The sequence below is a fragment of the Coregonus clupeaformis genome, unplaced genomic scaffold (assembly GCF_020615455.1).
Source record: "Coregonus clupeaformis isolate EN_2021a unplaced genomic scaffold, ASM2061545v1 scaf0002, whole genome shotgun sequence".
NCBI classification, from domain to species: Eukaryota; Metazoa; Chordata; class Actinopteri; order Salmoniformes; family Salmonidae; genus Coregonus; species Coregonus clupeaformis.
In genome coordinates this window covers 1-144,179 of record NW_025533457.1, presented here as the reverse complement: position 1 = coordinate 144,179, position 144,179 = coordinate 1, and the positions used below count along the sequence as shown (strand labels likewise).

General features: G+C 45.6%; 2 protein-coding genes and 1 long non-coding RNA gene across 3 annotated transcripts in view; all 3 read left to right on the top strand.

Moving 5' to 3' along the window:
- Nucleotides 1-35,463, top strand: part of LOC121587209 (PDZ domain-containing protein 2) — a 246,977-nt gene extending 211,514 nt beyond the window's left edge. The window contains exons 17-26 of the mRNA XM_045212254.1: nt 1,561-1,729; nt 4,538-4,729; nt 16,874-17,571; nt 17,890-18,034; nt 20,319-23,673; nt 23,920-24,037; nt 25,656-25,757; nt 26,038-26,275; nt 33,585-33,722; nt 34,360-35,463. Coding sequence (XP_045068189.1) covers nt 1,561-1,729; nt 4,538-4,729; nt 16,874-17,571; nt 17,890-18,034; nt 20,319-23,673; nt 23,920-24,037; nt 25,656-25,757; nt 26,038-26,275; nt 33,585-33,722; nt 34,360-34,526 — 5,322 coding nt within the window. The 3' untranslated portion in view covers nt 34,527-35,463. The remainder of the gene's footprint in view (nt 1-1,560; nt 1,730-4,537; nt 4,730-16,873; nt 17,572-17,889; nt 18,035-20,318; nt 23,674-23,919; nt 24,038-25,655; nt 25,758-26,037; nt 26,276-33,584; nt 33,723-34,359) is intronic.
- Nucleotides 35,464-36,993: 1,530 nt separating this feature from the next.
- On the top strand, nt 36,994-38,416 carry LOC121587291. The gene is made up of 2 exons (XR_006004039.2): nt 36,994-37,916; nt 37,954-38,416. It is a non-coding gene; the product is annotated as an uncharacterized LOC121587291 (long non-coding RNA).
- Nucleotides 38,417-60,115: 21,699 nt separating this feature from the next.
- On the top strand, nt 60,116-137,305 carry LOC121530754 (protein mono-ADP-ribosyltransferase PARP8). The gene is made up of 27 exons (XM_045212261.1): nt 60,116-60,577; nt 62,774-62,828; nt 78,148-78,185; nt 94,373-94,462; nt 98,103-98,173; nt 101,361-101,429; nt 111,208-111,302; nt 112,481-112,541; nt 112,923-113,080; nt 114,048-114,176; nt 114,287-114,316; nt 114,429-114,983; nt 119,081-119,219; nt 119,361-119,414; nt 119,555-119,650; nt 120,946-121,038; nt 121,407-121,532; nt 121,806-121,871; nt 124,995-125,062; nt 128,998-129,046; nt 129,529-129,641; nt 129,994-130,066; nt 130,556-130,625; nt 131,511-131,584; nt 131,682-131,751; nt 134,530-134,637; nt 137,205-137,305. Exons 1-27 carry the CDS (start codon nt 60,487-60,489, stop codon nt 137,303-137,305), a joined length of 2,742 nt encoding a protein of 913 aa, XP_045068196.1. The 5' UTR covers nt 60,116-60,486.
- Nucleotides 137,306-144,179: the final 6,874 nt, after the last annotated feature.

Genomic DNA, 144,179 nt, shown 5'->3' with positions numbered 1-144,179 from the left:
AAAGTAACAAAGCCTACCATCAGTAACACACTACGCCGCCAGGGACTCAAATCCTGCAGTGCCAGAGGTGTCCCCCTGCTTAAGCCAGTACATGTCCAGGCCCGTCTGAAGTTTGCTAGAGTGCATTTGGATGATCCAGAAGAGAATTGGGAGAATGTCATATGGTCAGATGAAACCAAAATATAACTTTTTGGTAAAAACTCAACTCGTTGTGTTTGGAGGACAAAGAATGCTGAGTTGCATCCAAAGAACACCATACCTACTGTGAAGCATGGGGGTGGAAACATCATGCTTTGGGGCTGTTTTTCTGCAAAGGGACCAGGACGACTGATCCGTGTAAAGGAAAGAATGAATGGGGCCATGTATCGTGAGATTTTGAGTGAAAACCTCCTTCCATCAGCAAGGGCATTGAAGATGAAACGTGGCTGGGTCTTTCAGCATGACAATGATCCCAAACACACCGCCCGGGCAACGAAGGAGTGGCTTCGTAAGAAGCATTTCAAGGTCCTGGAGTGGCCTAGCCAGTCTCCAGATCTCAACCCCATAGAAAATCTTTGGAGGGAGTTGAAAGTCCGTGTTGCCCAGCGACAGCCCCAAAACATCACTGCTCTAGAGGAGATCTGCATGGAGGAATGGGCCAAAATACCAGCAACAGTGTGTGAAAACCTTGTGAAGACTTACAGAAAACGTTTGACCTGTGTCATTGCCAACAAAGGGTATATAACAAAGTATTGAGAAACTTTTGTTATTGACCAAATACTTATTTTCCACCATAATTTGCAAATAAATTCATTAAAAATCCTACAATGTGATTTTCTGGAGAGAAAAAAATCTCATTTTGTCTGTCATAGTTGACGTGTACCTATGATGAAAATTACAGGCCTCTGTCATCTTTTTAAGTGGGAGAACTTGCACAATTGGTGGCTGACTAAATACTTTTACATAGATGTCAGCGTGGTATATACTAAGATACAGGAGAATAGTATATATATATATATATTTATGAGATCAGTAGTGCAAGATATGTAAACATTATTAAAGTGACTAGTGTTATTAAAGTGGCCAGTGATTTCTTATAAATGTCTATAGGCAGCAGCCTCTAATGTGCTAGTGATGGCTATTTAACAGTCTGAAGGCCTTGAGATAGAAGTTGTTTTTCAGTCTCTCGGCCCCCAGCTTCGATGCACCTGTACTGACCTCGCCTTCTGGATGATAACGGGGTGAACAGGCAGTGGCTCGGGTAGTTGTTGTCCTTGATTATATTTTTTTGACCTTCCTGTGACATCGGGTGCTGTAGGTGTCCTGGAGGGCTGGTAGTTAACCAATCAATCAATCACCAATCAATGTCCATTCACTATTGTTAGGAACCACCAATGTTTTGCGGCTGAATCATATTGGGTTGAGACAAGACCTTGACCTCAACTATTCTTCCTGTAGCTCTCAGACTCTCATTAGATCCATAGGATAAATAGGGTAAATGGAACAAGGCTTTGAGTCTTCCTTCTTACACAAATCTACGTTTTCGTCTTGCTTTAATCTAATCTCTCTCTCTATGAGCAGCAAGGGTCTCTGAGCTCGGAGGCGGAGCTATCTCAGTACTTTTCCCAGGAAGTAACCAGTCATTCGTCGCTGTCGGAAACCATTGCGATGGGATCCAGTGATGACGACATGCTGCACCACAGGAGCTGCAACACCTCAATAGACGACACCCCCGCCGCTCAGCTACATGGTACAGTCCACTTCCCCTATTCCACAGCCATATGGTATAGTCCAGTCCACAGTCACTTGGAACATGAAAAAGAGTGCCACCAACTGATGGTGGTCTCCATTAGAGGTGCCGGTTTAAATCTAGTTACAACTGTCCTGGTTTAAATCTAGTTACAACTGTCCTGGTTTAAATCTAGTTACAAATGTCCCAGTTTAAATCTAGGTACAACTGTCCTGGTTTAGATCTAGTTACAACTGTCCTGGTTTAAATCTAGGTACAAATAATAATAATAATATAATTGGTCATTTAGCAGAGCGACTTACAGGAGCAATTAGGGTTAAGTGCCTTGACTGTCCTGGTTTAGATCTAGTTACAACTGTCCTGGTTTAAATCTAGGTACAACTGTCCTGGTTTAGATCTAGTTACAACTGTCCTGGTTTAAATCTAGGTACAACTGTCCTGGTTTAGATCTAGTTACAACTGTCCTGGTTTAAATCTAGGTACAACTGTCCTGGTTTAGATCTAGTTACAACTGTCCTGGTTTAAATCTAGGTACAACTGTCCTGGTTTAGATCTAGTTACAACTGTCCTGGTTTAAATCTAGGTACAACTGTCCTGGTTTAGATCTAGTTACAACTGTCCTGGTTTAAATCTAGGTACAACTGTCCTGGTTTAGATCTAGTTACAACTGTCCTGGTTTAAATCTAGGTACAACTGTCCTGGTTTAGATCTAGTTACAACTGTCCTGGTTTAAATCTAGGTACAACTGTCCTGGTTTAGATCTAGTTACAACTGTCCTGGTTTAAATCTAGGTACAACTGTCCTGGTTTAAATCTAGGTACAACTGTCCTGGTTTAAATCTAGGTACAACTGTCCTGGTTTAGATCTAGGTACAACTGTCCTGGTTTAAATCTAGGTACAACTGTCCTGGTTTAAATCTAGGTACAACTGTCCTGGTTTAAATCTAGGTACAACTGTCCTGGTTTAAATCTAGGTACAACTGTCCTGGTTTAGATCTAGTTACAACTGTCCTGGTTTAAATCTAGGTACAACTGTCCTGGTTTAAATCTAGGTACAACTGTCCTGGTTTAAATCTAGTTACAACTGTCCTGGTTTAAATCTAGGTACAACTGTCCTGGTTTAAATCTAGGTACAACTGTCCTGGTTTAAATCTAGGTACAACTGTCCTGGTTTAAATCTAGGTACAACTGTCCTGGTTTAGATCTAGTTGCAACTGTCCTGGTTTAGATCTAGTTGCAACTGTCCTGGTTTAGATCTAGTTACAACTGTCCTGGTTTAAATCTAGGTACAACTGTCCTGGTTTAGATCTAGTTACAACTGTCCTGGTTTAAATCTAGGTACAACTGTCCTGGTTTAGATCTAGTTACAACTGTCCTGGTTTAAATCTAGGTACAACTGTCCTGGTTTAGATCTAGTTACAACTGTCCTGGTTTAAATCTAGGTACAACTGTCCTGGTTTAAATCTAGGTACAACTGTCCTGGTTTAAATCTAGGTACAACTGTCCTGGTTTAGATCTAGGTACAACTGTCCTGGTTTAAATCTAGGTACAACTGTCCTGGTTTAAATCTAGGTACAACTGTCCTGGTTTAAATCTAGGTACAACTGTCCTGGTTTAAATCTAGGTACAACTGTCCTGGTTTAAATCTAGGTACAACTGTCCTGGTTTAAATCTAGGTACAACTGTCCTGGTTTAAATCTAGGTACAACTGTCCTGGTTTAGATCTAGTTACAACTGTCCTGGTTTAAATCTAGGTACAACTGTCCTGGTTTAAATCTAGGTACAACTGTCCTGGTTTAAATCTAGGTACAACTGTCCTGGTTTAAATCTAGGTACAACTGTCCTGGTTTAAATCTAGGTACAACTGTCCTGGTTTAAATCTAGGTACAACTGTCCTGGTTTAGATCTAGGTACAACTGTCCTGGTTTAAATCTAGGTACAACTGTCCCGGCGCCTCTATTAGATCAGTAGGAGACAGAAGTACAGAACACACTTTATTACACACACATTAAGACACACACACATTAAGACACACACGCACATTAAGACACACACACACACACACACACACACACACGTTAAGACACACTCCAACGTAGCAAGAGGGCGTAGTAGAAGGTGTTTTACAGGTCAGTGACCTACAGAGGGCGTAGTAGAAGGTGTTTTACAGGTCAGTGACCTACAGCTTGTCCATGTGGAGAAGGGAAAGGTCCAGCTGGTGAGCGGTCCAGCTGGTGAGCGGTCCAGCTGGTGAGCGGTCCAGCTGGTGAGCGGTCCAGCTGGTGAGCGGTCCAGCTGGTGAGCGGTCCAGCTGGTGAGCGGTCCAGCTGGTGAGCGGTCCAGCTGGTGAGCGGTCCAGGGCAGACGTTAATGAGAGAGCTACTCACTCTGACACTGCTTGCTGGAGACTGAGTTCAGGGACAGATGTGGGGGGGTTTGAAAACCACCAGGTAAGGCCTGTGATTGGTCCACCCCACGATGTGATAAGGGCCCCTAGCAACCCCCTAGCGATGGAGTGGACAGGGCCAGAGGTGTGAACGCCCGGGGGGGATGGTAGCCTCTGCTGGGGCTAGAGAGTCCTAAAGTTTGTCTCTAACTGCCAGGGCCAGAGAGAGGGATTTCTGCAGAACAGTTTACTAATGTTGTGTTACAGTATAGCTATAAGAACATCAATCAGCAGCTGAGTAAACCAGCATTATGTTCAGAAACTATAGATTACCATAGAAAGGTGTTGAAAACTGTTGTGCGTAAACCAGCATCATGTTCAGTCTCACCTGACATCTCTGTCTCTGTCTTCCTCTGGTGGCAGGGTTAAAAGATGCCTCCTGTGTGGGAGCAGATGAAAAGGCCCCCGGTGTCCCGGTTTTAAGCCGGCCAGTGGAGACCACCCAGCGCCAGCCCAGCATGGTTAGTCCTGGTAGCAGCTCCGTCCGCAGCCCGCTGCTCCGACAGAGACGAGTCGTCTGCTATGAAGATGAGGTCAGCGATGATGAAGATGCTGGTGAGGACATGAAGGAGATACCGTGTTGGTCAAAATGTTGTGTTTTCTGTCTTTATGAGACGCATTGGGATCAGCAGTTCAGTTCCTGTGCAATAGCTGGATGTACTGTACCAGTCAAAAGTTTGGACATTCAAGGGTTTTTCTTTATTTTAACTATTTTCTACATTGTAGAATAATAGTGAAGACATCAAAACTATGAAATAACACATATGGAATCATGTAGTAACCAAAAAAAGTGTTAACACTGCAGAATGCTGTGGTAGCCATGCTGGTTAAGTGTGTAATAAATCACAGACAGTGTCACCAGCAAAGCACCCCCACACCATCACACCTCCTCCTCCATGCTTTACGGTGGGAAATACACATGAGGAGATCATCCGTTCACCCACACCGCGTCTCACAAAGACACGGCGGTTTGAACCAAAAATCTACAATTTGGACTTGAGACCAAAGGACACATTTCCACTGGTCTAATGTCCATTGCTCGTGTTTCTTGGCCCAAGCAGGTCTCTTCTTCTTATTGGTGTCCTTTAGTAGTGGTTTCTTTGCAGCAATTAAACCATGAAGGCCGGATTTACACAGTCCCCTCTGAACTAATAAAATAAAATAAAATATATTTTGCCACATGTGCCAAATACAACAGGTGTAGACCTTACAGTGAAATGCTTACAAGCCCTTAACCAACGATGCAGTTTTAAGAACAAAAGTGTTAAGTAAAAAATAGATAAGTAAAAAATAAAAATAAGAAATAATTAAAGAGCAGCAGTAAAATAAAATAACAGTAGCGAGGCTATATACAGGAGGTACCGGTACAGAGTCAACATGCGGGGGCACCGGTTAGTCGGTTAATTTAGGTAATATGTGCATGTGGGTAGAGTTAAAGTGACTATGCATAGATAATAAACAGAGTAGCAGAAGCGTAAAAGAGGGGGTGGGGTGTGGGGGGGTAGCCATGATTAGCTGTTCATTAGTCTTATGGCTTGGGGGTAGAAGCTGTTGAGAAGTCTTTTGGACCTAGACTTGGCACTCCGGTACCGCTTTCCATGCGGTAGCAGAGAGAACAGTCTATGACTAGGGTGGCTGGAGTCTTTGACCATTTTTAGGGCCTTCCTCTGACACCGCCTGGTATAGAGGTCCTGGATGGCAGGAAGCTTAGCCCCAGTGATGTACTGGGCCGTACGCACTACCCTCTGTAGTGTCCTGCGATCGGAGGCCAAGCAGTTGCCATACCAGGCGGTGATGCAACCAGTCAGGATGCTCTCGATGGTGCAGCTGTATAACTTTTTGAGGATCTGAGGACCCATGCCAAATCTTTTCAGTCTTCTGAGGGGGAATAGGCTTTGTCATGCCCTCTTCACGACTGTCTTGGTGTGTTTGGACCATGATAGTTTGTTGGTGATGTGGACACCAAGGAACTTGAAGCTCTCAACCTGTTCCACTACAGCCCCGTCGATGAGAATGGGGGGTGCTCAGTCCTTTTTTTTTTTTCCTGTAGTCCACAATCATCTCCTTTGTCTTGATCACGTTGAGGGAGAGGTTGTTATCCTGGCACCACACGGCCAGGTCTCTGACCTCCTCCCTATAGGCTGTCTCATCGTTGTCGGTGATCAGGCCTACCACTGTTGTGTCGTCGGCAAACTAACCACCTGGGGGCGGCCCGTCACGAAGTCCAGGATCCAGTTGCAGAGGGAGGTGTTTATACCCAGGGTCTTTAGCTTAGTGATGTGCTTTGAGAGCACTATGGTGTTGAATGCTGAGCTGTAGTCAATGAATAGCATTCTCACGTAGGTGTTCCTCTTGTCCAGGTGTGAAAGGGCAGTGTGGAGTGCAATAGAGATTGTGTCATCTGTGGATCTGTTGGGGTGGTATGAAATTGGAGTGGGTCTAGAGTTTCTGGGATAATGGTGTTGATGTGAGCCATGACCAGCCTTTCAAAGCACTTCATGGCTATAGACATCAGTGCTACGGGTCGGTAGTCATTTAGGCAGGGTATCTTAGTGCCCTTGGGCACAGGGACTATGGTGGTCTGCTTGAAACATGTTGGTATTATAGACTCAGTCAGGGACATTTTGAAAATGTCAATGAAGACACTTGCCAGTTGGTCAGCACATGCTTGGAGTACACATCCTGGTAATCCGTCTGGCCCTGCGGCCTTGTGAATGTTGACCTTCTTAAAAGTCTTACTCACATTGGCTACGGAGAGCGTGATCACATAGTCATCCGGAACAGCTGATGCTCTCATGCATTCTTCAGTGTTGCTTGCCTCGAAGCGAGCATAGAAGTGATTTAGCTCATCTGGTATGCTCGTGTCACTGGGCAGCTCGCGGCTGGGTTTCCCTTTGTAGTCTGTAATAGTTTTCAAGCCCTGCCACATCCGACGAGCGTCAGAGCCGGTGTAGTACGATTCAATCTTAGTCCTGTATTGACTCTTTACCTGTTTGATGGTTCGCCGGAGGGCATAGCGGGATTTCTTATAAACGTCCGGGTTAGAGTCCTGCTCCTTGAAAGCGGCAGCTCTACCCTTTAGCTCAGTGCAGATGTTGCCTCTAATCCATGGCTTCTGGTTGGGGTACGTACGGTCACTGTGGGGACGACGTCATCGATGCACTTATTGATGAAGCCGGTGACTGATGTGGTGTACTCCTCAATTCCAGTCTGTGCTAGCAAAACAGTCCTGTAGCTTAGCATCTGCGTCATCTGACCACTTCCTTATTAACCGAGTCACTGGTGCTTCCTGCTTTAGTTTTTGCTTATAAGCAGGAATCAGGATGATATAATTATGGTCAGATTTGCCAAATGGAGGGCGAGGGAGAGCTTTGTACACGTCTCTGTGTGTGGAGTAAAGGTGGTCTAGAGTTTTTTTGTGACATGCTGGTAGAAATGAGGTAGAACGGATTTAAGTTTCCTTGCATTAAAGTCCCCGACCACTAGGAACGCTGCCTCTGGATGAGCATTTTCCTGTTTGCTTATGGCATTATACTGCTCATTGAGTGTAGTCTTAGTGCCAGCATAAATTTTTGGTGGTAAATAGACAGCTACGAAAAATATAGATGAAAACTCTCTTGGTAAATAGCTTATCATGAGATACTCTACCTCAGGTGAGCAAAACCTTGAGACTTCCTTAATATTAGATTTTATGCACCAGCTGTTGTTTCCAAATATACACAGACCACCACCCCTTGTCTTACCGGAGTCAGCCGTTCTATCCTGCCGATGTAGCGTATATCCCGCCAGCTGTATGTTGTCCATGTCGTCGTCCAGCCACGACTCGGTGAAACATAAAATATTACAGTTTTTAATGTCCCGTTGGTAGGATAACCTTGATCTTAGGTCATCCAATTTGTTTTCAAATGATTGAACATTGGCTAATAGGATTGATGGAAAAGGCAGTTTACTCACTCGCCGTCGGATCCTTACAAGGCACCCCGACCTACGTCCACGATATCTCCGTCTCTTTCTCCTGCGAATGACAGGGATTTGGGCCTTGTCCGGTGTCTGTAGAATATCTTTCGCGTCCGACTCGTTGAAGAAAAAAATCTTCATCCAATACGAGGTGAGTAACCTCTGTCCTGATATCCAGAAGCTCTTTTTGGACATAAGAGACAGTGGCAGAAACATTATATACAGAATAAACTACAAATAACGTGAAAAAACACACAAAATAGCACAATTGGTTAGAGGTCCGTTAAACGGCTGCCATCTCCTCCGGCGCCATTCTCTTATTTATTATAAGAGCTGGCAGCTAGCTGATTGGTCTGCTGTCTCCTCCGGCGCCATCTGTTGAGATGTGTCTGTGACTTGAACTCTGTGAAGCATTTATTTATTTTGGGCTGCAATTTCTGAGGCTGGTAACTCTAATGAACTTATCCTCTGCAGCAGAGGTAACTCTGGGTCTTCCATTCCTGTGGTGGTCCTCATGAGAGCCAGTTTCATCATAGCGCTTGATGGTTTTTGCGACTGCACTTGAAGAAACTTTCAAAGTTCTTGACATTTTCTGTATTGACTGACCTTCATGTCTTAAAGTAATGATGGATTGTCGTTTCTCTTTGCTTATTTGAGCTATTCTTGCCTTAATATGGACTTGGTCTTTTACCAAATAGGGCTATCTTCTGTATACCTTGTCACAACACAATTGATTGGCTCAAACACATTAAGAAGGGAAAGAAATTCCACAAATTAACTGTTAATTGAAATGCATTCCAGGTGACTACCTCATGAAGCTGGTTGAGAGAATGCCAAGAGTGTGCAAAGCTGTCATCAAGGCAAAGGGTGGCTATATGAAGAATCTCAAATACAAAATATATTTTGATTTGTTGAACACTTTTTTGGTTACTACATGATTCCATATGTGTTATTTCATAGTTTCGATTTCTTCACTATTATTCTACAATGTAGAAAAAAGTAAAAATAAAGAAAAACCCTTGAATGAGTAGGTGTTCTAAAACTTTTGACTGGTAGTGTATGTTAAACCCTCCTCTGTCTCTCTCTCTCTGTCTCTCTCTCTCTCAATTCAATTCAATTCAATTTAAGGGGCTTTATTGGCATGGGAAACGTGTGTTAACATTGCCAAAGCAAGGGAAGTAGATAGTAAACAAAAGTGAAATAAACAATAAATATTAACAGTAAACATTACACTCAGAAGTTTCAAAAGAATAAAGACATTTCAAATGTCATATTATGTATATACAGTGGGGAAAAAAAGTATTTAGTCAGCCACCAATTGTGTAAGTTCTCCCACTTAAAAAGATGAGACAGGCCTGTAATTTTCATCATAGGTACACGTCAACTATGACAGACAAAATGAGGAAAAAAATCCAGAAAATCACATTGTAGGATTTTTTTATGAATTTATTGGCATATGATGGTGGAAAATAAGTATTTGGTCAATAACAAAAGTTTCTCAATACTTTGTTATATACCCTTTGTTGGCAATGACACAGGTCAAACGTTTTCTGTAAGTCTTCACAAGGTTTTCACACACTGTTGCTGGTATTTTGGCCCATTCCTCCATGCAGATCTCCTCTAGAGCAGTGATGTTTTGGGGCTGTCGCTGAGCAACACAGACTTTCAACTCCCCTCCAAAGATTTTCTATGGGGTTGAGATCTGGAGACTGGCTAGGCCACTCCAGGACCTTGAAATGCTTCTTACGAAGCCACTCCTTCGTTGCCCGGGCGGTGTGTTTGGGATCATTGTCATGCTGAAAGACCCAGCCACGTTTCATCTTCAATGCCCTTGCTGATGGAAGGAGGATTTCACTCAAAATCTCACGATACATGGCCCCATTCATTCTTTCCTTTACACGGATTAGTCGTCCTGGTCCCTTTGCAGAAAAACAGCCCCAAAGCATGATGTTTCCAACCCCATGCTTCACAGTAGGTATGGTGTTCTTTGGATACAACTCAGCATTCTTTGTCCTCCAAACATGACGAAGTTGAGTTTTTACCAAAAAGTTCTATTTTGGTTTCATCTGACCATATGACATTCTCCCAATCCTCTTCTGGATCATCCAAATGCACTTCAGACGGGCCTGGACATGTACTGGCTTAAGCAGGGGGACACGTCTTGCACTGCAGGATTTGAGTCCCTGGCGGCGTAGTGTGTTACTGATGGTAGGCTTTGTTACTTTGGTCCCAGCTCTCTGCAGGTCATTCACTAGGTCCCCCCGTGTGGTTCTGGGATTTTTGCTCACCGTTCTTGTGATCATTTTGACCCCACGGGGTGAGATCTTGCGTGGAGCCCCAGATCGAGGGAGATTATCAGTGGTCTTGTATGTCTTCCATTTCCTAATAATTGCTCCCACAGTTGATTTCTTCAAACCAAGCTGCTTACCTATTGCAGATTCAGTCTTCCCAGCCTGGTGCAGGTCTACAATTTTGTTTTTGGTGTCCTTTGACAGCTCTTTGGTCTTGGCCATTGTGGAGTTTGGAGTGTGACTGTTTGAGGTTGTGGACAGGTGTCTTTTATACTGATAACAAGTTCAAACAGGTGCCATTAATACAGGTAATGAGTGGAGGACAGAGGAGCCTCTTAAAGAAGAAGTTACAGGTCTGTGAGAGCCAGAAATCTTGCTTGTTTGTAGGTGACCAAATACTTATTTTCCACCATAATTTGCAAATAAATTCATAAAAAATCCTACAATGGGATTTTCTGGAATTTTTTTCTCTCAATTTGTCTGTCATAGTTGACGTGTACCTATTGTGACGTCACGAGAGGCTACACAGCTTTCAGCGGGATTGCTCAAGTAGTGCAAGGAGACAAGGTTCAAACAAAACAAGGATTTTATTATAGGTCTTGGGAAATTAACGAAAATATAACAAAATTCTGTTCTCTTGTGGCTCTTTAAGGGTTAACAGTTCAGGGATGTCTCTTCCACATCCAAAATCATAATTCTCCCTCGCTCAGATAACTTTTCCCCAGCCTTACTGTAGTCCACGTTGCAGCTAGTGGCCAACCCAGCAAAAAGTCCTTCCAAATGTCTCTCACGTATTTCCACAGGTGCATATATCCAAAGGTGAGTATTTCCCAAAGGTAAGTATCTCCAAATCCTTATATTCCTCATGGAAGTGGACGTGCAGCACTCTTGTCCTCCAGAGAGCCCAGGTTGGAGACTGTGTCTCTTCCCTTCCAAACCTTCAGCTCATCAGCTCCTCATTTGTTTCAGCTGCGTGGGAAGATTGGCCATAGAGGGTTGGAGTTCCCGACCATACCAGCAGATGGAGCCATAGCTGTCTGGGTTTGCAGCCATCTCAGGGGGATGTAACGTCCCTCCAGGACACAGCCTCTCGTGACATCACACATCCCCCTCCTCGGGACCGACGTCCTCGTCGGGGTAAAGGCAGCGAAGAAGGCATCACGCCGGGAGAGGGCGTCCGCATTGCCGTGGTGCTTGCCAGCCCTGTGGACAACAGAAAAGTTAAACGGTTGCAAGCTCAAAAACCATCTGGTTACTCTACTGTTTGATTCCTTGTTCTTGGCCATCCACTGCAGAGGGGCGTGATCAGATACCACCATGAAACGTCGGCCCAGGAGATAGAACCGAAGGGACTCCAGGGCCCAGACTACAGCCAGACATTCTTTCTCCACCGTTGAATAGTTCTTCTCTCTTGGAAGTAACTTTCTGCTTAGGTAGAGAATGGGATGTTCTTCACCGTCATGTGCCTGGGTGAGGACAGCACCCAGACCCACCTCCGAAGCATCCGCTTGGACAATGAATTCCTTCTTGAAGTCTGGTGCTACCAGGATCGGACTGGAGCAGAGTGCTCGCTTCAGGTTGAGGAAAGCCGCCTCCGCCGCAGGGTTCCACTTCACCATTCGTGAGTGGCGTTTGGTCGTCAGCTCCGTCAACGGTGCAGCTATGGTAGCAAAATCTGCAATAAAGCGTCTATAGTAGCCAGCGAGGCCCAAAAATGACCTTACTTGCTTCTTGGTGATGGGCTGCGGCCAGTCCTGTATGGCCCGCAGTTTGGCTTCCTGTGGTTTGACCAACCCCCGCCCAATGGTGTACCCCAGGTAGTTTGTCTCACTGAAGGCCAGCTTGCACTTCTTCGGGTTTGCCGTGAGCCCTGCTTCCCTGAGCGAATCCAGCACCGCTTGTACCCGGGGTATGTGGCTGGCCCAATCCGGACTTTGTATAACAACATCATCCAAATAAGCCGCTGCGTACCTCTTGTGGGGCGCAAGGACTCGATCCATCAGGCGTTGGAACGTGGCAGGTGCCCCGTGGAGACCAAACGGAAGTCGGGTATACTGGTAGAGCCCCTCCGGGTGGCAAAGGCTGTCTTCTCCTTAGACGCTGGGGTCAGGGGCACCTGCCAGTAGCCTTTTGTGAGATCAAGAGTGGTTAGGAAACGAGCATGCCCCCAAGGAGTCTATTAAATCATCGACACGAGGCATTGGGTATGCATCAAATTCAGACACTTCATTCAACTTTCGATAGTCATTACAAAATCGTCCTGAACCGTCTGGCTTGGGAACTAGTACGATGGGACTTGCCCAGGCACTGTGGGACTCTTCGAATTACTCCCAACTCCCGCATCTTCCTTACCTCCTTCTGTATAACCACTTTACGAGCCTCTGGCACGCGGTGCACGGGCGCTGGTTTACCGTTCGGCCAGGCATGGTGCGGATCTCATGTTGGACCACCTCTGTGTGACCGGGAAGGGAGGAGAAGACATCCTGGTTCTGCTCCACGAGTTCCAGGGCCATCTGTCGTTGATGTGGGGACAGATTTGGACCCAGCTGAACCTCATCTCGCGCCGGTTCCTTGGTCTCTGTGGGGGGTAGACAGCTGAACAGCGCCTCTCTGGCGTGCCACTTCTTTAAAAGGTTAACATGATAAATCTGCTCAGTTTTCCTTTTATCTGGTTGCCTCACCTTGTAGTTTACTTCTCCCATGCGTTCAATGACCTCATATGGTCCTTGCCAGGTTGCCAGGAATTTACACTCAACGGTTGGCACCAGGACCAGCACTCTGTACCCCGGCTTAAACTCCCTGGGTTGAGCAGATCTGTTGTAGGAGGCTTGCTGTTGCCGCTGACTGGCCTCCAGGTGTTCCCGCATCATGGGATAGATGGCCTTCATTCTCTCCCTCATAGCCCCGACATGGTCGATCAGTGTCCGCTGTTGGCATGGCTGCTCCTCCCAGGCCTCCTTGGCGATGTCGAGCAGTCCTCTGGGTCTGTAGGAAAGCAAGAGCTCAAAGGGTGAAAAACCAGTAGAAGACTGAGGTACCTCTCTCACCGCAAATAATATGTAGGGTAACAGCTGATCCCAGTTGCGCCCATCTTCCCCTACCGCTTTCCGCAGCATGGATTTTAGTGTTTTGTTAAAACGTTCGACTAGGCCATCTGTCTGGGGGTGGTAGACCGAGGTTCTCAGCTGTTTGATTTTCAGTAAAGCACAGAGTTCTTTCATCACTCTGGACATGAATGGAGTCCCTTGGTCCGTCAATATCTCTTTTGGGATTCCCAGACTAGTTGAGAGACGGAACAACTCCTTGGCGATTTGTCTGGATGTAGCCTTCCTCAGCGGAATGGCCTCCGGGTACCGGGATGCATAGTCCAGAATGACCAGAATGTATTGATGTCCCCTGGAACTTTTCGGTAAGGGCCCGACTATGTCTAATCCAATCCTCTCAAAAGGAGTTTCGATAATGGGCAAGGGAATGAGCGGGTTTCTATATGTGGGCTTTGGCGCAACCTGCTGACACTCAGGGCAACTACGGCAGTAGTTCTCTATCTCTTTGTGTACTCCTGGCCAAAAGAAACGTTGCATGATTCTTTCCTTAGTCTTCTCTACCCCCAAGTGGGCCCCTAGCGGGTGTGTGTGTGCTAGGTTGAGTACTGTGGCCCGATAGGGCTGTGGCACGAGGAGCTGTTCATGCACTTCATCATTTTTCTTGACTATCTGATATACTAACCCCCGGTTTACTGCGAAATGGGGGTAAGTAGGGTTTGTCTTATCACCTAACACTACACCTTCTAATACCTGCACATTTCTTAAGGCATTTGCAAGAGTAGGATCTTGTAATTGAGCCGTACCATACTGGCCGGTGAGAGGGGGGAAGCTCTTGGGTGCCTGGGGACGTCTTCTTCACTGGAGAACGGAGCACTTTCCTGGGCTGCGTTCTCTTCTCCCGTATCCGGACCAGTCTCGGTGTCGGTCTGGGCACCTGCCATCCCTATCAGAGCCCGGGCGGGAGTGAGTAACTCGGAGGATTGCACCGGAGCCTTCCCAGGATGAGTCTTGCCTCTCCGTTTCCGAGGTACTCGGGTTATCCTCTCCTGAGACTCTCTCCAGAGTGGGTAAAAGGCTGGGCAGTCTCGTCCAATTAGGACAGGGACGGGGAGGGAATCAACCACCCCCGCCGTCGTGTGTATGGTTCCCCGTGTGCTGGTCATTGTAAGTTCAGTAATGGGGTATTCTCTGGTGTCCCCATGGACACAGGAAACTGGGAGGACTTTCCCGGGGTCAGACACGTTGGGCCCACCAAATCCTTACGCACCAGGGTGGCCCGGCTACCAGAATCCAGTAAGGCCTCCACATCATGGTGATTCACAGTTACCGGGCAGGTGGGGGTCGATCTGGGCCGCCATCTACGACTCCCAAGAGCGAGGCAAAACGGTGTGTGGGTGCTGAGCTGGAGGACTCCGCAGTGGGCATAGGTTCATCGGCTGGTTTCCCACACTGCCAGGAGATATGTCCCATCTCCCCACACCGGTAACACTGTCGAGTTTCCCCCTCCTGGTGTACTCTTCTTGGACCCGCCTGGTTTCTGGCTCCCCCTGGAGCCGGGATAAGTCCTGACGTGGCTGGGTTCGAGACCTTGGGGTCCTTTGGACGGGTTCTTCCCATTTGTGGTGGGGCCGCACTCCTGGGGTCTTTTCGGAAGCATTCAGCATCTCCGCTGTGGCCTGGTACTTTTCCACAGCTTCCACGGTCAGATCAGCCGTGGTCAAGGCCTGTTGACTGATGAACCGTTTTTGCCTCATAAGGCAGGGCGCGTAGGGTAACGATCCACCACAACGGCCTCCACCACCGCCGCTGCTGTATTCCTCTGCGGATCCAGCCATTTCCCTTGCGATTCGGACAAGTTCATGCATCTGCGCCCGAGGAGGTTGGTCTGGTTGGAAGGTCCAGCTGTGAAAGCGCTGGGCCATACCAAACTTTGTGAGTCCATATCTGCTGAGGATCTCAGACTTCAGGGCATCATAGTCAGTAACCTGGTCAGGGCCCAGGTCCCGGACAGCATTCAGCGATTCCCCGGTTAGAAAGGGGGGCTAACAGACCAACCCACTGTTGCTTGGGCCAGGCTTCCCTAGTGGCCGTGGCCTCAAATGCATGCAGGTATGCCTCAATGTCATCGGTAGCTCCCATCTTAGATATAAAGTCACTTGCCTTTATTGGGCGGGTATTTTGGACAACCCTCTGTCTCTGCAACTGCAATTCCTCTGCCTTCAGAAGGTTGGCTTTCTTTTGCTCCTCCAAGAGAGCCACGTTTGCTTGCATCTGGGCTTGCTGGCCAGCAACAAGGGCTTTCAATATGTCCTCCATTTCCGTCGGCGGGGAGCCTACGGCCAACTTGGAAAACTGGGTGATCAAACCTTCGGTATCCTCCTCTGACATGCACTATTAACGCTTGAGCGTGCCCGTATTCTCCACCATCTGTGACGTCACGAGAGGCTACACAGCTTTCAGCGGGATTGCTCAAGTAGTGCAAGGAGACAAGGTTCAAACAAAACAAGGATTTTATTATAGGTCTTGGGAAATTAACGAAAATATAACAAAATTCTGTTCTCTTGTGGCTCTTTAAGGGTTAACAGTTCAGGGATGTCTCTTCCACATCCAAAATCATAATTCTCCCTCGCTCAGATAACTTTTCCCCAGCCTTACTGTAGTCCACGTTGCAGCTAGTGGCCAACCCAGCAAAAAAGTCCTTCCAAATGTCTCTCACGTATTTCCACAGGTGCATATATCCAAAGGTGAGTATTTCCCAAAGGTAAGTATCTCCAAATCCTTATATTCCTCATGGAAGTGGACGTGCAGCACTCTTGTCCTCCAGAGAGCCCAGGTTGGAGACTGTGTCTCTTCCCTTCCAAACCTTCAGCTCATCAGCTCCTCATTTGTTTCAGCTGCGTGGGAAGATTGGCCATAGAGGGTTGGAGTTCCCGACCATACCAGCAGATGGAGCCATAGCTGTCTGGGTTTGCAGCCATCTCAGGGGGATGTAACGTCCCTCCAGGACACAGCCTCTCGTGACATCACACTATGATGAAAATTACAGGCCTCTCTCATCTTTTTAAGTGGGAGAACTTGCACAATTGGTGGCTGACTAAATACTTTTTTTCCCCACTGTATATACAGTGTTGTAACAATGTGCAATCTCTCTCCCTCTCCCTCTCTCTCTCTCTCTCTCTCTCTCTCTCTCTCTCTCTCTCTCTCTCTCTCTCTCTCTATCTGTCTCTCTATCTGTCTCTCTCTCTCTCTGCTCTCTCTCTCTCTCTCTCTTTCTCTCTCTCTCTCTCTCTCTCTCTCTCTCTCCCTCTCTCTCCCTCTCTCCTCCCTCCCTCCCTCCCTCTCTCTCTCTCTCTCTCTCTCTCTCTCTCTCTCTCTCTCTCTCTCTCTCTCTCGTTTTCTCTCTCTAGTTACCCTGCCCTTCCGCCAGGTTGCTGGTCATGGTACCACCATGGGGGTGCTCTCTGACTCTGGCATCATGATCTCTACGTCATCAGTGGAGGTGGACGAGGAGTGTGAAGGTCCATCCATCCTGCTTCATAGTATCTCTCTGGAGTCAGAGGAATGGGTCAGCTTTGTTCCTTCCTCCGGCGCCGAATCACCCTTCATGCCTATCCGCCGGTCGGACCACCACCAGACCCCCGGGGGAGGAGGAGGGTCTTGCCCCACGACAGGCCCCAGTAACCTGGGTGTGAGGGAGGACCCTCAGGGCCCCCTGGAGCCCAGGCGCTCCCCTAAGCTGGAACACAAGGCTGTGACCCGCGTCAAGAGTATGATGAGCATCGAGGCCCCGCCCATCCAGCCAACCAACCAGCAAAACCAGAACCAGAGACCCAAAGGAGAGGAGTCTCCAACGTCCCCATCCTCCCAGCCTCTGGTCCCTGAGCCTGGCGTAGCCTCCAGCCGCTCCCTGGGCCGACCTGGGTCTAACCCCAACCCCCTCTGTAAGAAGGGCGAGGCCTGCAGCGAGCTGGCGGGGGTCTGCACCATCAACAGGGTGGTCCTGAGGAGGAGTGAGGAGGAGTCCTTCGGTATGGACCTGGAGATCAGATCCTCTCCTCTGAAGGTGGTGATCACTGGACTGAGGCTTGGAGGAGCGGCCGAGAGGGTATGTTGTCTACCCAGCCTGGAATCCAAACCGTTGTTTCACCATATCAGTTTGGATTCCAGCCTAATGCCTACATTACACAGACATCACAAATCATCCCGTTTAACATCAAGACAATATGTATCTAACTGCAGTACACTGATACAATCAGCCAGACAAAATGTATCTAACTGCAGTACACTGATACAGTCAGTCAGGATACAATCGTCCTCAATAGAACCATTCATTCTCCCTAATGTCTTCGTCCTTGTTTACGTAACTTCGCTTTCTTTGACCTTCATAACTCTGTACCTTGTGACCCTTATGACCTGGTTGCAGGAATCCCAGGGCAGGATGTGTGTGGGGGACGAGATCGTGTCGATTGGGGACACACCCATGTGCTCCTCGTCCTATCACGACATCTGTGAGCTCATGCACAACCTTCCTGTGACGCTCACGCTGGAGGTCAAGAGGCCCGTGTCAGGTGAGACTATGTCATGCATATGTCACGTATGTGTCATGTAATTTCGTCCTTACGGAGCATTATATAACAGCCAATCCCTGAACTCGTCATCCTGCAGACCTGATCAGACAACCTGTGATTTGATGTTGTGTCTTCATAACACTGTCATGCAATGACATCTTTCTTTATAACTTTTTTTTTTATAACTTTATTTATTTTATATATTTATTTCTTTATAACCAACACAACACTAAAGCTTGAAACATAACAAATATTGAGTTAACCCCAAATAGCATGAAGGGGTTAATGCCAGACAGGAAGTATTCTGACAGTGTTCATAATCTGTAATGTCTTGTTATGTTATCCCCTTGGCAGGGCTCGTGGACTAACTAAAATAACATAACACATCTTTTTAAAAAAATAACTGTCCACCACTCATAATGGGAGCTCACCTGGAGCGATCAGAGACAGAGACTCTCCACATCAGCCCTATCCTGTGGTGTTGGAATAAAACATATAAAATAACCTTCTGTCCTTTCTTCCTTGAAGTAATCACTGATATAACACAAATTGATGGATGTAAACAAGGGTGTAACCATCACATAGCTCTCACCTATCCAATCAACATCAGATCGACATCAATACCAGGGATTACTCCAAGGAAGGGAGGAATGAAAGGAAGCCTATTTAAAAGGATAGATCACTTGAATGATAAAACCCTAGTTGAAAATAAGCTAAAACTTGACTAAAGTGAACTATCCCTTTAAAGCATTGGATCAGGACCCCTCCTTGACTACACCACTCATTAGTCACTAAGATCACAGTCTGTTTTCCCGTCACCCCTTCATCCTCCCTAATGCTGCCTTCCCTAAGACATAGGACCTCAGCAGTCTGCCCTCTGCTGGCAGTACCCTAACCCTGCACCCCAAAGGGAACAGCACGCTGCTGGCTTTGTATCCATGGTGACTATCCATTTATTTACCTCACTAGCTGACCAGTAGCTGACCAGTAGTTGACCAGAAACTGACCACCGACAGTGAAATTCCAGTAACTTTCCCAAAATTCCCAGTTTTTTTCCAGAAATCCTGGTTGGAGGTCCGTATTTCCTGATTATTTCCTCCAGATTCCGGGAATCTTCCAACCAGGATTTCTGGGAAATCAGGGAATGTTGGGAAAGTTACCGGAATTTTGCTAAACCTACCAGTAGTAGATCCGTAGAAGTTCGTAGAAGTCCCCCCGCTTCCACATGCCTTATTAGCTAGCATTAGCTAGCATTAGCTGACATTAGATTTTTCTAGATTTTTTGTTGTTGTTGTTTTGGGACGTTTGTGTGATTTCTGTGAGTTGCTTTATTGGTCACTTATTGGTTAATGTCTTTCTGGAACCACACTGCTTTAGAGGCGGCTGCCTCGGCACTCACAACACCAACTAACCTAATCTATAGAAGAGTAGCCTAACTGTGTGCGCCTAATATTCTGTCCATCTGCCTGCCTGCCTGTGTGTCATTGTCTGCCTGTCTCTGTGTGGGAAGTGTGGAGATCAAATCACCCTCTTCTTTGTAAAGCATGATGTCACACAATAACACTGTATTTGTCATCAATTGTATTTCATCATTTTTAACTTAATGCACAACAGACCAAGCCTGGCATCCAAACTGATGCTCTGTGTGAAACCATGGTGAGCACAGCATTCAGTCTGGTTTAACCAGGCTACAACAGACCTGCTTCTGCTGGGCTGTAGACCAAACGGGCTGCTGGTTCGATCCCCAAAAGCTTTCCTTTTCACGTCAGATTTTAGGAATTTGTCATTTGATCCGAGAGCTTTTCCAAGGTCTTTCTGGATATTGGGAATCCAGGTCAGTGGAAATGCGCTGGATTCAAAGGAAAGTTGATTTCTAAAACAGATACAGTATGTAATCTTACTTCCTAGTATGTCTGACGTTATTGGTGCATTGGGTCACATGATCAGTAGTAATGAATATCCCATTAAATACTAAATCCCAGTGCTCATTTCTCAACTCTCTCATATCTGGTTTATAGTGGCTTGATGACATGAGGTTGCTGAAATAAATATCTCATTCAGTTGAAGAATTAACATTCTGAAGAGAATGAGAAACCTACTTGTTGTTAAATTGCACTTCAGTAAATATAATTACTAAAATAATGTTAACAACAATGTTGTTTCTGTAGGAATTACAATGTTAGTCCTACTACACTGTAAGTATAAGAGCAATTTAACTTGAATTTAATTTGTCAACCAAAACCTGACTGCCTCTACAGTAATTAATGAATCTCTCCTCCTACAGCTGTAGATCGCCTGTCCAGCCTCATGATGTCATCGGGGAGTTGTGATGTCATGGGACCCTCCGGACTGGATCAGTCCAGAACTCCCCAGGAAGCCAATGGGGGCACTCCAAATCCAGGAAGTCCCTCCTCCTCCTCCTCCTCACCGACCAATCACAATCCCAAACCCACAGCCCCAATCAACCACAACCACAGCAGTGATATACCTGTCACCTACATTGACGACGTCATAACCAAACTAAGCTCCTCCGATGTTAAGAGTGCCCTCTCTTCCAAAACCCTCAAAGCCCCTTCAGAAGCACAACGTACTGAGACTATGGTCTGTGAGTCAGCTCTAGACAGCAAGACCCTGCCAGACAACGATGAAAGCACAGTTCAGACTCCTCCAACGTTGCCCAGTCAGTTGGATTTCTCTGTCTTGGACTCTGGAAAGAAAGGCTGCCTCATGGGTAAAACATTCTTGAACGACGACTACTCCAGAAACTGTAGCAGTAATCTCACAGACGAGGGAATGAATGCTCTTTCAAACGGGGTGGAGAGACCCCCCGGCGCCTCTGCTGCCGCCTCAAACTGCAACATGTACGACATGGTCGGCGACAGTGATTCGGAGAGCGAAGACACTGCCACCGACAACAGCCGTGGCGCTGCCAGCTATAACAAACCGGCGAGCCGCGGTGTCGGCGCTGAGCCCCAAGGCACGGATTCAGATGAGGAGGAAGTGGAGATTTGTTACAGTGAGGCCCAGCGGCCCAGCACTCTGATCCAGGCTGAGCTGACTCACCTAACAGATGGGCCATTGTCTCCCCAGCTCTCTATCTCTATCTCTGGCTCTGACGGCAGCCACAATACAAAGGAGACTGGGCCCTTTGATGTAGCACTAGACTCTGCTGCTTCTTCCTCCTCCGCTGCCACTGCTGCTTCTGCTGCCTCCCAGCAAAATGAAGACTGCTCTGTTGTAACGACCCAATCCAACCCCGATCCGAAACCATTCCCCTCACTGTCTCAGGGTCTGCCTGCCTCTGGCTCTCAATGCTCAGGTGCCTGTCTGGCTGTGGAGGCCAAAGGTTCCCCTTGCCAAGTAATGCCCCGCCAGTCTTCCAAGGACACAGATTCTGAGCCCACCACAAGCCCCGCAGGGCCTTCAGAATGTGTTGTCAACAGTGCCAACAGGGTTTGTGACACTATTGTAACACCTCTAATAAAACCCAGCCATGCTCCTTCATTAAGCGTCTGCAGTACCCCCATTGCAGCGGCTAGCCGCAACGTTGTGCGACGGAGTCAGGAGATGTCAGCCCGACTCCGTACAAACGTTTCACCGGCTGCGGCATTAGGGAAACTATCTAACACACAATCATCATCATCATCCCACTCAATGGTGGCGGAGGCAAATCCCTCCAACTATAACAATGGCTGGTCAGGCGCATCTAAACCATCATCAACATCACTAACAACAAGAGACAGGGAGAGAGACAAAGTTCCCCCATCAACATCGCTAACAACAAGAGACAGGGAGAGAGAGAAAGTTCCCTTAACTTCCCTGGAACTCAGGTTGGTCCAGAATAACCCTACTAGTCCCTCTCTCAGGACGTCCGGTCCCAAATCAGTCAACAACACTTCAACAGACACTCCTCTATCCAGCAGTAGCAGCAGGCTCAGAGTCAATGACAAAGTCCAGAAGACCAGCAACACTGTTCCCAAAATGAAGGGGCTCAGCGTCAAGTGTAAAACCAAACCCCAGGAGCAGCTTTCCCCAAAACCAGCCAGAGCAGAAAGTCCGTCGGTTCTGAGGAAAGCCAACAACATTTCCCCGCTCCAGTCCCCCAAACTGCAAGCCAAGAAGGTGGGCTCCCTCCTGCAAACCAGGAACGTGGATTCCACTCTGCTTACCAGGAAGGCAGCCGTAACCAGTAGCCTAAAGATTGGTAAACAGCAAGACCGGAGCAGCAGTAGCAGTAGCCCTGCCATGCCCAAAACAGGTGACGGAGGCCAGGACAAGTCCAACCGCACAACCACTACTACGTCAGAACCAATCAGCCAATCACAATCAGCTACCAAGACGAAGGCAGAGGAGCTCCGTCTACACAAAGAGGTGGAGCAAGGGATTTTGGCGGTGGCCAAGCCAAAAGAACGACCAGAGCCAGTCCCGACTACCCAGAGGACCTTCATCGAGGTGCGACTCTCATCCTCTACTCCTCCTTCCTCTTCCTCGTCTACACCAGTTCTGACACCAAAGGAAACTGGGAATTCAAAGGATTACTCAATTACTCATACCACAAATATTACTCCACACAAGGATCAGGTCAATGGAAGTCCAGTAGAGACTAGTCTATGGCCAGGAACCCCTGCAACCCCTGGCTCGGTGTGTAATCCTGAAAAGGTCAACAACACTACCAGTGATTCAGCAGTGAACTCAGTAGTTCTAGAATCCATAGATGGGGTTCCTTTGCCTATGAGAAATGGTCCCATCTCTCACAGGAACTGTAGTATAAAAGAGATGGATGAAACTGAGAGCGTCAAAGGCAACGAGTCCAAACTGAAGGCGATGGATCGCCGTAGTTTCTCCATGGACAACAGCGCCCCCGGGGATCCCAACCTCTTCTCTGTCCGCCAGAGGATCAAGTCCTTCGAGAACCTGGCCAGCTTCGACAAGCCAGTCCTCAAATGCATCGACATCCAGTCCTTTGCTCAGTCCTATGCTCTGACTGCAACGTTGAAGCCGCCTCTCAACCGGAGACTGTCCGGCTACATGTCTGGATCGGTGAGCTCCGTGGACTGCCGCTCGCTACGAAGGAGCTTCAGCTCGTGCGTCGACAACTTCAAAGCGTCAACCCCCTTGACCCCAATGTCGCCTCAGCTTCGCAAGTCACCGTCGAGCATGACCCTCACAAACGTTGACCTGTTGACGCAAAACTGCAGCGCTAGCGAAGCTCCCCTCAGACAAACCCAGGACAAATTTGCGGATGAAGAAAGTCCCAGAATCTCCCCAGGAGTCGTAACCCTAACCCCTCAGACGCCCCCGGTGATGCGGAGCCGCCAGACCCGAGGCCATTCCAACCTGTCCCGGTCCAGACTGAGGGAGCTCAGGGCCCTTAGCATGCCAGACCTGGACAAGCTCTGCACCGATGACTTCTCCAGCGACCCAGGGACTAACGCCGCCACCTTTAAGACGGAGCTGGAGATACACCCAGCCAGGCCCACAGAGGTCATCCAGAACCAGACAGGGGGCTGTTCCCCGCCTGCTGCCCCCACCGGGGTGCACCTGACCAGGGCCAGCTGGGTGGACGCTGGGGCCAGCCTGGACCCCATTCAGGGGAAAACCAATGGGCAGCAGACAGATATCCAGAACCGGTCCATCAGGTAAGTGAGAACACCAACCCTGTCTATACTATTTCTACAAAACGAATCAAATATCCAATACTTAATCTTCCCAAGGATGCAGACAGACAGACAGACACACACACACAGACAGACACACGCACACACACTCGCACACAGAGACAGACACACTCACACTCACACACACACACACATACACACACAGACACACACGCGAGTGAAGCAGTAAATCCCAACTCATATCTGAGTCTTCCATTTCCTCTGCAGTCTGACAGTGCTGGCTGGCTCTCCGGTGGAGCAGAGTAAGCTGCAGGCGGTCCTGGCCTCACTGACCGCCAAGACAGACGTGTTGGCCCTGCTACAGGAGGCCAAGGCTCTCTCTGAGGTAACGAGTAAAACACACAAACACACACACACGATAGTGGTCGGTTCGGTTTCGATTCGTTTTTTTCATAAAATAATCACTGTTTTCGATTTCGGTTATGATTATTTTTCTAATGATTTGTGGGGTTGGTTGTGTTCCCTGCCATGCACTCAGCCATACACTAAGTTTTACACACACTGCATATTGAAGTTTCCTTTTCTGTTTTCTCAAATAAATCCCATATGGTGCTGACAAGGCCCTTTCTCTTAACTCTCTCCTCCCTGACCACCTGTCTCTCCTCCCTGACCACCTGTCTCTCCTCCCTGACCACCTGTCTCTCCTCCCTGACCACCTGTCTTCCCAGACCACCTGTCTCTCCTCCCTGACCACCTGTCTTCCCAGATCACCTGTCTCTCCTCCCTGACCACCTGTCTCTCCTCCCTGAGGCATCACCTGCTTTTTTCCTGACACTAACAGTGGGTTGAATGCAGTGGCAGTCGTGCCGTTTAAGATGAGGCAGGATGATTTTTTTTTTAATGAGAATGGCCTTATTTCTATTACAGCATATTGGATGACTGTCATTCATATTCCATTCACCCAGCTCAATGTAACATCTATAAGTTTAGGCTACTAAATGATACTTTAATTTTCCCTATACCTATCTAAACACCTAAACACAGTTCACTTTCATAGCAGCCACATACAAACATCATGATTACTTTGCTCATTGAATAATTCCTTCTCGCATCTACACACTCTCCTCTCACTTTTTCCCTTCGCTTGTGGACTTCAGTGCACAACACATCAGCTGTCTGTGACCAGGCGAAAAAAACGTTCCATGTAAAACCTTCATAACATAACCGCTAACCGCTACACACAGCCTACATCGTTGTCACCATATTAGATAACGTCATAGTCAACATAGCTACTAGAACTAACGCGTTAGTAAACCCGCTACAATCATGCAGTACAGTGTACAGTCAGCAAGCAGTTTAGAAGTTACACTGGCGGGCTCCAGTGGCAATAAATTAATACAACCAAACACTTACCTTGACTTGGAAGAGTTCCAGTGTTGGATAGCCATAGCCAGCTAGCTAACATAGCATCCCTCTATGTTTAACCCGGGTGTTTGAGTAGGCTCAACTTGCTAGCTGCATTCAGTGAAAATTTAAGTGAAAAAAATGCAACTAAATATATATATAAATCGCTCTCTTGCTTCTCCTTCATTTTTGAAGAAATGAATTTGTTCAACACTGTTAAACTATTGTCTTTCTCTCTCTTTGAGTCAACTACTCACCAAATCAGGGTAAACAGGGGATCAGGTAGTTCAGGGGATAAGGTAGTTCAGGATAAACAGGATGAGTTTGGATGATAAAGGATGGCTTCTGGGAAATGAACACAAATAACTAAACACATCAGATATTAGGTTGAGGAGAGGTAGCACGGTCCTACATCTGCTTGTGCCCTCTTTCCAACAGTGTTTGACCATAGGAGTTGTTAAGACAGCACTAGCAGATGTGTAACCAGGCTAGAGGAGAGGAGTGTCAGGGATATAATGTCTGAGACATTGTTGAAGTATTTTCATCCTTGTCTTGAAAGTTCACGTTGTGTGTGTTGTTTCTGGTCTCCCCTCCCCTAGGTTAAAGATGATACCCACTTTGTAGTCTTCTCTAAAGAAGAGGGATCCGGACTTGGTTTCAGCATCGCTGGTGGAATGGACCTTGAGCAGAAGTCCATAACTGTAAGAACAGTAGTAGAACAGTAGTATAGTAAATGTTTAAAAAATATATATTTTCATTTGAAAATGTGTGATGAAAGATATGGAGTAATTAATGACAAACCTAGAGTAAACAAATGTTTTTTTCTGTATTCAATGTTGAACAATTCTTTACTCACCCACTCCACTTACCACCAATCCAATCCCTTCAGATAGATCGGAGTGCCTAGTGTGTAGGTGCTAGGAGTTGATTTGGGATTCAGCTCCACTTCTTAACTCTCACACTTTCCTCTGTTTGGGGCAGGTCCATCGGGTGTTCTCCAAAGGCGTGGCCGGCCTGGAAGGTACCATTCAGCGGGGGGATAGTGTCCTGTCCATCAACGGCAGCAGCTTGGAAGGGATGTCCCACGGAGAAGCCCTGTCCTGTCTCCACCAGGCTAGACTGTCCACTCAGGCCCTGGTGGTCATTCGCAGGGGGAAGGACAGTGAAGGACAGAAGTCCCCGAGACACCATGACAACAGGCCTGAGATGGCTAGACCAGGTACAGGGCTGGTAGGGACAGGATAGGAAACATGAACATACTGTAAAGCAGGGGTGACCTACACATTTGTTGTAGCTTTTAAATAGGCACATTCTTCTCCTCTACGCTGCAACTCTTCCCAGAGTCCTTGGTGTACAAGAGATGTGTTTTTCTGTCAATATACCCGGTAAAATAATGGTTAATAATCAACTCTATGGGGGCCCCATAACATTATATTTTCTGGAATTCTGTTTTCTCTGTTTTATTTTTCCTGGTTTTAGATCTAGTTGTAGTCGTTTACTCTCAGTACGGATGTTCTGAGTCCATGCAATGCTCACATCAGAAGACCCAATTTTGAAGTCTTAAAAAGAAACGAACATTTAGATTTTAGAGTGTAATTCCCTGTCACGATCGTCGGTGAGAGATGAGGACCAAGGCGCAGCGTTGAATGTGAATATATTTATTTATAGAATGATCACACGATCAAAACAACAAAACGATGACGTGACAGTCAATGGTCATACACAAACCAAAATACGAACAAGAAACCACACCAAATGAATGCCTAACGGCTACCTAAGTATGACTCCCAATCAGAGACAACGAGCTACAGCCGTCTCCGATTGGGAGCCACCCTGGCCAACATAGATATACAAAACCAGAAAATGAAACCTAGAACACATAGACTATACACACCCTGGCTCAACATATTGGAGTCCCCAGAGCCAGGGCGTGACAGTACCCCCCCCTAAAGGGGCGGACTCCGACCGCGCCCACCAAATACCACAGGGAGGGACCGGGTGGGCACTCGCTAGGCGGGCGGATCCGGCTCCGGGCCTGATCCCCGCTCCCTCTCCAACCCCCAAAGTACCCCTGGTCCGGTCTGGCCCCGCTGGCCGGAGCTGGACTGCACACTGGTGGAGCGGATTGCTCTAGCTCCGAGCGTGAAGCATCTGACCGGTGCCGGACCAGCCACCGGTGGAACAGGCACGGGCCGTGCCGGACTGGCGACGCACACCACTGGCTTGGTGTGGGGAGCAGGAGCGGGCCGAGCCGGGCTGTCGAAGCGCACCCCTGACTTGGTGCGGGGAGCAGGAACGGGCCGAGCCGGGCTGACGAAGCGCACCACTGACTTGGTGCGGGGAACAGGCACGGGCCGTGCCGGACTGACGAAGCGCACCACTGACTTGGTGCGGGGAGCAGGAACAGGCCGGACCGTACTGGGGACACACACCACTGGTCCTACGCAGGGATCTGGAATGGGCCGGACCGGACTGGTAACACACCCCAGTACCTCTCGCCGTGCCTCTACACCTTCCACCCCCTCTTCGACCAGTGGCCCCCGTAACCTGGCGGCCTCCTCTGCCAACCCGCTGGCCCGTCGTCCACGGCGTTAGCCCCCCCTAAAAAATTTCTGGGCGTCTCTCCCCGTGGACCAGGCCTCCATGTCTCTCGCCAGACTCTCACCCCACTGCTCCAAAGTCCAACCTCTCTCCTCTTCACTTGGCTTGGCCCAGTCGAGACTCTTACTCCACTGCTCCCAAGTCCATCCTCTCTCTTCTTCACGCTGCTTGGTCCTGTTATGATGGTTTCTTCTGTCACGATCGTCGGTGAGAGATGAGGACCAAGGCGCAGCGTTGAATGTGAACATATTTATTTATAGAATGATCACACGATCAAAACAACAAAACGATGACGTGACAGTCAATGGTCATACACAAACCAAAATACGAACAAGAAACCACACCAAATGAATGCCTAACGGCTACCTAAGTATGACTCCCAATCAGAGACAACGAGCTACAGCCGTCTCCGATTGGGAGCCACCCTGGCCAACATAGATATACAAAACCAGAAAGTGAAACCTAGAACACATAGACTATACACACCCTGGCTCAACATATTAGAGTCCCCAGAGCCAGGGCGTGACATTCCCCTTTAAGAAAGAGAGGAGTGTGTCGGTGATGTCTCTGTCAGGTCTACTGCTGCAGCACGTCATGGCACAGTTAGCAAAACAATGGCCGCCCAATTGATACAGATAAATACATTTACATGAATCATGATATCTTTCTGTCAGGTAAGCCTACTTTGCAGTTAACATTTAATTGGAAATGTTTTTTGGGGAAAGTCTACCCACAAGACCGTTAGCATTACTAGCATCGCTAACTGGTTACATACAGAGTGATAGACAAACGCGCGCACCAAACAGACAGACGGGCAATATTGTTGGAAATTAAATGGCAGATATATTACATTTGGCTTATTAAGCCGATAGTGGCTAACCATGGGTGGGATAATGTCAATGTGTCTTTGATTGGATAGTAGCTGGGATCTTTGTTTATGACAGTTTGCGATGGAACACATACATAAATGCATGTGCTTTCAGAATTGATTGGCGAGCTACTCATAGCTGTAACGTATACGCTAGGATTCAGGAAGCAGGTGCAGAAGGAGTCAGGAAGCAGGTGCAGTAGGAGTCAGGAAGCAGGTCCAGGAGGAGTCAGGAAGCAGGTCCAGTAGGAGTCAGGAAGCAGGTCCAGTAGGAGTCAGGAAGCAGGTGCAGTAGGAGTCAAGAAGCAGGTGCAGAAGGAGTCAGGAAGCAGGTGCAGTAGGAGTCAGGAAGCAGGTGCAGTAGGAGTCAGGAAGCAGGTGCAGAAGGTGAGTTTAATAATGAGAATAAGCAGAAGAACAAAACAGGAGAAGCGTACTGAACGTGAACAAAACCAATACTGCCTGAAGACTGTGGCTATTGAGGGATAAATAAAGGGGAAGTAATCAAGGTAATGATGAAGTCCAGGTGTGCATAACGATGGGAAGCAGGTGTGCCTAATGACGGTTGCCAGGTGTGCCTAATGACGGTTGCCAGGTGTGCGTACTGATGGTTGCCAGGTGTGCCTAATGACGGTTGCCAGTTAGTAGACCGGCGACGTCGAGCGCCAGAGAGAGGGAACGGGAGTAGGCGTGGCAATAGGTGGGCTGCGAGCTACTGGTATCTGTTGGTGTAGACGTGGTGAAGGTAGGTAACAACCCTTCCGCCACGCTGATCCTCAACATGGGGGCCCCACAGGGGTGGCTGCTCAGCCCCCTCCTGTTCTTCCTGTTCACCCATGACTGCGTGGCCACGCACGTCTCCAACTCAATCATCAAGTTTGCTGACGACACAGGGAGGAGGTTAGAGCCCTGGCGGAGTGGTGCCAGGAAAATAACCTCTCCCTCAATGTCATCAAAGGGAAGTAGCTGATCGTGGACTACATTCTCATCGACGGGGCCGCAGTGGATAGGGTGAAAAGCTTCAAGTTCCTCGGCGTGCATATCACTGACGACCTGAAATGGTCCCTTCACATATACAGTGTAGAACAGCGCCTGTTCAACCTCAGGAGGCTGAAGAAATTAGGCTTTGCCCCTGAGACACTCACAAACTTCTATAGATGCACCATTGAGAGCATCCTGTCGGACTGTATCACCGCCTGGTACGGCAATTGCACCACCGCAAACTGCAGGATTCTCCAGAGGGTGGTGCGGTCAGCCCAACACATCACTCGGTGCACACGGCCTGCCCTCCAGGACATCTACAGGACCCGGTGTCACAGGAAGGCCAAGATCATCAAGGACCTCAGCCACCCGAGCCACGGCCTGTTCACCCCGCTACCATCTAGAAGGAGGAGACAGTACAGGTGCATCAAAGCTGTGGCCGAGAGAGCAGCTTCTATCTCCAGGCCATCAGACTGTTAAATAGTCACCATTAGCAGGCCTCCGCCCAGTACCTTGCCCTGAACTTAGTCACTGTTACTAGCCGGCTACCACCAGGTACTCTGCCCTGCACCTTAGAGACTGCTGCCCTATGTACATAGTCATTAACACTGGTCACTTTAATAATGTTTTCAAACTGTTTTACCCACTTCATATGTACAGTATATACTGTATTCTAGTTATGGCTCATCCTATATAACTACTGCTGTACACTACACATACGGTCCATACACACCATTATATACAGTACATTCGGAAAGTATTCAGACCCCTTGACTTGTTCCACATTTTGTTACGTTACAGCCTTATTCTAAAATTGATTACATTGTTTTTCCTCATCAATCTACACATAGTACCCCATAATGACAAAGTAAAAACAGGTTTTTAGAAAACTGAAATGTCACGTTTACATAAGTATTCAGACCCTTTACTCAGTACTTTTTTGAAGCACCTTTGGCAGCGATTACAGCCTTGAGTCTTCTTGGGTATGATGCTACAAGCTTGGCACACCTGTATTTGGGGAGTTTCTCCCATTTTTCTCTGCAGATCCTCTCAAGCTCTGTCAGGTTGGATGGGGAGCGTCGCTGCATAGCTATTTTCAGGTCTCTCCAGAGTTGTTCGATCAGGTTCAAGTCCGGGTTCTGGCTGGGCCACTCAAGGACATTCAGAGGCTTGTTTTCATCAAGGATCTCTCTGTACTTTGCTCCATTCATCTTTCCCTCAATCCTGACTAGTCTCCCAGTCCCTGCCGCTGAAAAACATCCCCACAGCATGACGCTGCCATCACCATGCTTTACCGTAGGGATGGTGCCAGGTTTCCTCCAGACGTGACGCTTGGCATTCAGGCCAAAGAGTTCAATCTTGGTTTCAACAGACCAGAGAATCTTGTTTCTCATGGTCTGAGTCCTTCAGGTGCCTTTTGGAAAACTCCAAGCGGGCTGTCATGTGCCTTTTACTGAGGAGTGGCTTCCGTATGGCCACTCTACCATAAAGGCCTGATTTGGTGGAGTGCTTCAGAGATGGTTGTTCTTCTGGAAGGTTCTCACATCTCCACAGAGGAACTCTGAAGGTCTGTCAGAGTGACCATCGGGTTTTTGGTCACCTCCCTGACCAAGTGTCACAACGGCTGATGTAGATGTGGTGAAGGAGTCAAACGCAGACACAGAAGCTCAGTCCAATACTTTACTGAACACGACCAAAACTATACAAAACACTGGCCTCAAAACAAACAAGAGGCGGACGATGCGCAACAATGCGCAAAAGGCTAGTATCCCAAGGCGCACGAAAACAGTACAGTGCGACGACAGGGAAAACAACAAACAAACAACGAGCCGACCTGATGACAGGCGAACAATAACACACAACACAAAACTAACCAAACGGGAAACTTATAGAGGACATAATCAACTAAACAGGACACAGGTGTACACAATCAGACAAAACCAACAGACAGCGAAAACATCAAACGGTGATAGCTAGTACTCCGGGGACGACGACCGCCGAAGCCTGCCCGAACAAGGAGGAGGAGCAGCCTCGGCCGAAACCGTGACACCAAGGCCCTTCTCCCCCGATTGCTCAGTTTGGCCGGGCGGCCAGCTCTAGGAATAGTATTTGTGGTTCCAAACTTCTTCCATTTAAGAATGATGGAGGCCACTGTGTTCTTGGGGACCTTCAATGCTGCAGAAATGTTTTGGTACCCTTCCCCAGATCTGTGCCTCGACACAATCCTGTCTAGGAGCTCTACAGACAATTCCTTCGACCTCATGGCTTGGTTTTTGCTCTGACATGCACTGTCAACTGTGGGACCTTATATAGACAGGTGTGTGCCTTTCCAAATCATGTCCAATCAATTAAATTTACCACAGGTGGACTCCAATCAAGGATGAGCTCCTGAGTGGCGCAGTGGTCTAAGGCACTGCACCGCAGTGCTAACTGTGCCACTAGAGATCCTGGTTCGAATCCAGGCTCTGTCGCAGCCGGCCGCGACCGGGAGACTCATGGGCGGCGCACAATTGGCCCAGCGTCGTCCAGGGTAGGGGAGGGAATGGCCGGCAGGGATGTAGCTCAGTTGATAGAGCATGGCGTTTGCAACGCCAGGGTTGTGGGTTCGATTCCCACGGGGGGCCAGTATAAAAAGATATGTATTCACTAGCTGTAAGTCGCTCTGGATAAGAGCGTCTGCTAAATGACTAAAATGTAAATGTAATGATCAATAGAAACAGGATGCACCTGAGCTCAATTTCGAGTGTCATAGCAAAGGGTCTGAATACTTTTGTAAATAAGGTATTTCTGTTTTTTGATTTTTATTTATTTAATCCATTTTAGAATAAGTCGGTAATGTAACAAAATGTGGAAAAAGTCAAGGGGTCTGAATACTTTCCAAATGCACTGTATTCTGGACTCTGACATTGCTTGATCTGATATTTCTTAATTTCTTTATTTTTACTTGTGTGTATTGTTTTGTATTGTTAGGTATCACTGCACTGTTGGAGTTAGAAACACAAGCATATTGCTAGGTATCACTGCACTGTTGTAGCTAGAAACACAAGCATTTAGCTAGGTATCACTGCACTGTTGGAGCTAGAAACACAAGCATTTAGCTAGGTATCACTGCACTGTTGGAGCTAGAAACACAAGCATTTAGCTAGGTATCACTGCACTGTTGGAGCTAGAAACACAAGCGTTTAGCTAGGTATCACTGCACTGTTGGAGCTAGAAACACAAGCATTTAGCTAGGTATCACTGCACTGTTGGAGCTAGAAACACAAGCATTTAGCTAGGTATCACTGCACTGTTGGAGCTAGAAACACAAGCATTTAGCTAGGTATCACTGCACTGTTGGAGCTAGAAACACAAGCATTTAGCTAGGTATCACTGCACTGTTGGAGCTAGAAACACAAGCATTTAGCTAGGTATCACTGCACTGTTGGAGCTAGAAACACAAGCGTTTAGCTAGGTATCACTGCACTGTTGGAGTTAGAAACACAAGCATTTAGCTAGGTATCACTGCACTGTTGGAGCTAGAAACACAAGCATTTAGCTAGGTATCACTGCACTGTTGGAGCTACAAACACAAGCATTTAGCTAGGTGTCACTGCACTGTTGGAGCTACAAACACAAGCATTTAGCTAGGTATCACTGCACTGTTGGAGCTACAAACACAAGCATTTAGCTAGGTATCACTGCACTGTTGGAGCTACAAACACAAGCATTTAGCTAGGTGTCACTGCACTGTTGGAGCTACAAACACAAGCATTTAGCTAGGTATCACTGCACTGTTGGAGCTACAAACACAAGCATTTAGCTAGGTGTCCCTGTACTGTTGGAGCTAGAAACACAAGCATTTCACTGCACCTGAAATAACATCCACAAAAACTTTTATTTTATTTTATTTTATTTAGAGGAAGGTTGGCAAACAGAAAAATAATGAACTTCTCGGCCATTTTGCGTGTGTATACGTAACCATTATCAGAAAAAGTTTTTTTTTTTGTTCAGTTCCTTAAACCAAAGCACTATTTGTATAGAGCTGACATGATTCCTGCAGTACTGGGTGCTCACCGTGCCTCTCTGTGTGTTCCAGTGGAGGTGGAGGTGGGACCTGACGGGGCTCTGAGTGTGGAGCTCCTGAAGACGTCAGCTGGTCTGGGCTTCAGTCTGGAGGGGGGCAAAGCCTCGGCGCACGGAGACCTCCCACTCAACGTCAAGCGAGTCTTCAAAGGTCAGCCAACACACACACACACACACACACACACACACGTAGGAACGTAAGTACACACACACACACACACACACGCAGGCAGGAACGTAAGTACACACACACACACACACGGTACCTTAATCTCTATTCCTCTGGTGGCGTGTCAGTGTCAGCCTATGGCCACCAGAGGGGGCATTTCCCCAGCATGGAAGTCAAAACAGACACGGTCAGTGAGTTTGACTGCCGAGACAGACTTCACAATGAGGAGAGGAGGGGTGAAAAGAAGAGAGGAGAGAGGAGAGAAGAGGAGAGGAGAGAGAGCCTGCGTAGACAGCTGGATCGGGTTACATGCAGGGGAGAGATGCCATGGTGGAAGAGAGCTTTCAGAATCCCACACTTATCTATTACAACAAGGTTTGATAGAACCAACATTTAAATACGCAGGTATCATGCATTATGATACAGTTATAATGCATTGTATGACTTGTTATTACCATATATGACTTCTTATAATGTCTGATCTTCTCATAATGAACCTAACCTAATAACCAAACCTCCTCTACATTTTTACATTTTATTCATTTAGCAGACGCTCTTATCCAGAGCGACTTACAGTTAGTGAGTGCATACATTATTTTTTATTTTTTTCATACTCTAGGTGGCGCTGCGGAGCTGTCGAGGGTGGTGGAGGTGGGGGACGAGGTACTGGAGGTGAACGGGCGCTCGCTGCAGGGCCTCATGCACTACGACGCCTGGAACATCATCAAGACCGCCAGCGAAGGCCCCGTGCAGCTTGTCATCAGGAAACCACGGACCTCTGTATGACAGACGTACAACAGGCATATAGAATGAATGTGATGGACCAGACGTACCTCGTAGAACACATATGTAAGCTGAGGTGACATAATGTATAATCCAGGACTTCTGTATGACTGACATACAACAAACATATCTCAGAGAACTATACATATAGCTACGATGGCTAAATGTCACTATTATGACATATTCTTATGAAACGGACAGACGTATTGGACAGACATGTTGGACAGACATTGCAGGGTTGTTCTTTTGCTAAGCGGACTGCAATTCGGTCCGGAATGGAACTAAGTCAAATAACGCGCCGAAACCAGATTGTGGATTGGAGGAAGAAGCATTCTTTATTTTATTATAGTGTTTTATACAGGAGGACTAGAGACTATTATAGTGTTTATACAGGAGGACTAGAGACTATTATAGTGTTTATACAGGAGGACTAGAGAGACTATTATAGTGTTTATACAGGAGGACTAGAGACTATTATAGTGTTTATACAGGAGGACTAGAGAGACTATTATAGTGTTTATACAGGAGGACTAGAGAGACTATTATAGTGTTTTATACAGGAGGACTAGAGAGACTATTATAGTGTTTATACAGGAGGACTAGAGACTATTATAGTGTTTATACAGGAGGACTAGAGACTATTATAGTGTTTATACAGGAGGACTAGAGACTATTATAGTGTTTATACAGGAGGACTAGAGACTATTATAGTGTTTATACAGGAGGACCAGATACTATTATAGTGTTTTATACAGGAGGACTAGAGAGACTATTATAGTGTTTTATACAGGAGGACGAGAGAGTGTCTTTATGGTGGCATCTTGTGATGATGGTGGTGTTTTTAATATCTCATGGACTGCTCAGTGTTATCAAATCAAATCAAAACAAATGTTATTGGCCACATGCACCGAATACAACAGGTGTAGACATTACAGGGAAATGCTTACTTACAGCCCTTAACCAACAATGCATTAATTTTTTTATTAAAAAAGTAAAATAAAACAACAACAAAATAGTGTTGAGAAAAAATAAAATAACAGTAGGGAGGTTATATACAGGGGGTACCGGTGCAGAGTCAATGTGCGGGGGCACCGGCTAGTTGAGGTAGTTGAGGTAATATGTACATGTGGGTAGAGTTAAAGTGACTATGCATAAATAATTAACAGAGTAGCAGCAGTGTAAAAAGATGGGGTGGGGGGTGGGGGTGGGGGGGCAGTGCAAATAGTCCTGGTAGCCATGATTAGCTGTTCAGGAGTCTTATGGCTTGGGGGTAGAAGCTGTTGAGAAGTCTTTTGGACCTAGACTTGGCGCTCCGGTACCGCTTGCCGTGCGGTAGCAGAGAGAACAGTCTATGACTAGGGTGGCTGGAGTCTTTGACAATTTTGAGGGCCTTCCTCTGACACCGCCTGGTATAGAGGTCCTGGATGGCAGGAAGCTTAGCCCCAGTGATGTACTGGGCCGTACGCACTACCCTCTGTAGTGCCTTGCGGTCAGAGGCCGAGCAGTTGCCATACCAGGCGGTGATGCAATCAGTCAGAATGCTCTCGATGGTGCAGCTGTATAATTTTTTGAGGATCTGAGGACCCATGCCAAATCCTTTCAGTCTCCTGAGGGGGAATAGGCTTTTTCGTGCCCTCTTCACGACTGTTATGAGGCAATGGTGCTGTGGTATGCTGTGCAATGCAGGATTACATCTGTGATCAATATACATAGTATAGTAAATACTGAGTTTACAAACCATTAAGAACACCTTCCTAATATTGAGTGGCACCCCCCTTCAATTCGTCGGGGCATGGACTCTACAGGGTGTCATAAGTGTTCCACAGGGATGGTGGCTCATGTTGACTCCAATGCTTCCCACAGTTGTGTCAAGTTGGCTGGATGTCCTTTGGGTGGTGGACCATTCTTGATACACACGGGAAACTGTTGAGCATGAAAAACCCAGCAGCATTGCAGTTCTTGACACAAATCGGTGTGCCTGGCACCTATTACCATACCCCGCTAAGGCACTTAAATATATATTTTTTTAAATATTTTGTCTTTCCCATTCACCCTCTGAATGGCACACATACATAATCCATGTCTCAATCGTCTCAAGGCTTAAAAATGCCATCTTTAACCACCTGTCTCCTCCCCTTTCATGTACACCGATTGAAGTGGATTGAACAGGTGACATCAATAAGGGATCATAGCTTTCACCTGGATTCACCTGAGTCATGGAAAGAGCAGGTGTTCTTAATGTTTTGTCCACTCCGTGTAGTATTCTAATATAACTGCTGTAGTTTTACTCTGGATTTCAGAATAAGACAACCATGCTGTTGTTACAACCTCTTGCTCATATAGAATCATACCGTCGTCCTCCGTAGCTCAGCTGGTAGAGCACACGGCGCTTGTAACGCCAAGGTAGTGGGGTTCGATCCCAGGGACCACCCCATACACACAAAACATTTATGCACGCACGACTGCTTTGGATAAAAGCGTCTGCTAAATGCCATATTATTATTATTATATCAAACATGCAAAAATAATAATAATAATCAAAGGATTGTTGTTTTGGGTTTTATGTTAGCATCAATGCTAACTGGCTAGGTAATGCTAATCAACTGCCACTTGTGTACAATAAGGTCAATAAGACTTCAATACAGCAAAAAATATATATATATATATCTTAAAATTTAATTATTTTATGAATAATATGAAATTGTCACTTTGTCTTTCAAACCTTTACACCTTATTTGAACCAACCCTATTAAATGTCAAGGTATCTGTCAGTGTACCCTGTATCCTGTCACCTGACTCCTCACACTGACCAAATGTGATACCTACCTGTGTCAAGGAGACTCACCTCTTTCTGCCTCCTTGGAAGATAACTGTATTTGAAAGCTGAGTTGGATTTGTACTACGGTATTAGGCTACTGTAGTTGAGTTGTACTGTAGTTTAATGTGCGTGCATTGCCTGAATATTGCGGTCCAATCCACTGCTCTAAACCTGATATCTGAAAAAAAGACATTTTAGAAATGAATTGAAATTATTCATTTTAATGATAAAATATAGAGTGCTTTGAAGTTTCTACTTTATCCATATTTATAACATATTTGTTTTCTCCTGAAATTCCACAGCACACCATTGATTTAACGTGTCTTATTGTTAAAGATGTTGAAAGATATACAGTACATTGTAACCACAGGTGTTTTCCGGGTTGTTTTGTTTTTTTGTTCTCTCTCTGAAATACAACAGAACCTGATGTCACACCATTCATGTGACATGTCTTACGGTTATAGGTGTAACACCACATACCGACATGTCTTACGGTTATAGGTGTAACACCACATACCGACATGTCTTACGGTTATAGGTGTAACACCACATACCGACATGTCTTACGGTTATAGGTGTAACACCACATACCGACATGTCTTACGGTTATAGGTGTAACACGTGTGGTGTGATGCTGTAATATTGCAGGGTTCAAACCGCTGATTACAATACCCACAGCTCTTACATTCTGAAGCACAACCGTTTCAAAACGCTCTTTGTAAATATTGTCTCGTGTTATTGTACATTTGATTTCTTTAGTTGTACCATACATTCATTTTTTTAATCACTAATATGTGCATTTGAATTAGGGTGACTGAACGTCTTTCTATTGGTTTAGTTTTCATTTGAATTTAAACTGTCATTTTGAATTTTTATGACTGAAATGTATGTTTTGATTTGTTGTGTACGTAAGGTCATTAACACATATTGTCATGCAGCACAATATACATTTTGAGAATTTGTACATTACAGACTATTTTAACTGCAATTATGTCAAATATGAAATTGCACAGAATATCTGAAATTCCTCTATCTTTGGTTTCATGCTGTTGTTTTATTAAAGGAACTGATATTCTGTTGTTGTGAAGGAACTGATCTGCTGTTGAATATATTCTGATAATGGTGATGAACAGAAAGCTACAACGAACTTGTGGTCAATTCAGGTTTTTCTTCTGCTTGTACATTTTCTATCCATGTGTAAAAAAAAATTGCGTTTGGTTTTGATATTACACAACTGACAGATCAAAAACATACAGACAATAATTTTCCTTCGAAAATCAAGTTTGCTCACTTACAGGAGTGTGATATAGGAAGTCCCATGGGCCCTGGTCAAAAGTAGTGCATTACATAGGGAACAGGATGCTGAGAATAACACTTTGTGTGTGTGGGGTAGGTAACCCTGTTCCTGGAGTGCCGGGGTAGGTAACCCTGTTCCTGGAGTGCAGGGGTAGGTAACCCTGTTCCTGGAGTGCAGGGGTAGGTAACCCTGTTCCTGGAGTGCCGGGGTAGGTAACCCTGTTCCTGGAGTGCAGGGGTAGGTAACCCTGTTCCTGGAGTGCCGGGGTAGGTAACCCTGTTCCTGGAGTGCAGGGGTAGGTAACCCTGTTCCTGGAGTGCAGGGGTAGGTAACCCTGTTCCTGGAGTGCCGGGGTAGGTAACCCTGTTCCTGGAGTGCGGGGTAGGTAACCCTGTTCCTGGAGTGCAGGGGTAGGTAACCCTGTTCCTGGAGTGCCGGGGTAGGTAACCCTGTTCCTGGAGTGCCGGGGTAGGTAACCCTGTTCCTGGAGTGCAGGGGTAGGTAACCCTGTTCCTGGAGTGCCGGGGTAGGTAACCCTGTTCCTGGAGTGCCGGAGGTACCTCAGGATTCTGTTCCAACTACGCGCCACACCTGACCAACTGAGCTAATTGATCAGTTCAGTTTCCTAAATTCAACACACCTGGTCTTCCAGGTTGGTTAAATCCAAAACATGACGTGCCTGCGATAGGGTTGCCTTCCCCTGCTGTAGTTTTATGATCAGGGCCCTATTCAGGAAGTGTCTCATAAATGGCTAATACAGTCTTGTGACCACTGACCAGGGTTTCGAATCCTAGTCAGTGACACTTTCCACACAGCGCCAGGGCCTGTATTCATAAAGCATCTCACAGTAGGAGTGCTGATCTAGAATCCGTTTTTGGCTTTTAGATCATAATAAATAAGATTACATTGGACCTGATCCTAGATCAGCACTTATATTCTGAGGCTTTGTGAATATGGGCCCAGAGCTATGTGAATCACTGAAACTGAGCGAAATAGTTTCTGGATGTGGTATTTCTTTTTTTTTTTTTTTTTATATATATTTACTTGGAATATTTTTATAAATCTGAATCAGTAATGTACACATTTTCAGTGTCATTAAAGCGTGTTCAATTGTCTATTTTAACTGTGCACTGTCTGGCTGTATTTGTTCAATTAACGTCTTAAACGTTCAGTTCAAGTCTTCTTTTTCCTTGAAATCACCTTTCTAAGCTCTGTTTATTTTTCTACAGGTAGATTTCAAGAGAGTGCTTTGAAGAGTTGTCAGAGTAAGCACATTTCATTCAGCCTTTATTTAACCAAAACAGAGCCTGGACTTTAGAAACCTATTTTATTTAGCAGATCCTCTTATCCAGAGCGACAGACAGTTAGTCGGGGTGGGAGGGCCAAGAGACCAGAGGTGGCAGAACGGAGTGCTCGGGTTGGGGTGTAGGGTTTGAGCGTAGCCTGAAGGTAGGGAGGGGCAGTTCCTCTTGCTGCTCCGTAGGTAAGCACCATGGTCTTGTAGTGGATGCAAGCTTCGACTGGAAGCCAGTGGAATGTGGGAGGAGCAGGGTGACATGAGAGAACTTGGGAAATGTTGAACACCAGGCGGGCTGTAGCGTTCTGGATAAGTTAGAGGGGTTTGATGGTACAAGCGGGGAACCCAGCCAACAGCGAGTTGCAGTAGTCCAGATGGGAGATTACAAGTGCCTGGATTAGGACCTGCGCCGCTTCCTGTGTGAGGTAGGGTCGTACTCTACAGATGTTGTAGAGCATGAACCTGCAGGAGCGAGTCACTTCTTTGATATTTGGGTAGTTCTGTGTGAGTGGGACCAGTGGACTCAATAGGCTGAGTGATTGAGGAGCGGATGTCGTCAACCTTCTTTTCGAAGTGGTTGACAAAGTCATCCACAGAGAGTGAGGGGGGTGGTTGGGGGGGGGAGGATTAAGGAGGGAGAAGGTGGAAAAGAGTTTCCTAGGGTTAGAAATTTAGAGTGATAGAAAGTGGCTTTAGCAGCGGATACAGAGGAAGAGAAGGTGGAGAGGAGGGAGGGAAAGGATGATAGATCCTCCGGAAGTTAAGTTTTCCTCCATTTCCACTCAGCTGCCCACAGCCCTGTTCGTTAAGCTCGCAATGAGTCACTCAGCCACGGAGCAGGGGGGGAGGGCCGAGCCGGCCAGGAGGAAAGGGGAGAATGCGAGTCATAGGAAGCGGAAAGGGAGGAGAGTAGGGTCGAAGAGGCAGAATCAGGAGACAGGAGGGAGAAGGATTTAGCAGAAGGGAGAGATGATAGGATAGAAGAGGAGAGAGTAGAAGGTGAGAGCAAGTGAAGATTGTGACGGCGCATGACCATCTGGGTAGGAGCTGAGTGGTTAGGGTTGGAGGAGAGATCGAGAGAAAAATAAACGAAGTAGTGATCAGAGACCTGGAGGGGGGTTGCAGTGAAATTAGTAGGTGAACAGCCTCTAGTAAAGATGAGGTCAAGCGTATTGCCTTGTGAGTTGGAGGGGACCGGGAAAAGGTGAGGTCAAAAGAGGGTAGGAGGGGAAAGAGATAATTGGAAAGAAATGAATCGAAGGCAGATGTCGGGAGGTTGAAATCACACAGTACGAAGAGCGATGAACCATAATCAGGAAATGAGCTTATCAAGGTGTCAAGCCCATTGAGGAACTCTCCAAGGGTACCTGGTGGGCGATAGATGACAACAATGTTACGCTTGAGTGGACAAGTGACAGTGACAGCATGGAATTCAAATGAGGAGATGGACAGGTGAGAGAGGGAGAAAGGAGAAAATCTCTAGTTAGGAGAAATTATTAGTACTGTGCCTCCACCGCGACGACCAGATGCTCTCGGACTATGAGAGAAAACATAGTCAGATGAAGAAAGAGCAGCTGGAGTAGCAGTATTCTCTGAGGTGATCCATGTCTCCATCAGGGCCCAAAAGTCTAGACTAATTTGTAATTGCCTAGCAGAGGTGAAGAGCACACCTCCCTCTACTAATTGCTGATTGCCTAGGAGAGGTGAAACCACTCCCCCTCCAACAAAGCTACGGATTTCCAAAACAACAACAAATTGCCCTTCCCCTTGATCCTGGTTGATGTGTCAATCATCTGGAAGTTAATAGCAGTCAGCGGTTCACACACCAAGTAGGCTACTGAAAAGACAGGCAGCACTTAATAAAGTAGATGGCCCTAGCTAGCAAAAAGACAGCACTAGACGACAACAGATGAAGACAAAAAAATGATACATTATCACTCTTGGAGATATCAGGAGTCCTCTAGCTATAGAATGAACCCCGACCCCGTCAAAATTATTGGGCGACCGAGAGTCGTCGTCTTTTTAAAACCTGTATTTTTCCATATATAGACACACCCTATGTGCTTTAATAAAATCAAGTATATGTACTGAGCTTGTCTAATGTTTTAAGCATGCTATTTGATTAAATAATTGAGACACAAATTACTCGAGGGAGCCAGAGATCAAGATGGCCTAACCAGCAGAAAACAAACTCTTCCCCCCGTAAACTGCCTCTTCCATCAATCCTATTAGCCAATGTTCAATCATTTGAAAATAAATTAGACGACCAAAGATTACAGTTATCCTACCAACGGGACATTATAAACTGTAATATCTTATGTTTCACCGAGTCGTGGCTGAATGACGACATGGATAACATACAGCTGGCGGGATATACGCTGCATCGGCAGGATAGAACGGCTGACTCCGGTAAGACAAGGGGTGGCGGTCTGTGTATATTTGTAAACAACATCTGGTGCATAAAATCTAATACTAAGGAAGTCTCTAGGTTTTGCTCACCTGAGGTAGAGTATCTCATGATAAGCTGTAGACCACACTATCTACCAAGAGAGTTTTCATCTATATTTTTCGTAGCTGTCTATTTACCACCACAAACCGATGCAGGCACTAAGATTGCACTCAATTAGTTGTATAAGGCCTTAAGTAAACAGGAAAACGCTCATCCAGAGGCAGTGCTCCTAATGGCCGGGGTCTTTAATGCAGGAAAACTTAACTCCGTTCTACCTAATTTCTACCAGCAAATGTGCAACCAGAGGGAAAAAAACTCTAGACCACCTTTACTCCACACACAGAGACACGTACAAAGCTCTCCCTCGCCCTCCATTTTGCAAATCTGACCACAATTCTATCCTCCTGATTCCTGCTTACAAGCAAAAACTAAAGCTGGAAGTACCAGTGACTCAATACGGAAGTGGTCAGATGACGCAGATGCTAAGCTACAGGACTGTTTTTCTAGCACAGACTGGAATATGTTCCGGGATTCATCCAATGGCATTGAGGAGTATACCACATCAGTCACCGGCTTCATCAATAAGTGCATCGACGACGTCATCCCCACAGTGACCGTACGTACATATCCCAACCAGAAGCCATGGATTAGAGGCAACATCCGCACTGAGCTAAAGGCTAGAGCTGCCGCTTTCAAGGAGTGGGACACTAATCCGGACGCTTATAAGAAATCCCACTATGACCTCAGACAAACCATCAAACAGGCAAGGCGTCAATACAGGACTAAGATTGAATCCTACTATACCGGCTCTGACGCTCGTCGGATGTGGCAGGGCTTGCAAACTATTACGGACTACAAAGGGAAACCCAGCCGCGAGCTGCCCAGTGACGCGAGTCTACCAGACGAGCTAAATGCCTTTTATGCTCGCTTTCGAGTCAAGCAACACTGAAGCATGCATGAGAGCACCATCTGATCACGCTCTCCGTAGCCGATGTGAGCAAGACCTTTAAACAGGTCAACATTCACAAGGCAGCGGGGCCAGACGGATTACCAGGTTGTGTACTCAGAGCATGTGCGGACCAACTGGCAAGTGTCTTCACTGACATTTCCAACATCTCCCTGACCGAGTCTATAATACCTACAGTTGAAATCGGAAGTTAACATACACCTTAGCCAAATACATTTAAACTCAGTTTTTCACAATCCCTGATATTTAATCCTAGTAAAAATTCCCTGTTTTAGGTCAGTTAGGATCACCACTTTATTTTAAGAATGTGAAATGTCAGGATAATAGTAGAGAGAATGATTTATTTCAGCTTTTATTTATTTCATCACATTCCCAGTGGGTCAGAAGTTTACATACACTCAATTAGTATTTGGTATCATTGCCTTTAAATTGTTTAACTTGGGACAGATGTTTCAGGTAGCCTTCCACAAGCTTCCCACAATAAGTTGGGTGAATTTTGGCCCATTCCTCCTGACAGAGCTGGTGTAACTGAGTCAGGTTTGTAGGCCTCCTTGCTCGCACACGCTTTTTCAGTTCTGCCCACAAATGTTCTATAGGATTGAGGTCAGGGCTTTGTGATGGCCACTCCAATACCTTGACTTTTCTGTCCTTAAGCCAGTTTGCCACAACTTTGGAAGCATGCTTGGGGTCATTGTCCATTTGGAAGACCCATTTGCGACCAAGCTTTAACTTCCTGACTAATGTCTTGAGATGTTACTTCAATATATCCACATAATTTTCCTTCCTCATGATGCCATCTATTTTGTGAAGTGCACCTCCTGCAGCAAAACACCCCCACAGCATGATGCTGCCACCCCCGTGCTTCATAGTTGGGATGGTGTTCTTCAGCTTGCAAGCACCCCCTTTTTCCTCCAAACATAACGATGGTCATTATGGCCAAACAGTTCTATTTTTGTTTCATCAGACCAGAGGACATTTCTCCAAAAAGTACGATCTTTGTCCCCATGTGCAGTTGCAAACCGTAGTCTGGCTTTTTATGGCGGTTTTGGAGCAGTGGCTTCTTCCTTGCTGAGTGGCCTATCAGATTATGACGATATAGGACTCGTTTTACTGTGGATATAGATACTTTTGTACCTGTTTCCTCCAGCATCTCCTTCCTGAGCAGTTGATATAGGAATCAGGTTAAAATAAATGACTAAGTGTTCCACCCTTAAATATAGTTGTGAAATGTTCTTGTTTTAAGTATGATTAGTACTTTCTTAGTAGTGACTAATTATTACACTCTGAAACTGTGTGAGATGTGTTAGAATCTACTACCTGGTAATGTGTGAGTGTTGGACCAGTAAAGATTATGACATTGTGCTACTATTTAGCAATGTGAGTAAGAGTTAGGCCAGACAACAAAGGACAAGGAGAACTGTCTACAGACAACTGAGAAAGCAAGATAACTGAGGAATTTAGGGAGGAGAGAAACTGTTAGGCTTGTGTGTGTGTGTGTGTGTGTGTGTGTGTGTGTGTGTGTGTGTGTGTGTGTGTGTGTGTGTGTGTGTGTGTGTGTGTGAACTGATGGTCAGGAGAGCAATTATAAAGTGACGTGTGCATATAAAAATATTGTACGACCATTTTGTTTTAGAACATTCTCATGAATAAACCCTGATGATTGTATGCTGGGCTGCTTGGTCTGATTATTAGAGATTTCCAACCTCTGGGATACAGACTGAGTAATAAGTTAATTTTTTGAAACATTGGGATAGAAATTCTCATAACAGCTTGGTCCTTTCGAGCCGGATCTCAACACCCGTTGTCTGTCGTCCCAAGGAACCCTGAAACCGTGCACGGGCGGATCTAGGATCCGTGCGACATAAACTAGCCTTGTGTTGAGACAATCAAGGATTGTCAAAATTATACAAGAAGGGACTAAACTTTAGCGTTTTTTAGACGTTTATCTAGAGAAAACCACGCATGAGTATTCTAGATAAATAGGAAAACGTGGGTGAAACTTCAAAGGAAGAGAGTGTGATAGTGAGACGGTCTGGGATCGTCAATAAATATCAAGTAAAGGGAATTTAAAATAGTAAATGAGTGGTCTAAGGCACTGCATCGCAGTGCTAACTGTGCCACTAGAGATCCTGGTTCGAATCCAGGCTCTGTCGCAGCCGGCCGCGACCGGGAGACTCATGGGCGGCGCACAATTGGCCCAGCGTCGTCCAGGGTAGGGGAGGGAATGGCCGGCAGGGATGTAGCTCAGTTGATAGAGCATGGCGTTTGCAACGCCAGGGTTGTGGGTTCAATTCCCACGGGGGGCCAGTATAAAAAAATATGTATTCACTAACTGTAAGTCGCTCTGGATAAGAGCGTCTGCTAAATGACTAAAATGTAAATGTAAATGTAAATAGAATATTGTAAGTCACAAACAACTGTAGATTAGCAGTAACTCTATCCGTTCCATGAAACTGGAGCCGTAATTTGTCTTAGTACAAACTCCAAGTTGCCGATAGTGTTAACCGATAATCTTCTGTGAGACTTAATATTTGCTCAAAAGTCACATCTAAGAATAAATTCCAAAGACAGGGACCAAAATAGGTCGTGTGAGGAAGTAAGTAATTATAATTGACTATTTTGAGGAAGAAACATATAAGAAATTAATTAAAGATCGAATAAATCATTAAAAGCAAAATTGTAAAATGATTTAATACCTAACAACTCAGTTAAAGTGACAAAACAATTATTAGAGAGTTGGAAGTAATCTAAATTCAAAATAAAGGTGAGATTCAGGAAATTGGTAAAAGCCATAAAGTAATTGTTCAAAGTTTTGGGTATAGGACGATCAAAGAGTCCTGCCAATATGGGAAGCAAACCCTCCAAGGAGGTCCCGGGGTCAACCGGAGATGAGAGATTTATGGAATCCAGGGATAGAAGAAATCTCCATGATGTAACCAGGTGGAGGGAGAGGTATTGTTTTGAGGGATGTCTGGACGCAGATAAACTCGAATCCATGCTTAAACAGATACATAAGGTGTGTAAAGGAGAAAGAAGCAGTGAGAGAGAGAGAGAGGTCTAAGACAGAACCCACAGCTCCCCCTGTAGAAAGGTCTAGATCGAGACTATACCCCTCCCTGGCAGATCAGGCCTGGAGGAATAAATCCAGACGATGAGGTGGTAGTGGGGAGGGGAAGGGTGCCACAGCAGGCTGCCATTTTGGAGTTTCCACCCCCTTACCAGAACCAAGGGGAAGCTGAGGGAGCACAGAGGGGGGTTGAGGATAAGGCAAAGGAAGATAGTACAGTTGAGGTTCGAAGGAAATGTTTGGAATAACAGCAGCAACCCAATTGGTCATTGCAGAAAATAGAAAGAGAGAGAGAGAGGAAAGAGAAGGCTAAGAAAGTAACATTAGGGGGGTCAAGGGACCGAAGGGTGGAAGACCCAGATCCCTGAGCTGAGCTCAGGAGGGAGTCATTATGAGTCAGGAGATGAGAGAGTAGGAGGGGGCCAGTACCCAACTGATATCCTTACCTAATCTATTGGCAGGGAATGAAGGGACCTTAGATGTATACAGTAATAATAATAATATGCCATTTAGCAGACAGGCCATGAACACAGAGGACGTGGCCAGAGCGGTAGAAGGAATGACCCACCCCAAAACAGGAATAGTAAGGTTTGGGCTGCCGTTAAGAGGGCAGTGGGTTTCAGGGGATGCCCAGAGGGCACTTTTGCCATAGGCCGATCACGGAGAGTATGTTGGGAAAATAACTGAAGTGTGTAATAGCCTCAGAGAAACATTACCATCGTCATGCAGATTTCTCTAAAGTACATGAGTGTAAACAAGAGGGTAGTGAGACTGTCAGCCAGTACTTAGAGAGGGTTAAATATGTGTTTAACGCAAACAGTGGCATACCCGAACCAGACCAGAGACAGGGGAATGATACGCCCTACCATCAGCAACTACAGATAGCGTTCCTCAGTGGAATGAGACCAGAGATAAGCAGGACCATTAAAAAGACTTTGATAGGGTGGAGAAAAGCACAGCAACACATATTGGAGGTTAAAAGGTTTGCAGTTTACCAAGAGCAGATTGGGAGAGACCTTAAGGGAGTGCCAACTCTCGGGGAGATAGTGAGGCCAGAAACAAAGGGGCAGTGTCCTGGAAATCACAGTCTGTTTTGGGTTTTTTTTCAGGTCTGCTGGGAGTATATTTGATGAAGGGGATGTGTTAAATAAGAGACTAGAGATTTCATAAAATAATAATTGGAAGAATAATTATATATTGACTTGCTCACCCAAACATACAGTGGGGAGAACAAGTATTTGACACACTGCCGATTTTGCAGGTTTTCCTACTTACAAAGCATGTAGAGGTCTGTAATTTTTATCATAGGTACACTTCAACAAAAATCCAGAAAATCACATTGTATGATTTTTAAGTAATTAATTAGCATTTTATTGCATGACATAATGTCACGGACGTCGGGAACAGAGGACCAATGCGCAGCGTTAGTTGCGAACATATTTTATTTAATAGAGTAATCACCCGAACAAAACAACAAACGAAACGTGCAGTCCTACGATACAAACCAAAAGGAACAAGATCCCACAAACACTAAGGGAAACAGACTGTTTAAATATGGCTCCCAATCAGAGACAGCCAGCAACAGCTGACACTCGTTGCCTCTGATTGGGAGCCACTCTGGCCAACATAGAAATACCACAACTAGAACTCCCCCACAGAACATAAACACATAGAATCTACACACCCTGGCTCAACATATAGAGTCCCCAGAGCCAGGGTGTGACAGTACCCCCCCCCAAAGGCGCAGACTGCGACCGCGCCTCAACAAAACCCAAACAGGGGAGGGCTGGGTGGGCATTCCTCCTCGGAGGCGGTTCCGGCTCCGGGCTTGACCACCACCCTTCAATAATCCCCCATTAGTGCCCCTGGTCCGGTCTGGCCCCGCTGGCTGGAGCTGGACTGGACATCGAAGGAGCGGATTGCTTAAGCTCCGTAGTGGAGCAGCTGACCGGTACCTGATCAGGCACCGGTGACCCAGGCACGGGTTGTGCCGGACTGATGACGCACACCCCTGGCTTGGTGCGTGGAGCAGGAACGGGCCGGACCGGGCTGACGAAGCGCACCCCTGGCTTGGTGCGTGGAGCAGGAACGGGCCGGACCGGGCTGACGATGCGCACCCCTGGCTTGGTGCGTGGAGCAGCAACGGGCCGGACCGGGCTGACGATGCGCACCCCTGGCTTGGTGCGTGGAGCAGGAACGGGCCTTACCGGGCTGACGACTCGCATCCCTGGCTTGGTGCGAGTGGCCGGAACAGGCCGGGCCGGGCTGGCGACGCGCACCGTAGGCTTGGTGCGAGTGGCAGGAACAGGCCGGGCCGGGCTGGCGACGCGAACCGTAGGCTTGGTGCGAGTGGCAGGAACAGGCCAGGCCGGGCTGGCGACGCACACCGTAGGCTTGGTGCGGGGAGCAGGAACAGGCCGGGCTGGGCTGGCGACGCGCACCGTAGGCTTGGTGCGGGGAGCAGGAACAGGCCGGGCTGGGCTGGCGACGCGCACCGTAGGCTTGGTGCGAGGGGCAGGAACAGGCCGGGCCGGGCTGGCGACGCGCACCGTACACTTGCTGCGAGGGGCAGGAACAGGCCGGGCCGGGCTGGCAACGCGCACCGTACACTTGGTGCGAGGGGCAGGAACAGGCCGGGCCGGGCTGGCGACGCGCACCGTAGGCTTGGTGCGAGTGGCAGGAACAGGCCGGGACGGGCTGGCGACGCACACCGTAGGCTTGGTGCGGGGAGCAGGAACAGGCCGGGCCGGGCTGGCGACGCGCACCGTAGGCTTGGTGCGGGGAGCAGGAACAGGCCGGGCCGGGCTGGCGACGCGCACCACAGGCTCGATGCGAGGAACAGGAACAGGCCGGACCGTACTGGGGACACACACCACTGGCCCTACGCGGGGATCAGGAACGGGCCGGACCGGACTGGTAACACACCCCAGTACCTCTCGCCGTGCCTCTACACTTTCCTTCCCCTTTAATACCAGTCGCCCCCGTAACCTGGCGGCCTCCTCTGCCAACCCGCTGGACCACTCTATCGCGGCCTCCTGCTGCCCCGACGTCCACGTCGTGAGCCCCCCCCTAAAAAATGTCTGGGTGTCTCTCCTCCCTGTGGACCAGGCCTCCCTAGTTCTCGCCAGACTCTCACCCCACTGCTCCAAAGTCCAACCACTCTGCTCTTCACTGGCTTGGCCCAATCGAGACTCTTAATCCACTGCTCCATAGTCCAACCTCTCTGCTCTTCACTTGGCTGGGCCCAGTCGAGACTCCTACTCAACTGATCCCAGGTCCATCCTCTCTCCTCTTCACGCTGCTTGGTCCTGTCTTGGTGGGATCTTCTGTCACGGACGTCGGGAACAGAGGACCAATGCGCAGCGTTAGTTGCGAACATATTTTATTTAATAGAGTAATCACCCGAACAAAACAACAAACGAAACGTGCAGTCCTACGATACAAACCAAAAGGAACAAGATCACACAAACACTAAGGGAAACAGACTGTTTAAATATGGCTCCCAATCAGAGACAACCAGCAACAGCTGACACTCGTTGCCTCTGATTGGGAGCCACTCTGGCCAACATAGAAATACCACAACTAGAACTCCCACACAGAACCTAAACACATAGAATCTACACACCCTGGCTCAACATATAGAGTCCCCAGAGCCAGGGTGGGACACATAAGTATTTGATCACCTACCAACCAGTAAGAATTCCGGCTCTCACAGACCTGTTAGTTTTTCTTTAAGAAGCCCTCCTGTTCTCCACTCATTACCTGTATTAACTGCACCTGTCTGAACTCGTTACCTGTATAAAAGACACCTGTCCACACACTCAATCAAATAGACTCCAACCTCTCCACAATGGCCAAGACCAGAGAGCTGTGTAAGGACATCAGGGATAAAATTGTAGACCTGCACAAGGCTGGGATGGGCTACAGGACAATAGGCAAGCAGCTTGATGAGAAGGCAACAACTGTTGGCGCAATTATTAGAAAAAGGAAGAAGTTCAAGATGACGGTCAATCACCCTCGGTCTGGGGCTCCATGCAAGATCTCACCTCGTGGGGCATCAATTATCATGAGGAAGGTGAGGGATCAGCCCAGAACTACACGGCAGGACCTGGTCAATGACCTGAAAAGAGCTGGGACCACAGTCTCAAAGAAAACCATTAGTAACACACTACACCGTCATGGATTAAAATCCTGCAGCGCACGCAAGGTCCCCCTGCTCAAGCCAGCGCATGTCCAGGCCCGTCTGAAGTTTGCCAATGACCATCTGGATGATCCAGAGGAGGAATGGGAGAAGGTCATGTGGTCTGATGAGACAAAAATAGAGCTTTTTGGTCTAAACTCCACTCGCCGTGTTTGGAGGAAGAAGAATGATGATTACAACCCCAAGAACACCATCCCAACCGTGAAGCATGGAGGTGGAAACCTCATTCTTTGAGGATGCTTTTCTGCAAAGGGGACAGGACGACTGCACCGTATTGAGGGGAGGATGGATGGGGCCATGTATCGCGAGATCTTGGCCAACAACCTCCTTCCCTCAGTAAGAGCATTGAAGATGGGTCGTGGCTGGGTCTTCCAGCATGACAACGACCCGAAACACACAGCCAGGGCAACTAAGGAGTGGCTCCATAAGAAGCATCTCAAGGTCCTGGAGTGGCCTAGCCAGTCTCCAGACCTGAACCCAATAGAAAATCTTTGGAGGGAGCTGAAAGTCCGTATTGCCCAGCGACAGCCCCGAAACCTGAAGGATCTGGAGAAGGTCTGTATGGAGGAGTGGGCCAAAATCCCTGCTGCAGTGTGTGCAAACCTGGTCAAGACCTACAGGAAACGTATGATCTCTGTAATTGCAAACAAAGGTTTCTGTACCAAATATTAAGTTCTGCTTTTCTGATGTATCAAATACTTATGTCATGCAATAAAATGCAAATGAATTACTTAAAAATCATACAATGTGATTTTCTGGATTTTTGTTTTAGATTCCGCCTCTCACAGTTGAAGTGTACCTATGATAAAAATTACAGACCTCTACATGCTTTGTAAGTAGGAAAACCTGCAAAAATTGGCAGTGTATCAAATACTTGTTCTCCCCACTGTAGATATACGTCATGGGTGAGAAAAGAGATTGCAGTACATAGTTCAAATGATAGGAATATAATTAAATGTATGCTTATCAACGACAGCAAGTATTTGTTTTATTAATTAGGGCCTAATCAGAGAGAACAGTTAAAGAAATTGAATAGCGAACTGAAAATTGCTATAGAGTTGGGACAATGATTTGAATTGAGAACAAAGGAAAATAATTGATGGTTCTAGTTCGCAGGTAAAAGAGTTCTACTTGCTTGACTGTATCGAGCAGAAGTTTGAATAGTTGAATGAAAAAGCATTTCTTTGACAAATTCTAATGGTTATTATTTTATTGTATAGGTTGAGTAACACCAGTGGTGTATGAAAATAATTGGTGATTTCTAAAACGATAATCTGTTTATGGTACGTTGAACAATGGGATATAGTTGTGACTATTAGGATGATGGATTTAATAAACATTGGTTATAAGTATGAAGTTATTAAACAATAGGTTTATATTTTAAAAACATCAATGCAACAGGTTGCGATGATTAAATTAATAGAAAGGGGTTATAGGGTTATATTAGAAGGTGTAGTGACCTTAATGAAACGTGGTATTATATAGTGTCTTCCAGGATTGATGGAAGTCTCCTATAGCATTATGTTAAGGGTATGCCTGGGATCAAATATAATGTCTTACTTACGCGGAGTATGTGATTGTATTGGCTAATGAATGAAATATGACATTTACAGGGGCGACAGGAACAATAGAAGGGGAGACAGATTTTCCTATGGTGTTGATCAAATAATTGATAATAGATCATTTGAGATTTAGGGGTTCAATAATCATTGTGAGATTTAAAGAGGATATGATCTGAAGGGTAATCAATTAAACATAATCATTGTATACTCGAGGAATTTTAAGTGGTTGTATGGATTAGTTATGAGGAATTAGATTGATACAAACGATTATTGATGAGTTAGGACTGGGGATATCTGTATCATGTTTTGTGTGTACTTACCATCTTTAGATTACTGATGGTAATTGAAGGTTAACAAAATGAATAATTTCTCTTTCAGGAGAAAGAGATTTGCTTATCTCATTGGAATGTTGCCCAGGGATAGGGGGAGCAGTTTAGTGGAGTTAGGCATTATTTTGTCATGGATCCCGCTTCCTGAGTCGGTTTCTGCCTGAGTTGCCTGTTTTCTGTCCTGGAGTCTTTTTTCCTGAGTTTCCTGAACGCACCCTGTCTGGTTGCCGGGCGACGAAGCAAGGCGGGAGATCTCTCCATTACCCGCACCTGCATCTCATCAGCTATCTGCACACCTGGTTCTGATCATCACCTCTCCACTTCATAAGCTCTGACCTGACATCCATTCCCTGCCGGATCGTTCGCCATGAACAGTATGTTGTGTCAGCGTATCAGCCTCAGATTACTAAGAGTTAGTTTTGCTGTTTTGTTACTTTTTGCTTGCTGTGAACTCACCTTCGTTTACTCTGTCTACAGTTACTCTCCCGTAACATTCACTCCACCGCTGCCTGGTCGTCTGTGGCTTCAGAGGCATAATTGGATCTGCCCATTCACTCCACCGCTGCCTGGTCGTCTGTGGCTTCAGAAACATCATTGGATCTGCCCATTCACTCCACCGTTGCCTGGTCGTCTGTGGCTTCAGAAACATAATTGGATCTGCCCATTCACTCCCACCAACTCACCTCCACTGCCAGCTCCGTCACCTGGATTCTCCTGCTTCCACATTTAAGTCTTTAAATAAATACTCACCTTCATTCAACTCACCTTGTCCTGCTCAGCTTCTGGGTTCCGCTTTAGAGAATCGTGACATATTTAGGTTGTAAAAGTGAGCTACCAAATTAAGTGGGGCCTGGCTATTTTTATTTGTTGTTTTTCAATTGTTTTTTAAAAAATAAAAAACAACACACCTAGTAAGATGTTTATAAAGGGTTGTTATTTTGATTTTAGGGGGTTTTCAACAGGTCAAAGATGATAAGTCTTAAAGGAGCACACACAGTGAATTTTATGGAGTTTTTCGGTTTTGACTGAGTTTAGGGTATATATGATTTCTTATGAGAATAAATGTCATGAGGACTTAATGAACACTTGGGATAAGTAACATTTATGAAATATTTAGAATTATGGTAATGTTTAGTATACTATGGGATGGAACAGTTCGTTGAAAGATTTCAATTGCCTCTGAACTCTGTTTTGACTTTCTGGTGTTAATTGATCATCCACACTAGTAAATTCTAAAGGCATGAGAGGAGGACTTTAAGATAGTTTATTTTACCTAGTTGAGGGTAATTTATAGTACTGTGAAAAGTGTGAAGAAATTTATAATTTGGTAATAATATATATGATTCGAACCATAAAATAACAGAAGAGAGAGAGAGAGCTTTCCCTGAATGAGGGATACCTGTTGCTAGTAAATTGTACTAATCTTGGATTACTTTTACGGGATAGAAGTAAGTTGAGGTATTATCAAATGTTGTCAGCAGGGTTAAAACACTTCTCTGGTCCCAGTCAGCTGTCAAAAGAGGAAGTTTCGATAGATAGAGATCTACTTATAGAGAGCTACAGGAGGGCCCCAATTAAGGAAGTTCACAGATGGGTGAAGCAAGGCGCAGTAAATAAGGAAGGAATATGGGTCAAAGATTGCTTACCAATTCTCCCGAAATTACTGTTTAGATATGCTGCAATATTGACACACGGGCAGAGCCATGTGTCAACGGGAGGAATGGATGGTAGAGCAGATTAGACAACACTTTGTTGCATATGGGATTACTAATTATTTTACAAAAAAATTTAACTTTTGTTCAAAATGTGTTATCTGTGCTCAAAATAACCACCAGGGCAGACAAAGGGCAACTCAGGGTGAGTATCCTCCGGCTAAGTACCCCTTCCAGCAATTGGAAATGGATTTTATAGAGTTATCACGGAGTGAAGGGAAGAAATTTAGAGTAACCCAGATAAAGATGGGTTATCCCCCTTTGAGAAAGTGTTTGGAAGACCTTACAGAATGCCACAGTTGGCAGGACCAGAACAGGCAGACATAGAACTAGAGAATACACTAGCAGAACACATGAGAAAATTGTTCATTAACCGTATGTCTAAGAATTTGTGTCCTACAGGAGAATTAAAGGAGAAGGTGACTCATAGTATATAACCTGGAGACTGGGTGTGGATCCAATCATTGAGGAAAAAGGATTGAAAGCAGTCACGCTGGGAGGGACCATACCAAGTCCTATTGGTAACTCTGTTCGCTATAAGAATAGCTTAGAGAGCCACTTGGGTCCACGTTACCCACTGCAAAAAGGTAGGCCCACATACAGTGGGGGAAAAAATTATTTAGTCAGCCACCAATTGTGCAAGTTCTCCCACTTAGAAAGATGAGAGAGGCCTGTAATTTTCATCATAGGTACACGTCAACTATGACAGACAAATTGAGAAAAATTGAATTTAATGAATTTATTTGCAAATTATGGTGGAAAATAAGTATTTGGTCACCAACAAACAAGCAAGATTTCTGGCTCTCACAGACGTGTAACTTCTTCTTTAAGAGGCTCCTCTGTCCTCCACTCGTTACCTGTATTAATGGCACCTGTTTGAACTTGTTATCAGTATAAAAGACACCTGTCCACAACCTCAAACAGTCACACTCCAAACTCCACTATGGCCAAGACCAAAGAGCTGTCAAAGGACACCAGAAACAAAATTGTAGACCTGCACCAGGCTGGGAAGACTGAATATGCAATAGGTAAGCAGCTTGGTTTGAAGACATCAACTGTGGGAGCAATTATTAGGAAATGGAAGACATACAAGACCACTGATAATCTCCCTCGATCTGGGGCTCCACGCAAGATCTCACCCCATGGGGTCAAAATGATCACAAGAACGGTGAGCAGAAATCCCTGAACCACACGGGGGGACCTAGTGAATGACCTGCAGAGAGCTGGGACCAAAGTAACAAAGCCTACCATCAGTAACACACTACGCTGCCAGAGACTCAAATCCTGCAGTGCCAGACGTGTCCCCCTGCTTAAGCCAGTACATGTCCAGGCCCATCTGAAGTTTGCTAGAGTGCATTTGGATGATCCAGAAGAGGATTGGGAGAATGTCATATGGTCAGATGAAACCAAAATAGAACTTTTTGGTAAAAACTCAACTCGTAGTGTTTGGAGGACAAAGAATGCTGAGTTGCATCCAAAGAACACCATACCTACTGTGAAGCATGGGGGTGGAAACATCATGCTTTGGGGGTGTTTTTCTGCAAAGGGACCAGGACGACTGATCCGTGTAAAGGAAAGAATGAATGGGGCCATGTATCGTGAGATTTTGAGTGAAAACCTCCTTCCATCAGCAAGGGCATTGAAGATGAAACGTGGCTGGGTCTTTCAGCATGACAATGATCCCAAACACACCGCCCGGGCAACGAAGGAGTGGCTTCGTAAGAAGCATTTCAAGGTCCTGGAGTGGCCTAGCCAGTCTCCAGATCTCAACCCCATAGAAAATCTTTGGAGGGAGTTGAAAGTCTGTGTTGCCCAGCGACAGCCCCAAAACATCACTGCTCTAGAGGAGATCTGCATGGAGGAATGGGCCAAAATACCAGCAACAGTGTGTGAAAACCTTGTGAAGACTTACAGAAAACGTTTGACCTGTGTCATTGCCAACAAAGGGTATATAACAAAGTATTGAGAAACTTTTGTTATTGACCAAATACTTATTTTCCACCATAATTTGCAAATAAATTCATTAAAAATCCTACAAAGTGATTTTCTGGATTTTTTTTCTCATTTTGTCTGTCATAGTTGACGTGTACCTATGATGAAAATTACAGGCCTCTCTCATCTTTTTAAGTGGGAGAACTTGCACAATTGGTGGCTGACTAAATACTTTTTTTCCCCACTGTATGTAAACTTCTGTTCCACTGGAATTGTGATACAGTGAATTATAAGTGAAATAATCTGTCTGTAAACAATTGTTGGAAAAATGAATTGTGTCATGCACAAAGTAGATGTCCTAACCGACTTGCCAAAACTATAGTTTGTTAACAAGACATTTGTGGAGTGGTTGAAAAACGAGTTTAATGACTCCAACCTAAGTGTATGTAAACTTCCGACTTCAACTGTACATTTTTCAAGCAGACCACCATAGTCCCTGTGCCAAAGAAAGCGAAGGTAACCTGCCTAAATGACTACCGCCCCGTAGAACTCACGACGGTAGCCATGAAGTGCTTTGAAGGCTGGTCATGGCTCACATCAACACCATCATCCTGGAAACCCTAGACCCACTCCAATTTGCATACCGCACCAACAGATCCACAGATGACGCAATCTCAATCGCACTCCACACTGCCCTTTCCCTCCTGGACAAAAGGAACGCCTATGTGAGCATACTCATTGACTACAGCTCAGCGTTCAACACCATAGTGCCCTCAAAGCTCATCACAAAGCTAAGGACCCTCGGACTAAACTCCTCCCTCTGCAACTGGATCCTGGACTCCCTGACAGGCCGCCCCCAGGTGGTAACGGTAGGCAACAACACATCTGCCACGCTGATCCTCAACACATGGTTCCCTCAGGCGTGCGTGCTTAGTCCCATCTTGTACTCCCTGTTCACCCACGACTGCGTGGCCAAGCACGACTCCAACACCATCATTAAGTTTGCTGACGATGCAACAGTGGTAGGCCTGATCACCGACAACGATGAGACAGCCTATAGGGAGGAGGTCAGAGACCTGGCAACCTCTCCCTCAACGTGAGCAAGACAAAGGAGATGATCGTATAGTACAAGAAAAGGAGGGCCGAACATGCCCCCATTCACATTGACGGGGCTGTAGCGGAGCGGGTCGAGAGTTTCAAGTTCCTTGATATCCACAACACCAGCAAACTATCATGGTCTAAACACACCAAGATAGTCATGAAGAGGGCACGACAACACCTTTTCCCCCTCAGGAGACTGAAAAGATTTGGCATGGGGTCCCCAGATCCTCAAAAAGTTCTGCAGCTGCACCATCGAGAGCATCCTGATCGGTTGCATCACCGCCTGGTATGTCAACTGCTCGGCATCCGACCGTAAGGCGCTACAGAGGGTAGTGCGTACGGCCCAGTACATCACTGGGGCCAAGCTTCCTGTAGTAGCTATGTTGACTATGACGTTATCTAATATGGTGACAAGGATGTAGGCTGTGTGTAGCGGTTAGCGGTTATGATATGAAGGTTTGGCTCTGAAAGTTTTTTTTTTGCCTGGTCACAGACAGCTGATGTGTTGTGCACTGAAGACCACAAGCGTAGGGAAAAAGGTGAAAGGAGGAGAGTGCGTAGAAGCGAAAAATAATTATACAATGAGCAAAGTGATCATGCTGTTTTTTATGTGGCTGCTATGAAAGTGAACTGTGTTTGCGTGTGATCAGGGGTGTATTCATTCTGCTGATTCTGTTGAAAAAAAATGTTTCTTAAAACGTAAGGAAACGGAACGGAGATGAACACACCTGAATTGGTTTCAAGAAAAACGATCGTTTGCAACTGTTGGACTAATGATTACATTTACATTTTACATTTACATTTACGTCATTTAGCAGACGCTCTTATCCAGAGCTACTTACAAATAGGTGCATTCACCTTATAGCCAGTGGGATCACCACTTCACAATGTTTTTTTTTGTTTTTTGGGTTGGGGTTTGGGTTGGGGTAAGGGGGGGGGTAGAAGGATTACTTTATCCTATCCCAGGTATTCCTTAAAGAGGTGTTACGCCAAAGAGGTGTTACGCCATTCCTTAGAGAGAATTACGCCATAGATCAGCTAGATTCAGGCAAGAGTGTGCAAGGCGGTATTGAACGTGTCGCTGTCTGTCACCTTGATTACTCACATTTTTCTCTCGACCTGTGTGCACCTTCGTTGTGAACTTTAATTCGTAGGTTAGGTTGTAGCAACCTCATGATGGGTACAGGGAACAATAGAGTATCATGTAGTAGCCTAAACCTATCGATGTTACATTGAGCTGGGTGAATGGAATATGAATGACAGTCATCTAATATGCTGTAATAGAAATAAGGCCATGCTCATAAAAATAAAATAAAAAATGGTCCTCCCTCATCTTAAACGGCACCAACCGCCACTGGTGTGCTCACTGTGACTGTCATCCTGATACTAGGTAGGTACTTCCCACGCCTTTGCCAGACTGGAGCTAAGGGCACTGTGTCCCCCTGTTGTTGCCATTCATGCCCTCCCCATTGAGCAGACTGTATCTAGATTGTTATCAATATTAGTTATTTATTGTGTAGGCTGCTATCTTACTTGAAATAAAATCATGGGAGGGAGAAAAAAAAATGGCCACGTTTGCTACAGCCGGCGATACGGACTGTGAAACTCTCAGGTTGCAGGCATGTCCATACAACACCGGTGCACTGGTCGCTGGTTATATCGACTGTCGCAAAACGGTCTTGAGTGGCAACAAATCTGCCCAATTAGCTGATTCGCTTTACATACACCTAATCCTTTAGACACACCCACTCGCCCATACTCCAGATGCCATATTGGGCTGCAGCTTCCACGCTTGGAGGTTCCCAAGCCACAAAGTTAAAATTGGCTATGTCGTAAAAATTCATGAAAACGAAAAATTGCTTGTTGGTCTTAATGTACGATTAAGGTTAGGCATAAGTTTAGCAGTGTGGTTAGGTTTGAGGTTAGGTGTAGGTTTCAAATGCTGGGGTGCTCTTTTGCACCCCAGTATCTCTATTTGCACATAATCTCTTGCACATCTAGCATTCCAGTGTTAATACTAATTGTAATTATTTTGCACTATTACATTTGCACACACTGTATATATATTTTCTGTTGTATTTTTTGACTTTATGTTTTTTTTACCCCATATGTAACTCTGTGTTGTTGTTTTTATCGCACTGCTTTGCTTTATCTTGGCCAGGTCGCAGTTGTAAATGAGAACTTGTTCTCAACTGGCTTACCTGGTTAAATAAAGGTGAAATAAAAATAAATAAAAATCTGATTTTTAAAAGATATAAATTGTAGAAATGGGCGGGGTTTATGACTTTGTGGCTGTGGTAACTAGCGACGACCTTACTTGGAGGCAAGCGATGTTGGTTTCACTTTAGGACCAGCAATAGGCTCATCATTTTAGCATATACAGATCAATGAGCCAGATATTTCACCGGATGTAGAAATGTGAATCATCCGGTTATCATTTCCACTCACTACCAAATATGGTGATGAGAGGAAGCCCAGTGGCCGGCCGTGGAAGAACATGGGAGCGAGATAGATTTTGGCCGACATTCTGCACATTTCCTCATCGATGAAACATTTGATCTCTATACAGTTTTCGATTTAGAAAACTTGAATCTGTAACAAACCTAGTGGACTCCGATTTGTAGACTTGATCCTTTGCCAAAGTTGTTTTTGTTGTTGCATTGTTTAGAAGTGCATGGGCGAATTTAATTATTGCACACATCAAAGTTCCCGAACAGAAATATGCAAATAAATGCTAGAACGCACCAATAGGATCTCACTAACTCGTGCTTGTCTCTGCCCATCTCCTGCTTGTTCTGCCCACTATGATTCATTTGCTCCCATTGGAAACGACAGGCTCTGGTCTATCTTGGGTTATAACAGTCTTTGACCTTAGCTGTACAGATCTCCATTATTTGGTTCAACCGTGCACGGCGATTAAGAGTGGGGCTTCCGGAGTAAACCAGGAACAGGCTATCTTAATGAAATCCATCGAAGTGCGGAGCCACTGCTGCTGCTGACTCCTGCGGTATACCAGTATAATCATCTATAGCTGTCGGAGATGATATCCGCTACGAGCTGAAACGGAACGGTACGACGATCGGACACACCTGGAATATAACCAAAGCAGTCTCGACCAGCCAGCCACGCTCCATCGAAAATTCAGTTTTACTGGAAATACAGCAGTCCTTTTGATGGGATCTTATTTTGCCTTTATTAGAGAAGAGAAGCCATTCCTGTGGGGTTTATTTCATGGGGATGTGTTCAAGACAAGAGAGAATACAAAAAGACGTCGACATCGTAATTCAAAAGTGCAAGGCAGAGAAAGACTGCCTTTTCTCTGGTGAGTGTGTCTTGTGTGCAGAGGTGGTAGTGTAACGTTACGTGTTCCACCCAGGTTAATAAAACCGTAAGGTGTATGCTGATTCACACACACTCATCCGTTTCGTCCTTGTCCTCAATAGCAAAAAAAAGCATCTTCTAGACCCGACAATTGTCAATATCACAAATGAATCTAATCGTAGACCGACATTTTATTTGAAAGGTGTGTGCGATGATTAAATTGGTAAAAACCTAACAGTGTCTGGGGTTATCATTACATTTTAGTCTGGCAAAACATTTGGCCTTGGTACGGAACGTTTTAAATTATATTAATTATTAGAAATAATTTGAATTAGAATGGAGCAGAAAAAGAACATGAATATGCATGTCATGATGATGACACTAGGTTTTGGGTAAACATCCCTACAGATTGACAGACAGCCATAATATCGATGACACCAGCCGTAGCTAGTCTATTCGCCTATCGACGTTAGTTGGACCGGACATAGGCTAACGGTTGTGGTAAACTTATACTGAACAAAAATATGAACGCAACATGTAAAGTGTTGGTCCCATGTTTCATGAGCTGAAAAATAAAATATACCTGCATTTTTTCCATATGCACAAACATCTTATTTCTCTGAAATGTTGTGCACAAATTTGTTTACATCCCAGTTAGTGAGCATTTCTCCTTAGCCAATATAATCCATCCATCTGTCAGTTGTGGCATATTAAGAAGCTGGGGACAAATAAGGCCACTCTAAAATGTGCAGTTTTGTCACACAACACAATGCCACAGATGTCTCAAGTTGAGGGAGCGTGCATTTGTCATGCTGACTGCAGGAACGTCCACCAGAGCTGTTGCCAGAGAATTGAATGTACATTTTTCTACCATAAGCTGCCTCTAACATAATTTTAGAGAATTTGGCAGTTTGCCCAACCTTCCTCACAACAGCAGACCACGTTTAACCACGCCAGCCCAGGACCTCCACATCCGGCTTCTTCACCTGCGTGATCGTCTGAGACCAGCCACCTGGACAGCTGATGAAACTGCAAAATGTCTGCACAAACTGTCAGAAACGGTCTCAGGGAAGCTCATCTGCGTGCTCGTCAGGGAAGCTTATCTGCGTGCTCGTCAGGGAAGCTCATCTGCGTGCTCGTCAGGGAAGCTCATCTGCGTGCTCGTCGTCCTCACCAGGGTCTGGACCTGACTACAGTTCGGCGTCGGAACCGACTTCAGTGGGCAAATGCTCACCTTCGAATGGCCACTGGCACGCTGGAGAAGTGTGCTCTTCACGGATGAATCCCGGTTTCAACTGTACCGGGCAGATGGCAGACAGTGTGTATGGCATCGTGTGGGCGAGCGGTTTGCTGATGTCAACGTTGTGAACAGAGTGCCCCATGTTGGGGTTATGGTATGGGCAGGCATAAGCTACGGACAACTAACAGAATTGCATTTTATCGATAGCAATTTGAATGCACAGAGATACTGTGACGAGATCCTGAGGCCCATTGTCGTGCCATTCATCTGTCGCCATCACCTCATGTTTCAGCATGATAATGCACGGCCCCATGTCGCAAGGATCTGTACACAATTCCTGGAAGCTGAAAATGTCCCAGTTCTTCCATGGCCTGCATACTCACCAGACATGTCACCCATTGAGCATGTTTGGGATGCTCTGGATCGACGTGTACGACAGTGTGTTCCAGTTCCCGCCAATATCCAGCAACTTCGCAGAGCCATTTGAAGAGGAGTGGGACAACATTCCACAGGCCACAATCAACAGCCTGATCAACTCTATGTGAAGGAGATGTGTCGCGCTGCATGAGGCAAATGGTGGTCACACCAGATACTGACAGTTTTTTTTTTTTTTTTTTTGGTATCTTTGACCCGCAGATGCATATCTGTATTCCCAGTCATGTGAAATCCAAAGATTAGGACCTAAATATTTTATTTGTTAATTGACTGATTTCCTTATGAACTGTAACGCCAGTAAAATCTTTGAAATTGTTGCGTTTATATTTTTTTCAGTGTAACGTTGGCCGACAATTTACCTCATTTACATATTTTGTTAGTCAGTAGAACCCCCTTTTGATGTTTCCATGGAAACTGCATTTGTTGAAAGGGTATTTTTTTCCTATGGTCTTGGCGTGGCAGTGGCTTGGTTAATAACCGTCCTCTTGGTTTCTGTTCTGTTTCCCCTCTTATTTATTTCAGATTTCAGATACACTGACGCCACCTTCACCTTCACCTATTCCAAAGGCTCCAGAAGGTACAGTACAACGTTCAGAGATGACTCATTCTGTATCCTACTGGGCCACGGCTTGCCTACTGGTTGTCCAGATGTTTTGGAAAGTTTTTCATTTACATTTTAGTCATTTAGCAGACGCTCTTATCCAGAGCGACTTACAGTTAGTGAGTGAATACATTATTATTATTTTTTTTTCATACTGGTCTGAACCCAAAACCCTGGTGTTGCAAACGCCACGCTCTACCAACTGAGCTACATCCCTGCCGGCCATTCCCTCACCTACCCTGGACGACGCTGGGCCAATTGTGCGCCGCCCCATGGGTCTCCCGGTCGCGGCCGGCTACGACAGAGCCTGGATTCGAACCAGGATCTCTAGTGGCACAGCTAGCACTGCGATGCAGTGCCTTAGACCACTGCGCCACTCGGGAGGCTTTCACATGGGGTTTCATATGAATGGTGTGTGTGTGGGTGGGGGGGGGGGGCTATTGGACCTACCTTAAATCCACTTCACAGTCCTCCTGCGTGGCACAAATTAACTACCAGGACTCCTCTCTTTCAGGCCTGCCATTGGTTGGCATAATAAATATGCTAATTTTAATTACTTGATTGACGATAAGCTCTCTTTTTAAAACGCTGAAATACTGACAAAAAGCTGAGAATTAAGATTGGTTTCTTTTATAGAAATAATTCCTGCCTCACTTTGGAAAGTAGAAGGAAGATTGTTCAAGCAAAGCCTTTAGATTCAGTTTATCACTCTGCGCTGTGTTTTATCATTGGGGACAATTTTCATACAACATCACTGCATTTTGTATAGTTCTGTTGGCTGGCAATCTCTGACTACCAGAAGGGCCCAGCATTGGCTACTTTTTGTATATAAAGCAGTTCTTCAGAGACCTCCCCCACTACCTCAGCTCCCGTATTAATTGGAGATCCAGCAATTTTCAGACCTGCTCTCTGGACTGGCTGGTTCTGGATGTCCGGCGGGTCTCCACTGAGCTGGGGATACTTGTAGTTTTTATTCCCCCAGCTCATGGAATAGCCGTAAGGCCACATTGAGGGCTTCCTTGAGAATGGGACCCTGGTTTCAATGGTGACCCCCCCCCCCCGTCTAAATAAAAGTTAAATAAAAACATTCTGGATTTAACTTGGGTAGGGTTTATTCAGTAGTCATTATCATATTCTGGTCTTAACTTGGGTTGGAATGCAAGTCTTTAGATGTTGATCACATGAAATTGTCATTCCGAACATTATCTGCAATGTTATATTCCATTTTGTTGCGAGATACAGTGAGGGGAAAAAAAGTATTTGATCCCCTGCTGATTTTGTACATTTGCCCACTGACAAAGAAATGATCAGTCTATAATTTTAATGGTAGGTTTATTTGAACAGTGAGAGACAGAATAACAACAACAAAATCCAAAAAAACGCATGTCAAAAATGTTATAAATTGACCCTATTAAGACACTTTATGTTGGTGTTTCCTTTATTTTGCCAATTACACTGAGTATAGGACAGCTGGAAACGGCTTGAGTCGCACAAAATGTAACGTAACGTTGCGGATAAAGTTCGGAATGACACAATTTCATGTGTACAACATCTAAAGACCTGCATCACTATACAGAGTAGTGTTGCACGGTATACCGGTACCACGGTTATATCACGGTATCAAAACGTCATGATACTTATGATGTCAACATTTTTTAATACCTTAGTACCGTTTCATATGATACTACCGACCTTTTCAGCCCTACCGATCTAAAGAAACCGCTGGCGCCTGTTATAAAATGTTTCTAAAGTCATTTTGTTTATAAATTCAGTTGAATTTAAGCGTCAGCCACTAGTCTCTTGTATGAGCAGGTCCAAGCAGGTCCAATAATATTCACTTTCATGCCCATATCAGGTGTCAGCTGTAATCAGCCAGCAGCATCCCCTACCAGCACTCACTCACCTGCTCCTCTCTGGCCGCTCTTCACACGCGTCTATTCCTCCGTCAGTTTAACAATATATATAATTTAGCCGTGATGGCGAGCGGGGATGCAGGCCCTGATGAGTCTTCAGTAGATCTGTCGATGTGTTACAGCGAGCAAAGCCAGCGATGTTGATAGGTTGTATCATGTCATCGCCTGTTATAACCAAGAGCACAGACCAGTCTGAGTGCCACTTTGCCAGTTCACCGTCATGCAGCCTCCGAGTGCCAGAGAGGGGAAACGGAGCACCGCTTCGAGACAGGCTGCAGCTTTAGAGTAAACGTCTTGTCTGTAGCCTAAACGGTTGAAAACATATTACCCAAGAAGCCTAAACGCTTTTATCTTTCTATCGGGATTTGCCGCATTAAAAAAAAAAAAAAAAACGGTTGAAGTCGGAAGTTTACATACACCTTAGCCAAATACATTTAAACTCAGTTTTTCACAATTCCTGACATTTAATCCTAGTAGAAATTCCCTGTTTTAGGTCAGTTAGGATCACCACTTTATTTTAAGAATGTGAAATGTCAGAGTAATAGTAGAGAGAATGATTTATTTCAGGTTTCATTTCTTTCATCACATTCCCAGTGAGTCAGAAGTTTACATGCACTCAATTAGTATTTGGTAGCATTGTCTTTAAATTGTTTAACTTAGGTCAAACGTTTCGGGTAGCTTTCCACAAGCTTCCCACAATAAGTTGGGTGAATTTTGGCCCATTCCTCCTGACAGAGCTGGTGTAACTGAGTCAGGTTTGTAGGCCTCCTTGCTCGCACACACTTTTTCAGTTCTGCCCACAAATGTTCTATAGGATTGAGGTCAGGGCTTTGTGATGGCCACTCCAATACCTTGACTTTGTTGTCCTTAAGCCATTTTGCCACAACTTTGGAAGTATGCTTAGGGTCATTGTCCATTTGGAAGACCCATTTGCGACCAAGCTTTAACTTCCTGACTGATGTCTTGAGATGTTGCTTCAATATATCCACATAATTTTCCTTCCTCATGATGCCATCTATTTTGTGAAGTGCACCAGTCCCTCCTGCAGCAAAGCACCCCCACAGCATGATGCTGCCACCCCCGTGCTGCACGGTTGGGATGGTGTTCTTCAGCATGCAAGCTACCCCCTTTTTCCTCCAAACATAACGATGGTCATTATGGCCAAACAGTTCTATTTTTGTTGCATCAGACCAGAGGACTTTTCTGCAGAAAGTACGATCTTTGTCCCCATGTGCAATTGTAAACTGTAGTCTGGCTTTTTATGGCGGTTTTGGAGCAGTGGCCTTTCAGGTTATGTTGATATAGGACTCGTTTTACTGTGGATATAGATACTTTTGTACGTGTTTCCTACAGAATCTTCACAACGTCTCCTTCCTGAGCGGTATGATGGCTGCATGGTCCCATGGTGTTTATACTTGTGTACTATTGTTTGTACAGATGAACGTGGTACCTTCAGGCATTTGGAAATTGCTCCCAAGGATGAACCAGACTTGTGGAGGTCTACAATTTGTTTTCTGAGGTCTTGGCTGATTTCTTTTGATTTTCCCATGATGTCAAGCAAAGATGCACAGAGTTTGAAGGTAGGCCTTGAAATACATCCACAGGTACACCTCCAATTGACTCAAATGATGTCAATTAGCCTATCAGAAGCTTCTAAAGCCATGACATCATTTTCTGGAATTTTCCAAGCTGTTTAAAGGCACAGTCAACTTAGTGTATGTAAACTTCTGACCCACTGGAATTGTGATACAGTGAATTATAAGTGAAATAATCTGTCTGTAAACAATTGTTGGAAACATTACCTGTGCCATGCACAAAGTAGATGTCCTAACCGACCTGCCAAAACTATAGTTTGTTAACAAGAAATGTGTGGAGTGGTTGAAAAACGAGTTTTAATGATTCCAACCAAAGTGTACGTAGACTTCCGACTTCAACTGTAATTTCACAACCTGGTAACTTGACAGTAGGTTTAGGCTCATCTGATTGGCCCAGGAAGAAAGGAACAGGGTATGCTACTCATGAGATGTGATTCAGAGGTAGGATTCATACAGACCTAAAGGAGGGAGACAGAGAGAGGTGTGTTGATGAGAGTGAGGGAGACAGAGAGAGGTGTGTTTATGAGAGTGAGGGAGGCAGAGAGAGGTGTGTTTATGAGAGTGAGGGAGACAGAGAGAGGTGTGTTTATGAGAGTGAGGGAGGCAGAGAGAGGTGTGTTTATGAGAGAGAGAGAGAGAGAGAGAGGTGTGTTTATGAGAGTGAGGGAGACAGAGAGAGGTGTGTTTATGAGAGAGAGAGAGAGAGAGAGAGAGGTGTGTTTATGAGAGTGAGGGAGACAGAGAGAGGTGTGTTTATGAGAGAGAGAGAGAGATAGGTGTGTTTATGAGAGAGAGAGAGAGAGAGAGGTGTGTTGATGAGCGTGAGGGAGACAGAGAGAGGTGTGTTTATGAGAGTGAGGGAGACAGAGAGAGGTGTGTTGATGAGCGTGAGGGAGACAGAGAGAGGTGTGTTGATGAGAGTGAGGGAGGCAGAGAGAGGTGTGTTGATGAGCGTGAGGGAGGCAGAGAGAGGTGTGTTTATGAGAGTGAGGGAGGCAGAGAGAGGTGTGTTGATGAGCGTGAGGGAGGCAGAGAGAGGTGTGTTTATGAGAGTGAGGAAATAAGTGGAATGGTATCACCACATGGTTTCTGTATTTGATTCCATTCGCTCCGTTCCAGCCATTATTATGAGCCGTCCTCCCTTCAGCAGCCTCCTCTGGTGTATATTCCTTCCTCCCATTCCTCCAGCCAAATCACAGGCAGGCCTTTGCAAATGTGAGCAAATCAGCCATTCTATGCAGTATTCGATTATACACTGAACAGTGTGAAGTTAAATTCAGTGTGTTTTGAGTAGAACCCTCCGAGTAGCACAGTGGTCTAAGTAGCTGTGCCACTAGAGATCCTGGTTCGAATCCAGGCTCTGTCGTAGCAGGGATGTAGCTCAGTTGGTAGAGCATGGTGTTTGCAATGCCAGGGTTGTGGGTTCGATTCCCACGGGGGGCCTGTATGAAAAATAAAATTAAAATAATGTATGCACTCACTAATTGTAAGTTGCTCTGGATAAGAGCATCTGCTAAATATGTAAAATGTAAGTGTGAATTTCAGTGACATGTTTTTGGAGAACGTTTAGAAAATGTGAACAAGCGTCCGGGGGGGACGGGGCGAACAGGATGCTAGGCCACTAATTATTATATATATTGTTTACCGTGGTATCGCAATATTACTCAGTATCGCGATATTACTCAGTATCGTGATACTTGGCCTGGTATCTTATCATTTGTAAAATGTGACCAGCCTTTCACTTTCTTTCTTAAAGGTATTTAGGTGTTTCTGGGGCATTTGTTGATGTTTTTTCAGAGCCCCCTGTACTGCACTACGAGGATGAGGGAGTTCATCGCTGGTTGGTTTCTCAATAACAAGTGAAAAATCGCAAATAAAACTGTTTGGAGCCTTTATAACATTCCATTTACATAAAAAAGCAAACCTTTCCTTTAAGGCTGAACTGAAAACCGGCTTCAACAGGGTTAGCAGTCGCAGACATCAACAAAAATGTCAGTTTTTATACTCTCACTGGGTGTGCCCCAAATGTCACCCTATTATAGTGTAGCCGGCCGTGACCGGGAGACCCGTGGGGCGGAGCACAATTGGCCCAGCGTCGTCCAGGGTAGGGGGAGGGAATGGCCGGCAGGGGATGTAGCTCAGTTGGTAGAGCATGGCGTTTTGCAACGCCAGGGTTGTGGGTTTGATTCCCACGGGGGGCAGTATGAAAAAATAGAATAAAATAATGTATGCACTCACTAACTGTAAGTCGCTCTGGATAAGAGCGTCTGCTAAAATGACTAAAATGTAATAGTGCACTACTTTTCAAAAGTACTATACAAGTAGTGCACTATCTAGGAATAGGGCTCCATTTCACACACGGCCACGGACTCCAAAAGGGTGATTACAGTACCGGCAGGAACCGTCAGCCCTAAAACATTACAAGTAGAGATGCTTGTTGTCTCGTCGTTCATCTGGCAATACTTTGTTAAGAAAAGAAGACATTAGGGCTGATTGACAAACAGCTGTCAGTCACTCTGAAGCAGACAGTTTTCTAAAGTGCTTCGTTTCTCAACCAAGACTCTTCTTTCTGTCATTTCTGTGTGTGTGTGTGGACTATTTTTGTGTCATTGTGGTAGAACAGGGAAGTAACATGTTTCCTGTACGAAATAGGCCTACAGTGTGAGAAACATCTGAACCCTACTCTGAAATACATTAAGGTTCTTTAATAGGGCTGTCCCCGACCCCGTCAAAATTATTGGGCGACCGAGAGTCGTCGTCTTTTTAAAACCTGTATTTTTCCATATATAGACACACCCTATGTGCTTTAATAAAATCAAGTATATGTACTGAGCTTGTCTAATGTTTTAAGCATGCTATTTGATTAAATAATTGAGACAAATTACTCGAGGGAGCCAGAGATCAAGATGGCCTAACCAGCAGAAAACAAACTCTTCCCCCCGTAAACTGCCTCTTCCATCAATCCTATTAGCCAATGTTCAATCATTTGAAAATAAATTAGACGACCAAAGATTACAGTTATCCTACCAACGGGACATTAAAAACTGTAATATCTTATGTTTCACCGAGTCGTGGCTGAATGACGACATGGATAACATACAGCTGGTGGGATATACGCTACATCGGCAGGATAGAACGGCTGACTCCGGTAAGACAAGGGGTGGCGGACTGTGTATATTTGGAAACAACAGCTGGTGCATAAAATCTAATATTAAGGAAGTCTCAAGGTTTTGCTCGCCTGAGGTAAAGTATCTCATGATAAGCTGTAGACCACACTATTTACCAAGAGAGTTTTCATCTATATTTTTCGTAGCTGTCTATTTACCACAACAAACCGATGCAGGCACTAAGATTGCACTCAATTAGTTGTATAAGGCCTTAAGTAAACAGGAAAACGCTCATCCAGAGGCAGCGCTCCTAGTGGCCGGGGTCTTTAATGCAGGAAAACTTAAATCCGTTCTACCTAATTTCTACCAGCGTGTTAAATGTGCAACCAGAGGGAAAAAAACTCTAGACCACCTTTACTCCACACACAGAGACGTGTACAAAGCTCTCCCTCGCCCTCCATTTGGCAAATCTGACCATAACTCTATCCTCCTGATTCCTGCTTATAAGCAAAAACTAAAGCAGGAAGCACCAGTGACTCGGTTAATAGGGAAGTGGTCAGATGACGCAGATGCTAAGCTACAGGACTGTTTTGCTAGCACAGACTGGAATATGTTCCGGGATTCTTCCGATAGCATTGAGGAGTACACCACATCAGTCACTGGCTTCATCAATAAGTGCATCGATGACGTCGTCCCCACAGTGACCGTACGTACATACCCCAACCAGAAGCCATGGATTACAGGCAACATCCGCACTGAGCTAAAGGGTAGAGCTGCCGCTTTCAAGGAGCGGAACTCTAACCCGGACGCTTATAAGAAATCCCACTATGCCCTCTGATGAACCATCAAACAGGCAAAGAGTCAATACAGGACTAAGATTGAATCGTACTACACCGGCTCTGACGCTCGTCAGATGTGGCAGGGCTTGAAAACTATTACGGACTACAAAGGGAAACCCAGCCGCAAGCTGCCCAATGATGCGAGCCTACCAGACGAGCTAAATGCCTGAAGCATGCACTGAAGCATGCATGAGAGCACCAGCTGTTCCGGATTACTGTGTGATCACGCTCTCCGTAGCCGATGTGAGCAAGACCTTTAAACAGGACAACATTCACAAGGCCGCGGGGCCAGATGGATTACCAGGTGGTGTACTCAGAGCATGCGTGGACCAACTGGCGCGGGGCCAGACGGGTTACCAGGTGGTGTACTCAGAGCATGCGGGGACCAACTGGCGCGGGGCCAGACGGGTTACCAGGTGGTGTACTCAGAGCATGCGGGGACCAACTGGCGCGGGGCCAGACGGGTTACCAGGTGGTGTACTCAGAGCATGCGTGGACCAACTGGCGCGGGGCCAGACGGGTTACCAGGTGGTGTACTCAGAGCATGCGGGGACCAACTGGCGCGGGGCCAGACGGGTTACCAGGTGGTGTACTCAGAGCATGCGTGGACCAACTGGCGCGGGGCCAGACGGGTTACCAGGTGGTGTACTCAGAGCATGCGGGGACCAACTGGCGCGGGGCCAGACGGGTTACCAGGTGGTGTACTCAGAGCATGCGTGGACCAACTGGCGCGGGGCCAGACGGGTTACCAGGTGGTGTACTCAGAGCATGCGGGGACCAACTGGCGCGGGGCCAGACGGGTTACCAGGTGGTGTACTCAGAGCATGCGTGGACCAACTGGCGCGGGGCCAGACGGGTTACCAGGTGGTGTACTCAGAGCATGCGGGGACCAACTGGCGCGGGGCCAGACGGGTTACCAGGTGGTGTACTCAGAGCATGCGTGGACCAACTGGCGCGGGGCCAGACGGGTTACCAGGTGGTGTACTCAGAGCATGCGGGGACCAACTGGCGCGGGGCCAGACGGGTTACCAGGTGGTGTACTCAGAGCATGCGTGGACCAACTGGCGCGGGGCCAGACCCGTTACCAGGTGGTGTACTCAGAGCATGCGGGGACCAACTGGCGCGGGGCCAGACGGGTTACCAGGTGGTGTACTCAGAGCATGCGTGGACCAACTGGCGCGGGGCCAGACGGGTTACCAGGTGGTGTACTCAGAGCATGCGTGGACCAACTGGCGCGGGGCCAGACGGATTACCAGGTGGTGTACTCAGAGCATGCGTGGACCAACTGGCGCGGGGCCAGACGGGTTACCAGGTGGTGTACTCAGAGCATGCGGGGACCAACTGGCGCGGGGCCAGACGGGTTACCAGGTGGTGTACTCAGAGCATGCGGGGACCAACTGGCGCGGGGCCAGACGGGTTACCAGGTGGTGTACTCAGAGAATGCGTGGACCAACTGGCGCGGGGCCAGACGGATTACCAGGTGGTGTACTCAGAGCATGCGTGGACCAACTGGCGCGGGGCCAGACGGATTACCAGGTGGTGTAATCAGAGCATGCGTGGACCAACTGGCGCGGGGCCAGACGGGTTACCAGGTGGTGTACTCAGAGCATGCGTGGACCAACTGGCGCGGGGCCAGACGGGTTACCAGGTGGTGTACTCAGAGCATGCGTGGACCAACTGGCGCGGGGCCAGACGGGTTACCAGGTGGTGTACTCAGAGCATGCGGGGACCAACTGGCGCGGGGCCAGACGGGTTACCAGGTGGTGTACTCAGAGCATGCGTGGACCAACTGGCGCGGGGCCAGACGGGTTACCAGGTGGTGTACTCAGAGCATGCGGGGACCAACTGGCGCGGGGCCAGACGGGTTACCAGGTGGTGTACTCAGAGCATGCGTGGACCAACTGGCGCGGGGCCAGACGGATTACCAGGTGGTGTACTCAGAGCATGCGTGGACCAACTGGCGCGGGGCCAGACGGATTACCAGGTGGTGTACTCAGAGCATGCGTGGACCAACTGGCGCGGGGCCAGACGGGTTACCAGGTGGTGTACTCAGAGCATGCGTGGACCAACTGGCGCGGGGCCAGACGGGTTACCAGGTGGTGTACTCAGAGCATGCGTGGACCAACTGGCGCGGGGCCAGACGGATTACCAGGTGGTGTACTCAGAGCATGCGTGGACCAACTGGCGCGGGGCCAGATGGGTTACCAGGTGGTGTACTCAGAGCATGCGGGGACCAACTGGCGCGGGGCCAGACGGGTTACCAGGTGGTGTACTCAGAGCATGCGTGGACCAACTGGCTCGGGGCCAGACGGATTACCAGGTGGTGTACTCAGAGCATGCGTGGACCAACTGGCATTTCCAACATCTCCCTGACCGAGTCTATAATACCTACAGTTGAAATCGGAAGTTGACATACACCTTAGCCAAATACATTTAAACTCAGTTTTTCACAATTCCTGACATTTAATCCTAGTAAAAATCCCCTGTCTTAGGTCAGTTAGGATCACCACTTTATTTTAAGAATGTGAAATGTCAGAATAATAGTAGAGAGAATTATTTATTTCAGCTTTTATTTCTTCCATCACATTCCCAGTGGGTCAGAAGTTTACATACACTGAATTTTTATTTACATTTTAGTCATTTAGCAGACGCTCTTATCCAGAGCGACCTACAGTTAATGAGTGCATACATTATTTTTGTTTTTTTCATACTGACCCCCCATGGCGCCCACAACCCTGGCGTTGCAAACGCCATGCTCTACCAACTGAGCTACATCCCTGCCGGCCATTCCCACCCCTGGACGACGCTGGGCCAATTGTGCGCCGCCCCATGGGTCTCCCGGTCACGGCGAGAGCCTGAATTCGAACCAGGATCTCTAGTGGCACAGCTAGCACTGCGATGCAGTGCCTTAGACCACTGCGCCACTCGGGAGAGAGTGTTGCCTTTAAATTGTTTAACTTAGGTCAAATGTTTCAGGTAGCCTTCCACAAGCTTCCCTCAATAAGTTGGGTGAATTTTGGCCCATTCCTCCTGACAGAGCTGGTGTAACTGAGTCAGCTTTGTAGGCCTCCTTGCTCGCACACACTTTTTCAGTTCTGCCCACAAATGCTCTATAGGATTGAGGTCAGGGCTTTGTGATGGCCACTCCCATACCTTGACTTTGTTGTCCTTAAGCCATTTTGCCACAACTTTGGAAGTATGCTTGGGGTCATTGTCCATTTGGAAGACCCATTTGCAACCAAGCTTTAACTTCCTGACTGATGTCTTGATGTTGCTTCAATATATCCACATAATTTTCCTTCCTCATGATGCCATCTATTTTGTGAAGTGCACCAGACCCTCCTGCAGCAAAGCACCCCCAAAGCATGATGCTGCCACCCCCGTGCTTCATAGTTGGGATGGTGTTCTTCGGCTTGCAAATTGATTTGATTTTCATATGCACATTTAATTTAGAATAGTCTTTGTATCTCAAAATCATTATCATGTGGTTAGTCTAAATTCAATCTAAAGCTAAATGAAAATAAAACAAATCCAAAAGTAACTTCTATTGCCAACTGTGTAAAAACAGCCTACATAAAGCCAACAAATAAAAACATTGCAGACTGCAGGTAGAAATTATACTGATAAAAATAAATATCCTATATATCCAATTGGCTATGCATGGCCTGTCTGCAACGAACTTGAAACATTGTATCAACTGTGTCTGGCCTGAATGCTAGCTAACTTGAAACATTGTATCAACAATCAACTGTGTCTGGCCTGAATGCTAGCAAACTTGAAACATTGTATCAACAATCAACTGTGTCTGGCCTGAATGCTAGCAAACTTGAAACATTGTATCAACAATCAACTGTGTCTGGCCTGAATGCTAGCAAACTTGAAACATTGTATAAAATATTCCGGGCCATCAGTTTCCTGTGCCAGTGAGCTCGGGACAGGCACAGCTGTAGACTATTTGTGCCAAGGGATAATAAGTAATCAGGTATTTTATGACGTTTCCACTGGATCAGAGCATTACATTTTCCCTTTTCATGCCAAGTGGTTATCGAAAGGGAGAGAGCTGGAAATATGTTTTAAATACATTTGAAGAACTATTGTCATTCTCAATTGATTCTAAAAAACAGACTTTGTTTGCTTGCTGTTTGAGTTGAAGAACATTTTTACTTTGAGAAGCTGAACACTGTATGCTGGAGACATTCTGTTTGTTATTTTTGATTAAAACAAAACAGCTATTCATTAAATACGAATACGGAACTTGTTTTTGCGTGGATTGCGCTACGCGGTTAGCTTTTAACAGCTAGGACCGCTATTTCTTAACAGACAGGTTGAAGTCTGCTTGACAGAGACGCTAAGCTGCTAGCCATCAAGCTAACGAAGTTGGTACCAGATGAGTTTTGCAATGGAGCCCTCTTTGTCTGGAGAAATAAATGAACGGTTCCAGCGCTGTAGGAGTTGTGTCTACCACGCTTTGTTTCGGGACAAACCGGATCACTTTGAGTTCCATTGCGGCAATTGTTTACTTGCCGAGGATTTTAGGCTTGAGGTGGCTTCCTTGATCACTCCCCCATCTGATAGCGCCGTCAAAAGAGCACAGCATGAGGAGAAAGGCAATCAACGATGGTAGCATGTCAATAGCCGAAGGAAGCCGAAGACGGCAACCTCCCGCAAAGCAGTCTACACTCCCAACGAGAGCCCAGGAGCGGATACAAACAACGAATAGTTTCGCCGTCATGGACCATCGTCGCTGGGGGTGCTTGTGTCTGCGGCCGCAGTGCCTACTACTACGATTTCGAAGTTGACGTCGGCAACCTTCCGTCCCTTCTGTGGATCGAGCAGGGCTTCTCCATCTGTCGGAAGGCCTGCATCCGGTGAAGCATCCGTTGTTCGGGAGCAACGGGCTCAAGTTGTCCTGCTTCTCGCCCGTCCATAAAGTGTTCTCCGAATCCTGTGACGAGTCCTTCTTGCCAGCCAAGATTTTGGGCAGCTCCATGGTAAGAAATTTGACCGTTCCTGGTGCAAAAACAATGTCCTATCCCGGAGCTTGAGTAAATGACATTACTAAGCTGCTCCCGAATGTACGACGTCAGGACATGGAAAACGATTTATATCGTAGTCCATGTGGGTTTTAATGATATTATGAAGGGCAGCTCTGAACAGTTAACTGGATTTTAAACCATGATTCCATATATGTTATTTCATAGTTTTGATGTCTTTTTAAAAAATAAAGAAAACCCTTGAATGAGTAGGTGTGTCCAAACTTTTGACGGGTAGTGTATATTGTGAATCGCCCAAAAGTTGGAAAAAAATCTTTAGATTTTTAGGCCATACCCTATGGTGTGCTTTCTCACCCAGTCTGGGTTAATCGGAAAATAAAAACTCCCACTTTGAGCTTTGAATGAATGAATTCCTGAACGTTGAAATGAAATGTGTAAAAGAGGATTCGGTACATTGTAACTCTCTGGCCTAAGCAGCAGGTGTTCAAGCCTATTTCACTGATGGAGAATTAGTCAATGAGGCTTAAACCACAGAAAGGGATGTGGTGGCGACCATGCCAAACCACCTTGTCCTTCCTTTCTAAACTAGGCCGTAAATACATATACCAGTGTATTGGGGAAAAGCCATGGGATGGTTTTTCAATACTGTTGAAACTATTTCTTTTAAGTATTTTTTTTATTTATTTTTTATATTTGTAGCTACTTTTTAAGTAAATACCTGCAGTCAACTTGTGCAATACGTTAGGAGATAAAGAAGAACGTGTTCAGTCATGTGGTCTTTGTTTACAAGCACATAACGATGTGAGACCGGAGCCTTGAGTCACTCACTGTTGTGCAGTACGCGTCAGGTGATCTATTTACAGTATGGAATTCACAACTATATAGCTAGATACCATATAACTAAGTTAACTGTTTTAAAATGTGCTAAATGCTCTGCAGTTTGCATTTGGTTTGCTAATTTAGTAGCTACAGTTGAAGTCGGAAGTTTACATACACCTTAGCCAAATACATTTATTTCAGCTTTTATTTATTTCATCACATTCCCAGTGGGTCAGAAGTTTACATACACTCAATTATTATTTGGTAGCATTGCCTTTAAATTGTTTAACTTGGGTCAAACGTTTCGGGTAGCCTTGCACAAGCTTCCCACAATAAGTTGGGTGAATTTTGGCCCATTCCTCCTGACAGAGCTGGTGTAACTGAGTCAGGTTTGTAGGCCTCCTTGCTCGCACACGCTTTTTCAGTTCTGCCCACAAATGTTCTATAGGATTGAGGTCAGGGCTTTGTGATGGCCACTCCAATACCTTGACTTTGTTGTCCTTAAGCCATTTTGCCACAACTTTGGAAGTATGCTTGGGGTCATTGTCCATTTGGAAGACCCATTTGCGACCAAGCTTTTACTTCCTGACTGATGTCTTGAAATGATGCTTCAATATATCCACATAATTTTCCTTCCTCATGATGCCATCTATTTTGTGAAGTGCACCAGGCCCTCCTGCAGCAAAGCACCCCCACAGCATGATGCTGCCACCCCCGTGCTTCACGGTTGGTATGGTGTTCTTTGGATTGCAAGCCCCCCCTTTTTCCTCCAAACATAACGATGGTCATTATGGCCAAACAGTTCTATTTTTGTTTCATCAGACCAGAGGACATTTCTCCAAAAAGTATGATCTTTGTCCCCATGTGCAGTTGTAAACCGTAGTCTGGCTTTTTTTTGGCGGTTTTGGAGCAGTGGCTTCTTCCTTGCTGAGCGGCCTTTCAGGTTATGTCGATATAGGACTTGTTTTACTGTGGATATAGATACTTTTATACCTGTTTCCTCCAGCATCTTCACAAGGTCCTTTGCTGTTGTTCTGGGATTGATTTGCACTTTTCGCACCAAAGTACGTTCATCTCTAGGAGACAGAATGCGTCTCTTTCCTGAGCTGTATGACAGCTGCGTGGTCCCATGGTGTTTATACTTGCGTATGCTTGCGTCTTTTTCTGAGGTCTTGGCTGATTTTATTTTGATTTTCCCATGATGTCAAGCAAAGAGGCACTGAGTTTGAAGGTAGGCCTTAAAATACACCCACAGGTACACCTCCAATTTACATTTACATTTAAATTTTTAGTCATTTAGCAGACGCTCTTATCCAGAGCGACTTACAGTTAGTGAGTGCATACATTATTCTCTAGTGGCACAGCTAGCACTGCAATACAGTGCCTTAGACCACATTAATTATGTCAATTAGCCTATCAGAAGCTTCTAAAGCCATGACATCATTTTCTGGAATTTTCCAAGCTGTTTAAAGGCACAGTCAACTTAGTGTATGTAAACTTCTGACCCACTGGAATTGTGATACAGTGAATTATAAGTGAAATAATTTGTCTGTAAACAATTGTTGGAAAAATTACTTGTGTCATGCGCAAAGTAGATGTCCTAACCGACTTACCAAAACTATAGTTTGTTCACAAGAAATGTGTGGAGTGGTTGAAAAACAAGTTTTAATGACTCCAACCTGAAGTGTATGTAAACTTCCGACTTCAACTGTACTTGTAGGTAGGGGTAAAGTGACTAGGCAATCAGGATAATAGACAGTAGCAGCAGCAGATGTGAAAGTGTGTGTGTTGGAGTGTCAGTGTAGTATGTATGTGGGTAGTCTAGTGAGTGTTCATAGAGCCAGTGCAAGAGAGTTTATAAGCCCAACTGGTTTCTGGGTATTTTCCATTTACTATAACTCTGGTATCTACTGTTCACACCTGCCTTGTTCTGTCACTCTGACAACTGTTAATGTGAAAGGGGCTTTGTAAAGGCATTTGATGGATTGTGATATTACGTGGTAATGTTTTCTCTCTGTTCTCCCTCAGGGTGTCCTACTCTGTGCACGTCTCTGATGACTACCCAGGTAAGGACTGCGTCTCCACTGACTTCACATGAGTTCACTGTGTCTCTGTGTCGCATATCTGCACGGGTTGTCATTACATTTTCCACGAGATGTAAAGACAGTCTTAGGACTGCTTCATTAAAAAAAAGGTTTTCTAGCGTTTTGAAATGCACAGTGAGAAGCCTGTCATATTCACAGAGATGTACCCAGCTCACCGTATAGGTAAGATATGATAATATGATCACATATTATATTCTGAGCTGCCATCATGCATGATATTAGTTGACTGACCCCTGACCTCTAACCTGAGGCTTGAGTGATTCACATCGTGGCTCAGTGCCAGTGAGCGTCCAATAACGCCTCCGTAGATTCTAAAACCGGAGTATCCATCCCCAATGGCACCCATATCCCTATATAGATCTATATACCCATAGGGCTCTAGTCAAAAGTAGTACACTATAAAGGGAATAAAATAAAACGTTTTTTGTCAGACTTTACTGTGAAAATGTAGCGATCTGTGCACAGTTTGTTTAATATAGATCTCGGCTTGCATTTTGACTCAGAAAGTGATCTTGACTCAGAAAGGGTTGGTGACCTTTTCCCCTGTTAACACTACCAACGCTTCCCTTTACTGTGGCAACTGTGATCGAATCAACTCAATATCAGCCACTTTCAATGCAACATACCGAAACAAAACAAACTATGCAAGAGATTTTGTTGTAGGCAGAACACATCGGAGTAGGATTCTATTGCATTGACATTCACTACTCAGCCCGGTGCGGCGTTAACCAATCAGAGCTGCAGTAGGCCTATATGCAAATAGACCATTGCCATATATGGATCTGTGCCATTTACTTTGAACTGGACTGTGTTTACAGCATCAGCGGTCGTGAGTAGATGCGCTTGTTTTGAGATCAAAGAGAGACCTGCATGTAGCCACGTGTGCACGTTTTGTTCATATCCTTTGTTAGTGAGTTATTAGCCCAGTTATATATCATTTGTAGTCAGCAATGGGGGAGTGACCGCTTCCTACAAGAGCACAAAACTTGTGCATTTCTAGACATCTTTGAAAAGCGAGTCAAGTGAAGAGCTTTTCTTTTTTTCTTAAAGGGGCAGTGTTGTATTTTGAGACAGGCTTGAATAAGCTAAGTAGCCAATAGGCAGAGAGTAGCATAATTTGTCTGATACGCTGTAATAACGGTATGGATATAATGATGCATTTTATTTTATAAAGTGGTTTCTTGCATCAAACAGAACACCATTTTCATTCACCTCCTTGTCTGAAGGACTAGTGGATAAACAGGTTAATGTCAAGCCCTGCATGTTTTTATCAAAGGTCTCGTGGAATGTAGGTCGACATTGAACACCACACATTGGCTGCTACTGTAGGCTGAATGATACAATGGCTACTCCCGTGATCAAACGTTATGGGATGCATTTTCTCCATAGTTATTTTTGTTTATGATCAAATAGTCACAGTAGCCTACTTGGCCACTGTTAAAACTGTAATTTAAAGCGGGTACAGCCTCAGTGTTCACAGTAAACCAAGGAACTTGAAGCTCTCGACCCGCTCCACTACAGCCCCTGTTGATGTGGATGGAGGCGTGCTCTCCCCTCTTTCTCCTGTAGTCCAGGATCAGCTCCTTGGTCCTACTGACGTTGAGGGAGAGGTTGTTGTCCTGGCAACACCCTGCCAGGTCTCTGACCTCCTCCCTGTAGGCTGACTCATTGCCGTCGGTGTTGAGGCCTACCACCGTCGTGTCGTCAGCAAACTTGATGATGGTGTTGGAGTCGTGTGTAGCCATGCAGTTGTGGGTGAACAGGGAGTACAGGAGGGGACTAAGCACACACCCCTGAGGGGCCCCCGTGCTGAGGGTCAGCGTGGCGGAGGGGTTGTTGCCTACCCTCACCACCTGAGGCCGGCCGGTCAGGAAGTCCAGGATCCAGTTGCAGAGAGGGAGGGGTTCACTCCCAGGGTCCCTAGCTTGATGATGAGCTTGGAGAGGCACTATGGTGTTGAACGCTGAGCTGTAGTCTATGAACAGCATTCTCACATAGTTATTTCCCCTCTTGTCCAGGTGGGAGAGGACAGTGTGAAGTGCAATTTAGATTGCGTAATCTGTGGCTCTGTTGGGGCAGTATGCGAATTGGAGTGGGTCTGGGATGATGGTGTTGTGTGTCATGACCAGCCTTTCAAAGCACTTCATGGCTACCGACGTGAGTGCTACGGGTCGGTAGTCATTTAGGCAGGTTACCTCGGAACTCTTGGGAACTGGGACAATGGTGGTCAGCTTGAAACATGTTGGGATTATAGATTATAGTTGGGACAAGTATAGATTGAAAATGTCTGTGAAGACACTTGCCATCTGTGCTTGCTTTGAGAATGTGCCCTGGTATTCCCTTGTGATTGTTAACCTGTTTTAAATGTTTTGCTCACATCGGTGAGATCACACAGTCATCTGGAAAAACAGGGTCTTTCACGCAAGGCACAGTGTTATATTCCTCCAATCGAGCATAAAAGGCATTTCTCTCGTTTGGGAGTTCTACATCGCTGGGCAACTCATGGCTGGGTTTCCCTTTGAAATCCGTTATCATCTGCAAGCCCTGCCACATCCGACGTAGTAGGGTTCCACCGTCCTCCTATATTGTCCTTTTGCATGTTTGATGTCTCGGAGGTCGTAGCGGCCTTTCTTGTATGCGGCCGTGTACCGTTCCTTGTAAGCGGTTGCTCTGGCCTTTAGCCCAGTGGTTTTTGGTTTCTTACAGTCACTGTGGGGACGACATTGTCTATGCACTTATTGATGAAGCCTGTGACTGTTGTGGGAAAGCTCCTCGATGCTATCGGATGAATCCCAGAACATATCCCAGTCTGTGCTAGCAAAACAGTCTTTTAGCCTCGCGTCTGCTTCATCCAACCACTTCAGTATTGAGCACATCACTGGTACTTCCTGTTTTGAGCTTTTGATTGTAAACAAGAAGCAGGAGAATGGAGTCATGATCAGATTTGCCGAATGGAGGACGAGGGAGGGCCTTGTTTGCGTTTCTGTGGGTAGAATAAAAGTGTTCTAGAGTTTTAGCGCCCCCTAGTGGCGAAGGAGGCGTGTTGGTAGAAGCGAGGTAGGACGGTTTTAAGTCTCCCCACATTAAAGTCTCCGCCCACCAGAAACGCTGCCTCTGGGTGAGCGGTTTCTTGTTTGTTTATGGCCCCATCCAGTTCGTTGAGGTGTGATTTGGAACACATCCTCTTTCTCCGCCGGTGTGACTGTCAGCGAGCCCCTGTAATTTCGTCCTAATTCAGTCAATACGTTTTTATGTCACTGTGGACCGAAGGAGAAAGCAGTTTTAGGATGTGTCACGCAATGGAACTTAATATCCATGAAAGATTTATTGCTTTCAGCTCTCTGTTGGGTCGGTGAATCAAGGGTAGAGCCTAGACGATGTTTAAATCAAGCAATCAAATTGATTTATAAAGCTATTTTTTACATCAGCAGATGTCACAAAGTGCTATACAGAAACCCAGCCTAAAACCCCAAACAGCAAGCAATGCAGATGTAGAAGCACGGTGGCTAGGAAAAATTCCCTAGAAAGGCAGAAACCTAGAGAGGAACCAGGCTCTGAGGGGTGACCAGTCCCCTTCTGGCTATGCCAGGTGGAGATTATAACAGTACATGGCCATTAAGGCCAGATTTTTCTCCAAGATGTTCAAACGTTCATAGATGACCAGCAGGTTCAAATAATAATCACAGTGGTTGTAGATGTGGCAACAGGTCAGTACATCAGGCTTTTCATAGACGGGCATTTAGAGGTTGAAATAGCAGGTGCGGTAGAGAGAGAGAGAGTTGAAAACAGCAGGTCAGGGACAAGGTAGCACGTCCGGTGAACAGGTCAGGGTTTAAAGAATATGCAGTGGGTGTCTGGTGTGCTTTTTTAACGACCATTTCCTACTTCAAGACATTCTTTAGTCCAGCCTTCCTTAACTGATTGTGTTGGATAGAAAATACATCACATAAAAATCGAACTAGTGACAGTTGGATGTCGTTTTAATCCCACGGATGGACGGGAACAGCTGGTGACTAGAAAATGATTTTCATCATTACGACAAATAATTTAAATAATGCATTCCAACCTCTGGATTTTTCTAACCTTTCTGGATTATACAACCAAATTATGATGGTCCTCTGTAGCTCAATTGGTAGAGCATGGCGCTTGTAACGCCAGGGTAGTGGGTTCGATCCCCGGGACCACCCATACGTAAAGATGTATGCGCACATGACTAAGTCGCTTTGGATAAAAGCGTCTGCTAAATGGCATATTATTATTATTATTATTATTATTATTATTATTATTTGCTACCATACACACTTAAATACAACATACGTTTTCAGACACTTTGCTATGAGACTCAAAATTGAGCTCAGGTGCATCCTGTTTCCATTGATCATCCTTGATGTTTCTACAACTTGATTGGAGTCCACCTGTGGTAAATTCAATTGATTTGACATGATTTGGAAAGGCACACACCTGTCTATATAAGGTCCCACAGTTGACAGTGCATGTCAGAGCAAAAACCAAGACATGAGGTCCGGAATTCTCCGTCTGATGAAACCAAGATTGAACTCTTTGGCCTGAATGCCAAGCGTCACATCTGGAGGAAACCTGGCACCATCCCTACTGTGAAGCACGGTGGTGGCAGCATCATGCTGTGGGGATGTTTTTCGGCGGCAGGATCGAGGAAAGATTAACGGAGCAAAGTACGGAGAGATCCTTGATGAAAACCTGCTCCAGAGCGCTCAGGACCTCAGACTGGGGCGATGGTTCACCTTCCAACAGGACAACAACACTAAGCACACAGCCAAGACAACGCAGGAGTGGCTTCGGGACAAGTCTCTGAATGTCCTTGAGTGGCCCAGCGAGAGCCCGGACTTGAACCCGATTGAACAACTCTGGAGAGACCTGGAAATAGCTGTGCAGTGACACTCCCGATCCAACCTGTCAGAGCTTGAGAGGAACTGCAGAGAAGAATGGGAGAAACTCCCCAAATACAGGTGTGCCAAGCTTGTAGCATCATATCCAAGAAGACTCAAGGCTGTAATCGCTGCCAAAGGTGCTTCAACAAAGTACTGAGTAAAGGGTCTGAATACTTATGTAAATGTGATATTTCCGTTTTTTATTTTTAATACATTTGCAAACATTTCTAAAAACCTGTTTTTGCTTTGTCATTATGGGGTATTGTGTGTAGATTGATGAGGGGAAAAATAACAATTTTATCCATTTTAGAATAGCATAAATTATTAAATATTAAAGCATTACATCTCTCACTAAAGGCTTCTGTCATACAAAAGTTATACTTAAATCCAAACTGGTTCTGTAGCAGATTAGTAAGAATGTCTCACCCCATGTTCAAGAATAGCCTTTTTCCCTTTATTCACATTAGATCTCACTTTCGGGTATTTGAAAATGAAATAATCTCCAAAATATTGCTATTTTTAAAACAAGCCATAGAAAGTTGGTTGCAATTTCAGTTTAATCCACCGGATTATGGTTGAACTCAAATATTCTAATTGATAAAAACATACTTTTTTGAAGAAAATGTTAAACATTTTTATAATCTTTGTAAATTATATCATAAATAGGACTGATTTCATGAAGCTGCCAGTTGAGGACCTGTGAGGCGTCTGTTTCTCAACTAGTCTCAAGAAGGCCAGTTTTATTGCTTCTTTAATCAGCACAACAGTTTTCAGATGTGCTAACATAATTGCATAAGGGTTTTCTAATGATCAATTAGCCTTTTAAAATGATAAACTTGGATTAGCAAACACAACGTGCCATTGGAACACAGGACTGATGGTTGCTGATAATGGGCCTCTGTACGCCTATGTAGATATTCCATTAAAAATCAGACGTTTCCAGCTACAATAGCCATTTACAACATTAACAATGTCTACACTGTATTTCTGATCAATTTGATGTTATTTTAATGGACAAAAAATTTGCTTTTCTTTAGAAAACAAGGACATTTCTAAGTGAGCTCAAACTTTTGAATGGTAGTGTGTGTGTGTGTGTGTGTGTGTGTGTGTGTATGTATATATTGTGACGTCACGAGAGGCTACACAGCTTTCAGCGGGATTGCTCAAGTAGTGCAAGGAGACAAGGTTCAAACAAAACAAGGATTTTATTATAGGTCTTGGGAAATTAACGAAAATATAACCAAATTCTGTTCTCTTGTGGCTCTTTAAGGATTAACAGTTCAGGGATGTCTCTTCCACATCCAAAATCATAATTCTCACTCGCTCAGATAACTTTTCCCCAGCCTTACTGTAGTCCACGTTGCAGCTAGTGGCCAACCCAGCAAAAAGTCCTTCCAAATGTCTCTCACGTATTTCCACAGGTGCATATATCCAAAGGTGAGTATTTCCCAAAGGTAAGTATCTCCAAATCCTTATATTCCTCATGGAAGTGGACGTGCAGCACTCTTGTCCTCCAGAGAGCCCAGGTTGGAGACTGTGTCTCTTCCCCTCCCAAACCTTCAGCTCATCAGCTCCTCATTTGTTTCAGCTGCGTGGGAAGATTGGCCATAGAGGGGTGGAGTTCCCGACCATACCAGCAGATGGAGCCATAGCTGTCTGGGTTTGCAGCCACCTCAGGGGGATGTAACGTCCCTCCAGGACACAGCCTCTCGTGACATCACACATCCCCTCCTCGGGACCGACGTCCTCGTCGGGTAAAGGCAGCGAAGAAGGCATCACGCCGGGAGAGGGCGTCCCGCATTGCCGTGGTGCTTGCCAGCCTGCTCTCTCTTCAACTCCTCCACCTCTAGGACCAGGGACTCAGCCTCCTGTTGTCTCTCCTTGAGTTTCTTACTGAACGCATCAGCCTTGGTTTTAGCAGAGTTTAGCTTCTGTTGAGCAGCTTTCAGTTCCTTCTCTCTCTCTGCCTCCGCATTCTTCATCTTGTTCTCCAACACCTTGTACTTCTCCTCTGCCTTCTTCTGGACCTCCTTACTACTGCGCAGGGTCTCCTCACACTCCTCGATGGTCCTGCGCAGCCTCTCCAACTCCTCCTGTTGCTTATGGAAGGAGCTCTGTTGGAGTTTAGCCTGGAGGATATCTAACTCTTCTGTCTTCATGTCTAACTGTTGCTTTAACAAACGATACCTCTCAGCGGTCCCCTTCAGACCAGACAGTTCTTTGTCCAGATTCTGTAGCTCCGTCTCTGTGTCGGTCTGGGCACCTGCCCTCCCTATCAGAGCCCGGGCGGGAGTGAGTAATTCGGAGGATTGCACCGGAGCCTTCCCAGGATGAGTCTTAACTCTCCGTTTCCGAGGTACTCGGGTTATCCTCTCCTGAGACTCTCTCCAGAGTGGGTAAAAGGCTGGGCAGTCTCGTCCAATTAGGACAGGGACGGGGAGGGAATCAACCACCCCCGCCGTCGTGTGTATGGTTCCCCGTGTGCTGGTCATTGTAAGTTCAGTAATGGGGTATTCTCTGGTGTCCCCATGGACACAGGAAACTGGGAGGACTTTCCCCGGGGGTCAGACACGTTGGGCCCACCAAATCCTTACGCACCAGGGTGGCCCGGCTACCAGAATCCAGTAAGGCCTCCACATCATGGTGATTCACAGTTACCGGGCAGGTGGGGGGTCGATCGGGGCCGCCATCTACGACTCCCAAGAGCGAGGCAAAACGGTGTGTGGGTGCTGAGCTGGAGGACTCCGCAGTGGGCATAGGTTCATCGGCTGGTTTCCCACACTGCCAGGAGATATGTCCCATCTCCCCACACCGGTAACACTGTCGAGTTTCCCCCCTCCTGGTGTACTCTTCTTGGACCCGCCTGGTTTCTGGCTCCCCCTGGAGCCGGGATAAGTCCTGACGTGGCTGGGTTCGAGACCTTGGGGTCCTTTGGACGGGTTCTTCCCATTTGTGGTGGGGCCGCCCTCCTGGGGTCTTTTCGGGAAGCATTCAGCATCTCCGCTGTGGCCTGGTACTTTTCCACAGCTTCCACGGTCAGATCAGCCGTGGTCAAGGCCTGTTGACTGATGAACCGTTTTGCCTCATAAGGCAGGGCGCGTGAGTAACGATCCACCACAACGGCCTCCACCACCGCCGCTGCTGTATTCCTCTGCGGATCCAGCCATTTCCTTGCGATTCGGACAAGTTCATGCATCTGCGCCCGAGGAGGTTGGTCTGGTTGGAAGGTCCAGCTGTGAAAGCGCTGGGCCATACCAAACTTTGTGAGTCCATATCTGCTGAGGATCTCAGACTTCAGGGCATCATAGTCAGTAACCTGGTCAGGGCCCAGGTCCCGGACAGCATTCAGCGATTCCCCGGTTAGAAAGGGGGCTAACAGACCAACCCACTGTTGCTTGGGCCAGGCTTCCCTAGTGGCCGTGGCCTCAAATGCATGCAGGTATGCCTCAATGTCATCGGTAGCTCCCATCTTAGATATAAAGTCACTTGCCTTTATTGGGCGGGTATTTTGGACAACCCTCTGTCTCTGCAACTGCAATTCCTCTGCCTTCAGAAGGTTGGCTTTCTTTTGCTCCTCCAAGAGAGCCACGTTTGCTTGCATCTGGGCTTGCTGGCCAGCAACAAGGGCTTTCAATATGTCCTCCATTTCAGTCGGCGGGGAGCCTACGGCCAACTTGGAAAACTGGGTGATCAAACCTTCGGTATCCTCCTCTGACATGCACTATTAACGCTTGAGCGTGCCTGTATTCTCCACCATCTGTGACGTCACGAGAGGCTACACAGCTTTCAGCGGGATTGCTCAAGTAGTGCAAGGAGACAAGGTTCAAACAAAACAAGGATTTTATTATAGGTCTTGGGAAATTAACGAAAATATAACCAAATTCTGTTCTCTTGTGGCTCTTTAAGGATTAACAGTTCAGGGATGTCTCTTCCACATCCAAAATCATAATTCTCACTCGCTCAGATAACTTTTCCCCAGCCTTACTGTAGTCCACGTTGCAGCTAGTGGCCAACCCAGCAAAAAGTCCTTCCAAATGTCTCTCACGTATTTCCACAGGTGCATATATCCAAAGGTGAGTATTTCCCAAAGGTAAGTATCTCCAAATCCTTATATTCCTCATGGAAGTGGACGTGCAGCACTCTTGTCCTCCAGAGAGCCCAGGTTGGAGACTGTGTCTCTTCCCCTCCCAAACCTTCAGCTCATCAGCTCCTCATTTGTTTCAGCTGCGTGGGAAGATTGGCCATAGAGGGGTGGAGTTCCCGACCATACCAGCAGATGGAGCCATAGCTGTCTGGGTTTGCAGCCACCTCAGGGGGATGTAACGTCCCTCCAGGACACAGCCTCTCGTGACATCACAGTATATATATATATATATATATATATATATATATATATATATATATATATATATATATATATATATATATATATATATACATATATATATATATATATATATACATATATATACATACATACTGTGACACTCTGGCTCCAGGGACTCTGATTTATGGAGCCAGGGTTGTTCATTTTCATTTGGGTGTATTTCTATGTTGGGATTTCTAGTTGTGCATTTCTATGTTGTGGTGGTTCTTGATTATTCATGTGACTCCCAATCGGAGGTAACGAGTGACAGCTGTCGGCTCGTTATCTCTGATTGGGAGCCATATTTAAACTGTTGTGGTTTCACTGTGTGTTTGTGGGTTTTTGTTCCGTTTCAGTCGTGTACTGTTGGACTTCACGTTTCGTCAGTGTTTATTGTTTTGGTTAGTGTACTTTATCTTTATAAAGTCATGTTCACTCAACGCGCTGCGCTTTGGTCTACTCATTCGTCAGACGACCGTGACAGAAAAACCCACCATAAAAGGACCAAGCAGCGTGTCCAGGAGCAAAGAGACTGGACATGGGAGGAGGCGCCTGGTAAGGAGATCGAGAGGCTGGCGATGGCCCAGGTGGGCAAATCGTGGTCCTGGGAGGACATGCTCGGGGGCAAGGGACCTTGGGGGAAGATCAAGGCCCTGGCGAGAGAGGAGCAACGGCGTCAGCAGGGTCATCGTTGGAAGGACGAGAGGCAACCCCAAAACGTTTTTTGGGGGGGGCACATGGCTTGGGCGGCTGGGCAGCAGGAGGCTGCCACAGGGAGACGTGGAGAGAAGGCTATCGGATTACGGGAGCCATTGGCGAGTAGAGGAAGGGAAGTTGTTGCGGCACGGCGTGAGAGACTGATGTGTGTTACCAGTCCGGTCCGGCCCGTTCCTGATCCCCAGTTAAAGCCAGTGGTGTGTGTTCCCAGTACGGACCGGCCTGTTCCTACTCCACGCATCAAGCCCACGGTGTGCGTCGCCAGTCCAGCCCGGCCTGTTCCTGCTCCACGCACAGAACCTACGGTGTGCGTCGCCAGCCCAGCCCGGCCTGTTCCTGCTCCACGCACAGAACCTACGGTGTGCGTCGCCAGCCCAGCCCGGCCTGTTCCTGCTCCACGCACAGAACCTAAGGTGTGCGTCGCCAGCCCAGCCCGGCCTGTTCCTGCTCCACGCACAGAACCTACGGTGTGCGTCGCCAGCCCAGCCCGGCCTGTTCCTGCTCCACGCACAGAACCTACGGTGTGCGTCGCCAGCCCAGCCCGGCCGGTTCCTGCTCCACGCGCCAGGGATATGGTGCGCTTCGCCAGCCCGGCCCGGCCTGTTCCGGCCACTCGCACCAGGGATACGGTGCGCGTCGCCAGCCCAGCCCGGCCTGTTCCTGCTCCACGCACCATAAAAAGCCCTGAGATGCGTGTCCTCAGCCTGGGACCACCAGTTCCGGCACCACGCATCAGGCCTACGGTGCGTCCCCAGGGCCCAGCATGCCCTGTTCCTTCTCCCCGCACTAGCCCTGAGATGCGTGTCCTCAGCCCGGTACCTCCAGTTCCGGCACCACGCACCAGGCCTACGGTGCGCCTCAGACGGCCAGAATCTGCCGTCTGCCCAACGGGGCCTGAACTGCCCGTCTGCCCGACGGCGCCTGAACTGCCCGTCTGCCCAACGGTGCCTGAACTGCCCGTCTGCCCAACGGCGCTAAAGCCGCCCGTCTGTACTGAGCCTGCAAAGCCGCCCGTCTGCCATGAGCCTTCAGAGCCGTCCGCCAGATCGGAGCCGCTAGAGCCTTCCGCCAGACAGGAGCCGCTAGAGCCTTCCGCCAGACAGGATCAGCCAGAGCCGTCTGCCAGACAGGATCAGCCAGAGCCTTCCGCCAGACAGGATCAGCCAGAGCCTTCCGCCAGACAGGATCAGCCAGAGCCTTCCGCCAGCTATGAGCAGCCAGATCCGTCAGCCGGCCACGAGCAGCCAGAGCCTTCGCCAGCCGCGAGCAGCCAGATCCGTCAGCCAGCCATGAGCAGCCAGATCCGTCAGCCAGCCATGAGCAGCCAGATCCGTCAGCCAGCCATGAGCCGTCCAGCCAGGATCCGCCAGAGCTGTCCAGCCAGGATCCGCCAGAGCCGTCCAGCCAGGATCCGCCAGAGCCGTCCAGCCAGGATCCGCCAGAGCCGTCCAGCCAGGATCCGCCAGAGCCGTCCAGCCAGGATCCGCCGAGCCGTCGTCGATCCGCCATTTAGTCCGGTACTGCCCCTTAGCCCTGTGCTGTCCCTTATCCTGGTGCTGCCCCCTTATCCTGGTGCTGCCCCTTATCCTGGTGCTGCCCCTTATCCTGGTGCTGCCCCTTATCCTGGTGCTGCCCCTTATCCTGGTGCTGCCCCTTATCCTGGTGCTGCCCCTTATCCTGGTGCTGCCCCTTATCCTGGTGCTGCCCCTTAGTCCGGTGCTGCCCCTTAGTCCGGTGCTGCCCCTTAGTCTGGTGCTGCCCCTTAGTCTGGTGCTGCCCCTTATCCTGGTGCTGCCCCTTCTCCTGGTGCTGTCCCTTAGTCCGGTGTTGCCCCTTAGTCCGGTGCTGCCTCTTAGTCCGGTGCTGCCCCTTAATCCAGTGGGGTTATATTGGAGGGTGGTCATTTGGAGGAGGCTACGTAAGCGGGTAGTGACTATGGTGGGGTGGGGACCACGACCAGTGCCAGAGCCGCCACCATGGACAGACGCCCACCCAGACCCTCCCCTAGACTGTATGCTGGTGCGCCCGGAGTTCGCACCTTTAGGGGGGGGTACTGTGACACTCTGGCTCCAGGGACTCTGATTTATGGAGCCAGGGTTGTTCATTTTCATTTGGGTGTATTTCTATGTTGGGATTTCTAGTTGTGCATTTCTATGTTGTGGTGGTTCTTGATTATTCATGTGACTCCCAATCGGAGGTAACGAGTGACAGCTGTCGGCTCGTTATCTCTGATTGGGAGCCATATTTAAACTGTTGTGGTTTCACTGTGTGTTTGTGGGTTTTTGTTCCGTTTCAGTCGTGTACTGTTGGACTTCACGTTTCGTCAGTGTTTATTGTTTTGGTTAGTGTACTTTATCTTTATAAAGTCATGTTCACTCAACGCGCTGCGCTTTGGTCTACTCATTCGTCAGACGACCGTGACACATACAGTGGGGAGAACAAGTATTTGATACACTGCCGATTTTGCAGGTTTTCCTACATACAAAGCATGTAGAGGTCTGTAATTTTAATCATAGGTACACTTCAACTGTGAGAGACGGAATCTAAAACAAAAATCCAGAAAATCACATTGTATGATTTTTAAGTAATTAATTTGCATTTTATTGCATGACAAGTATTTGATACATCAGAAAAGCAGAACTTAATATTTGGTACAGAAACCTTTGTTTGCAATTACAGAGATCATACGTTTCCTGTAGGTCTTGACCAGGTTTGCACACACTGCAGCAGGGATTTTGGCCCACTCCTCCATAGAGACCTTCTCCAGATCCTTCATGTTTTGGGGCTGTCGCTGGGCAATACAGACTTTCAGCTCCCTCCAAAGATGTTCTATTGGGTTCAGGTCTGGAGACTGGCTAGGCCACTCCAGGACCTTGAGATACTTCTTACGGAGCCACTCCTTAGTTGCCCTGGCTGTGTGTTTCGGGTTGTTGTCATGCTGGAAGACCCAGCCACGACCCATCTTCAATGCTCTTACTGAGGGAAGGAGGTTGTTGGCCAAGATCTCGCGATACATGGCCCCATCAATCCTCCCCTCAATACGGTGCAGTCGTCCTGTCCCCTTTGCAGAAAAGCATTCCCAAAGAATGATGTTTCCACCTCCATGCTTCACGGTTGGGATGGTGTTCTTGGGGTTGTACTCATCCTTCTTCTTCCTCCAAACACGGCGAGTGGCGTTTAGACCAAAAAGCTCTATTATTGTCTCATCAGACCACATGACCTTCTCCCATTCCTCCCCTGGATCATCCAGATGGTCATTGGCAAACTTCAGACGTGCCTGGACACGCGCTGGCTTGAGCAGGGGTACCTTGCGTGCGCTGTAGGATTTTAATCCATGACGGCGTAGTGTGTTACTAATTGTTTTCTTTGAGACTGTGGTCCCAGCTCTCTTCAGGTCATTGACCAGGTCCTGCCGTGTAGTTCTGGGCTGATCCCTCACCTTCCTCATGATCATTGATGTCCCAAGAGGTGAGATCTTGCGTGGAGCCCCAGACCGAGGTTGATTGACCGTCATCTTCAACTTCTTCCATTTTCTAATAATTGCGCCAACAGTTGTTGCCTTCTCACCAAGCTACTTGCCTATTGTCCTGTAGCCCATCCCAGCCTTGTGCAGGTCTACAATTGTATCCCTGATGTCCTTACACAGCTCTCTGGTCTTGGCCATTGTGGAGAGGTTGGAGTCTGTTTGATTGAGTGTGTGGACAGGTGTCTTTTATACAGGTAATGAGTTCAAACAGGTGCAGTTAATACAGGTAATGAGTGGAGAACAGGAGGGCTTCTTAAAGAAAAACTAACAGGTCTGTGAGAGCTGGAATTCTTACTGGTTGGTAGGTGATCAAATACTTATGTCATGCAATAAAATGCAAATTAATTACTTAAAAATCATACAATGGGATTTTCTGGATTTTTGAAAATTACAGACCTCTACATGCTTTGTAAGTAGGAAAACCTGTATCAAATACTTGTTCTCCCCACTGTATATATATACACACATTATTTATATATATATATATATATATATATATATATATATATATATATATATATATATATATATATATATATGTGTATGTAATGTGTGTGTGTGTGTGTATTTATATATATATATATACAGTGGGGCAAAAAAGTATTTAGTCAGCCACCAATTGTGCAAGTTCTCCCACTTAAAAGATGAGAGAGGCCTGTAATTTTCATCACAGGTACACGTCAACTATGACAGACAAATTGAGAAAAAAATCCAGAAAATCCCATTGTAGGATTTTTAATGAATTTATTTGCAAATTATGGTGGAAAATAAGTATTTGGTCACCTACAAACAAGCAAGATTTCTGGCTCTCACAGACCTGTAACTTCTTCTTTAAGAGGCTCCTCTGTCCTCCACTCGTTACCTGTATTAATGGCACCTGTTTGAACTTGTTATCAGTATAAAAGACACCTGTCCACAACCTCAAACAGTCACACTCCAAACTTCACAATGGCCAAGACCAAAGAGCTGTCAAAGGACACCAAAAACAAAATTGTAGACCTGCACCAGGCTGGGAAGACTGAATCTGCAACAGGTAAGCAGCTTGGTTTGAAGAAATCAACTGTGGGAGCAATTATTAGGAAATGGAAGACATACAAGACCACTGATAATCTCCCTCGATCTGGGGCTCCATGCAAGATCTCACCCCGTGGGGTCAAAATGATCACAAGAACGGTGAGCAAAAATCCCAGAACCACACGGGGGGACCTAGTGAATGACCTGCTGAGAGCTGGGACCAAAGTAACAAAGCCAACCATCAGTAACACACTACGCCGCCAGGGACTCAAATCCTGCAGTGCGAGACGTGTCCCCCCTGCTTAAGCCAGTACATGTCCAGGCCCGTCTGAAGTGCATTTGGATGATCCAGAAGAGGATTGGGAGAATGTCATATGGTCAGATGAAACCAAAATATAACTTTTTGGTAAAAACTCAACTCGTCATGTTTGGAGGACAAAGAATGCTGAGTTGCATCCAAAGAACACCATACCTACTGTGAAGCATGGGGTTGGAAACATCATGCTTTGGGGCTGTTTTTTCTGCAAAGGGACCAGGACGACTGATCCGTGTAAAGGAAAGAATGAATGGGGCCATGTATCGTGAGATTTTGAGTGAAACCCTCCTTCCATCAGCAAGGGCATTGAAGATGAAACGTGGCTGGGTCTTTCAGCATGACAATGATCCCAAACACACCGCCCGGGCAACGAAGGAGTGGCTTCGTAAGAAGCATTTCAAGGTCCTGGAGTGGCCTAGCCAGTCTCCAGATCTCAACCCCATAGAAAATCTTTGGAGGGAGTTGAAAGTCTGTGTTGCCCAGCGACAGCCCCAAAACATCACTGCTCTAGAGGAGATCTGCATGGAGGAATGGGCCAAAATACCAGCAACAGTGTGTGAAAACCTTGTGAAGACTTACAGAAAACATTTGACCTGTGTCATTGCCAACAAAGGGTATATAACAAAGTATTGAGAAACTTTTGTTATTGACCAAATACTTATTTTCCACCATCATATGCCAATAAATTCATTAAAAATACTACAATGTGATTTTCTGGAATTTTTTTTCTAATTTTGTCTGTCATAGTTGACGTGTACCTATGATGAAAATTACAGGCCTCTCTCATCTTTTTAAGTGGGAGAACTTGCACAATTGGTGGCTGACTAAATACTTTTTTTCCCCACTGTATATATATATATAATGTGTGTATATATATAATTTATTTAAAAATAAAATGTATATGGGGGATTGGAAATGATGCAGACAATTACATTGATGGAAGCCACATTCTATCTGCAATATTAAAGCTGATCTGCCCCCCCCCAAAAAAAGTATTATAAAAATAATGCATTCCCCCTGCATTCAAAAAAAATGCTTTTCTTCTAAATAGCCTAAATGCTTTGTTGGTCCTAGCTCCTGTTGGAGATACTTGGGCTAGTGGAACTGTTGGATCCATATTGGTTGGCTTAGTTTGAACATTTTTTAACTGTACAGCTAAAGGGGATTCAGTGGAGTACATCCTATCTGATTTAACCATGCAAAGTATTGTGTGTTAAGTCAGTTTCTGAATGTGCTATATGGGTTATGAGTACTTCTCTAGTTCGCCTCCAAATGTTTGTCTTTTCTTCTTATTTTCACCAGACAACACGTACGTGTCAAACTCTGAGAACGAGGAGGAAGTTGTAGTCACCAGAGACCCGATCCCCGCCATCTTCCACAGAATAGCAACAGGTACGTCTGTTCATCAGACTGTCTGTAGTCTCTCTGCTGTTCTATCTCTGTTCATCAGACTGTCTGTAGTCTCTCTGCTGTTCTATCTCTGTTTATCAGACTGTCTGTAGTCTCTCTGCTGTTCTATCTCTGTTCATCAGACTGTCTGTAGTCTCTCTGCTGTTCTATCTCTGTTCATCAGACTGTCTGTAGTCTCTCTGCTGTTCTATCTCTGTTGATCAGACTGTCTGTAGTCTCTCTGCTGTTCTATCTCTGTTTATCCGACTGTCTGTAGTCTCTCTGCTGTTCTATCTCTGTTTATCAGACTGTCTGTAGTCTCTCTGCTGTTCTATCTCTGTTTATCAGACTGTCTGTAGTCTCTCTGCTGTTCTATCTCTGTTTATCAGACTGTCTGTAGTCTCTCTGCTGTTCTATCTCTGTTTATCCGACTGTCTGTAGTCTCTCTGCTGTTCTATCTCTGTTTATCAGACTGTCTGTAGTCTCTCTGCTGTTCTATCTCTGTTTATCAGACTGTCTGTAGTCTCTCTGCTGTTCTATCTCTGTTCATCAGACTGTCTGTAGTCTCTCTGCTGTTCTATCTCTGTTTATCTCTGACTGTCTGTAGTCTCTCTGCTGTTCTATCTCTGTTTATCAGACTGTCTGTAGTCTCTCTGCTGTTCTATCTCTGTTTATCAGACTGTCTGTAGTCTCTCTGCTGTTCTATCTCTGTTCATCAGACTGTCTGTAGTCTCTCTGCTGTTCTATCTCTGTTCATCAGACTGTCTGTAGTCTCTCTGCTGTTCTATCTCTGTTGATCAGACTGTCTGTAGTCTCTCTGCTGTTCTATCTCTGTTTATCCGACTGTCTGTAGTCTCTCTGCTGTTCTATCTCTGTTTATCAGACTGTCTGTAGTCTCTCTGCTGTTCTATCTCTGTTTATCAGACTGTCTGTAGTCTCTCTGCTGTTCTATCTCTGTTTATCAGACTGTCTGTAGTCTCTCTGCTGTTCTATCTCTGTTTATCCGACTGTCTGTAGTCTCTCTGCTGTTCTATCTCTGTTTATCAGACTGTCTGTAGTCTCTCTGCTGTTCTATCTCTGTTTATCAGACTGTCTGTAGTCTCTCTGCTGTTCTATCTCTGTTCATCAGACTGTCTGTAGTCTCTCTGCTGTTCTATCTCTGTTTATCTCTGACTGTCTGTAGTCTCTCTGCTGTTCTATCTCTGTTTATCAGACTGTCTGTAGTCTCTCTGCTGTTCTATCTCTTGTTTATCAGACTGTCTGTAGTCTCTCTGCTGTTCTATCTCTGTTCATCAGACTGTCTGTAGTCTCTCTGCTGTTCTATCTCTGTTCATCAGACTGTCTGTAGTCTCTCTGCTGTTCTATCTCTGTTGATCAGACTGTCTGTAGTCTCTCTGCTGTTCTATCTCTGTTTATCCGACTGTCTGTAGTCTCTCTGCTGTTCTATCTCTGTTTATCAGACTGTCTGTAGTCTCTCTGCTGTTCTATCTCTGTTTATCAGACTGTCTGTAGTCTCTCTGCTGTTCTATCTCTGTTTATCAGACTGTCTGTAGTCTCTCTGCTGTTCTATCTCTGTTTATCCGACTGTCTGTAGTCTCTCTGCTGTTCTATCTCTGTTTATCAGACTGTCTGTAGTCTCTCTGCTGTTCTATCTCTGTTTATCAGACTGTCTGTAGTCTCTCTGCTGTTATATCTCTGTTTATCAGACTGTCTGTAGTCTCTCTGCTGTTCTATCTCTGTTTATCAGACTGTCTGTAGTCTCTCTGCTGTTCTATCTCTGTTCATCAGACTGTCTGTAGTCTCTCTGCTGTTCTATCTCTGTTTATCTCTGACTGTCTGTAGTCTCTCTGCTGTTCTATCTCTGTTTATCAGACTGTCTGTAGTCTCTCTGCTGTTCTATCTCTGTTTATCTCTGACTGTCTGTAGTCTCTCTGCTGTTCTATCTCTGACTGTCTGTAGTCTCTCTGCTGTTCTATCTCTGTTTATCAGACTGTCTGTAGTCTCTCTGCTGTTCTATCTCTGTTTATCAGACTGTCTGTAGTCTCTCTGCTGTTCTATCTCTGTTTATCAGACTGTCTGTAGTCTCTCTGCTGTTCTATCTCTGTTTATCAGACTGTCTGTAGTCTCTCTGCTGTTCTATCTCTGTTTATCAGACTGTCTGTAGTCTCTCTGCTGTTCTATCTCTGTTTATCAGACTGTCTGTAGTCTCTCTGCTGTTCTATCTCTGTTTATCAGACTGTCTGTAGTCTCTCTGCTGTTCTATCTCTGTTTATCAGACTGTCTGTAGTCTCTCTGCTGTTCTATCTCTGTTTATCAGACTGTCTGTAGTCTCTCTGCTGTTCTATCTCTGTTTATCAGACTGTCTGTAGTCTCTCTGCTGTTCTATCTCTGTTTATCAGACTGTCTGTAGTCTCTCTGCTGTTCTATCTCTGTTTATCAGACTGTCTGTAGTCTCTCTGCTGTTCTATCTCTGTTTATCAGACTGTCTGTAGTCTCTCTGCTGTTCTATCTCTGTTTATCACACTGTCTGTAGTCTCTCTGCTGTTCTATCTCTGTTTATCACACTGTCTGTAGTCTCTCTGCTGTTCTATCTCTGTTTATCACACTGTCTGTAGTCTCTCTGCTGTTCTATCTCTGTTTATCACACTGTCTGTAGTCTCTCTGCTGTTCTATCTCTGTTTATCACACTGTCTGTAGTCTCTCTGCTGTTCTATCTCTGTTTATCACACTGTCTGTAGTCTCTCTGCTGTTCTATCTCTGTTTATCAGACTGTCTGTAGTCTCTCTGCTGTTCTATCTCTGTTCATCAGACTGTCTGTAGTCTCTCTGCTGTTCTATCTCTGTTCATCAGACTGTCTGTAGTCTCTCTGCTGTTCTATCTCTGTTTATCCGACTGTCTGTAGTCTCTCTGCTGTTCTATCTCTGTTTATCAGACTGTCTGTAGTCTCTCTGCTGTTCTATCTCTGTTTATTAGACTGTCTGTAGTCTCTCTGCTGTTCTATCTCTGTTCATCAGACTGTCTGTAGTCTCTCTGCTGTTCTATCTCTGTTTATCACACTGTCTGTAGTCTCTCTGCTGTTCTATCTCTGTTTATCAGACTGTCTGTAGTCTCTCTGCTGTTCTATCTCTGTTCATCAGACTGTCTGTAGTCTCTCTGCTGTTCTATCTCTGTTTATCAGACTGTCTGTAGTCTCTCTGCTGTTCTATCTCTGTTTATCAGACTGTCTGTAGTCTCTCTGCTGTTCTATCTCTGTTTATCAGACTGTCTGTAGTCTCTCTGCTGTTCTATCTCTGTTTGTCAGACTGTCTGTAGTCTCTCTGCTGTTCTATCTCTGTTCATCACACTGTCTGTAGTCTCTCTGCTGTTCTATCTCTGTTTATCAGACTGTCTGTAGTCTCTCTGCTGTTCTATCTCTGTTTATCACACTGTCTGTAGTCTCTCTGCTGTTCTATCTCTGTTTATCAGACTGTCTGTAGTCTCTCTGCTGTTCTATCTCTGTTCATCACACTGTCTGTAGTCTTTCTGCTGTTCTATCTCTGTTTATCAGACTGTCTGTGTAGCAGATACTTGGTATAGGTGATACGTAGATGAATAGACGTCCTAGCTAACTGTATTGTTTTGTGTGTGTGTGTGTTGTCAACAGAGATTAGGGTCAATAATGACGCCAACTGCTGCCTGTCCATCAAGTCAAAACTTCAGATAGACAAGAACCAGGTGAGATGTACATCACTGATTAATAACACATTATAAAGGCTCATACAGTGAGGGGAAAAAAGTATTTGGTCCCCTGCTGATTTTGTACGTTTGCCCACTGACAAATACATGATCAGTCTATAGTTTTAATGGTAGGTTTGCTTGAACAGTGAGAGACAGAATAACAACAAAAAAATCCAGAAAAACGCATGTCAAAAATGTTATAAATTGATTTGCATTTTAATGAGGGAAATAAGTATTTGACCCCTCTGCAAAACATGACTTAGTACTTGGTGGCAAAACCCTTGTTGGCAATCACAGAGGTCAGAAGTTTCTTGTAGTTGGCCACCAGGTTTGCACACATCTCAGGAGGGATTTTGTTCCACTCCTCTTTGCAGATCTTCTCCAAGTCATTAAGGTTTCGAGGCTGACGTTTGGCAACTCGAACCTTCAGCTCCCTCCACAGATTTTCTATGGGATTAAGGTCTGGAGTCTGGCTAGGCCACTCCAGGACCTTAATGTGCTTCTTCTTGAGCCACTCCTTTGTTGCCTTGGCCGTGTGTTTTGGGTCATTGTCATGCTGGAATACCCATCCACAACCCATTTTCAATGCCCTGGCTGAGGGAAGGAGGTTCTCACCCAAGATTTGACGGTACATGGCCCCGTCCATCGTCCCTTTGATGCAGTGAAGTTGTCCTGTCACCTTAGCAGAAAAACACCCCCAAAGAATAATGTTTCCACCTCCATGTTTGACGGTGGGGATGGTGTTCTTGGGGTCAAAGGCAGCATTCCTCCTCCTCCAAACACGGTGAGCTGGGTTGATGCCAAAGAGCTCTCACTCTATATCAGGATTTCTCATCTAACCACAACACTTTCACCCAGTTCTCCACTGAATCATTCAGATGTTCATTGGCAAACTTCAGACAGGCCTGTATATATGCTTTCTTGAGCAGGGGGACCTTGCGGACGCTGCAGGATTTCAGTCCTTCACGGCGTAGTGTGTTACCAATTGTTTTCTTGGTGACTATGGTCCCAGCTGCCTTGAGATCATTGACAAGATCCTCCCGTGTAGTTCTGGGCTGATTCCTCACCATTCTCATGATCATTGCAACTCCACGAGGTGAGATCTTGCATGGAGCCCCAGGCCGAGGGAGATTGACAGTTCTTTTGTGTTTCTTCCATTTGCGACTAATCGCACCAACTGTTGTCACCTTCTCACCAAGCTGCTTGGCGATGGTCTTGTAGCCCATTCCAGCCTTGTGTAGGTCTACAATCTTGTCCCTGACATCCTTGGAGAGCTCTTTGGTCTTGGCCATGGTGGAGAGTTTGGAATCTGATTGATTGATTGCTTCTGTGGACAGGTGTCTTTTATACAGGAAACAAACAGATTAGGAGCACACCCTTTAAGAGTGTGCTCCTAATCTCAGCTCGTTACCTGTATAAAAGACACCTGGGAGCCAGAAATCTTTCTGATTGAGAGGGGGTCAAATACTTATTTCCCTCATTAAAATGCAAATCATTTTATATCATTTTTGACATGCGTTTTTATGGATTTTTTTTGTTGTTATTCTGTCTCTCACTGTTCAAATAAACCTACCATTTAAAATTATAGACTGATCATTTCTTTGTCAGTGGGCAAACTTACAAAATCAGCAGGGGATCAAATACTTTTTTCCCTCACTGTACATGCTCATAGCAAGTCATTAAGCATTATAACTGTCAGCAATTTAATATCAGTTTGTAGAGAACTCCTTTCAGTGTGAACTAATGTGGTATAACTGTATAATAGTATGTAATATGTGTAACGGTAAAGTATTATGTAGTAACTATAATAGTATGTAATAACTATAGTATGTAATAATGTAAGAACTGTATAGTGTGTAAATGTTAACTGTATGGTAGTATGTAATAACTATTAGTATATAATATGTAATAGTGTAGTGGTGTAATAGTGGTGTAATAGTGGTGTAATAGTGGTGTAATAGTGGTGTAATAGTGGTGTAATAGTGGTGTAATAGTGGTGTAATAGTGTAGTGGTGTAATAGTGGTGTAATAGTGTAGTGGTGTAATAGTGGTGTAGTGGTGTAATAGTAGTGTAGTGGTGTAATAGTGTAGTGGTGTAATAGTGGTGTAATAGTGGTGTAATAGTGTAGTGGTGTAATAGTGGTGTAATAGTGGTGTAATAGTGTAGTGGTGTAATAGTGGTGTAATAGTGTAGTGGTGTAATATGGTAGTATAGTGTAGTGGTGTAATATGGTAGTATAGTGTAGTGGTGTAATAGTGGTGTAATAGTGTAGTGGTGTAATAGTGGTGTAATATGGTAGTATAGTGTAGTGGTGTAATAGTGGTGTAATAGTGGTGTAATAGTGGTGTAATATGGTAGTATAGTGTAGTGGTGTAAAAGTGCTTGAGGCGTCACTACAGACCCCCTGGTTCGATTCCAGGCTGTATCACAACCGGCCGTGATTGGGAGTCCCATAGGGCGGCGCACAATTGGCCCAGCGTCGTGTGTAATTACTAATAGTGTGTAGCAACGTGTGTAATTACTAATAGTGTGTAGCAACGTGTGTAATTACTAATAGTGTGTAGCAACGTGTGTAATTACTAATAGTGTGTAACAACGTGTGTAATTACTAATAGTGTGTAGCAACGTGTGTAATTACTAATAGTGTGTAGCAACGTGTGTAATTACTAATAGTGTGTAGCAACGTGTGTAATTACTAATAGTGTGTAACAACGTGTGTAATTACTAATAGTGTGTAGCAACGTGTGTAATAAGTTTCTAATAGTTTCTCCCGAGTTGGCGCAGTGGTCTAAGGCACTGCATCGCAGTGCTAGCTGTGCCACTAGAGATCCTGGTTCGAATCCAGGCTCTGTCGTAACCGGCCGTGACCGGGAGACCCGTGGGGCGGCGCGCAATTGGCCCAGCGTCGTCCAGGGTAGGGGGAGGGAATGGCCGGCAGGGGATGTAGCTCAGTTGGTAGAGCATGGCGTTTGCAAAGCCAGGGTTGTGGGTTCGATTCCCACGGGGGGGGCCAGTATGAAATATAAAAAAAAGAATGTATGCACTCACTAACTGTAAGTCGCTCTGGATAAGAGCGTCTGCTAAAATGACTAAAATGTAAAAAAAAAATGTAAATATAAATGTGCTTAACGTTTTACTAACTGTATAATAATAGTATGTAATAACGTGTGTAACATCCCCTAGTGCCACTATGCCATAGAGGAGGACTCTGAGGGGGATGCTGACTCGGAGGAGTTTTACTATGGAGGGCAGGTAAGAGTCAAGACAGACACACAAACACACTATGGAGGTCAGCCAAGCGTCAAGCCTCATCTCCTCCTTAACAACTGCTGTAACATATTAACCATTAGATCGCCAGCGTTCAGCCCTCTCTTAGCTACGGTGGCAGTAGATATCCTAGGGCAGCTTTCCCAGACACAAATTAAGCCTAGTCCTGGACTGAAAAGCACTTTGGGTAATTATTTTTAGTCCAGGTCAAGGCTTAATCTGTGTCCAGGAAACCACCCCCTAGCTACAGTGGCAGTAAGTATAACTCCTGATTTATAGAGTGACCCAGCAGCTCAGAAATCAAAGCTCCAGACCTCCCCTGGCGCCTCCACCTGATTTCTTGGCAGATTTCCCTAAAGTAGTCCTTAGACTTATCATGTATAAAGCTTTTTATATTTTCAGTCGGCTCGCTCAGAAAGAGACCCGAGGCTCATTCCTCATTCCTCACTCCTCACTCCTCATTCCTCATCGTAGTGGGACGTTTCTATCACCCAAATGACTTTCCTATATACGGCTGTTCTGATGAGCGATGGCTGCCTCCCCCGTCTCCAGCTCTACATCTCTCTCATTCCTTCTCCTCCTACCTGTTGATTTGGTGAACTTTGTTCGGCCTCTTGTGACAACGCGTCTGAAGTTCGTTTGAGTGATTAGTCCCCGTGTAGCTCAGTTGGTAGATATAGAGCGTGGCGCTTGCAACGCCGGGGTTGTGGGTTCGTTTCCCACGGGGAACCAGTATGAAAATGTATGCACTCACTAACTGTAAGTCGCTCTGGATAAAAGCGTTCGGAACTTCCATTCCTGTGGCGGTCCTCATGAGAGCCAGTTTCATCACAGCGCTTGATGGTTTTTGCGACTGCACTTGAAGAAACTTTCAAAGTTCTTGAAATGTTCCGGATTCACTGACCTTCATGTCTTAAAGTAATGATGGACTGTCGTTTCTATTTGCTTATTTGAGCTTTTTCTTGCCATAATATGGACTTGGTCTTTTACCAAATAGAGCTATCTTCTGTATACCATCCCTACCTTGTCACAACACAACTGATTGGCTCAAATGCATTAAGAAGGAAAGAAATTCCACAAATTAACTGTTAAGAAGGCACACCTGTTAATTGAAATGCATTCCAGGTGACTACCTCATGAAGCTGGTTGAGAGAATGCCAAGAGTGTGCAAAGCTGTCATCAAGGCAAAGGGTGGCTACTTTGAAGAATGTCAAATATAAAATAAATTTTGATTTGTTTAACACTTTTTGGGTTACTACATGATTCCATATGTGTTATTTCATAGTTTTGATGTCTTCACTATTATTCTACAATGTAGAAAATAGTAAAAAGAAAGAAAAACCCTCGAATGAGTAGGTGTGTCTAAACTTTTGACTGGTATTCACCGTAATATGGCCATCTTCCTCTGACGGGTATTGTGTGTGTATATGTACCCTGCGCTGGTGCTTTGGGAAATGTCACGTCAGCAACACGTTAAATATGGGCCCTTCAAACGCTTCTAGATAAAATACTCTGTATTAACCTCCTAGATTGGAGGACTAGTGTGTTTTAGGTGAAATAATGCTGAAGCTGTAGGACCTTGTTTCATATACAAGATGGCCATATTACGGTAAGCATTTCACTGGAAGGTCTACACCTGTTTTGTATTCAGCGCATGTGACAAATACAATTTGATTTGATGGTTGATATTCTTTGTATCTTTGAGTAGACAGGGATGTCATTTAAGGATTTTGGGCACTAGCCACCATTTTTACTAGCCCATTTGCAAACTGCCATAGGATATTTGAAAGGACAAAATGTCACTTGCCAGCGGGCTAGTTGGGTACGTTTTCTACTAGCCTGGTCTGAAAAGTACTAGCCTGGGGCTAGCTTAATATCGATTAATGGGAGTAGGCCAAAATAATGTTTACTTAATGTCAGTAAGTATACTGTAGTTAGTGTTTTCTTTATCAATAACATAACAAATGTTTTAAATAGGGTGTGCCGATCTCGTCATACCAGTAATTGTATGATTCTACAACTTGATTGGAGTCCACCTGTGGTAAATTCAATTGATTGGACATCATTTGGAAAGGCACACACCTGTCTATATAAGGTCCCACAGTTGACACTGCATGTCAGAGCAAAAACCAAGACATGAGGTCGAAGGAAGAGCTCCGAGACAGGATTGTGTCGAGGCACAGATCTGGGGAAGGGTACCAACAAATGTCTGCAGCATTGAAGGTCCCTAAGAACACAGTGGCCTCCATCATTCTTAAATGGAAGAAGTTTGGAACCACCAAGACTCTTCCTAGAGCTGGCCCTCGGTCAAACTGAGCAATTGGGGGAAAAGGGCCTTGGTCGGGGAGGTGACCAAGAACCCGATGGTCACTCTGTCAGAGCTCCAGAGTTCCTCTGTGGAGATGGGAGAACCTTCCAGAAGGATAACCATCTCTGCAGCACTCCACCAATCAGGCCTTTATGGGAAGAGTGGCCAGAAGGAAGCCACTCCTCAGTAAAAGGCACATGACAGCTCGCTTGGAGTTTGCCAAAATGCACATAAAGACTCTCAGACCATGAGAAACAAGATTCTCTGGTCTGTTGAAACCAAGATTGAACTCTTTGGCCTGAATGCCAAGCATCACGTCTCGAGGAAACCTGGCACCATCTCTACGGTGAAGCATGGTGGTGGCAGCATCATGCTGTGGGGATGTTTTTCGGCGGCAGGGACTGGGAGACTAGTCAGGATCGAGGGAAAGATGAACAGAGCAAAGTACAGAGAGATCAGCCAGAGCCCGGATTTGAACCCGATCTAACATCTCTGGAGAGACCTGAAAATAGCTGTGCAGCGACGCTCCCCATACAACCTGACAGAGCTTGAGAGGATCTGCAGAGAAGAATGGGAGAAACTCCCCAAATACAGGTGTGCCAAGCTTGTAGCGTCACACCCAAGAAGACTCTAGGCTGTAATCGCTGCCAAAGGTGCTTCAACAAAGTACTGAGTAAAGGGTCTGAATACTTCTGTTTTTTATTTTTAATACATTTGCAAAAAAATTCTAATGTTTCTAATGATCTGTCGCTCTGTAAACTGGGAGAGTAGACATAATAACAGCAAGCAAGCTTGGATCAGGACATAACGACAGACGTGGTCAGCAATGGAATGATTATACAGTAAGACAAAGTAAGTCTACTGAACAACGCCAAGTAGACTGACTAAAACAACCATATGGCCTCAGCCAAGTAGAGACTAAAACAACCATATGGCCTCAGCCAAGTAGAGACTAAAACAACCATATGGCCTCAGCCAAGTAGAGACTAAAACAACCATATGGCCTCAGCCAAGTAGAGACTAAAACAACCATATGGCCTCAGCCAAGTAGACAGACTAAAACAACCATATGGCCTCAGCCAAGTAGAGACTAAAACAACCATATGGCCTCAGCCAAGTAGAGACTAAAACAACCATATGGCCTCAGCCAAGTAGACAGACTAAAACAACCATATGGCCTCAGCCAAGTAGAGACTAAAACAACCATATGGCCTCAGCCAAGTAGAGACTAAAAACAACCATATGGCCTCAGCCAAGTAGAGACTAAAACAACCATATGGCCTCAGCCAAGTAGACCGACTAAAACAACCATATGGCCTCAGCCAAGTAGACAGACTAAAACAACCATATGGCCTCAGCCAAGTAGACAGACTAAAACAACCATATGGCCTCAGCCAAGTAGAGACTAAAACAACCATATGGCCTCAGCCAAGTAGACAGACTAAAACAACCATATGGCCTCAGCCAAGTAGAGACTAAAACAACCATATGGCCTCAGCCAAGTAGAGACTAAAACAACCATATGGCCTCAGCCAAGTAGAGACTAAAACAACCATATGGCCTCAGCCAAGTAGAGACTAAAACAACCATATGGCCTCAGCCAAGTAGAGACTAAAACAACCATATGGCCTCAGCCAAGTAGACTGACTAAAACAACCATATGGCCTCAGCCAAGTAGAGACTAAAACAACCATATGGCCTCAGCCAAGTAGAGACTAAAACAACCATATGGCCTCAGCCAAGTAGACCGACTCAAACAACCATATGGCCTCAGCCAAGTAGAGACTAAAACAACTATATGGCCTCAGCCAAGTAGAGACTAAAACAACCATATGGCCTCAACCAAGTAGACAGACTAAAACAACCATATGGCCTCAGCCAAGTAGACAGACTAAAACAACCATATGGCCTCCGCCAAGTAGACAGACTAAAACAACCATATGGCCTCAGCCAAGTAGAGACTAAAACAACCATATGGCCTCAGCCAAGTAGAGACTAAAACAACCATATGGCCTCAGCCAAGTAGAGACTAAAACAACCATATGGCCTCAGCCAAGTAGACAGACTAAAACAACCATATGGCCTCAGCCAAGTAGAGACTAAAACAACCATATGGCCTCAGCCAAGTAGACCGACTAAAACAACCATATGGCCTCAGCCAAGTAGAGACTAAAACAACCATATGGCCTCAGCCAAGTAGAGACTAAAACAACCATATGGCCTCAGCCAAGTAGACCGACTCAAACAACCATATGGCCTCAGCCAAGTAGAGACTAAAACAACTATATGGCCTCAGCCAAGTAGAGACTAAAACAACCATATGGCCTCAACCAAGTAGAGACTAAAACAACCATATGGCCTCAGCCAAGTAGACAGACTAAAACAACCATATGGCCTCAGCCAAGTAGAGACTAAAACAACCATATGGCCTCAGCCAAGTAGAGACTAAAACAACCATATGGCCTCAGCCAAGTAGAGACTAAAACAACCATATGGCCTCAGCCAAGTAGACCGACTAAAACAACCATATGGCCTCAGCCAAGTAGACCGACTAAAACAACCATATGGCCTCAGCCAAGTAGACTAAAACAACCATATGACCTCAGCCAAGTAGACAGACTAAAACAACCATATGGCCTCAGCCAAGTAGAGACTAAAACAACCATATGGCCTCAGCCAAGTAGAGACTAAAACAACCATATGGCCTCAGCCAAGTAGACAGACTAAAACAACCATATGGCCTCAGCCAGGTAGAGACTAAAACAACCATATGGTCTCAGCCAAGTAGACCCTTAAACAACCATATGGCCTCAGCCAAGTAGAGACTAAAACAACCATATGGCCTCAGCCAAGTAGACAGACTAAAAGAACCATATGGCCTCAGCCAAGTAGAGACTAAAACAACTATATGGCCTCAGCCAAGTAGACAGACTAAAACAACCATATGGCCTCAGCCAAGTAGAGACTAAAACAACCATATGGCCTCAGCCAAGTAGACAGACTAAAACAACCATATGGCCTCAGCCAGGTAGAGACTAAAACAACCATATGGTCTCAGCCAAGTAGACCCTTAAACAACCATATGGCCTCAGCCAAGTAGAGACTAAAAACAACCATATGGCCTCAGCCAAGTAGACAGACTAAAAGAACCATATGGCCTCAGCCAAGTAGAGACTAAAACAACTATATGGCCTCAGCCATGTAGACAGACTAAAACAACCATATGGCCTCAGCCAAGTAGAGACTAAAACAACCATATGGCCTCAGCCAAGTAGACAGACTAAAAGAACCATATGGCCTCAGCCAAGTAGAGACTAAAACAACTATATGGCCTCAGCCAAGTAGACAGACTAAAACAACCATATGGCCTCAACCAAGTAGAGACTAAAACAACTATATGGCCTCAACCAAGTAGAGACTAAAACAACCATACGGCCTCAGCCAATTAGAGACTAAAACAACTATATGGCCTCAGCCAAGTAGAGACTAAAACAACTATATGGCCTCAGCCAAGTAGAGACTAAAACAACTATATGGCCTCAGCCAAGTAGAGACTAAAACAACCATATGGCCTCAGCCAAGTAGAGACTAAAACAACCATATGGCCTCAGCCAAGTAGAGACTAAAACAACCATATGGCCTCAGCCAAGTAGAGACTAAAACAACCATATGGCCTCAGCCAAGTAGACCGACTAAAACAACCATATGGCCTCAGCCAAGTAGAGACTAAAACAACCATATGGCCTCAGCCAAGTAGAGACTAAAACAACCATATGGCCTCAGCCAAGTAGACAGACTAAAACAACCATATGGCCTCAGCCAAGTAGACAGACTAAAACAACCATATGGCCTCAGCCAAGTAGACAGACTAAAACAACCATATGGCCTCAGCCAAGTAGAGACTAAAACAACCATATGGCCTCAGCCAAGTAGAGACTAAAACAACCATATGGCCTCAGCCAAGTAGAGCCTAAAACAACCATATGGCCTGTCCGAGGGAGAGTGGCTTGTTCTAATCCAATCATTGCGGCAGGCTCAACAGATACCCCGCCTGTTTCTTTACAGACAGAATAACTAGCCAATAGTTGTTTACAGCACACAGCTCTTCACACTGTTTTAGTGAAAGAGAGATGTGTGCTGGCAGCTGAAAAATGTATTTTTTTTTCCGATCACGCAGAATTCCAAAAAATACTTGTCGTAATCGTAATTTGTAACATTCTCCATATCCGTTACGATACTCGTTTTGTCTGAGTACTCTACACACCCCCTAGAGTTAAAGCAAAAATGTATGATGCAGTAACTCCACTATTGTCTTGAATGTGTCTGGACAGCTGTAGGGGACTTAATGTTTAATGTCTGGACAGCTGCAGAGGGCTTAATGTTTAATGTCTGGACAGCTGTAGGGGACTTAATGTTTAATGTCTGGACAGCTGTAGGGGACCTATTTATCTGACCTTCATTAATCTGCACACAATGTTTAAAAGTGGTTAGAAGTCCAAAACTCACCGGCGATACGGTGGGACTCATTTGGTTAATGTGTCCGGACAGCTGTAGGGTGAATTTGTTCATTAATGTTCCAGTAAAAAAATTGGATTTCATTTTGCTCTTCCCAGAAATTGAACCGGCCAATGAAACAGAATAAGAGATGACACCTTGGGGAGGTAGCTGGTTGTTTATATGGGGTGCGTCCCAAATGGCACCCTATTCCCTATATAGTGCACTACTTTAGACCAGAGAATGGCACCCTATTTCCTATATAGTGCACTACTTTAGACCAGAGAATGGCACCCTATTTCCTATATAGTGCACTACTTTAGACCAGAGAATGGCACTCTATTCCCTATATAGTGCACTACTTTAGACCAGAGAATGGCACCCTATTCCCTATATAGTGCACTACTTTAGACCAGAGAATGGCACCCTATTCCCTATATAGTGCACTACTTTAGACCAGAGAATGGCACCCTATTCCCTATATAGTGCACTACTTTAGACCAGAGAATGGCACCCTATTCCCTATATAGTGCACTACTTTAGACCAGAGAATGGCACCTATTCCCTCTATAGTGCACTACTTTAGACCAGAGAATGGCACCCTATTCCCTATATAGTGCACTACTTTAGACCAGAGAATGGCACCCTATTCCCTATATAGTGCACTACTTTAGACCAGAGAATGGCACCCTATTCCCTATATAGTGCACTACTTTAGACTCAGAGAATGGCACCCTATTCCCTATATAGTGCACTACTTTAGACCAGAGAATGGCACCCTATTCCCTATATAGTGCACTACTTTAGACCAGAGAATGGCACCCTATTCCCTATATAGTGCACTACTTTAGACCAGAGAATGGCACCCTATTCCCTATATAGTGCACTACTTTAGACCAGAGAATGGCACCTATTCCTATATAGAGCACTACTTTAGACCAGAGAATGGCACCCTATTCCTATATAGAGCACTACTTTAGACCAGAGAATGGCACCCTATTCCCTATATAGTGCACTACTTTAGACCAGAGAATGGCACCCTATTCCCTATAGTGCACTACTTTAGACCAGAGAATGGCACCCTATTCCCTATATAGTGCACTACTTTAGACCAGAGAATGGCACCCTATTCCCTATATAGAGCACTACTTTAGACCAGAGAATGACACCTATTCCCTATATAGTGCACTACTTTAGACCAGAGAATGGCACCCTATTCCCTATAGTGCACTACTTTAGACCAGAGAATGGCACCCTATTCCTATATAGTGCACTACTTTAGACCAGAGAATGGCACCCTATTCCCTATGTAGAGCACTACTTTAGACTAGAGAATGGCACCCTATTCCCTATGTAGTGCACTACTTTAGACCAGAGAATGGCACCTATTCCTATATAGTGCACTACTTTAGACCGAGAATGGCACCCTATTCCCTACATAGTGCACTACTTTAGACCAGAGAATGGCACCCTATTCCCTATGTAGTGCACTACTTTAGACCAGAGAATGGCACCCTATTCCCTATATAGTGCACTACTTTAGACCAGAGAATGGCACCCTATTCCTATATAGTGCACTACTTTAGACCAGAGAATGGCACCTATTCCTATAGTGCACTACTTTAGACCAGAGAATGGCACCCTATTCCCTATGTAGTGCACTGCTTTTTTTGCCATTCTCTGGTCTAAAGTAGTGCACTATATAGGAACAGGGTGCCATTCTCTGGTCTAAAGTAGTGCACTATATAGGGAACAGGGTGCCATTCTCTGGTCTAAAGTAGTGCACTATATAGGGAATAGGTGCCATTCTCTGGTCTAAAGTGAGTGCACTATATAGGGAATAGGGTGCCATTCTCTGGTCTAAAGTAGTGCACTATAGGGAATAGGGTGCCATTCTCTGGTCTAAAGTAGTGCACTATATAGGGAACAGGGTGCCATTCTCTGGTCTAAAGTAGTGCACTATATGGGAATAGGTGCCATTCTCAGGTCTAAAGTAGTGCACTATATAGGAATAGGGTGCCATTCTCTGGTCTAAAGTAGTGCACTATATAGGGAATAGGGTGCCATTCTCTGGTCTAAAGTAGTGCACTATATAGGGAATAGGGTGCCATTCTCAGGTCTAAAGTAGTGCACTATATAGGGAATAGGGTGCCATTCTCTGGTCTAAAGTAGTGCACTATATAGGGAATAGGGTGCCATTCTCTGGTCTAAAGTAGTGCACTATATAGGGAATAGGGGGCCATTTGGGACACAGGCCCACCAAGTCTCCTTCTCTTCTCAGTGAAACTCATTTGTTCTCTGTGAGTATTTGGAACGTTCAGATTAAAGCATACCCACTGGGCACAGATGGCATTTCAATGTCTAGCTTTGATAACATTTTGGTTGAATTCAACGTGAAATTAACAAAGAAAAAAATCACCATGTCATTGGATTTAGGTTAAAGGTTGGGTGAAAAAAAAAAATGAAATTCCTTTACGTTGATTTACTTTTTGCAAATCCAATCAGTTTTTCACGTTGATTCAACGTCATCACATTGAATGTATTTGTTGAAATGACGTGGAAACAATGTTGATTCAATCAGTTTCGCCCAGTGTGTATACTGTAGGGCAAACCCTTTTATTGTTCTGCTGTGTTTTTGGTCTTTTCTTGTCTGACAAAAGCACAAAATGTCCTTGGCAGCTGATTTGTCGTGTTTTGGGTCTCTCTAGAGATCTGTCCAATCATTACAGTTTAGTGGAGGGGAGGGCAAAGGGACCACGGTTAAAGCAGTCCTTTCAGGTCTCCCCTCTGAGCCAGGTTCCTCTCTCGGTATCGTTCTTCTAGGGAGTTTTTGCCGGGTCACTGTGCCTGTGATTCTGCTTGCTCTTTGGGGTCTAAGCTACTGTGAAGAGGTGCTGCTGATGGGAGAAAAAAAATATTTAAAACACGTTTCATTGATTTATTGACGTCTCTCTCTGATAGGTGAACTCTGATGGCGAGCTCCACAAGCACCCCCAGTTGGAGGCGGACCTGGCGGCGGTCCGGGAGATGTACGGACACCACGCAGTATCTCTCAGGTAATAATAATATACAGCGCCTTCGGAAAGTATTCAGACCCCTTGACTTTTTCCACATGTTACGTAACATGCCTTATTCTAAAATGGTTCAAATAGAAAAAGTTTTCTCATCAATCTACACACAATACCCCATAATGACAAAAAGCGAAAACAGGTTTTTAGATTGTTTTGCAAATTTATACAAAATTAAAAACAAATGCATATTTTACATAGGTGTTCAGACCCTTTGCTATGAGACTTGAAATTGAGCTCTGGTGCATCCTGTTTCCATTGATCATCCTTGAGATGTTTCTACAACTTGATTGGAGTCCACCTGTGGTAAATTCAATTGATTGGACATGATTTGGAAAGGCACACACCTGTCTATATAAGGTCCCACAGTTGACAGTGCATGTTAGACCAAAAACCAATCCATGAGGTCGAAGGAATAATCCGTAGAGCTCCGAGACAGGACTGTCGAGGCACAGATCTGGGAAAGGGTACCAAAAAATGTCTGCAGCATTGAAGGTCCCCAAGAACACAGTGGCCTCCATCATTCTTCAATGGAAGAAGTTTCGAACCACCAAGAGCCTTCTTAGAGCTGGCCGCCCAGCCAAACTGAGCAATCGGGGGAGAAGGGCCTTGGTCAGGGAGGTGACCAAGAACCCGATGGTCACTCTGACAGAGCTCCAGAGTTCCTCTGTGGAGATGGGAGAACCTTCCAGAAGGACAACCATCTCTGCAGCACTCCACCAATCAGGCCTTTATGGGAAGAGTGGCCAGACGGAAGCCACTCCTCAGTAAAAGGCACATGACAGCCAGCTTGGAGTTTGCCAAAAAGCACCTAAAGAAACAAGATTGTCTGGTCTGATGAAACGTCACGTCTGGAGGAAACCTGGCACCATCCCTACGGTGAAGCATGGGGGTGGGGGGGTTGTTGCACCATTCTATGTTGAGAATAAGATATGAAAGGGTAGCTGTGCTGAATAATGCATGTTCATTGTAATGCTGATATACAACTTCAAACATGTTTTCAAGATGAAACGGCTCTCGATCAACATCTTTGTTACAGACATTTCAAAGTAGCCAAGAGACAATGCAGAAAATATCAAAGTATAGCTTTGGTTGAAATAATCTGCACGTTGACTCTGATTTGATTAGAAAATATGCAATATGTTCATCTTTCTAATCTATTGTAGGGAATATGGTGCCATTGACGATGTGGACATTGATCTCCACATCGACGTCAGTTTCCTAGATGTAAGTATTATTAGTATTATTAGTATTATAGTATTATTAGTATTACCTTTTAATTGGTATCTGCTAAATGACTAACATGTAAATGTAATTACCATTCCTTCCATTTTGTTGCTTTTCATTTAGTCGTTTTGATCTGATATATCTGATGAGCCGAACACTTGCATATCAGATTTATTTGACAATTGAAAAATACAATTCAGGCACACAAGTGTATTGACTGCATTTAACCTTGTAGGTCTACACCCTAACCTAACATGGTTTAGTAGATTGACTCCATTTAATATCATTGAATATGTCAACAGTATGTAAAAAAAAAAAAAAGACACGTTTATGATCTTCATTGTTCTTATGTCATTTTTTATGTTTTTTGGGGGTCATCAGGAGGAAATAGCCCTAGCGTGGGACGTGATCCGGAGGGAGCCGGTGATCGTGCGTCTCCACTGCTCTCTGACACAGTACCTGAACGGACCGGTCCCCACAGTGGACGTGTTCCAGACGTCCACTAAAGACCGGTTTGGACTGGGACATCAGATGAAGAAGTAAGTATCTCCTGAGTGGTGCAGTGGTCTAAGGCACCGCATCGCAGTGCTAACTGTGCCACTAGAGATCCTGGTTCGAATCCAGGCTCTGTCGCAGCCGGCCGCGACCGGGAGACTCATGGGCGGCGCACAATTGGCCCAGCGTCGTCCAGGGTAGGGGAGGGAATGGCCGGCAGGGATGCAGCTCAGTTGATAGAGCATGGCGTTTGCAACGCCAGGGTTGTGGGTTCGATTCCCACGGGGGGCCAGTATAAAAAAATAATAAAAATAAAATATGTATTCACTAACTGTAAGTCGCTCTGGATAAGAGCGTCTGCTAAATGACTAAAATGTAAATGTAAGTGACAGATGGTTCTAATATCACAAGCACCTTTCAACATTACAGAATGAATACTGATGTAAATAATGTATTTCTGTTATTTTTAATACATTTACAAACGTTTCTAAAAACCTGTTTTCGCTTTGTCATTATGGGGTATTTTGTGTAGATTGCTGAGGATTTTAAAAAAATGTAATCCATTTTAGAATAAGGCTGTAACGTAACAAAATGTGGAAAAAGTCAAGGGGTCTGAATACTTTCCGAAGGCACTGTAGGTGGCAACCTTTCACCGCAGATGCGGAAGTGCGACACTGGCGGATGTGGTGGATTGAGACGCATCCAATGCAAAAAAACACGTCTCTAGCTTAAATTGCTGGATTTTAATGGGGATTTTTTTTGTTATGTAACTTAGATTGACGCACTGGTGCATCAATCGACTCTAGTGGGTTTTAATAGATACAATGATTTTTCTACAACTAGATACAATTCTCAGTTAGTAGTTAACATTAGAGCAGACAAGGTAATGTCAGTCTTTTGAAGGTCATTAGCCGAATCTGTTGAATTGTGGATCCCTTCGTTGGGTAACACGTTTGTTTCTTCTCTCTCACAAAGATAACGTAGACGTTACATCCTTTTTCCTCTCTTCAGGATAATGCAGACGTTTGTCACCCAGCAGTGGAAACACCAAAGTAAAGAGAAGCTCAACTGCCCTCACAACAAAAACAAGGGTGACAAGAAGGTCAAGTCTCCCCTCCACATCTTCTCAACGCTCCGCAGGTCAGAGAGACATCATAACGCTGACATTTGATGTCTAACAGAATGATTGATATGAACCAGTCTGTCACTATATTTTAAACTACAGACGTTTCTTGTCCCTTACCACATAGGCACTTTCTGTATCTGAAAGGATCAGATAGGTATGATATGGTAGTATCTCCACCTTGCTCTCTGATTGGTTAGGCAGAATTGAGCCTGAGTTTACTCTTTCCGTTCCCATCATTTGGACAATAAAGTTATCTTCATCTTCAGATCTCCCAGCTACCCGCCTCCCGGCTGCGTCAAGAGCAAGAAGAAGCTGAAGCCAGAACAAGATGGCGTCTCTAAATCCCACCGCCTTCTCCGCCGGACGTGCACCAGCACCGTCAAACAGCAGGTCGAGGCGGACGGCTGCGACCCCGCGGTCCCTGGGACCAAGACCACCCACCGTCTCCTGGGCCATTCCCTGTCCAGCGGAGACCCCCGTATGGACCACGGACCACTGCCTCTCAAACCCCACCGCCTGGGCAGGCCCTGCACGGCTGTGGTCAAACCAGAGGACCTCCGCCCCGCTCCCCACAAGCTCCTGCCTCGCTCGTGCTCCGGCGACCCCCGCTGTGAGCACCCGGGGGTGGGAGGAAGTGGGATGGGCCTGGGTAGTGGAGGGAGTGTAGGTAGTCTTGGGGGAGGTGGTGGTGGTGGGGGTAGTCTCGGGGGAGGTAGTCTCGGGGGATGTTTGAAGCACCACAGGCTGCTCAGTAGGTCGTGCTCTGGTTCTATCAGGACGGAGGAGCTGGATGGACTGAAACACCACCACCTGCTCAGCAGGTAAGATGAGAGAACATATTAACATAACATAGTACTTTATTAGTCCCCGAAAAAAGGAACATTTGTTTGCACCAGATGATACATAAATACACAACAACAAACACTAAAAGCAGCACCTCATGTGACGCCATGTTACTGCAGGTCCTAATACCTCATCAATACATGTGACTCCATGTTACTGCAGGTCCTAATACCTCATCAATACATGTGACTCCATGTTACTGCAGGTCCTAATACCTCATCAATTCATGTGACTCCATGTTACTGCAGGTCCTAATACCTCATCAGTACATGTGACTCCATGTTACTGCAGGTCCTAATACCTCATCAATACATGTGACTCCATGTTACTGCAGGTCCTAATACCTCATCAATTCATGTGACTCCATGTTACTGCAGGTCCTAATACCTCATCAGTACATGTGACTCCATGTTACTGCAGGTCCTAATACCTCATCAATACATGTGACTCCATGTTACTGCAGGTCCTAATACCTCATCAATTCATGTGACTCCATGTTACTGCAGGTCCTAATACCTCATCAGTACATGTGACTCCATGTTACTGCAGGTCCTAATACCTCATCAATTCATGTGACTCCATGTTACTGCAGGTCCTAATACCTCATCAATACATGTGACTCCATGTTACTGCAGGTCCTAATACCTCATCAATTCATGTGACTCCATGTTACTGCAGGTCCTAATACCTCATCAATGCATGTGACTCCATGTTACTGCAGGTCCTAATACCTCATCAATACATGTGACTCCATGTTACTGTATGTCCTAATACCTCATCAATTCATGTGACTCCATGTTACTGCAGGTCCTAATACCTCATCAATTCATGTGACTCCATGTTACTGCAGGTCCTAATACCTCATCAATTAATGTGACTCCATGTTACTGCAGGTCCTAATACCTCATCAATTCATGTGACTCCGCGTTACTGCAGGTCTTAATACCTCATCAATGCATGTGACTCCATGTTACTGCAGGTCCTAATACCTCATCAATTCATGTGACTCCATGTTACTGCAGGTCCTAATACCTCATCAATACATGTGACTCCATGTTACTGCAGGTCCTAATACCTCATCAGTACATGTGACTCCATGTTACTGCAGGTCCTAATACCTCATCAATTAATGTGACTCCATGTTACTGCAGGTCCTAATACCTCATCAATACATGTGACTCCATGTTACTGCAGGTCCTAATACCTCATCAGTACATGTGACTCCATGTTACTGCAGGTCCTAATACCTCATCAATACATGTGACTCCATGTTACTGCAGGTCCTAATACCTCATCAGTACATGTGACTCCATGTTACTGCAGGTCTTAATACCTCATCAATGCATGTGACTCCATGTTACTGCAGGTCCTAATACCTCATCAATTCATGTGACTCCATGTTACTGCAGGTCCTAATACCTCATCAATTCATGTGACTCCATGTTACTGCAGGTCCTAATACCTCATCAATTCATGTGACTCCATGTTACTGCAGGTCCTAATACCTCATCAATACATGTGACTCCATGTTACTGCAGGTCCTAATACCTCATCAATACATGTGACTCCATGTTACTGCAGGTCCTAATACCTCATCAATACATGTGACTCCATGTTACTGCAGGTCCTAATACCTCATCAATACATGTGACTCCATGTTACTGTATGTCCTAATACCTCATCAGTACATGTGACTCCATGTTACTGCAGGTCCTAATACCTCATCAATACATGTGACTCCATGTTACTGCAGGTCCTAATACCTCATCAATTAATGTGACTCCATGTTACTGCAGGTCCTAATACCTCATCAATACATGTGACTCCATGTTACTGCAGGTCCTAATACCTCATCAGTACATGTGACTCCATGTTACTGCAGGTCCTAATACCTCATCAATACATGTGACTCCATGTTACTGCAGGTCCTAATACCTCATCAGTACATGTGACTCCATGTTACTGCAGGTCCTAATACCTCATCAATGCATGTGACTCCATGTTACTGCAGGTCCTAATACCTCATCAATTCATGTGACTCCATGTTACTGCAGGTCCTAATACCTCATCAATTAATGTGACTCCATGTTACTGCAGGTTCTAATACCTCATCAATTCATGTGACTCCATGTTACTGCAGGTCCTAATACCTCATCAATACATGTGACTCCATGTTACTTCAGGTCCTAATACCTCATCAATACATGTGACTCCATGTTACTGCAGGTCCTAATACCTCATCAATACATGTGACTCCATGTTACTGCAGGTCCTAATACCTCATCAATACATGTGACTCCATGTTACTGCAGGTCCTAATACCTCATCAATTCATGTGACTCCATGTTACTGCAGGTCCTAATACCTCATCAATGCATGTGACTCCATGTTACTGCAGGTCCTAATACCTCATCAATACATGTGACTCCATGTTACTGTATGTCCTAATACCTCATCAATTCATGTGACTCCATGTTACTGCAGGTCTTAATACCTCATCAATGCATGTGACTCCATGTTACTGCAGGTCCTAATACCTCATCAATTAATGTGACTCCATGTTACTGCAGGTTCTAATACCTCATCAATTCATGTGACTCCGCGTTACTGCAGGTCTTAATACCTCATCAATGCATGTGACTCCATGTTACTGCAGGTCCTAATACCTCATCAATTCATGTGACTCCATGTTACTGCAGGTCCTAATACCTCATCAATACATGTGACTCCATGTTACTGTATGTCCTAATACCTCATCAGTACATGTGACTCCATGTTACTGCAGGTCCTAATACCTCATCAATTAATGTGACTCCATGTTACTGCAGGTCCTAATACCTCATCAATACATGTGACTCCATGTTACTGCAGGTCCTAATACCTCATCAGTACATGTGACTCCATGTTACTGCAGGTCCTAATACCTCATCAATACATGTGACTCCATGTTACTGCAGGTCCTAATACCTCATCAGTACATGTGACTCCATGTTACTGCAGGTCTTAATACCTCATCAATGCATGTGACTCCATGTTACTGCAGGTCCTAATACCTCATCAATTCATGTGACTCCATGTTACTGCAGGTCCTAATACCTCATCAATTAATGTGACTCCATGTTACTGCAGGTTCTAATACCTCATCAATTCATGTGACTCCATGTTACTGCAGGTCCTAATACCTCATCAATACATGTGACTCCATGTTACTGCAGGTCCTAATACCTCATCAATACATGTGACTCCATGTTACTGCAGGTCCTAATACCTCATCAATACATGTGACTCCATGTTACTGCAGGTCCTAATACCTCATCAATACATGTGACTCCATGTTACTGTATGTCCTAATACCTCATCAGTACATGTGACTCCATGTTACTGCAGGTCCTAATACCTCATCAATACATGTGACTCCATGTTACTGCAGGTCCTAATACCTCATCAATTAATGTGACTCCATGTTACTGCAGGTCCTAATACCTCATCAATACATGTGACTCCATGTTACTGCAGGTCCTAATACCTCATCAGTACATGTGACTCCATGTTACTGCAGGTCCTAATACCTCATCAATACATGTGACTCCATGTTACTGCAGGTCCTAATACCTCATCAGTACATGTGACTCCATGTTACTGCAGGTCCTAATACCTCATCAATTCATGTGACTCCATGTTACTGCAGGTCCTAATACCTCATCAATTCATGTGACTCCATGTTACTGCAGGTCCTAATACCTCATCAATTAATGTGACTCCATGTTACTGCAGGTTCTAATACCTCATCAATTCATGTGACTCCATGTTACTGCAGGTCCTAATACCTCATCAATACATGTGACTCCATGTTACTGCAGGTCCTAATACCTCATCAATACATGTGACTCCATGTTACTGCAGGTCCTAATACCTCATCAATACATGTGACTCCATGTTACTGCAGGTCCTAATACCTCATCAATACATGTGACTCCATGTTACTGCAGGTCCTAATACCTCATCAGTACATGTGACTCCATGTTACTGCAGGTCCTAATACCTCATCAATACATGTGACTCCATGTTACTGCAGGTCCTACTCCAGCAGTACCAAGATGGGCAAGGCTGTGGACATCTTCAAGGACTCTGTGGCTCCGTCCGAGGGGAGGCGGCTCTCTCTTACCTCAGGGCTCATCGGGATCCTCGCCCCTTCGCTCGCCACACCACCGCCGGTCAGTAAGGTTGCTTGTGATAGGGTTGATCCAAAAGGCATCCTCTCATGATTGGTTGATCTTGATTTGTCATTAGAAACAGGGATTGTTGAACTTTTTTGATCACAGGCAGGTAACAAACTTCCCTCTCTTCCTTTACAGCCAAACAATGGGGCCAAGTCCATACCGATAAAAGACAGAGGTTTCCTTGTCCAGGTAAATGCTCCCTGAATCTCACCTAAGCTCTTCTATCAATAATATGTTTAACACTTTACTTCAAGCAAATGTGTACATGTATAAGGAGTTGATACGTGTTATAAGCATATATGAGCATTTCTAATGTCTTCTGCCTTCAGACCATGGAGTATGCTGAGCAGAGGACTCCGGTCCTGAATGAGTTCTGTGTGGTGTGTGACGAACCACATGTGTTCCAGAACGGACCCATGCTCAGAGTGAGTACTGTACACACACACACACACACACACACGCACACACACATACTAACACACAGTACAAGATTTGTAAAAACAGAGCAATATTCAGTTTAGCCCATACAGCTAAATGTAACCAGACCCTGTAAGGTTTTAAAGCATGATGTGATGTTGGTACCAGCCAGAGGAGTACTCAGCCTCTATAAATACAGTAGGTTATTGGTACCAGCCAGAGGAGTACTCAGCCTCTATATCTACAGTAGGTTATTGGTACCAGCCAGAGGAGTACTCAGCCTCTATATCTACAGTAGGTTATTGGTACCAGCCAGAGGAGTACTCAGCCTCTATATCTACAGTAGGTTATTGGTACCAGCCAGAGGAGTACTCAGCCTCTATATCTACAGTATGTTATTGGTACCAGCCAGAGGAGTACTCAGCCTCTATATCTACAGTAGGTTATTGGTACCAGCCAGAGGAGTACTCAGTCTCTATATCTACAGTAGGTTATTGGTACCAGCCAGAGGAGTACTCAGCCTCTATATCTACAGTAGGTTATTGGTACCAGCCAGAGGAGTACTCAGCCTCTATATCTACAGTAGGTTATTGGTACCAGCCAGAGGAGTACTCAGCCTCTATATCTACAGTAGGTTATTGGTACCAGCCATAGGAGTACTCAGCCTCTATATCTACAGTAGGTTATTGGTACCAGCCAGAGGAGTACTCAGCCTCTATATCTACAGTAGGTTATTGGTACCAGCCAGAGGAGTACTCAGCCTCTATATCTACAGTAGGTTATTGGTACCAGCCAGAGGAGTACTCAGCCTCTATATCTACAGTAGGTTATTGGTACCAGCCAGAGGAGTACTCAGCCTCTATATCTACAGTAGGTTATTGGTACCAGCCAGAGGAGTACTCAGCCTCTATATCTACAGTAGGTTATTGGTACCAGCCAGAGGAGTACTCAGCCTCTATATCTACAGTAGGTTATTGGACCTGTCCTGAGTCATAATGATATGTCTATAGGTCACTGTCCTGAGTCCTAATGATACGACTATACCTGTGGTATGAGGGCTTTGTATACCAGTATTAGCTGTATTTGTTTTGTCCCAGGCCATTCCTGTCCTGAAGACCGGCTGGGTGGACAGCAGCCTGACTGTGGCTGTTTCTGACTCATTTAAACCCAAAACAACCTTGTCGCTAACGATCAGCACGCCCATTACAATCTATCTAAATGAATTAGAGGGAGATAATATGCTGTAAAGCTAAACAAGGTATCCGTCTTAATGATCCTATCAATATGGTGTCACACCCCCCAGCCCACAGTGTGTGAACGGGAGCTGTGTGTGTTTGCCTTTCAAACACTGGGGGTGATGAATGAGGCAGCCGACGAGATCGCCACAGGAGCTCAGGTATACACACACACATTCACACACATTATCTCACACACACACACACACATTCACACACACACACACACACACACACACACACACACACACACACACACACACACACACACACACACACATTCACACATTCACACACACACACACACATTCACACACACACACATTCACACACATTCTCTCACACACACACACACACACACACACACATCCTCACACACACACACACACACACACACACACACACACACACATTCACACACACACACACACACACACACATTCACACATTCACACACACACACACACACTCACACACACACACACACTCACACTCACCCAGTTGGCTGAATGTTGTTATTTCTCTGTAGGTGGTGGATCTGTTGGTGTCCATGTGCAGGTCGGCTCTAGAGTCCCCCAGGAAAGTTGTCATCTTTGAGCCATATCCCTCCGTGGTGGATCCGTGTGACTCCCAGGCACTGGCCTTCAACCCAAGGGTACAGCTTTTATCAGCAGCAATTTGATGAATTCCACAATAAATCCACCCCAATATACGATTTATACGGCTAAGCCAATGTCGGACAGAGGCCATTTAGTGTAAATATGCAGAGGGCTTTTAGTTGTTGTTGGTAGATCCCATGCTGAATTCCAGTGTGTCCTTTTTGAAGTGGTGCATACTGCCTGTGATGCATAACAATGTCAGCTTACTCAGAAATACAAGATGGATATGTCTTTACTGGGTTGACCATGATGCTTGTGGTTCATTTCAGAAAAAGGACTATGACCGAGTGATGAGAGCCCTTGACAGCCTTACATCTATCAGAGAAATGTCCCAGGTAACCAACCCTAACCCTTGACAGCCTTACATCTATCAGATAAATAGTATGGAGGAATGGAGCCTTCCTTCGCATTTACAGGCCAAAGTCACCTGTGATGGTTGTTTTTTCATAGCATTATGGAGCTTCTGTCAATGTCAGCTTATAGCGCTATTCTACAGTGTTCAGCATCTAAAACACACACACACAGGCTTGTATACCTAACCTTGTGGGGACACACAATTCAGTCCCATTCCAAATCCTATTTTCCCTAACCCCTAACCATAACCCTAACCTTAACCCTAACCCTAGCTCCTAACCCTAATTCTAACCCTAACACGAATTCTACCTTAAAACCTCTAAAGGATCGGACCCATTTTTTCAATTTTTTGCCTAAAATGACATACCCAAATCTAGCTGCCTGTAGCTCAGGACCTGAAGCAAGGATGTGCATATTCTTGATATCATTTGAAAGGAAACACTTTGAAGTTTGTGGAAATGTGAAATTAATGTAGGAGAATATAACACATTAGATCTGGAAAAAAATTATACAAACAAAACAACATGCGTTTTTTTTTTTTTTTTCCCCATCTTTGAAATGCAAGAGAAAGGCCATAATATCATATAGAGGTGTACACGCAATTTAGATTTCGGCCACTAGATGGCAGCAGTGTGTGCAAAGTTTCAGATTGATCCAGTGAAGCATTGCAATACTGGACTATTTTGTATCAAGTCTGCCCAAATGTGCCGAACTGGTCAATTGAAACATTTTCAAGTACATAACTATAGAGAACATACAAAAATGATATGGTAATACTAAATGTAAGTTTACACACTCCCAGGAATGTCATACATGATGGATCATTAGCTTATACACTAACTTTCACACATCTAGATGGCCGGGCGGGTTGGGTGTGGAGCCAGAGACAGCAGGGGTTCAAACTGTAGAACCCAGTTCCTACATTTGAACATAAAAATGGATTTTATCAAAACTATGCTACATTTTATCTCTGGGACCCTTAGGATGACAAATCAGAGCAAGATTACTGAATGTAAGTACATTATTAACCTTCAGAGGTGAATGTATCAAACCAGTTGCCGTGCTAAGTTTTTTGTTGTTGTGCACTCTCCTCAAACAATAGCATGGTATTTTTTTCACTGTAATAGCTACTGTAAATTGGACAGTGCAGTTAGACTAACGATAATTTAAGCTTTCTGCCCATGTAAGACATGTCTATGTCCTGGAAAGTTTGCTGTTACTTACAACAGTCATGCTAATCACATTAGCTCAACCGTCCCGTATACGGGACACCGATCCCGTAGAGGTTAACCCTAAACCCCCTAGAAATAGCATTTGACCTTGTGGGGACTAACAAAATGTCCCCAATTGGTCAACTTTGTGTTAGACACACACCAGCATTACAAGAGGACGTGTGATTGATTCTCATTGCGTCTCTCGTCCTCTGCTATGTCTCCCCTGTGTGTGTGTCCTGTGCCTCTGCTATGTCTCCCCTGTGTGTGTGTCCTGGTCCTCTGCTATGTCTCCCCTGTGTGTGTCCTGTGCCTCTGCTATGTCTCCCCTGTGTGTGTCCTGTGCCTCTGCTATGTCTCCCCTGTGTGTGTCCTGGTCCTCTGCTATGTCTCCCCTGTGTGTGTCCTGGTCCTCTGCTATGTCTCCCCTGTGTGTGTCCTGGTCCTCTGCTATGTCTCCCCTGTGTGTGTGTCCTGTGCCTCTGCTATGTCTCCCCTGTGTGTGTCCTGGTCCTCTGCTATGTCTCCCCTGTGTGTGTCCTGGTCCTCTGCTATGTCTCCCCTGTGTGTGTGTCCTGGTCCTCTGCTATGTCTCCCCTGTGTGTGTCCTGTGCCTCTGCTATGTCTCCCCTGTGTGTGTCCTGTGCCTCTGCTATGTCTCCCCTGTGTGTGTGTCCTGGTCCTCTGCTATGTCTCCCCTGTGTGTGTCCTGGTCCTCTGCTATGTCTCCCCTGTGTGTGTGTCCTGTGCCTCTGCTATGTCGCCCCTGTGTGTGTCCTGTGCCTCTGCTATGTCTCCCCTGTGTGTGTCCTGGTCCTCTGCTATGTCTCCCCTGTGTGTGTCCTGTGCCTCTGCTATGTCTCCCCTGTGTGTGTGTCCTGGTCCTCTGCTATGTCTCCCCTGTGTGTGTCCTGGTCCTCTGCTATGTCTCCCCTGTGTGTGTCCTGTGCCTCTGCTATGTCTCCCCTGTGTGTGTCCTGGTCCTCTGCTATGTCTCCCCTGTGTGTGTCCTGGTCCTCTGCTATGTCTCCCCTGTGTGTGTCCTGGTCCTCTGCTATGTCTCCCCTGTGTGTGTCCTGGTCCTCTGCTATGTCTCCCCTGTGTGTGTCCTGTGCCTCTGCTATGTCTCCCCTGTGTGTGTCCTGGTCCTCTGCTATGTCTCCCCTGTGTGAGTCCTGGTCCTCTGCTATGTCTCCCCTGTGTGTGTCCTGGTCCTCTGCTATGTCTCCCCTGTGTGTGTCCTGTGCCTCTGCTATGTCTCCCCTGTGTGTGTCCTGGTCCTCTGCTATGTCTCCCCTGTGTGTCCTGGTCCTCTGCTATGTCTCCCCTGTGTGTGTCCTGGTCCTCTGCTATGTCTCCCCCTGTGTGTGTCCTGGTCCTCTGCTATGTCTCCCCCTGTGTGTGTCCTGTGCCTCTGCTATGTCTCCCCTGTGTGTGTCCTGGTCCTCTGCTATGTCTCCCCTGTGTGAGTCCTGGTCCTCTGCTATGTCTCCCCTGTGTGTGTCCTGGTCCTCTGCTATGTCTCCCCTGTGTGTGTCCTGTGCCTCTGCTATGTCTCCCCTGTGTGTGTCCTGGTCCTCTGCTATGTCTCCCCTGTGTGTGTCCTGTGCCTCTGCTATGTCTCCCCTGTGTGTGTCCTGGTCCTCTGCTATGTCTCCCCCTGTGTGTGTCCTGTGCCTCTGCTATGTCTCCCCTGTGTGTGTCCTGGTCCTCTGCTATGTCTCCCCTGTGTGTGTCCTGGTCCTCTGCTATGTATCCCCTGTGTGTGTCCTGGTCCTCTGCTATGTATCCCCTGTGTGTGTCCTGGTCCTCTGCTATGTATCCCCTGTGTGTGTCCTGGTCCTCTGTTCCCATTCAGCCAGTGGAGTTAAAAGGAAGGTTGTCTCTCTACAGGCACCTTACCTGGAGGTCAAGAGGCAGATGGACAAGCATGATCCTTTAGCTCACCCTTTACTACAATGGTAAGACACCCCTTACTACAATGGTAAGACACCCTTTACTACAATGGTAAGAAACACCTTACTACAATGGTAAGAAACACCTTACTGCAATGGTAAGAATCCCCTTACTACAATGGTAAGAAACACCTTACTACAATGGTAAGAAACACCTCACTGCAATGGTAAGAAACACCTTACTACAATGGTAAGAAACACCTTACTACAATGGTAAGAAACACCTCACTGCAATGGTAAGAAACACCTTACTGCCATGGTAAGAATCCCCTCACTGCCATGGTAAGACACCCCTCACAGCCATGGTAAGAAACCACTTACTGCCATGGTAAGAATCCCCTCACTGCCATGGTAAGAATTCTCTCGCTGCCATGGTAAGAAACCCCTCACTGCCATGGTAAGAAACCACTTACTGCCATGGTAAGAAACCCCTCACTGCCATGGTAAGAATCCCCTCACTGCCATGGTAAGACACCCCTCACTGCCATGGTAAGAAACCCCTCACTGCCATGGTAAGAAACCCCTCACTGCCATGGTAAGAAACCCCTCACTGCCATGGTAAGAAACCCCTCACTGCCATGGTAAGAAACCCCTCACTGCCATGGTAAGAAACCACTTACTGCCATGGTAAGAATCCCCTCACTGCCATGGTAAGAAACCCCTCACTGCCATGGTAAGAAACCACTTACTGCCATGGTAAGAATCCCCTCACTGCCATGGTAAGAAACCCCTCACTGCCATGGTAAGAAACCCCTCACTGCCATGGTAAGAAATCCCTCACTGCCATGGTAAGAAACACCTTACTGCCATGGTAAGAATCCCCTCACTGCCATGGTAAGAAATCCCCTCACTGCCATGGTAAGAAACCCCTCACTGCCATGGTAAGAAACCCCTCACTGCCATGGTAAGAAACCCCTCACTGCCATGGTAAGAAACCCCTCACTTCCATGGTAAGAAACCCCTCACTGCCATGGTAAGAATCCCCTCACTGCCATGGTAAGAATCCCCTCACTGCCATGGTAAGAATCCCCTCACTGCCATGGTAAGAAACCCCTCACTGCCATGGTAAGAAACCTTTCACTGCCATGGTAAGAAACCCCTCACTGCCATGGTAAGAATCCCCTCACTGCCATGGTAAGAAACACCTTACTGCCATGGTAAGAAACCACTTACTGCCATGGTAAGAAACCACTTACTGCCATGGTAAGAATCCCCTCACTGCCATGGTAAGAATCCCCTCACTGCCATGGTAAGAAACACCTTACTGCCATGGTAAGAAACCACTTACTGCCATGGTAAGAAACCCTCACTGCCATGGTAAGAATCCCCTCACTGCCATGGTAAGAATCCCCTCACTGCCATGGTAAGAATCCTTTCACTGCCATGGTAAGAATCCTTTCACTGCCATGGTAAGACACCCCTCACTGCCATGGTAAGAATCCCCTCACTGCCATGGCAAGAAACCTTTCACTGCCATGGTAAGAATCCTTTCACTGCCATGGTAAGAATCCTTTCACTGCCATGGTAAGACACCCCTCACTGCCATGGTAAGAATCCCCTCACTGCCATGGCAAGAAACCTTTCACTGCCATGGTAAGAATCCCCTCACTGCCATGGTAAGAATCCCCTCACTGCCATGGTAAGAATCATTTCACTGCCATGGTAAGACACCCCTCACTGCCATGGTAAGAATCCCCTCACTGCCATGGTAAGAATCCCCTCACTGCCATGGTAAGAAACTACTTACTGCCATGGTAAGAATCCCCTCACTGCCATTGTAAGAATCCCCTTACTGCCATGGTAAGAATCCCCTCACTGCCATGGTAAGAATCCCCTCACTGCCATGGTAAGAATCCCTCCACTGCCATGGTAAGAATCCCCTCACTGCCATGGTAAGAATCCCCTCACTGCCATTGTAAGAATCCCCTCACTGCCATTGTAAGAATCCCCTCACTGCCATGGTAAGAATCCCCTCACTGCCATGGTAAGAATCCTTTCACTGCCATGGTAAGACACCCCTCACTGCCATGGTAAGAAACCCCTCACTGCCATGGCAAGAATCCTTTCACTGCCATGGTAAGAATCCCCTCACTGCCATGGTAAGAATCCCCTCACTGCCATGGTAAGAAATATTTTACTGCCATGGTAAGAATCCCCTCACTGCCATGGTAAGAATCCTTTCACTGCCATGGTAAGAATCCTTTCACTGCCATGGTAAGAAACCCCTCACTGCCATGGCAAGAATCCTTTCACTGCCATTGTAAGAATCCCCTCACTGCCATGGTAAGAATCCCCTCACTGCCATGGTAAGAATCCTTTCACTGCCATGGTAAGAATCCCCTCACTGCCATGGTAAGAAACCCCTCACTGCCATGGTAAGAATCCTTTCACTGCCATGGTAAGAATCCCCTCACTGCCATGGTAAGAATCCTTTCACTGCCATGGCAAGAATCCTTTCACTGCCATGGTAAGAATCCCCTCACTGCCATGGTAAGAATAATTTCACTGCCATGGTAAGACACCCCTCACTGCCATGGTAAGAATCCCCTCACTGCCATGGTAAGAATCCCCTCACTGCCATGGTAAGAAACTACTTACTGCCATGGTAAGAATCCCTCACTGCCATTGTAAGAATCCCTTACTGCCATGGTAAGAATCCCTCACTGCCATGGTAAGAATCCCTCACTGCCATGGTAAGAATCCCCCTCACTGCCATGGTAAGAATCCCTCACTGCCATTGTAAGAATCCCTCACTGCCATGGTAAGAATCCTTCACTGCCATGGTAAGACACCCTCACTGCCATGGTAAGAAACCCTCACTGCCATGGCAGAGATCCTTTCACTGCCATGGTAAGAATCCCTCACTGCCATGGTAAGAATCCCCCTCACTGCCATGGTAAGAAACATTTTACTGCCATGGTAAGAATCCCCTCACTGCCATGGTAAGAATCCTTTCACTGCCATGGTAAGAATCCTTTCACTGCCATGGTAAGAAACCCCTCACTGCCATGGCAAGAATCCTTTCACTGCCATGGTAAGAATCCCCTCACTGCCATGGTAAGAATCCTTTCACTGCCATGGTAAGAATCCCCTCACTGCCATGGTAAGAATCCCCTCACTGCCATGGTAAGAATCCCCTCACTGCCATGGTAAGAAACCCTCACTGCCATGGTAAGAATCCCCTCACTGCCATGGTAAGAATCCTTTCACTGCCATGGTAAGAATCCCCTCACTGCCATGGTAAGAAACCCCTCACTGCCATGGTAAGAATCCTTTCACTGCCATGGTAAGAATCCCCTCACTGCCATGGTAAGAATCCTTTCACTGCCATGGCAAGAATCCTTTCACTGCCATGGTAAGAAACCCCTCACTGCCATGGTAAGAAACCCCTCACTGCCATGGTAAGAAACCCCTCACTGCCATGGTAAGAATCCCCTCACTGCCATGGTAAGAATCCCCTCACTGCCATGGTAAGAATCCCCTCACTGCCATGGTAAGAATCCCCTCACTGCCATGGTAAGAAACCCCTCACTGCCATGGTAAGAAACCCCTCACTGCCATGGTAAGAAACCTTTCACTGCCATGGCAAGAAACCGTTTACTTAATTTTCCCAACTAAACCTAATTATTTTCATAAATAGCCTAAGATTTAGTGTCACGAGTCCGCAATCGAAAAAGAGTTTGAAAGTTATTTTACAGGAGGAAAAACCCAATGTTTCGGCTGTTAGGCCATTGTCAGCCTGCAATTCAAATCAGTAGTCGGAAACATATTGAATGTACAGGCAGACCAGGCCATGAGACAGTTGATTGATACATTCAACACCACAGAAAGTGTGAATGACAGCTACTTCAGTATCTAACAACAGGTCGATCTAGCAGCTGGAGGTATTGTATTGCAAACTGTAATGTCTAAAGCAACCGGTTTTTTGTTTTTCTCTCTAGGGTGATATCCAGTAACAGATCACACATCGTCAAACTACCAGCTACCAGAGTGAGTTTTATACATAATTCAAATGCTGTTGTTTGGCCGTAGAGGAGATTAGATAGAACTAGAGTTACTGCAAAACGACATATTAAAAAAAATCAACCCCAGATGATAATATCTCTATATTTATGGTTATTAAGTCTGTCTTAACCTTAATCTCCCTAGACTTGATGTAATATCTCTCTGATGGTATTTTCTCGTCCGGCATTCAGTCTTTTCTGGGTGTTCCTGTGAAGTCATAAGACAGGTTGATTTATAGAGTTGTGAAGAACGGAGAGAACAGGAGAGGAGAGGAGAGGAGAGGAGAGGAGAGGAGAGGAGAGGAGAGGAGAGGAGAGGAGAGGAGTTAATGTGTGACGTCCCAAAGGGCATCCTAGTCCCTATATATCCCTACGTAGTGCGCTACTTTTGACCTGCACTACATAGGGAAAAGATTGCCAATTGGGACACCTCCAATAAAGCCGTGTGTCTCTCTGTCACGACTGCAGCAACTGAGGTTCATGCACACGCCACACCAGTTTCTTCTGCTCAGCAGTCCTCCTGCCAAAGAGTCCAACTTCCGAGCTGCCAAGACCCTCTTTGGGAGTACCTTCGCTTTCCAGTATGTACATATCATAAGCTAAATATAGAAGAAAGCTAAATATAGATATGTGTTTTTGGTTGTTGAGTCAATTAGACCATGCTCATTTCAAGTTGAACTTAAAAAAAATAAAAAAATCAGAATATGTTAGCTGGCCTTCCATTGTATCGTACACATCCATGTGCTTTCTCGTGATGTGCCCTCAATGTTTGAACTACTTTCATTTTACACTTGTTTTAAGTACTTCAATCTTACACAGTATGTTTCAGAACATGTTTTTAAAATGACTGCTATTTTGCGTGGGGAGAATGACTTTAATTTGATTAATACAGTAGATGTGTATTGGATAGTTAATGGCCTTTTCCCTGTTCAGTGGTTCTCACATAGAGAATTGGCACTCCATTTTGAGGAACGGTTTGGTGGTTGCATCCAACACAAGACTTCAGGTAAAAAAAAAAAACATCCAAGAATTGTTTATAATATGCCTTTTTAAAAGCACAATCTGTGATTTCAACTGCCTGACCAAGAGACTACTTTGTATGGTAAACTGTAGGCTGGGTCTGAGTAAATGTAACCCTTACGTCTCAGAGGATACACTTTGCTTATCAAGACCTTAACGCAAACAGTAGTCACTAGGGCTGTGATGATACCAGTATCGCAAAAAATGAAAACACAAAGCAGACCGAACTCTTTGGTCCTTTTAAAAAAACCTGCTGTATGTAATATATTGTGTGCTACAGCTTGGAAAATAAATACATGTGACTCTGGATGACAACATGTTTGTTTCCAACTTAAGGGCTAAAGAAGTTACATCTGCTTCGTGTTTTGTCGCGATACTGGTACCGTCCCAGCCCTGACTGTTACCGTATATATATATATTGCATGTCATGCCTACAGACTTGAACACCTCTAATAGTTTTGTTGTCTGTTGGCAGCTCCACGGCGCCATCTATGGGAGTGGAATCTATATCAGCCCAATGTCAAGCATATCCTTTGGTTACTCAGGTACCCAGAAAACCTATCTACAGGAACTTTGTAATTCATTTTAAAGGTAGACTCAGCTAAATGACGTTGCCACGAGCAGCACCGCAGATATTGCGATGAGCGAGACGCAAGACTTCGCTGTTACACACACAGTATCTGTGGTTCACGGGTTCGCTTCCCGCTGTTACAACGTGGTAGCCAGGGCACCAAAACAGCTGAGAAGTTTAGACTTGCGCTTCAAGGCTTAGTTTTGCGGAAATTGACCCACTATGCTGTTTACTTTGTGCGTCTACGTCATATTGCTGAGCCTTTTTAATATGTGGAATGAATTACAAATTGTGTGACTGAGTCTGTTGTTCTACCGGAGTCAGTAAAGCTACAATGTACCAGTTGAACTCTGCAGTATGTGAACCGAGAGACTGTGGCCGACATGTTCTGTCTGCACAATAAATTCAGGTAGATGCTGCCATATTAAAACTCGTTTTGGATTCATTACTCTCATGTTTTTTGAAAATGTGCCTGTTCTGAATACTGACAGAGCAGTGCCTGTTCTGCAGACTGACAGAGCAGTGCCTGTTCTGAATACTGACAGAGCAGTGCCTGTTCTGAATACTGACAGAGCAGTGCCTGTTCTGAATACTGACAGAGCAGTGCCTGTTCTGAATACTGACAGAGCAGTGTCTGTTCTGAATACTGACAGAGCAGTGCCTGTTCTGCAGACTGACAGAGCAGTGCCTGTTCTGAATACTGACAGAGCAGTGCCTGTTCTGCAGACTGACAGAGCAGTGCCTGTTCTGAATACTGACAGAGCAGTGCCTGTTCTGAATACTGACAGAGCAGTGCCTGTTCTGAATACTGACAGAGCAGTGCCTGTTCTGATTGTTATTATAACATCTCTCCATTTAGGGATGAACAAAAAGCAGCAGAAAGTTGCTTCGAAGGACGAAACTGCTACAAACAAGACCAACTTACATTTGCAGGTGATCATAATGACATTCCCCAAACGTCTGTAAGGTGTTAACTGGTGTAAACTGGGGATATGAACGTTGTGTTCACTAGAGTTGTGTCCTTTTGCAGTCAACAAAGAAAGGACAGCAGCCCCAGTTTTTGCAAAGTCGGAACCTGAAGTGCATAGCCTTATGTGAAGGTACGTATGTGCTCTGGACTGGAACGACCATGGAGACATTAACTGATAACACGAACAGTGCCTTCAGAAAGTATTCACACCCCCTGGACTTTTTACACATTTTGTTGTTACAGCCTGAATTTAAAATGGATAACATTTAGGGTTCTGTCTCTGGCCTACACACAATACCCCATAATGTCAAAGTTTGAATTAGGTTTTCGAAATGTGTCCAAATTAATACAAAATTAAAAGCTGAAACATCTTGTGTCAATAAGTATTCAACCCCTTTTGTTATGGCAAGCCTAAATAAGTTCAGGAGTAAAAATGGGTTTAACAAGTCACATAATAAGTTGCACTCTGTGTGCAATAATAGTGTTTAACATGATTTGTGAATGAATACCTCATCTCTGTACCACCCACATTCAATTATCTGTAAGGTCCTGCAGTCACGCAGTGGATTTCAAACACTGATTCAACTACAAAGACCAGGGAGGTTTGCGAATGCCTCGCAAAGAAGGGCACCTATTGGTAGATTGGTAAAAAATAAAAAAAAGCAGACATTGAATATCCCTTTGAGCATGATGAAGTTATTAATTACACTTTGGATGGTGTATCAATACACCCAGTCACTACAAAGATACAGGTGCCCTTCCTAACTCAGTTGCCGGAGAGGAAGGAAACCGATCAGGGATTTCAGGCTGAGGCCAATGGTGACTTTAAAACAGTTAGAGAGTTTAATGGCTGTGATAGGAGAACACTGAGGATGGAGAAACAACATTGTAGTTACTCAACAATACTAACCTAAATGACAGAATGAAAAGGAAGCATTTACAGAATAAAAATATTCTAAAACATGCATCCTGTTTGCAACAAGGCACTAAAGTAATACTGCAAAAAATGTGGCAAAGCAATAAACTTTTTGTCCTGAATATAAAGTGTTATGTTTGGGGGAAATCAAATCCAACACATTACTGTATACCACTCTCCATATTTTCAAGCAGTGGTGGCTGCATCATGTTATGGGTATGCTTGTAATCGTTAAGGACTGGGGAGTTTTTCAGGATAAAAAAGAAACTGGATGGCGCTAAAACACAGGCAAAATCCTAGAGGAAAACCTGGTTCAAGCTGATTTCCACCAGACACTGGGATATGAATTCACCTTTCAGCTGAACACATGGCCAAATATACACTGGAGTTGCTTACCAAGAAGAAAGTGAATGTTCCTGAGTGGCCAAGTTACAATTTGGACTTAAATCTACTTGAAAATCTAGGGCAAGACCTGAAAATGGTTGTCTAGCAATGATCAACAACCAATTTGACAGAACTTGAAGAATTTTGAAAAGAATTATGGGCAAATATCTTACAATCCAGGTGTGGAAAGCTCTTAGAGACTTACCCAGAAAGACTCACAGCTGTAATCACTGCCAAAGGTGCTTCTAACATGTATTGACTCAGGGGTATGAATACTTATGTAAATGAGATATTTATTTCTTTAATTTGTAATACATTTGCAAACATTTCTAAAAACATGTTTTCACTTTGTCATTGTGTGTGTAGATGAGTGAGGGGAAACAAATCGATTTAATACATTTTTAATTCAGGCTGTAACACAACAAAATGTGGAATAGGTGGCTACACTTTCTGAAGCCACTGTATGTAAACTCTGTTAATATATGTGTATGTAAACTCTGTTAATATATGCGTATGTAAACTCTGTTAATATATGTGTATGTAAACTCTGTTAATATATGCGTATGTAAACTCTGTTAATATATGTGTATGTAAACTCTGTTAATATATGCGTATGTAATCTCTGTTAATATATGTGTATGTAAACTCTGTTAATATATGTGTATGTAAACGCTGTTAATATATGCGTATGTAAACTCTGTTAATATATGCGTATGTAAACTCTGTTAATATATGCGTATGTAAACTCTGTTAATATATGTGTATGTGAAGTTTATTTCCAAAATGCTATATCCACCAATTTTTCACATTTGTTTTTTTATCAGAAATTATTGCTTATGGGTACGTGCGTGTGTGTGTGCAGTATTGTTATTCTCAGATATTTTTATTCATAGATTTCAAATATGTATTCAAATGTGTTTTTTCACAAAAAAACGCTACAGATGTATGTAGGATCTTAATTTGAGCCAGTTTAACTACATCAGGAAAATAATCCTACAGCAACAGGAAATGTGAATTATGTGGATTATAATTAATTCTCAGCAACAAAAGTGATCAAATGAAGATCCTACATCTGTATAGATCCATTGTTTAGCTGGAATGGAATGTTCGTTTCCTGTATAATTGACTGTGATATGTGGTTATCTTAAGATGAATGCACTAACTGTAAATAACTCAGGATAAACGCTTCTGCTAAATGACAAAAATGTTAAGTGTTTTGCATGCAGATCTCAATACTGTGTTGAATCATTTTTTTTATATGTCACAAATGTATAATTGGTACAGTTCTTTTATTAAAAAGCTAGTTATTTGATCCATTTGACTGTGTAAAACCTAGCAGTACTACTAATTTCTCTGAGAGTGAGGCGGATATAGTGTTTAGAATTTCGCAAAAACAACATGATCATTTGTGTCTCTGAAATGAAACCAAGTGATAGATTTTAAACAAACACGTCTGTCATTGAACAACACCATGCCATGATTAGATAGTGAAAAAAACACACCGATGTTATTAATAATTTCTTTAAAAACAATAAATGCTCATTTACTAACATTTCTGAAAATGGATATATAGTGTTTTGGAAAATAAACTCTTATGTCCTCTTCCAGTAATCACATCCCCTGATCTGCACAAACATGGAGACATCTGGGTCGTTCCCAATGCACTTCACGTCTACGCTTTAACGCCTTCTTCTTTGTGTGAAGTAGGACTAAACAGTATCCCTTACAGTAGTTATTGGACGGTATGCCTTTATTGGGCATCCCCTTACAGTGGTCTCCAATTCATCAAAGCAGACTAGGGGTTAAGGTAGCAGACTAAGCTAAGGTAGCAGACTAGGGTTAAGGTAGCAGACTAGGGGTTAAGGTAGCAGACTATAGGGTTAAGGTAGCAGACCAAGGGGTTAAGGTAGCAGACTAAGGGGTTAAGGTAGCAGACTAGGGTTAAGGTAGCAGACTAGGGGTTAAGGTAGCAGACTAGGGGTTAAGGTAGCAGACTAGGGGTTAAGGTAGCAGACTAGGGTTAAGTGTAGACTAAGGGGTTAAGGTAGCAGACTAGGGGTTAAGGTAGCAGACTAGGGGGTTAAGGTAGCAGACTAAGGGGTTAGGTAGCAGACTAGGTTAAGGTAGCAGACTAGGGGTTAAGGCAGCAGACTAGGGGTTAAGGTAGCAGACTAGGGTTAAGGTAGCAGACTAGGGGTTAAGGTAGCAGACTAGGGGTTAAGGTAGCAGACTAGGGGTTAGGTAGCAGACTAGGGGTTAAGGTAGCAGACTAGGGGTTAAGGTAGCAGACTAAGGGGTTAAGGTAGCAGACTAAGGGTGCAGGTAGCAGACTAGGGGTTAAGGTAGCAGACTAGGGTTAAGGTAGCAGACTAAAGGGGTTAAGGTAGCAGACTAGGGTTAAGGTAGCAGACTAAGGGGTTAAGGTAGCAGACTAGGGGTTAAGGTAGCAGACTAGGTAGGTAGCAGCTAGGGTTAAGGTAGCAGACTAGGGGTTAAGGTAGCAGACTAAGGGTTAAGGTAGCAGACTAGGGGTTAAGGTAGCAGACTAGGGTTAAGGTAGCAGACTAGGGGTTAAGGTAGCAGACTAGGGGTCTATGGTAGCAGACTAGGGGTTAAGGTAGCAGACTAGGGTTAAGGTAGCAGACTAGGGTTAGGTAGCAGACTAGGGGTTAAGGTAGCAGACTAGGGGTTAAGGTAGCAGACTAGGGGTTAAGGTAGAAGACTAGGGGTTAAGGTAGCAGACTAAGAGGTTGGGGTAGCAGACTAAGGGATTGGTAGCAGACTAGGGGTTAAGGTAGAAGACTAGGGGTTAAGGTAGCAGGGCACCAAGGGGTTAAGGTAGCAGACTAGGGGTTAAGGTAGCAGACTAGGGGTTAAGGTGGCAGACTAAGGACTAAGGGTAAGGTAGCAGACTAGGGGTTAAGGTAGCAGACTAAGGGGTTTATGGTAGCGAGACTAAAGGGTTAAGGTGCAGCAGACTAGGGTTAAGGTAGAAGACTAGGGGTTAAGGTGAGCAGACTAAAGGGTTCAGGTAGCAGACTAGGGAATAAGGTAGCAGACCTAGGGGTTGGGTAGCAGACTAGGGGTTAAGGTAGCAGACTAAGGGTTAAGGTAGCAGACTAAGGGTTAAGGTAGCAGACCAGGGCTATGCAGCAGACCATGCCATGCAGTAGACCAGGGCCAAGGCAGCAGACCAAGGCTAAGGCAGCAGACTAGCTGCGCAGCAGACTAGGGCCAAGCAGAAGACCAGGCCAAGGCAGCAGGGCGACCACAGGCGCGGGTGCAGACCAGGGCTTGGTGCAGCAGACCAGGCCGCAAGCGCAGCAGACCAAGGCATGTAGCAGACCAGGGCCAAGGCAGAAGACCAGGTTAAGGCAGCAGACCAAGGGGCCAAGGTGGCAGACCAAGGGTCAAGGCAGCAGACTACGCTGGGCTAAGGTAGCAGACCAGGGCCAAGGTCAGCAGACTAGGGCCAAGTGCAAGGTGATCAGGCCTAAGGCAGCAGACCAGGGCTTGGGCAGCAGCATGAAGGGGTTGGCTGCAGCAGACCAGGGGTTAAGGCAAGCAGACCAAGGGCTAAGCTGCAAGGCAGCAGACCAAGGGCCGCGTGGAGGCAGACTCAGGGCCAAGGCAGCAGACCAGGTTGCTGCAGCAGACCAAGGCTGGGCTAAGGCAGCAGACCAGGGCCAAGGCAGCAGACCAGGGGCCGGGCTGCAGCAGACCAAGGGGTTTAAGGCAGCAGACCAAGGGGCTAAGGCAGCAGACCAGGCGTTAAGTGCAGCAGACCGCGGCTGCAAGCTAGCAGACCAAGGGCTAAGCGCAGCAGACCACAGGCTAAGTGCAGCAGACCAAGGGTTAAGCGGCAGCAGACTAGGGTTAGGGTTGCAGCAGACCAGGGTTAGGTCAGACCAGGTAAGCTGCAGCGGTGACCAGGTTGGAAGGCAGCAGACTAGGGGTTACAGGTAGCAGACTAAGGGTTAAGGGTCCTGTAAAGAGTTTGCCACAAAGAAATCAAACATACCAGTATTTGTATAATACTAGTGAATCAAACATTTTAGCTTTTTGACATTTTACAAAAGAGTTTAATTAATAGCTAGAGTTCCCACAGGGAATTTGTTCTGCTGTGTTGGTACTGAGAAGATGTTCTGGCGGTTGGTACTGGAGAAGTGATGTTCATGTTGGTACTGAGAAGAGATGTTCTGGGCGAATGGAAACTTAGAGAAGTGGATGTTCTGGCGGTTGGTACTGAGAAGTGATGTTCTTGTGTGATTCTTCTGGTCCAGTTATGAAGATGGCCAGGTGGGAGACACGAGCATCACCTCCACAAGACGCTATCCATCGAGAGATCCTGCGAGTCATCGGCAACCAGACCGCCACGGGATGAACAAATCGGCTGCAATTACTGCTGCCTCTCCTCCAGCCTCCCAGCTCAAAGCTGGATTTTTTAGCCCATGGAGGCGCTTTCCCTCCCACCAAACGCGGAGAACACAAAAACTACTTAGCAAAGTTTGAAATCTCAAAAGAAATAGCTACTATGAAACACACCACACATATTTACAATCGAAACACAAAAACTTTGGGGAAGAACACATTTTGCTAAGTTTCTAAATACTATGAAGAATCGTGTTTTTCTGAAGACAGTACGTCTCTCAGTTTGACTGATTTGGGACGATTTCATTTTTTTTGTAGAGAACATTTAACATTTTTGGGGGGGAAAATAATGAGGAAAAAGTTCCTTTCCTGTCTAGGAAAAAGGTCCTTCCTGTTAGGAAAAAGGTCCCATCTATCTGACCTTGTTTACTATAGAGTTGTACCTTTTTTTTTTAAAGTACAATGTGTACTTGGGTAAGGTGTTAATATGCACTGTTTTCTTAATGTCATATATTTGTTCCAACAACTGGTGTCGAAACCTGAAAAACTACAACTGATTTTCCACTTGATTATTCTTTAAGGGCGGTGGTATAGGTGTGTGTGGTGTGTGGATACATACAGTGGGGAAAAAAAGTATTTAGTCAGCCACCAATTGTGCAAGTTCTCCCCACTTAAAAAGATGAGAGAGGCCTGTAATTTTCTATCATAGGTACACGCTTCAACTATGACAGACAAATGAGAAAAAATCCAGAAAACTCACATTGTAGGATTTTTTATGAATTTATTTGCAAATTATGGTGGAAAATAAGTATTTGGCCTAATAACATAAGTTTCTCAATACTTTGTTATATATCCTTTGTTAGCAATGACACAGGTCAAACGCTTTCTAAATCTTCACAAGGTTTTCTACACACTGTTGTTGGTATTTTTGGCCCATCCCTCCATGCAGATCTCTCTAGAGCAGTGTATGTTTTGGGGCTGTCGCTAAGCAACACGTACTTCAACCCCTCCAAAGATGTTCTATGGGGTTGAGATCTGGAGACTGGCTAGGCTACAGAGATCTTGCAAATGCTTCTACGAAGCCACCTCGCTGCCCGGGCGGTGTGTGATTGGGATCATTGTCATGCTGGAAAGACCCAGCCACGTTTCATCTTCAATGCTCCTACAGGATGGAAGGAGGTTTTCACTAAAAATCTCGTATACACATGGCCCCATTCATTCTTTCCTTTTTACACGGATCAGTCAGTCCTGGTCCCTTTGCAGAGATTAACAGCCCCAAAGCGATGATGTTTCCACCCCCCATGCTTCACAGTAGGTATGGGGTGTTCTTTGGATGCACCTCAGCATTCTTTGTCCTCCAAAACACGACGTTAGTTGAGTTTTTACCAAAAGTTATATTTTGGTTTCACCCTGACATTCTCCCAATCTTCTTCTGGATCATCCAAATGCACTCTAGCAAACTTCAGACGTGGGCCTGGAGCAAGGTACTGGCTTAAGCAGGGGACACGCCTGGCACTGCAGGATTTGAGTCTCTGACGGCGTAGTGTGCTACTGATGCAGGTAGGCTTTGCTAGCTTTGTTCCCAGCTCTCTGCATGTCATTCACTAGGTCCCCACGGTGGTTGGGATTTTGCTCACCGCTCTTGTGATTACTTTGACCCCCAAGGGGTGAGATCTTGCAGGAGCCCCAGATCGAGGGAGATTATCTGTGGTCTTGTATGTCTTCCATTTCCTAATAATTGCTCCTACAGTTGATTTCTTCAAACCAAGCTGCTTACCCATTGCAGATTCAGTCTTCCCAGCCTGGTGCAGGTCTCACAATTTTGTTTCTGGTGTCCTTTGACAGCTCTTGGTTTCATTAGGGAGTTTGGAGTGCGACTGTTTGAGGCTGTGGACAGGTGTATTTTACACTGATAAAGTGTTTAAACAGGTGCCATTAATACAGGCACCAGAGTGGAGTGACAGAGGAGCCTTTAAAGAAGGCTACAGGTCCGTGAGAGCCAGAAATCTTGCTTGTTTGTAGGTGACCAACTACTTATTTTCCACCATTACAATTTGCAAATAAATTCATTGAAAATCCTACAAATGTGATTTTCTCTTGAAAAAAATCTCAATTTGTCTGTCATAGTTGACGCGTGTACCCATGATGAAAATTACAGGCCTTTCTCATATTTTTAAGGGAGAACTTGTACACCATGGGTGGGCCACCAAATACTTTTTTTTCCTCTCACTCGTATATATATATATTGGTAACCATTCCATGTAGACTGGAGGTGCACACAGCAATACATTGAGTAGAATAGACACAAAAGACCAGGATTCAACTCGGGACTGGGGATGATCTGTATTTTAGGAGCGGTTACACATTTTTTTAAAGGTAATTTCCATTTGAGCGACATCGGCAGTGTTTACTTAGAAGGCCACTCATCTCCTCGATCGTGGTAACATTACCTTTTAAAATGGTGCGTGAGTCAAAAGGTGAGAGAGCTCTGACTGAGATGTCGCTGCGAAATGAGCAGAAATGTATGCCGTGTTAATTTAGGAAGGATCAGTTTTTCCTTCGCATATCATACCAAGAAATGTATATATTGGTTGCTTCTTTTTATAGGGGTCTACTTAATCACTAATGGTAAAGACTTTGAGTGCAGTCAAGAATTTATACATTAATAAAGGTGACTGGATGTAATCCATCTGCCAATTCAGAAGTTCCAAGCACTTAGCACTCTACAACCAGTTTAATACTTATAAAAATAAAACAGTAAAACATTTCAGATTGATATTTGTACTTTGATTTAAAAATATGGGTGGATGTATAATCGATGCCCCAATTTAAAGAACATTTTAAAGTGGTTATGTAGTATGGGGTCTGGTACGTACTAAGCCTGGGTGTTTGCTGTTTGTTGTTTTATATTTGCTGTGATTTTAAAGACCAATCAGAGCTCAGTTGTGCTTAAAAAACAAAAGACAAAGATCAATGCTCAGATGTGCTTTTAAAAAGACCAATCAGAGCTCGCAGATGAACGTATACTACTCCTTGTGTTCAGTGTAAATGATATATCTCTAAGGGGATGATGCTGGTGTAAAGTAGACGTTGACATTGGGCCATAGAGGACACCAACCCTCCCTGAGTGCGCGAGCGAACCAGGTCCTGGGCTCCCGGAGTGGCGCAGACGTGTCTGGCTGCACTGCATCTCAGTGCTTGAGGCGCCACTATAGCACCCCCCCTGGGTTCGATTCCAGGCTGTATCACAACCGGCCGTGGATTGGGAGTCCCAGAGGCGGCGCACAATTGGCTCCAGCGCCGTCTCGGTTTGGCCGGTGCAGGCCACCGTTGTAAATAAGAATTTGTTCTTAACTGACTTGCCTATTAAATAAAGGGTTAAATAAAAATAAAAAATACAACTCTGTACATGATGCAAGTCTTAAGTTTCCTAAGAAAAACAGTACTGTCACAGGTCATATTTTTTAATAAAAACAAAAATGAATGACTACTGATTTTACAATTTAACTATACGTAGTATTATTGTAACGAATATAAACACAGAAGACTGGGTAGTAATTAGCAACACACTGTTCATTTTATCTTCACAATTCAGTGACCAAATCACATTTATTTACTATTGTTTTAATATCAGTCTTGGAATAGTAATACGAACATGTCAATAATATACAGTGAAGCACTGGGTGGACTACTGTCTAAAAGACATTTGTTGCTAATATTTTAATGAACTCGTATCCTAACATTATAGGTGACCCTATAGGATATTCGACATTACCGCAGCAACCGCAGTGTTACGATAATGAAAGCGGAGGAAACACCAAGGGTATATTGTTGGAACTGGAAGCATAATCCAGTGCACTCAAGTGATGACATGATTTGTCAATAAAATAAAAAAAGGGATCTCAAAAGTACAAGCATTATAGCCAAATGTTTTCTGTAGAAAATGTGGATCAGTTGGAGACTTAGCAATAGGGATGCGTCGGGCAGTATATTTGATTTGATCTGCTTTTGTGAGTTTCTTTGATCTGGCAGTTTTTTGTGTTTTGGTGAATAAAATATTTGTAAGTTATTATGCTACTTAGCATTTGGTGCCTTATAGATAAGGAATTAATGGTAATATGACTGTATATATTGTCACAACAAGGAGGCACAAATATTTTCTGTATTGAGTTTTTATGTGCTTTTTTTTTTATCTTTGCAAATTAATTCAGCTTTTTGGGCTTTTTTACAAGTTATTAGAAAATAGTAGCTTATGTACTTGTTTGTGTTCAATAAATTCAAACCTGCTGAGAAACCACAATTTGTCTTTTCCTTTTTACTCGGTGGTTTTGAGAGCTCGCTGATGGAGACGGGGAAGTGTGGGTGGGAGGCTGGGGAGGAGACATGTTGGCTGGTTGAGGGAATGGGAGGAGGTTGGGGGAGGAGCATGTTGGGGGAATGGGATGGGAGGTTGGGGGAGGAGACATGTTGGGGAATGGGATGGGAGGTTGGGGAGGAGACATGTTGGCTGGTTGAGGGAATGGGATGGGAGGTTGGGGGAGGAGTCATGTTGGGGAATGGGATGGGAGGTTGGGGGGGAGGAGACATGTTGGGGGAATGGGGGGGAGGTTAGGGGGAGGTTGGGGGAGGAGACATGTTGGGGGAATGGGATGGGAGGTTGGGGGAGGAGACATGTTGGGGGGAATGGGATGTGAGGCTGGGGATGAGACATGTTGAGGGAATGGGATGGGAGGTTGGGAGGAGACATGTTGGGGGAATGGGGGTGGGAGGTTGGGGGAGGAGATGTTGGGGGAATGGGATGGGAGGCTGCAGAGAGACATGTTAGGGGAATGGGATGGGAGGCTGGGGAGGAGATGATGTTGAGGGAATGGGATGGGAGGTTGGGGAGGAGACATGTTGGGGGAATGGGATGTGGGAGGTTGGGGAGGAGATATGTTGGGGGAATGGGATGGGAGGTTGGGGGAGGAGATATGTTGGGGGAATGGGATGGGAGGTTGGGGGAGAGACAGGCTGAGGGAATGGGATGGGGAGGTTGGGGAGGAGACACGTTGAGGGAATGGGATGGAGGTTGGGGAGGAGACATGTTGGGGGAATGTGGAGGAGGTTGGGGGAGGAGAGCATGTTGGGGGAATGGGATGGGAGGTTGGGGGGAGGAGCCATGTTGGGGGAATGGGATGGGAGGTTGGGGAGGGAGACACGCAGGGGAATGGGATGGGAGGTTGGGGGAGGGAGCCAAGGTTAGGGAATGGGATGGGAGGTTGGGGGAGGAGACATGTTGGGGGAATGGGATGGGAGGTTGGGGAGGAGACATGTTGGTTAGGGGGAGGTGGGGAGGATGGGGGAGGAGACATGTTGGGGGAATGGGATGGGAGGTTGGGGGAGGAGACATGTTGGGGGAATGGGATGGGAGGTTGGGGAGGAGACATGTTGGGGGAATGGGATGGGAGGTTGGGGGAGGAGACATGTTGGGGGAATGGGAAAGTCAGAGGGAGCATGTTGTGTGGAATGGGATGGGAGGCTGGGAGGAGACATGTTGGGGGAATGGGATGGGAGGCTGCGGGAGGAGACAGCGTTGGGGGAATGGGATGGGAGGTTGGGGAGGAGACATGTTAGGGAATGGATGGGAGGTTGGGGGAGGTGACATGTTGGGGAATGGGATGGGAGGTCAGGAGGAGACATGTTGGGGGAATGGGATGGGAGGTTGGGGGAGGAGATATGTTGGTTAGGGGGGGGTGGAGGGGGAGGATGGGGGAGGAGACATGTTGGTTAGGGGGTGGAGGGGAGGATGGGGGAGGAGAGCATGTTGGTTAGGGGGTGGAGTGGGAGGATGGGGAGGGAGACATGTTGGTTAGGGGGTGGAGGAGGATGAGGGAGGAGTCATGTTGGTTAGGGGGTGGGAGGTTCTTATATTTTATTTTCTGTTTATACTGAATGTATTATGTATCTTAAACTCTGTGGTGTTTCTTAGTGTTGTTTTTTTGGAGTGTTTTATAAACTTAGAATATGAAATGGATAATTTCTCATTTCTTGTTTTGAGGTTAGACTTTTAGCACGTTATCACATAGGGGCACACTTGATTAGTCAGTTAGCTATGTGTTACACTCCTGTGTGGTTGCCATCTCTGCTAGTGGAAGGTGTTTTACCTTGTACAGGCCCAGCGCCTCCAGTTGTCTTGAGAGTGTGGAGGGTTAACACTTCAGCTTGTCTTGAGAGATGTGGAGGGTTAACACCCCTAGTTGACTTCTCCTATTTGGTTTCCCAGAAAGACAATTTTGTCTGATCGTCCCCCGGGTTTATGCTCACCTTGTTGGTTTGCTTCCTTCTGTTTTTTTTTGTTTGCCTCTCTTCTGGGCAACTTTAGTGGGTCTCATGTGTGGTGTCTTAAGTTTCTCCAGTTGTGGACACTTTCAGTGGACACCCCCATGAGTGTCTTTCAGAACCCCCTCCAAAACCTGGGTTTGGCTCCCGGCTGTCAGTGACTCTGCTAGTTCCCTTCTGTTTGAGTGACATTATTTGGTTTTCTTTGCTGGGGAACATAAATCTTCATTTCACAAATGTAATATCAGCAACATTGGGTTGTATTTGTACTTTTTCCTTCATTCTTGCGCTTTGGCTCCCGAAAGTGGCGCAGTGGTCTAAGGGCACTGCATCTCAGCTGCTTCTGAGGCGGTCACCACAGACCTCCTGGTTCGATCTCCCAGGCTGTATCACAACTTCAAGTCCCATAGGCGTGCGCACACTGGCCCAGCCCGCCACGGACTGGCCGCTAAGCCTGCCATTATTCTTAACTGACTTGGGTATAGTTAAATAAAGGTCTTACAATAAATAAAAATAAAAATATCGGTAGTCGTGAGACATGCAGAAGAGATGTCAATAGATTCTTTGAC

Bases quoted from the DNA above. Each gene is read 5' to 3' on its own strand.
- LOC121530754 (XM_045212261.1), top strand. From the start codon at position 60,487: ATGGGGATGTGTTCAAGACAAGAGAGAATACAAAAAGACGTCGACATC. The intron at 62,829-78,147 runs GTACAGTACAAC...GTTCTCCCTCAG, and splicing joins TATTCCAAAGGCTCCAGAAG to GGTGTCCTACTCTGTGCACG. The intron at 94,463-98,102 runs GTACGTCTGTTC...TGTTGTCAACAG, and splicing joins CTTCCACAGAATAGCAACAG to AGATTAGGGTCAATAATGAC.